The 144179-nt window shown below is 45.8% G+C and overlaps 2 protein-coding genes, 3 long non-coding RNA genes and 4 pseudogenes across 6 annotated transcripts; 5 read left to right on the forward strand and 4 right to left on the reverse strand.

Moving 5' to 3' along the window:
- Window positions 1-838: 838 nt before the first annotated feature.
- Window positions 839-2839, reverse strand: LOC125552656 (uncharacterized). Its single transcript, XR_015615529.1, has 3 exons — window positions 2665-2839; window positions 1475-2563; window positions 839-1370 (listed from the first exon to the last, which is right to left on the reverse strand). It is a non-coding gene; the product is annotated as an uncharacterized LOC125552656 (long non-coding RNA).
- A 16931-nt stretch (window positions 2840-19770) lies between these two features.
- Window positions 19771-31423, forward strand: LOC147988537 (uncharacterized; annotated as a pseudogene).
- Window positions 31424-47829: 16406 nt separating this feature from the next.
- Window positions 47830-49786, forward strand: LOC125532596 (uncharacterized). Its single transcript, XM_087542747.1, has 3 exons — window positions 47830-48117; window positions 48533-48744; window positions 48992-49786. Exons 1-3 carry the CDS (start codon window positions 47874-47876, stop codon window positions 49592-49594), a joined length of 1059 nt encoding a protein of 352 aa, XP_087398873.1. The 5' UTR covers window positions 47830-47873; the 3' UTR covers window positions 49595-49786.
- A 12773-nt stretch (window positions 49787-62559) lies between these two features.
- Window positions 62560-67542, reverse strand: LOC147988538 (benzyl alcohol O-benzoyltransferase-like; annotated as a pseudogene).
- Window positions 67543-68082: 540 nt separating this feature from the next.
- Window positions 68083-72275, forward strand: LOC147988539 (protein FAR1-RELATED SEQUENCE 5-like; annotated as a pseudogene). The gene is made up of 7 exons (XR_015610572.1): window positions 68083-68241; window positions 68445-68485; window positions 68590-68730; window positions 68843-68920; window positions 69234-69287; window positions 69396-72081; window positions 72202-72275. The product of XR_015610572.1 is annotated as a protein FAR1-RELATED SEQUENCE 5-like (transcript).
- A 1332-nt stretch (window positions 72276-73607) lies between these two features.
- LOC147988540 (uncharacterized) lies at window positions 73608-74094 on the reverse strand. Its single transcript, XR_015615569.1, has 3 exons — window positions 73989-74094; window positions 73750-73881; window positions 73608-73655 (listed from the first exon to the last, which is right to left on the reverse strand). It is a non-coding gene; the product is annotated as an uncharacterized LOC147988540 (long non-coding RNA).
- Window positions 74095-77290: 3196 nt separating this feature from the next.
- LOC147988541 (uncharacterized) lies at window positions 77291-78381 on the reverse strand. Its single transcript, XR_015615592.1, has 4 exons — window positions 77939-78381; window positions 77738-77815; window positions 77514-77627; window positions 77291-77397 (listed from the first exon to the last, which is right to left on the reverse strand). It is a non-coding gene; the product is annotated as an uncharacterized LOC147988541 (long non-coding RNA).
- Window positions 78382-100238: 21857 nt separating this feature from the next.
- On the forward strand, window positions 100239-102373 carry LOC147988542 (cysteine-rich receptor-like protein kinase 42). Its single transcript, XM_087535093.1, has 6 exons — window positions 100239-100654; window positions 101020-101077; window positions 101296-101446; window positions 101546-101685; window positions 101766-101838; window positions 102318-102373. The coding sequence occupies exons 1-6, from the start codon at window positions 100239-100241 to the stop codon at window positions 102371-102373; spliced, it is 894 nt and encodes a 297-aa protein (XP_087391219.1).
- A 13807-nt stretch (window positions 102374-116180) lies between these two features.
- LOC147988543 (uncharacterized) lies at window positions 116181-117356 on the forward strand (annotated as a pseudogene).
- Window positions 117357-144179: the final 26823 nt, after the last annotated feature.

Below are 144179 nucleotides of genomic sequence, written 5' to 3' on the forward strand. Positions count from 1 at the left end.
TTCATCGCCCAAGGCTACCATTAAGAAGGAAGGATGGTCCTGTCCCCCTAGAGGTTTCGTGAAACTTAATGTTGATGCTTCTTTTGACCATGATATGCTTAGGGGAACGATGGGGGCGGTACTGAGAAACGATAAAGGCAGGTTTATTGTTGGAGGGAATGGGAAGATCGATTACTGCGCAGATGTGCTGATGGCGGAAGCTCTTGCTCTCAAGTTTGGTTTAACTCTGGCGCAAAGGGCGGGATGTAATCGCCTTATTATTAACTCAGATAACCTGGAGGTAATTCATACTATGCAGGATGGAGGACAATCAGCGGGCGCAGCAGCAGCAATCTTCGACGATTGTTTTCATTACGCTTGTGATTTTAGTATTACTAGATTTGAACATTGTAATAGAGAAGCAAATAAAGTAGCTCATGAGATTGCTAAATTAGCTAGATTTTCTTTGACTTCTGTCTGGTTTGAGGAACCTATAGATGAGATTGTAATGATCCTCAGGCTAGTCACAATGGGCAAGAACATAAGCTAGTAACTTACACACTTTCCTAGACTATGTTACTACCTTCATAGTGGATAGAAACATCTATGTAATGTCATGCAATGATGTATTTATTAGGTTATAGACTCATTATTTCTTGGAGTGTGTGATGTTTCGGTAACTTAGCTAGTTACCACAAGCACCTCTCTCTTCATTAAATATATGCCACATAAGCAAAGTTGTATTGAAGGGTGTGATGTTACTCCTAAGTTTCTCTCCATTGTGACCAGCCTCATGAACGATGTACTTCTTATATCTAATGAATAAAGTCTTGATATTTTTCAAAAAAAAAGGAGGTGGAGAGGCGTCGGCGGGAGGAAGATGAGAAGGCGTGGAAGACGGAGGAGAGCAGGTGGAGACGCGAGGCACACGAAGCGGTCATGGACTCCATCATCCAGCACGATCCCAAGGTGGGGCGCGAGGTCTACACCCGGTTTTTTCTCAAAGACTTCTCCGTCTTCGACATCAACGACGAGTGTAAGCATAGCAGCCTCTCCATATCTCCTACGAGGCCAGTCTAAGTTTCACTGTTCATGTAAATGAAGTCAACCTTTTCTTTGAGAGGGGCGGCCGCCCTGGGCGCCCCAGTGCCAAACGGGCCGGAGAAGCCCGTGTATGGTAGAAGCGCGACTGAGAGTTGAGAGAATAGATCACCGTCTATGATAGTAGCGCGACACTTGATATCCATGTCGTCTGTGTGTGTGGTGGCGCCTGAGTCAGATAAGCCTGTGTCAGAGGATGGCCGGACCGCAGGAGACAACCATGTCGCTGCTGACCACACGACCACGCCGACTCGCCGAGAGGCAATACACTGTGATGGCTCGGGCCGAACCTAAAGCAAACAATGAGAGTTTTTAGTATGGTGCGTGGAAAAACAAGTACAAGAAAATATATCACAAACCGCAAAACTTCAATAATTAAGAAGATGATAATTACCGTTCCCCTGTGGTATGAAATCTTTCCAGGAGATATGTTCACTGCAATTTTCTCAACCATCTTCCTCATTGAATCATAATCATACAAACCTATGCGGGGGGTTATTTCTCGTGGCTTGTTTAGTATACCAAGGTTGAGACAATCGAGAACTATAACAACAACATAGAACAAATGCATTAGCATGGGTGGGAGATTGGCACAGCAAGAAGTTTCAAAAATGAAAAAGCTCAGTAGTTTGTGCATGCAAACTGGACCACATGCCTGCAGAAACAAGTGACAACCAACTATGTGGATGGTTGGCCGGTTTCTCACTGAAACATCTGTCTTAAACTTTCTGACGGCTTGAAACAGGTGTTTCGGTACATACCTTCCCCAGTTCCAACTCTTGATCTTGCTAATGTCATTCAGTGCAGCCCAAAAGTCTATGGATATATAATCATGTTTGGAGGTGGGAGCCAGCACATGACCGATTATAAAAATAACAAATGCAATTTTGAAACAGTACTACGGTATTTGGGATGACGATTCTGATATCGCTCCAAGCAAAACATTTTCAGCTGCTTTTAGGCTATGCGTGCCTTTGTCGCTGAATGATGCTGCCATTCGTGTGTACTCGATGCAGGCTTCTGATGGCTCGATGCCTTTGTCGTTTATATCGAATTCACCGGAGGGGATGCCAAAAACATAATTAAGCTTCTGTTCAGACAGTTCAAGCACGCCCTGTTCCTCAAGGTTGATTGTGCTAGATTCTACATCCACCCGGTCCATTAAAAAAGCACTATACTTCAGATTAATCTTCTGCCATGCCTTCACCTCTAGAAACCCCCCAAATCCAATCTCCATAACTAGCTGCCGCTTGAAATCACTGAACTTGGCAACAACCGAACCAACTTTGAGCAATGAAAGCCCGGAGGTAAAACATGGTGTCCTTGGTAATCCGGTGGAACCACCTGAACCATCCTCGTCACTAACCAGATCTTCCGGGTGGTCACTGTTTTCTACACGATTAATCACCATAGTAGCTTGTATCTTGCTAAAAAAACTGTCATCCTCACTTCTCTAACTGCCTCACGGCCAAAAAAATTCTGCCTATGCAAACAGAAGCGAGCTAGGGATGAGCAAAACACTAAGAACAGGGGCGGATACGGCAGCACATATCGAAAAACAGAGGAAGGGGCGAGGGTGGGTACCTTTGCGGAGAACTCTTCTTCCGTACGCCGCACGCCGCCGGCCAAGAATCAACCTCGGCGTCGCCTGGACGCCCGGGGATGAGGGAGTCAGTGCTCCAACTTGCTCCTTCAGAACAAAAGCCGGGGAAGAACAGGGGGGCTCGAGAGATGAATGCCGAGGGCAGGGGTAGATGGAGACAACTGTGGGTGAGGTGATGGCGTAGTAAATTACCATACGAGACATGACTCTGAAAAGAGAACCAGGATGCGCGACGGAAAGTTGATGCACAGCAGCGGGCCTCACGCATTAAACCTGAACTGGCTAATGATATCTCTATGGTTATTAGCGGCCGTCACACGTAAAACATGAACGCGTCGTTGACTTGAAACAATCAAATGTTCCAGCCAAGTGTTAAACTTATGTTAGATAACCATCATCACATGACATGAATCATGGTAAATGTACTGCAGGCACGGGGCACATCTTACTAACCTAGACATTTGTCAAAATCATGGGCAAGACCTGACAATTAGTGAAACAAAACAACTTATTTGGTTCTGCTTAGCGAACTGTACCTAAAGGAAACTAACGTGCATGTTAGCTGGTCGTCAGACTGCCACGTCCCGCGATTGAACAAAAATGTGGTTGTGAATCAGCAACGTTGCTCCACAGGAAAATTGCACGTCGTACATGTCTCCGCCATCCCCGGTCGAACATGTATAGCTAGCCAAAGTTCTGTTCGTACATGTCAGCTGCGAGACAGAGGCCTATAGACTTTTGCATGTGCGCGGGACCTGGCTCCTCCAATACAGGCCAAAAATAAATCAAATACACGAGGGATACGTTGCGAGCAGGAATCCACATGGCGTTTTCACGGCCTCGATACCGGCCTGCCTGGTGCGCGGCCGCTGTTCGCATTTTCCGTTATGGATAGACGTTCTTGGGGTATTATAGTTTTTGTATTTGGCGACTTGCCGGTAGTTGTTGTGACGGAATAGAGTAATATAGAATTGGGAGAAGTATATTTTTCTCCAAAGTATAGAAATTGTTCTTCAACTTCAAAATCAGTAAAACTTAGTCCCTCAATTTTTCAAATTAGATAATTTCAGTCCCTTAACTTCTCAAACCAGATAACTTCAACTTATACCGTTTAAGGTGGTTTTCATCTTATGTTGACACAATTTTGACTAAAATCTGGACACGTTGTTTGGATTTGACTGCCATGTCACTGTCCACTTTGGCGCCATGTTTAGTGGGGAGCATGATCAGCACTGCCATCGCTGGGTCGGTGTTCATAGTCTTGTACTGCAGGAAGAGGGAGGCGTCCCTATGCAGCGGCCACAGGACGCTGGAGCACCTCGTCCCCGACGACCAGGCGTCGGAGTTGTACATGCCCGCCTGCGTACATTGCATAGTTTTAAATAGCCAGCTATAGCTTCGTTATAGCTGTTTGATCGTATTGCCGTTAAATGATTTCATCTACAATTTATCGTTATATCCTCATTATAATCCAGCTATAGCTGTTTAAGGGTCGTCGCTATATGCCATAGCCCGCTATTTAAAACATTGATACATTGGCACGAGTGATGCTCTCAGCCTTGTGGAGCTGCCAGCAAGCAAGCACGGCCGTGCACGCCCTGCACCTCTACGACACTGCGCGAATGCATGCCCGCGCAGACATCGGCGGCGTCAAGTGCTACGCGGTAGTCCGTGCGAGCTCTCGCCGATGCTCGTTGCCTTCTCTTCGCTGGTCCATGCGAACCATGGGACCTTTATTGGAACTAGTAAGCTTGCACGTGCAATGCACGTCTCGACTTGTACAAAAACAATATAATGAGTAAATCAAATGATGAGACAATTAATTTTATTTTTTGACAAGCACCTACTCCCAATCATGCACACATAAGTAAACCAAAAAAACATACATTCAAGATTACTAATATGTAATACTGCTTGAATATTAACAAAGCCATCATACAAGATTCATTATCCATGGTATGTTGTTAAAAAGTAAACAATTGCTCACAGAACAACAGACTATGAGTAGGATATGACATAAATGAATAAACAATGTGTCCTATCACCATTGAGATGCCTTCACCAAGATTATGTTCTCTACTTCGTCTTTATCCAAATTCATTACTCAAAAGGTATTTAAGTTGTTCAATGATCATCACAAACTATCCGAGATAAATAGTACTTTCCTGGAGAAAAAAGTTAGAAGGAAAGACACTTCGCTAGCAGTGTCGGAGTTCTGTATACATAGTTATACTACCAGGGTAAGAAAATGACAACATAAAAAATCTAATATAACATCATGAGTACATGGACACTTCATGAGCACACGAATGCATCCAGAAATGACCCTGGATTGCCATCACAGGGCATTACTATGTGACATTGTGATGTGTTTGTGTGCTTATAAATCATAGTCATCTTCCTTGATATAGAATTCAGGACATGTAAGAAAGCAAAATGTACAGTAACACATGCTGGTGGCATGTGGGGGCTAGGGTGGCAACCTGATAGCAGCGAGCTATCACAGTTTGGAAGCGTTGACAACAACACATAGCAATATAAAGAGGGGAATATAGAACAACACATGCACAACCCTGGGATGATGGAGAGTATTCCTATAGCAACCCGATTTTCATACCTGAACAGGGATACACCATTCACACATCATTATAACATCAAATAATTCTATAGATGCATAAGCATAAACATACCAGAACAGGGTGTGGACCTTCTGAAGCTTGGAGTGGCGCTGCATTCCTGTCTTTTCATGAGCACTAGATCGGCAACGCGCCTTGGCGCGAGGGTGCCTGTCCGAACGTTTTGGTCAAACATGTAATGTTAAGTTATTAGTAACTCAATTGCTATTCGGACGATAAAAAGAGCAATGAAAGCATGATATTGCAACATGTATCTAAATAGGACTAACAACGTCTGAATGAACTGGAGCTATAAATAGATGTGAGACAGAATGTAACTAAAAATATTGGTACTCGCTTAACGTTGCAACCTGAGAAACCTTGAAACACCCACCCATGAAGCTATTGCATCACAAAGTATAGATAAATGTTACACTTTGTGTATGTGAGCTAAGAGGGTTAATGTCAAGCTGTTGTAAACTAAACAAAGCATGATTTATCGATGCCAGGAGCTGACTGTAAAATCAGTAAGTGTAAGTAAGGTAAAGCTAAAACAGAATGAAATGAAGCCATATCAAAAAAATTAAAGGAGATTCATATATAACAGGAAGAATTACCGAAGAACCAGTTGGAAACAAAGATCGTTCACATGCACAAAATGGGAAGTCACCAAACAGTATAGCGCCTTGGCGCGAGGGTGCCGGTCCAAACTTTTTGGTCAACAAAGATCGTTCACGTGCACAAAATGGGAAGTCACCAAACAGTATAGCGCCTTGGCGCGAGGGTGCCGGTCCAAAGTTTTTGGTCAAGCAAGGAATGCTTAGTCGATAGTAATCCAGGTTTATAATGTGTATTCATATATGATAACAATACAATTAAGGAGAAATATTCAATTATGATGGAGCGAGACACAATGGTGCTCAATACCAGCATTAAAGTACTCCCTCCGTTCCGAAATATATGTCGTTGAACAAAACGTTCCGGCCAGGTGAAAACAAAGAAATTTACATCGCTACCCCTGTTTTGAATCACTATCCCCATCGCCATCTTCCTCCGTTGATCCCGGTATTTCAAATTGCTTCTCCTCGTCGCTCCCAGGCCCCAGGCGAATCCATCATCCACGCATCCATCATCCAGGTCCCAGGCGCTCATCCTTCGCGCATCCATCATTCATGCGTTCCCAGATCTCTGCTTCTCCTCATCGCACATCACAAGCACCAGCCCCATGGCGCAGCAGTTTGATCCACGACCATCTCCTGGGCGTGGTCCCTTTGGGCATGACCCGCTCCTGCTCCTTCTCCTGCCAATCAATTCATCACTTGAGTAATTGTGATAAGAGCACAATGATTTCCATCTCGGATATGCACAGCCTACAAAACTAAAACCGAGATTTAAGTGCCCAGATGCAATATCATGCATGGTTCTAGATAATGAACAATGACAGAGAGATCGATGAAAAGCTAGGTGCTGCTTGGTTCTTCAGATCAAAACCAAAGAACAAAATGTACAAAATAACAAAATTATATATTTTTTTTCCTTTGTAACAGGCTACGCCATGCGAGTTCTGCATCATGTCAGTTCTGATTATGGTAAGGAGGTTTAATATATCAATTAGTTGAGGCATAGGTTGCATTTGCCTAATCTATGAAGTATGTCAGATGTTAATAGATTACGCAAATAGCTTAGTACCATGGATTTCAGTGGCAAAAAACAGAAAATACTCTATGTATACTGAATGTTTAATTACCCAAGCAAAAAATCAGTGTCATTGAGATGGATGGTGCCATCTTCTTACTGGCCTCCTTTCCAAAAGAAGTTCAATAAGCACTACACTAATAGACCAACTCAACATGAAAGGCACAAAGCGAAAACTAAAAAAATTGCTATATACTTTCTACCTCCTATAGGACACCTATTTATGATAGCAGAAATCCAAGGGTGAGCCCTGGTCGTTAAGAAAAACTATATATTTTCTATAAAAATTTCCTGCTAGAGTAAATCAATAACATCCTTGCCTTCAAGTGAACCCAATAGTTTGGTGGACAAATCAGAGGGGGAAAAGAGAGAGTAAACAAAACATACACAAACGTGTGCGCGTGCACGCACACGCACATACACATGCATTTTATTTCCTTCACAATTTCTGCTTTCATGCATGGAAGAAACAATGACTGCCCATTAGACTATCACAAAGAAAGTCCAAGGAAATTAAATCGTAACAGTAGGAGACTGAAAACTAAAGAGGGAATATATGTTAAGGCAACCTCTATACAGTAGGAGGAGGCATTCGCTAATTTCTGTTGCTTGTAGAGGCAACCTCTATACAGTAGGAGGAGGGATTAGCTAATTTCTGTTACCTCTAAAAGAGCTACCATAATGTGACTGGTGTTGATCATTCACATGATCAAGTCGTGTGTGTACCAAGACAAAATCAAATACATGGTACATACACGTTGATGCAAAGAACTAAAAGATTTCTTGCCTATTGTGTTCCGCAAACAGAATAAATTAGGAAACATGTACATAATAATCTAGAAGCTAGATTTCTTGACACCTCACTATAAACATCCAAGCCGCAAGGTGTTTTCCCATTTAAATTATGTGCAACACCTTCAAGGGGAAACACAATATAACATTCAAGAGAACCAACAGTTATCACCTCAGCGTCATGCATTCGTCGTTGGGAGTCCTCCATCTCCACTTTGTCATAAACCTTAAAAACGAATCAAATTTGTTGAAGCAAAAAAAAACAAGGAGTGTTGTTAGTGAAACAGTCCATACCATAGGTGCCACTCATGAAAAAAAAAACTGAGCCCACAACATATGAAACAGGTCAATATGGTTCCTAAACATGCATATGAAAGAGGAGAACCGCCTATTCCCGTACTGTTTATTACGTAGTTATACTAAAAAAACTTCAGCTGAAGAAACAAAAAAAATGATGTATATAGTCAAAATAAGATCAGGAAGCCACATGCATACATGCTTACTATAACATATCGCAGAGTAGCATATTTACTACTAAGAATAAGCTAGCAAGCTAGGTGAGAAGGAACAGTTAGATTGTAATGACATAATAAAATAAAAGAAGAAACAAATATTATGCAAGAACTACACAGAAATTATAGAGCAAATAATTTAAGCTTATAATGACATACTAAACCACAATACCAGCTCTTCTTCCTCAAGGAGATCGCCGGTTTCATCCAACATGGCCAACATCACGAGAGTGATCCACCGCTCCTCCTCGCTCAGGCCGCATGAAAATGGGAGTGGCGCCTTCATCACCCTTGGCCGGATCTGCCAATTAAGCAAACGGCACAATTGCTGAAGCAACATACCATAAGATATCAAATATGAACTTAAGTAACATGGGACCACTTTAATTAACCCTCCATTTAAGGCAGTGAACTTTGTTTGGTGTCATATATAAAACCATGGCAGTAAGAGCCTTCACGCACAATACCTCATAGTAACTCATGTAAACAAATCAATCAGTGGACTCAAGATTCAGAGAATTAATTCTAAGGAGAAAGAAATCGGCGAATCAATGAATGATCACCTGAGTGTACATAGCTGTAAATACTCATGAACTGATATAGCTAGACACATCAGACAATCTTTCTTACCTCCACATTGATCAACTATTGACAGTCCAAAATCATAGCTCAAGGAAGTAAATAATTTGTGCATAGAGAATAAAAGGAAGAAGATCGTGTAATCTGAAATAGAATAACCGAATATTTCTGTCAGCATGGGTAGTGAGGAAAGAAATAATTTCTGCTAGCATTGTTTTAATAGAACCTGAACAACAGGGTAACATCGTGCGGCTTCTACAGTCTGAACCAAAAGGTCCACCTGTGATGTTAATTACCAGTGATGCTCCCCTGCATCTAGTATAAAAAATGTTCAAAAGAAAATATACATTAATGGTCATTCATAGAAAAAGGGCCTGTTGTCCCGGTTCGTAAGGGCCTTTTGTCCCGGTTCTGGAACCGGGACTAAAGGGTTGGTACTAATGCCCTGCCCCTTTAGTCCCGGTTCAATCCAGAACCGGGACAGATGGGCCTGCACGTGGTCTGTGCATGGAGCCCAAGCAGGAGACCCTTTGGTCCCGGTTGGTGGCTCCAACCGGGACCAATAGGCATCCACGCGTCAGCATTTCTGTGGCTGGGGTTTTTGTTTTTGTTTTTGAAGGGGGGGGGGGGGGGGGAGGGTTTGGGGGGTTAATTTAGGTGTTTCATATATTGTGTTAGCTAGCTATAATTAATAGAGAGAAGTGTCCTCTCTTATGTCCGTGCTTGGTCGACGCTACGTACTATACATACGTATAGAGAGGACTAGACACGCTAGCTAGCTAGTAAGCAAATGAAGGAAACAGAAGATCGTCATGAACATATATGCATACAGAGAGAAGTGATATCGACCACCTCTCCTTCTCCGAGAGATTGGTCGAACAATAAGTTCTCATATATCTATCCGACACTACCGGCTACATATATACAATAATTATCTGTTACAAATATAATCATACGGACTCAGGGTCCACATAGAATTCTCCGTCTTCAGGGATCACGTGGTCAAGAAAGAATGCCGCCAATTCCTCTTGAATTGCTCGCATGCGAGCTGGTGCTAGGAGTTCATCCCACTTCCGAAACATCTAATTTAAAGAAGGGGGTCAATACATATATATATATATATATATATATATATATAAATGAATGAAACTCAACACAAATGATGGTAATAAAATAAAATTGTGAATGTTGTTATTTACGTACTTCATATTGTTCGTCAGTGTAGCTCCGCTCACAGGTCGTGTGGCGGATGGACTCGCAAACATAGTATCCACAGAAATCATTCCCTTGTTCCTGCCACAACCACTTTACAAGAAATAGAGGTCAATCAAACTGATAAGCAAGAATGCCAAATGGTATTGATGAAACTAGCGCTTGAATGACTAGTAGATGCACGGAACATGCTACTATAGTACTTACTTTCGGGTGTCTAAATTGCAGCTCCTTCGGCAGTCCCGGAGCTTTTCTGGTGAATTTTCTCCAAACCCTGCCGGACAAAGAAAACAATTACTTGATATATCAGGAAATGAACAAAGTTGCTGATATGGTGGATAATGATCGATTTAACTTACTTCTCGAGTATTTGAGTCATGTCTGCATAGTCCTGGGGATCTTTTCGTCTTCAGTCTAAGACGGTTACTAGTCTCTGCTCAAGCTTAATCTCTAGGAGAATATAGTGGAAACTGCACACGCATGCATAACTCATCAATTACATTACTATAACCTTGACTAATATATAAGGGAAACCGAATACGCACAAGACAGTAACACTCACTTGAAGTTGTAAGGAAAGAGTATTATATCTTTGTTTTCATTTATTACAAACGATCGTAGCAAGCTGGCCTCGGTAGCTGCGGCATGAAATTTAACCTGAGTTGCATCTATGAGATATGTGTTAATGAACCCAATATCACCGACTTGTCTTTTCTTCAATTCGGCGATCTTCAATCTGCATAATATAGTGAGGATGATTATAAATACATGCAATGAAAGAGCTGAGCTATATAGAGAGACTTAATGACAGAAGTAGTATTACTTACAGACAGTAGCAGGCGACCGTTGTTTTATCGAGGGCCAATTGATTGAAAAACTGATAAAACTCCTCAAATGGAACAGGCAATAGTTCAATTCCAACGAGTTCATGCTCCTTTTTAACTTTCACATACAAAGTACTCCTCCCCCAAGAGTCTCTACAGATTTTCAAGTACCAATCATGCAATCTTTGCATCATCGTTGATAGAGATCTTTCATCTTTGATGAGAGGCTTCCCGTACTCGTATCTTTGTATCTGCACGTCCATGGGTTCATAATGTACATCGTCGGGCAGGTAATCTGCAAGATTGCTATAACCGGGCACCATCCTCGGATCATTAGCGACGTTGTGGCTAGGCACCTTGAGCGGGGGGCACGATTGCTTCGCTTGTTCACCGAGCTGGGCAATTTGTTTCCCAGCTCGTCGTTCTTTCAGCCTTTGATCACTGACAGTACTTCCCGACCGCTCCGCTTCGGCAAATTCCTTTCCAATAATGCGCTCATAGTTTCCTTTCGGCGGAGACTTCGGTGGTTTTGTCAGGGCAGCCAGAGTGCGCTTCGCTTTCACCGGATCTACCTTCTCCTCCGGAAGTGGATGTCTCTTTGCTTTCAACCCTTGAAACCAGTCATCCACTTCGGTTCGTGCGATCTCGGCGTTCTCCTCCGGGGTCCTCTCGTATGGTAACTTCTTTGGAGTCTTCAGAGAAGGACCGAATCTGTATGTCCTCCTGCCTCTGGTTGTACTGCTAGACGCCGACCGAGCAGACGGAGCGGTTGTCTTCTTTAATTGCTTACGAGGCGGAGGAGAGGGACTACGACGCGCCGGAGCAGCCGGAGCGGCGGCAGGTCTCTTCCGCCCTTGCTGACGAGGTGGAGAAGGAGGAGGCTGGCTGCTCGGGCGCGTCGGCGCAGGCGGAGAAGGAGGCGGAGTGCCGCCACGCGCTGGAGAAGGAGCCGGTCGAGTGCCCTGATCGTCACTCGCCGGAGGAGGAGGCGGTGGAGGAGGCGGAGTGCCCTGACTCGCCGGAGGAGGAGGCGGTGGAGGAGGCGGAGTGCCCTGACTTGCCGGAGGAGGAGGAGGAGGCGGAGGCGTCCAGTTCGGAAGGTTGATGTGCTCCTTCCGCCATAGGCATGGAGTCTTCAGAGCAGACCCCAGCCTAGTCTCCCCTTCACGGGTAGGGTGGTCAAGCTGGAGGTCCTCAAATCCCTCCGTTATTTCATCCACCATCACCCTAGCATATCCTTCTGGAATCGGTCGGCAGTGAAAAGTTGCGCCGGGTTCAGTAGGATAAACAGAGCCAACAGCCGCCTTGACCTTCAAATTCATCCATTGCGTCATAAGGTGGCAATTTTGAGACTCCGTGATAGCATCCACGGGATAGCTGGCAGGAGCCGTCAAGGCATGCTCCGGCTGAAGCAGCTCGGTGGAAGCCACGCTGCTTCTCTGCTGAGATGGCGGGGTAGCTTCGGGGGAAGCTTTGGCAGTACGTTTGCTGCGATTTGCTTCTCGTTCCTCTATCGCTACTACCCTTGCTTGCAGCGCCTGCATTTGGGTCTGCTGCACTTTTTTCCTCCTCTCATGGGATTTGTAACCACCTGTGTCTGGAAACCCAACCTTCCATGGAATGGAGCCTGGCGTGCCTCGTGTCCGTCCAGGGTGCTCAGGATTCCTGAGGGCCATTGTGAGCTCGTCGTTCTCTCTGTCTGGAAAGAACGTCCCTTGCTGCGTTGCTTCGATATACTGCTTAAGCTTCCTGACTGGTATGTCCATTTGATCGTTCGTCCAAATGCACTTCCCTGTTACAGGGTCCAAGGTTCTGCCAGCCCCGAAGAACCAAGTCCGGCAACGGTCTGGCCAGTTAATTGTCTCTGGTACGATCCCTTTATCAACCAGATCATTCTCAGTCTTGGCCCACTTAGGCCGGGCTACGAGGTAGCCACCTGACCCCGTGCGATGGTAATGCTTCTTCTTTGTAGCATTTTGCTTGTTTGTCGCCGACATCTTCTTACTCTTTTCCGATGTCTTGTGGACCAAAAATGCGGGCCAGTGATCTCTGATCCTCTCATATCCGCCCTTGAATTCTGGTGTCTCATTATTTTCGACAAACTTATTCAGCTCTTTCTTCCACCTCCTGAATAGTTCTGCCATCCTCTTAAGAGCAAAAGACTTGATTAATTGCTCTTTAACTAGCTTCTCTGGATTATCCTCTGGCGGTAGGGTGAAATTTGACTTCAGCTTAGTCCAAAGATCATTTTTCTGCATATCATTGACATAAGACACCTCAGGGTCTTCTGTAGCCGGCTTAAACCATTGCTGGATGCTGATCAGGATCTTGTCCCTAACCAGAACCCCGCACTGAGCAACAAATGCATTCTTTGTTCGGATGGGTTCAATCGGTTGGCCGTCGGGTGCGATTGCTATGATCTCAAACCTTTCATCCGAGCTCAACTTTTTCTTTGGGCCTCGTCTCTTTACCGAAGTTGTGCTCGATCCGGAGGGCTAGAAAAAAGAACAAAGACTTAATTAATATGTGTACATACCAAAACAATGAATGCATCAATTAGCTAGTTAGCACAGGCTTAACTAATATATATACTTGGTCGGACTCGGTTCGGTCACCGGAGCCGTCATCACGGTCTCCTTCTTGCACCGGCATTGGGTCACCGGAGCCGTCCTCATGTTCTTCTTCTTGCACCGGCATTAGGTTACCGTAGCCAGCTTCTTCACCCTCTCCTTCCAGACCATCGGTGTCGTTGAGAAACAACGAGACGGCATCACTTCCTTCTGCGACTATGTCCCTCAACAATGCTTCTTTTGCTTCGTCTCGGATGGTGTCCATAGTTTCTACAAATATTTACAACATGGCAATTATTATTCAAACATGACAAATGGATATATTAGTGGCAAACATAGAACTAGCTACCTAATCATAGTAAGGAATCATATATATTAATTAGTGGCCTGGACGCTGCTTCTCTAGGGTTTGGGGTGGCCTCGACAACGCTTCAAGGGTTTGGGGTGGCCTCGAGAACGCTTCAAGGAGGGGGTAATATCAACCCCCCCCCCCCCCCCCCACGTGTTGAAGCTATCGGGAGGGGGTATATCGACAACGACGACACTACATCTATGTCCCTCGACGACCCTCGTTCCCGATAAAAAAAAAGAGGAAGAAGAAGAAAAAAAAGAGGAGAATAAAGAATAGAGGGGAAGAACTCCTCTATTCTTTCTTCTCCTCCTTTTTTTCTTCTTCCTCTTCTTTTTTTATCCTCTTCTTCCTCTCATGTTCGAGAGGATCGCCGAGGGGTCGGGAGGTTGCCTAGTGTCAAAGGATTCAACAAAACCATGTCTTCATCATTAGGCGAAAGTAACAGGTGCATGATGGTACGAAGCTCTCCAAAGTTATTTTGGAACGGAGTCCTAGATAGGATAATTTGCTTTTTGGTACAAATTTTAGCAAGAACCTTCCAAATATCGTTATTTGGAAGGCCTTTGCTGAAATTCATACAAAAAGGCAAATTATCCTATCCTGGACACCATTCCAAAATAACTTTGGAGGACTTCGTCATGCCCTGGTTACTTCCGGCTAATGATGAAGCCATGGATTTCTTCAATACTTTGACACTAGGAAACCTCTCTCGACCCCTCGGCGATCCTCGACCCCTCGAACCCTCGACGACCCTGGAACCCTCGACCCCTCGGCGATCCTCTTCTTCCTCTCATGTTCGAGAGGATCGCCGAGGGGTCGGGAGGTTGCCTAGTGTCAAAGGATTCAACAAAACCATGTCTTCATCATTAGGCGAAAGTAACAGGTGCATGATGGTACGAAGCTCTCCAAAGTTATTTTGGAACAGAGTCCTAGATAGGATAATTCGCTTTTTGGTACAATGTTCAGCAAGAACCTTCCAAATATCGTTATTTGGAAGGCCTTTGCTGAAATTCATACAAAAAGGCAAATTATCCTATCCGGGACACCATTCCAAAATAACTTTGGAGGACTTCGTCATGCCCTGGTTACTTCCGTGTCACATCCCTAGTTCTGGTATGCTCAAGGCTAGCTAGTCATGTGTGCATCATGTTAAATTCCATTTAAATTTGAAATGGGGATTTGTGAAACCCTCAGAATCATTTCTGGAAATAACCCAGTTAAAAGTTGCTCCAAAAAGGTCCAAGAAAATGTTCATGTTGCTCTCTGAAAATATTGGATAGAGATAAAAATCAAACCAATATTTTTAGGATCTCATAAGTATTTATTGTGGGCAGTTGGAATTAATCCAGAAATTATTTGTGTTGGATAAATATTTTTATATATATAAAATATTGTCCAATAATTCTGAATTTTGGTGAGGGGCTTTGGAATAATCCCTTAGGCCCCTGCAAAAACTGTCAGAAGAAAATTAATTGATTTAGTATTTTTATTAAATGAAAACAAAGGTCAGAAAATAGAAAAGAAAACAAATAAAGGAAAAAGCTCACCTGGCCTTACCTGCCTGGCAGCCCAGCTGGTGGCCCAGCTCCTGTGCCAGCCCAGCACTGCTGGTCGACGCCAGTCGTCGCCTACCTCCTGCCAGGAGGACGGTGCGCGTGTGCCCGGCGTGCGCGAGCACGCGCCGGCCACCTCCTGCTTCCCGCTCGCTGCTGGAGGCCCTCGACGTCACCACGCAGCCTCCCCGACCACCTCTCACTCTCACCCGTGCTCCTCCTCTCCTCTGTCACCCTCTCTCGCCCGCACCCGAGCGCTGCCGTCGCCGCTGCACGCCGTAGCCGCAGCCACCGTGCTCCCCTTGCCCCTCTGCCCTGTCCAACGGGTCTTCCTCGACGCCGTGAAGCACCAAGACGAAGCACGCGCCCACGGGACGCCTGAAACGACGCCATCGTCTTCGTCTTCCTCGTCGGCCACCGTGGATTTCCACTGTCGATTTGCCGCCATCCGAGCTTCCCCGAGCCCGCTTCTACGGCCCCTGCAACCGCTGTGAGGCCACGATCCTTTTCCCCCCTAAACCGTGCTCGATCCCCTCCTCTAGCCGCCTAGCCACCGGAGCCGAGAGCTCCGTGCCATCGGCCATGGCGCCGCCATGGCCAGAGGCCGAGCCAGCCGCTCCCGCGCGCGTCACCGTGCTCCTGGTGACGCCAGGAGGCCGTAGAGCCTCTCCACTCGCTTCCCCATGCACCGCAGCCCTCGCCTGCACTTGGCCGTGCTCCGGCCGCCGCCCCGAACTTCGCTCCGGCGAGCTCCGACCGCCCCCGTCTCTCCCACTTGCTCCATTCGGAGTGGACGAGCGCGGGCTACGCCCCGGTGCTCTCCGCCGTCCTTTTGGTCGCCGGAAGGGTGATCCCGCGCCCTTCGCCGCATATGCTGCCACCGGCGGCTAAACGCCGGCGCGTTAGCCCCAGTTGACCAGGGGGTTTGACCTCCCCTGGCTCAATGACAGGTGGGGCCCGGCCCTGCTAATTTCTAGTTTAGGATTAGTTTAAAAATTAATTAACCTCTATTAATTAACTATAACAATGACAGGTGGAGCCCACCAGTCAGATTTGACTTTGGTCAATGCTGACATCACCATGACTTAGTGCTGACGCAATATATCTTTTTCTGGTTTTAAAATTAATCAGGAGAATCCAGAAAATGATATAAACTTCTAAAATTCATAGTAATTCAACCGTAGCTCAGATTGAAATAATTTATATATGAAAAATTATCAGAAAAATTCAATCTACCCATATGTACCATTTTCATGCATGACAAACCAACCTATACATGCTGTATATATGAAAACACACTTATGGCATATTTAAGGGCTTATTTTGGAGTTGCATTTGAACCCTTGGTTCAAATGGACCTCAACTAAATAAATGCTAGATGCATTAACTCAAACAACATCACATACTCATGCCATGTTCATGCATCATATTGTTACATATGCTTGTGTTTGATTTCCGTCACCGTTCCTTCTCGATAGGTCCTGCTCCGGAGAGTGTTCGAGAGTACCTGTCTGAGGCGTAGTGCCCCCTGTTGATCTACCAGGCAAGCAACCCCCCTTGTTCATTCCGATACAATCCCACTCTCTCGCTCCTGCTCTCTTTTATTGCATTAGGACAACAACGATTCAACTGCTACTTTATGCTGCGGTAGTTGAACCCATTCCTCTGCATGACCTGTCATTGCCACACTAAATAGTTGAAACCCACTAGCATGTGTAGGAGTTGATTGAGCCATGTGGTGTTCCTACCATGCCATGCCTGCTATTGCTTAGAGTTGTGTCAGGTCTGATTCATCGAGAATGAATGGGAATGCTATGATATGTTCTGGTGCTGAGAGTTAAGCGTGTGAACACGATTTGGTAAAGGTAGCGGTGAGAGGCCATGTAGGAGTACATGGTGGGTTGTCTCATTGAGACCGTCCTTAAGAACTGAGTTCTGTGTAAGTTGTCCAATGACTAGCTACTACCACACATTGGGCTCCGGGCGCTCCAAGCTCTCTCGACTTATTAACCGCCTTGAACTCTGTCCAGGAGTTGCAAATAGTTTCTGGTGTTTGTAGGTAGTGCTATTTTTCTACCGAGTGGCACCCGGCAGGGTGGACTTGGGACAGACTAGGCACACGTGGCCCGGTGTACCGAGTGGCACCCGGATGGTGGGCTCGGGAACCCTGTACACATCGTTTGGGGCCGTAAGCGAAACCTCGGCCGGATCTCCTTGCGGATGGAACCCGAATAGGCGATAAACCTGGACTAGAGTCTTGCGTGGTTAGTCAGGTCATGGCCGACACCCTCGCTAGGCTTCCGCTTGAAGGTTGCCGAGATACATGATGTGTACATGGTGATAAGTGGTGAGAGCGTGTGTGATGAAGTACACCCCTGCAGGGTTATCATGATCTATTCGAATAGCTGTGTCCTCGGTTATGGACTTCTTGGATGCTTACGTGGTACATAGACAACTTAAAGTGGGTACTCTAAAATGCTCAAGACAAGTGTGAGTGCTATGGATGGCCTTCTCGTAGGGAGACGAGGATGAATCCATAGTAGTGTATTGATGTGGTGATTAGTGGACTCGTGTGCGCTGCCTCATCTCAAAGAAGTTTCTCGTTGTCGTAGAACAGGATAGCCACTGAGTCAAAGCTGGCTTGCTGCAACTAAACCCCACATTACCTTCTTGATACAACTACATATATGATAGTATTTGATGTAAGTCTTGTTGAGTACCTTTGTACTCACGTTTGCTTTATCTATGTTTTGCAGATGAGACATCTGTCTTACTAGTAGTTCCGCTTGGACTTCGACGAGTAGCTTGTTACCTCAGCTATGATCTTGTACCCTTGGGAGGGTCTTGTAGATAGTCAGGCTTCTCAGCCCTTTTCTTTTGTAGTTGTCTGTACTCAGACATGTAATGCTTCCGTTGCTTGTATGCTCTGGATGATGGGTCATGTGACCCCTGTTTGTATTTATGCTATGTGGCTCTTCTGAGCCTTTATCTATATGAGTTTGCGTTATGTTGTGATGCCATGTTGTACAGCACATACTTGCATGTTATGCGTACGTGTGACGTGTATTTCTATGTGTGGGATCCGACAATCTAGTTGTTATCCTTGGCAGTCTCTCTTATGGGGAAATGTAGTCTAGTGGTTCCTTGAGCCATAGTAGTCCGCTACAGCCCGGTTCACCGGAGTCCTGCTAGCCCAGCACTACTGCTCAGGACACTTGACTGGCGGCATGTGTTTCACTTCGTTCCTGTGTCTGTCCCTTCGGGGAAATGTCACGCGGTGACAACCGGAGTCCTGCCGAGCCTGCTACAGCCCGGTTCACCGGAGTCCTGTTAGCCCAGTGCTACAGCCCGGATTCACACGCTGCTGACCAACACGCTCGATGTAAATCACGTATGCCTATTCCCATAGGTTAGTGCCGCTTTGGGTTCACGACTAGCCATGTCGGCCCGGGTTCTCTGTCATATGGATGCTAGCGACACAATCATATACGCGAGCCAAAAGGCGCAAACGGTCCCGGGCCAGGGTAAGGCGACACCCGTGGGGATACCGTGCGTGAGGCCGCAAAGTGATATGAGGTGTTACCGGCTAGATCGATGTGATTTGGAATCGGGGTCCCGACATTCCGGCTAATGATGAAGCCATGGATTTCTTCAATACTTTGACACTAGGAAACCTCTCTTGACCCCTCGGCGATCCTCGACCCCTCGAACCCTCGACAACCCTGGAACCCTCGACCCCTAGATGACCCTGGAACCCTCGACCCTCGATCCCTAGACCCTAAATAAAAAACTAATACATATAGGAAGAAGAAGAAAAAAGAAGAGAAGAGAGAATATAGGAGAAGACTTCCTCTTCTTCCTCTCCTCTTCTTCTCCCTCTTCTTCTCCCTCTTCTTCCCCTTCTTCCCTCGACCCCCTAAACTAGTTCTCAACCCTCGACCCCCTAAACTAGTTCTCAACCCTCGACCCCCTAAACTAGTTCTCGACCCCCCCCCTCATGTCGAAGTTATCAGGGAGGGGGTATATCGACCCCCCCTCATGTCGAAGTTATCGGGGAGGGTTATATCGACCCCCCCTCCTGTCGAAGTTAACGGGGAGGGGGTATATCGACAATGACATGCATACATGGAAAAAAAATGCTATCCCTCTATACATACATAGCCACATACAAATATACATGGAAATAATGCTATGAAAAAAAATATGAACAAAAAAATGCTATGAACAAAAAAATTAATACACATAAACAAAAAACATACATATATGAACAAAAAATGCTCTGAACAAAAAAATAATACACATATATGAACATCTATACATACATATAGCCACATACATATATACATTATATATACGTACAAAAAAATGAAAAAAATGTTAAACATGTGGCGGCGGCTCACAGCAGCGAGGTTGACTGGCGAGGGCGACGGCGGCGAGGGCGTCGGCGAGGTCGGCGGATGGCTCGGGGAGGGCGGCGGATGGCTCGGGGAGGAGGGCGGCGAGGGCGGCACGGGCTCTCGGAGGAGGGCTCGGGGACGACGACGAGTTCGGGGGCGGTGCGGGCTTGGGGACGACGGCGAGCTCGAGTGGCGGCGTGAGCTCGGGGAGGAGGGCTCGGGGACGACGGCGAGCTCCGGGGCGGCGCGGGCTCAAGGGCGGCAAGGGCTCGGGGGCGGCGCGGGCTCGAGGAGCGAGCGGCGGCGGCGACGAGGAGCGGGCAGTGACGGCGACGGCGGCCTCGGGGCAACGACGGCGAGCACGGGCAGCCTGGCGGCGTCGTCGGGGCGGGATCGAAGAAACTGAACCAAAATTTTCACAAGTGTGGCTTATATAGACGGAGCATTGGTCACGGTTCGTGGCACAAACCGTGACCAATGCCCCCCTTTAGTCCCAGTTGGTGCCACCAACCGAGACCAAAGGCCTCTTTTCAGCAGCCCAAAGGGCGGGAAGCGGCGGCCTTTGGTCTCGGTTGGTGGAACCAACCGGGACTAAAGGGGGGCATTGGTCACGGTTTGTGCCACGAACCGTGACCAATGCACCCTTTAGTCCCAGTTGGTGCCACCAACCGGGACCAAAGGCCTTGTGCGGCTGTGGCGTCGAAAGTTTAGTCCCACCTCTCTAGTTGAGAGGGGTGCGTAGTGGTTTATAAGCCCCACTGCCGCACCCCTCTCGAGCTCCTCTCCATTGCAGGCTTACGGGCCTAATTGTCACTGCTATGCCTGTGGGCCTACTGGGCCTCCTGCGGGCCTGAATCCTGGCCCTTGGATGGGTTTCTAGTCGTATTCAGGCCGTGGGGGCCCAGTAGGTGGCATTTTTTTGTTTTTTTTGCTTTATTTATTTTCTTTTGTTTTTTGCTTTATTTTTTAATTCTTTATGCTTTTAGTTTTAGAAAAATTATAAACTTTTTGTTAATGCCATTAGTTTTCAAATTTGAAAACACTTTTTTAGTTTTTTTTGTTTTCTTTGTTGCTTTATTTATTTTATTTTGTGATTAACTTTACTATAAAAATAGTTTTTCCTATTTTTCTGATTTGTTTGTTGCATTATTTATTTTATTTTGTTTTTTGCTTTAATTTTTAATTCTGTTTGCTTTTAGGTTAGCAAAATTATAAACTTTCTGTTAGTGCCATTAGTTTTAGAAAAATTATAAACTTTCTGTTAGTGCCATTAGTTTTCAAATTTGAAAACACTTTTTTAGTTTTTTTGTTTTCTTTGTTGCTATATTTATTTTATTTTTTGATTAACTTTACTATAAAAATAGTTTTTTCCTGTTTTTTTGATTTGTTTTTTGCATTATTTATTTTGTTTTGTTTTTTGCTTTAATTTTTAATTCTGTTTGCTTTTAGGTTAGCAAAATTATAAACTTTCTGTTAGTGCCATTAGTTTTAGAAAAATTATAAAGTTTCTATTAGTGCCATTAGTTTTCAAATTTGAATAGTTAAAATTTGAATTCTTTGAAAATTGTTTTAATCACAAGTTTGTGATTAACTTACTAAAAAAAATGAGAATAGATGCGCTTATAGAGAAAATTCAACCTAAATTCCTAGTAAATTTCTATGAATTTCAGAGAAATTCACTATGAATTTAGGTCGAACTTTTCTCTATTAGGGCATCTATTTTCACTTCGAGAGGAGCTCAACAAGGCAGAGAGGGAAGGGCTTATAAACCGGTGTGAGCCCCCTTCGGTTGGCGAGGTGGGACTAAACTCTGCCTGCAACGAGGACCAACCCTTTAGTCCCGGTTTGTGGCACAAACCGGGACTAATGGTCATGGGCCAGGGGCGAGGAGCAAAAATTATAAACTTTCTATTAGTGCCATTAGTTTTAGAAAGTTGAAAGTTGAAAGTTGGCATGGGCCAGGGACTAATGGTCATGGTATTACGAGGGCTGAACCATAAGACATGAAAGCATTTCAAATGAACTCTGAAAAAGTTGAAAGTTGGCATGGTATCATATTTTCACCCACATAGCATGTGCATGTACAAAACGGACAATGGTAGCATGTTCGTGTGTTACAAAGTTGGCATGGTATCATCATAATAGTTGTAGGAGAAAGTCTTCACTTTTTCTTCGCTTGTGTCATTTGCTTATTGCGCCGTGACCATGGATAATCTTCATTGTTTATCAGGATGCTTGGGTCAGCCTTGACATTGAAGGGAGGAATTTCATGAAACTTTTCATAATCTTCAGACATGTCTATCTTGCCGTCCACTCCCAGGATGTCCCTTTTTCCTGAAAGAACTATGTGGCTTCCTTATCTTTTCTTTTCTCGGTTTGGTAGACATGTCCTTCACATAGATAACCTGTGCCACATCATTGGCTAGGACGAACGATTCGTCAGTGTACCCAAGATTTTTCAGATCCACTGTTGTCATTCCGTACTGTGGGTCTACCTGTACCCCGCCGCCTAACAGATTGACCCATTTGCACTTAAACAAAGGGACCTTATTATCAGGTCCGTAGTCAAGTTCCCATATGTCCACTATGTAACCATAATATGTGTCCTTTCCGCTCTCGGTTGCTGCATCAAAGCGGACACCGCTGTTTTGGTTGGTGCTCTTTTGATCTTGGGCGATCGTGTAAAATGTATTCCCATTTATCTCGTATCCTTTGTAAGTCAATACAGTCAAAAATGGTCCCCTGGACAACAAGTACAACTCATCACAAACAGTGTTGTCACCTCTGAGACGTATTTCCAACCAACTGCTGAAAGTCCTGATGTGTTCACATGTAATCCAGTCGTCGCACTGCTCCGGGTGTTTGGAGCGCAGACTGTTCTTGTGTTCATCGACATACGGGGTCACCAAGGTAGAGTTCTGTAGAACTGTGTAGTTTGCTTGAGACCAAGAATATCCGTCCCTGCATATTATTGAGTCTCTTCCAAGAGTGCCGTTTCCAGTCAGTCTCCCCTCATACCGCGATTTAGGGAGACCTATCTTCTTAAGGCCAGGAATGAAGTCAACACAAAACCCGATAACATCCTCTATTTGATGGCCCATGGAGATGCTTCCTTCTGGCCTAGCGCGGTTACGGACATATTTCTTTAGGACTCCCATGAACCTCTCAAAGGGGAACATATTGTGTAGAAACACGGGCCCCAGGATGACAATCTCGTCGACTAGATGAACTAGGACGTGCGTCATGATATTGAAGAAGGATGGTGGGAACACCAGCTCGAAACTAACAAGACATTGCGCCACATCACTCCTTAGCCTTGGTATGATTTCTGGATCGATCACCTTCTGAGAGATTGCATTGAGGAATGCACATAGCTTCACAATGGCTAATCGGACGTTTTCCGGTAGAAGCCCCCTCAATGCAATCGGAAGCAGTTGCGTCATAATCACGTGGCAGTCATGAGACTTTAGGTTCTGAAACTTTTTCTCTGGCATATTTATTATTCCCTTTATATTCGACGAGAAGCCAGTCATGACCTTCATACTTTGCAGGCATTCAAAGAAGATTTCTTTCTCCTCTTTCGTAAGAGCGTAGCTGGCAGGACCTTTATACTGCTTCGGAGGCATGCCATCTTTCTCGTGCAAACGTTGCAGGTCCTCCCGTGCCTCAGGTGTATCTTTTGTCTTCCCATACACGCCCAAGAAGCCTAGCAGGTTCACGCAAAGGTTCTTCGTCACGTGCATCACGTCGATTGAGGAGCGGACCTCTAGGCCTTTCCAGTAGGGTAGGTCCCAAAATATAGATTTCTTCTTCCACATGGGTGCGTGTCCCTCAGCGTCATTCGGAACAGCTAGTCCACCGGGACCCTTTCCAAAGATTACGTAGTGTAAATCATTGACCATAGCAAGCACGTGATCACCGGTGCGCATGGCGGGCTTCTTCCGGTGATCTGCCTCGCCTTTGAAATGCTTGCCTTTCTTTCGGCATTGATGGTTGGTCGGAACAAATCGACGATGGCCCAGGTACACATTCTTCCTGCATTTGTCCAGGTATATACTTTCAGTGTCATCTAAACAGTGCGTGCATGCGTGGTATCCTTTGTTTGTCTGTCCTGAAAGGTTACTGAAAACGGTCCAATCGTTGATGGTCACGAACAGCAACGCCTTAAGGTTAAATTCCTCCTGTCTGTGCTCATCCCACGTACGTACACCATTTCCATTCCACAGCTATAAAAGTTCTTCAACTAATGGCCTTAGGTACACATAAATTTCGTTGCTGGGTTGCTTAGGGCCTTGGATGAGAACTGGCATCATAATGAACTTCCGCTTCATGCACATCCAAAGAGGAAGGTTATACATACATAGAGTCACGGGCCAGGTGCTATGATTGCTGCTCTGCTCCCCGAAAGGATTAATGCCATCCGCGCTTAAAGAAAACCATACATTCCTTGGGTCCTTTGCAAATTCATCCCAGTACTTTCTCTCGATTTTTCTCCACTGCGACCCGTCAGTGGGTGCTCTCAACTTCCCATCTTTCTTTCGGTTCTCACTGTGCCATCGCATCAACTTGGCATGCTCTTCGTTTCTGAACAGACGTTTCAACCATGGTATTATAGGAGCATACCACATCACCTTCGCAGGAACCCTCTTCCTGAGGGGCTCGCCGTCAACATCACCAGGGTCATCTCGTCTGATCTTATACCGCAATGCACCACATACCGGGCATGCGTTCAGATCCTTGTATGCATCGCGGTAGAGGATGCAGTCATTAGGGCATGCATGTATCTTCTCCACCTCCAATCCTAGAGGGCATACGACCTTCTTTGCTGCGTATGTACTGTCGGGCAATTCGTTATCCTTTGGAAGCTTCTTCTTCAATATTTTCAGTAGCTTCTCAAATCCTTTGTTAGCCACAGCATTCTCTGCCTTCCACTGCAGCAATTCCAGTACGGTACCGAGCTTTGTGTTGCCATCTTCGCAATTGGGGTATAACCCTTTTTTGTGATCCTCTAACATGCGATCAAACTTCAGCTTCTCCTTTTGACTTTCGCATTGCGTCCTTGCATCGACAATGACCCGGCGGAGATCATCATCATCGGGCACATCGTCTAGTTCCTCTTGATCTTCAGCAGCTTCACCCGTTGCAGCATCATTGGGCACATCGTCTGGTTCCTCTTGATCTTCACCAGCTCCCCCCGTTGCAGCATCACCGTATTCAGGGGGCACATAGTTGTCATCGTACTCTTCTTCTTCGCCGTCTTCCATCATAACCCCTATTTCTCCGTGCCTCGTCCAAACATTATAGTGTGGCATGAAACCCTTGTAAAGCAGGTGGGAGTGAAGGATTTTCCGGTTAGAGTAAGACCTCATCTTCCCACATTCAGTGCATGGACAACGCATAAAACCATTCTGCTTGTTTGCCTCAGCCGCATCGAGAAACTCATGCACGCCCTTAATGTACTCGCGGGTGTGTCTGTCACCGTACATCCATTGCCGGTTCATCTGCGTGCATTATATATAATTAAGTGTCCAAATTAATAGAAGTTCATCATCACATTAAAACCAAAGTGCATACATAGTTCTCATCTAACAACATATAGCTCTCCAGAGCATCTAATTAATTAAACCATACTTTGAAACTATGTAAAACATTTCAATGCGAAAACAAATGCGATCATAATCGCAACCAAGGTAACAATTGATCCAACGGCATAATGATACCAAGCCTCGGTATGAATGGCATATTTTCTAATCTTTCTAATCTTCAAGCGCATTGCATCCATCTTGATCTTGTGATCATCGACGACATCCGCAACATGCAACTCCAATATCATCTTCTCCTCCTCAATTTTTTTTCCTTCAACAAATTGTTGTCTTCTTCAACTAAATTTAACCTCTCGACAATAGGGTCGGTTGGCATTTCCGATTCACATACATCCTACATTAATAAAATCAATGTCACGTTGGTCGGCATAATTTTCATAAACAATAAATGAACCAATAGTTATAAAGATAATATATATACCACATCCGAATCATAGACAGGACGAGGGCCGACGGGGGCGGATACCAAAACCATCGCACTATATAAGATGCAATAATAAAAGTAAGAAAATAATACAAGTATCTATGTAAACATACAAGTAAGAATATTTTTCCTTTCAGAAAGAAGATAAGAACAAGAGGCTCACCACGGTGGTGCCGGCGATGAGCTCGGCGCGGGTGATCGACGGCGGTGAAGACGGGGACGGGGCGTGACGGACCGCTAAACCTAGACAAATATTATGGAAAATGGAGCTTGGAGGTCGAGCTTGGAGAGGAGAAAGCTTAAGTAGTGTGGCTCGGGCATTCCATCGAACACCTTGTGTGCATAGGAGGTGAGCTAGAGCACCACCAAGCCCTCTCCCCCTTGGCCAGAGAAAAACAGAGCACTCTGCTCGCGAGCGAGGGGTATATATAGGCACCTCATTGGTCCCGGTTGGTGACATGAGCTGGGACTAAAGGGGAGCCTTTGGTCCCGGTTCAAGCCATCAACCGGGACCAATGGTGGTGGGCCAGGAGTGAGGCCCATTGGTCCCGGTTCATCCCACCAACCGGGATCAATGGCCCACGTGGCCCGGCCGGCCCCCTGGGCTCACGAACAGGGACCAATGCCCACATTGGTCCCGGTTCTGGACTGAACCGGGACTAATGGGCTGACCCGACCTGGACCAAAGCCCTGTTTTCTACTAGTGGGTAGACATTACACTAATTACAATGAAAGCACTGATTGATATATAATATATTATATGTCAAACAGTTGCAGAGGTAATCTAACACCATTTTATCTTACTATAATAAAGAAGTAACCATTCTATAATGCATAAACCTAATGCATATTTTCATATATTCTTAATATGATGATGCAGTCTCTATTAAATCGAGCATAATTACATCACAAAATATTTGAGCTAGTATGAATAGCAAATAATATATCTGTTCAATTTTTTATCTTCAGTGGCAAGCAAATAAATTACTCAGGTAGTGACATTTCAGATCAGATTACATCGACCAAATAAGGGATGCCCTCTCTTCCTCTTCATTTTAAGATTAACAGATTCACATTCTGAAATTGGGCATACCTCTGATCTCAAATGCTTGTTGTTGAGCTAAACAAAGTAGAAGGAAGGGGAAAGCTAGTATTTTTTGTAAAAACAACTTTATAGTTTTCCTTTGCAGTTTGAATATGGTTAGCTCTTCTGCTGCTATACAGATTATGATAGTTCTATTCTATCTATGTAGATATGGGATACTGCTGGACTGAAAAGGTCAAGAGTCTTGGTGTTGCATAACAGCAGAGTATGATTAATTTTCAGTCTCACCTACAAATCTAGCTTGTGTAGGATACAGTAATTCTAATATCCAGAGACCAAAAATAGTGCCTGAATAATACTATGAAAAACATGGCCTAAATAAAAAATTACTCATAAGATTGCATGCATAGCAGATTGCTGACAGGAAATAAATTGTACTAAAAGGATGAACAAATCTGATTTTATGGGAACCGAGCGCAACAATCATGAAGAGTGGAGTATATTATACCTAATATGTGCTGCCAAAGGTAACGCCTCCAAGATATCAAACTGGTGCTCAAGGTTGTATGACTGACGTGAAGTACCAGTACATGGGAGTGATGAAGATGGCGATAGTGGTCGACAACGCACAAAGGCGACCGCCGTTCAAACGAATAACACACATGTTACAGATGACCCCGCATCGCCATCTAGAGGAGAATCCTTTGGAGGAAACATGGGCCTATCTTAGTCCCAATCGGCGGACGACGTGGCTCCACCCACTGGCCGCTGCTGGTCTGTGTCATCGTAGAACTCTGAGATATGTAGAGCTAAGGTCAGATTGACAAAACATTCCTTGTTTCCATTGATGCAGTATATGTTTGTCTTACCCATTCAGATCAGTAATTTTTCCTTGCAAGATTTTCATTGATGTAACATCATGCCCGCAAGAAAACCAGAAAGGTAGACCTTCAAATTAATTTTTTTTGATAAATGGACCTTCAAATTAATTACCAAAACCAGAGACCACCAAGACCATATCAATATAAAAGTTTCAGGAACAGGTCGAGTTAAGAAAGGTAACATGTCTAAACTGTGCTCTACATTGTAGAAAAATAAAAGTAGGAAGATTTCCTTAAAGCAAACATGACATGCAATGTCACTTTAACAGGAAAGCTACCTCATATACTGCAAAGAGGTAATAGCACCCCAGGTCCTTATACTTGCATGTCAGGTGATGGTTTAGTCCCTGAACTTGCAAAAGTAGATTATTTCATCCCTAAACTTGCATTGGAGGTGCAAATTTGGTCCACAGCCACTCACAGCTCGACAAGTGGATGCCAAGTGGCCTGGCTGGTCAGCGCATCGCATTTTGCACATAGCCCCCTGCCTTATTTGCTTATCAACCCGCACTTCATGACCAAGTGGCACCTGAATAAATGTTGTGTCCCCTGGGTCAATAACTCCTGTTCCTCTTCTGTCCTCGCCACTCCGACCGCGCGAGCTGCTGCCGCTGGAGCTGGAGCCGCGGGCTGACGTCAGCCATCATGGCGACATCGCCGGAGCTCACCGGCAGTGTGCAGCCGCCTCCTTCCGTCCATCAAGTTAGGCCACACGGTGTCTTTCCTCCAGATTATGGTTCGTTTCTTCATCTCCTCCGTTCGTCCTCCTCTGCTTTGCTCCTCCTCCATTGTCGCCCGTAGCACCGGCGGATCAGTTTGTTTTGAGAGCGATTCTTGTACATCCAGTGGTACCTGTTGCCTAGTGTTCTTGCAGCGGATTAAAGAACTAATTTTCACCACAGATTTTGGTCTAGGGTTTAGGTATTTCTATTTTTGGCAAAGGTTTAGGGTTCATGTGTTGTTTTGTATTTAGTGACCCTGGGTAGCCATTGCAAAGTGTGTTGAATAGGTAGGAGATGACGACTGTAACATAAATACCCAATTGTTACTAGATTTGTTCAGTTAATCTGCAAGATGTAGTTAACTGAACTTTTCTTCAGTTAATTGAACTTTTCTTCAGTTGACTGAACTTTTCTTCAGTGAACTATATTGTTGCACTTGGAGATGCAGTAGCTGATATTTCTTCAGTTACTATAAGAGTATAAGAGGTAGTTAACTATATTGCATATATTTTTGTTGTAGTGGCTTGGTCCCCTAAATCTGTAAGAGGTAGTTAACTGAATGTTTGCAGTTAACTAACTGCATCTACAAGATACAGTTAACTGATTTTGTGCTTATATTCTGATGTATACTTGTTATGTTGATGTTTGTGCTTATATTATGCTCTATGTGGGTGCAGTGTGTGATTCAGCAATGGGACAGAGTGTGTATACTCCTTTCTTTACACTAGAACTTGAGCATGGTGGAATATTCTGTGGACCAACAAATAGCATGGAGTATTACAATCCATCTGTGGAGGTGATTGACTATGTTGATGCTGGGTCATTCTCATATGCATTCATTGAAGAGCATCTAAAATGGCTGGGATATCCTGTCCATGAGCACATAATTTACTGGCAAAGACCTGGAAAAGCAATTTCAGATGGGATGGTGAGAATTAGAGGTGATGAGGATGTGCAGCAAATGATCATAGAAAGTGCTAAGCAGAAAGTGCTTGTAATCATGGTGGACCATCCAGATTTCATCAGTAACTTTAGGCAAGATTTGATAGTGTCATCATTTCAGAGCCCAGACACATTGGCCACCTCAAATGTTGTTGTAGCCAGTGCAACATCATCTCACAGCCTCATTTCAGTCAATGTTGAATGTCCCCTTTCAGAGGTTGCAGCAGATTTTCAGTCTGAAGATAATTTGCTTAGTTATGTTGCACAGTCTGAAGATACAGTTCTGTCAGATTCAGATTTCAGTGACAGTGATTATGACATAGATGATGGTGATGATGGTCTTTATGAAGAGAACATTGACTTTGATGTTAATGAAAAAGCTCAGCTAGAGGAGGAAGAGGTTGAGCCTGACTATTTACTTGAAGATGAAGACCTTGACATCTCCACTGAAGAACATGAGCAACTTAAGTACAAGTTGAAAGCTTTCAATAGCAAGGTGGACATGAAACCCCCTGTTTTTAAAGTGGGCATGGTCTTTGCTGATGTGGTTGAGCTGAGGAAAGATCTTACTGCATATTCTATAAGGAACAGAGTGCAGATCAAGAAGGTGAAGAATGATAAGATAAGATTGGAGGCAGTGTGTACTAGAGGCTGCCCTTGGCTGCTTAAGGCTAGCTATGACAATAGGACTGGAGGATTTGTCATAAAGGCTTACAATTCAGAGCATGTTTGCCAGAAGAAATGGAAACTAAAAGATTTGACAGCTAAATTCTTGTGCAACTTTTTCATAGATGAGTTCAGAGATGACCAGAAGATGTCACTTGGCACATTTTCAAGAAAATGCACTAGTGAGTTCAATTGCACCCCTAACAGATGGAAGTTAGCAAGGGCTAGAAAGCAAGCACTTAATCAAATCCATGGTGATGAGGAGGAGCAGTTCAGTAGGTTAAGGGATTATGGGCATGAATTAAGGACCAAAAATCCTGGGTCTACATTTCTGGTTACTACTGAACTTGTCAAGGATACCAAGTTTCCATTGGGCAGGAAGTGTTTGAAGACATTGTATTGGTCTTATGACGCATGCAAAAGAGGGTGGCTAAAGGGCTGCAGGCCAATTATATTCATTGATGGCTGTCATATGAAAACAAGGTTCAAAGGAGTGCTGCTTAGTGTTGTAGGTATTGATCCTAATGACTGCATTTTCCCAATTGCAATGGGTTGGGTGGAAGTAGAATGCACTGGTTCATGGGAGTAGTTTCTGACAAGTTTGAAAGATGATCTAAATATCATTAACACTGCTCCCTACACAATTATGAGTGACAAGCAGAAGGGTTTAATAAATGATGTGCAGAAAGTTTGGCCTGATGCAGAACATAGGTTTTGTGTGAGGCACATCTACCAGAACTTCAATGAGAAGCACAAAGGGGAGGTTCTGAAGCAAGACATGTGGGCCATTGCAAGATCACCTAACAAAGTTAAGTGGAGAGAAAATTGTAAGAAGATGGATGATCACTGCCCAGCTGCATTTCATTGGACTGAAAGGCTGGAACCAAAGACTTGGTGCAAAGCATTTTTGAGTGAATTTCCAAAATGTGATATTCTGCTCAACAATAACTCTGAAGTGTTTAACAGGTGAATTACTTGTCAAATTTGGTTTTTAACTATGTGCTTTGAACATATCAGTAGTACTTTATACACATCACACATAACTATGACTGCATTCTTCCACTCTTTGTGCAGCTACATCCTTGATGGCAGAGAGATGCCAGTGCATAGTATGCTTGAATACATATTTTACAAGATCATGCACAGGCTAGTGAGTAAGAAGAGAGAAGCTATAGAAAAGTGGACTCACCAGAGGATATGCCCTAAGATCAAGAAGAAATTGGACAAGAATACTGAGTTTGCTGCAAATTGCCATGTATCAGAAGCTGGCCAGCAGATCTTTAAAGTTCAGTCAGGTAATTCCAGCTACACAGTGAACCTTTGCTTGCACTTGTGATTGCAGGAGATGGCAGTTAGGAGGAGTACCCTGTGGGCATGCTGTAGCTTGTTGCAGGGAGGAGAGAATTGATCCTCAGACAATGGTTCATGAATGCTATACTGTTGAAACATATCTCAAGGCATATGGGTACACTCTAGTCCCTCTAGGAGACCCAAAGGAGTGGGAGAAACAGAATGTATATAAGATATTTCCACCTGTCTTCACTAAACAGTTGGGGAGGCCCAAGAAGAACAGGAAGCAGAGACCAGAGGAGAAGATTAAGAATGGTGTCAGGGTTTTGAACAGAAAAGGTCTTACAATGCATTGCTCAATTTGTGGTAGAGCTGATCACAACAGAAAAGGTCACTACACATGGCAGGAAACTAACATTCAGGAGGGTGTAGAAGAGGTTGATGAAAACTATGATGACCCATCTTTTCTCCAGGTAATTTCAGTGTTCAACTTATATGTTGAACTTACCTGAACTCTAACTGAACCTAACTGTATTTGAACCCTAACTGAACTTAGCTGAACCTAACTGTATTTAACTGAACTTAACTGAACCTAACTGAATTTAAATGAGTCTAACTGAGTTTTGTGCTTTGCAGAACATCTTCCCTAGCCACCCAGATCCTGGGCTGGACCCAACTGAGTCACCAACCAGTATGGTGTACAACATGGCTCAAAGAGAGACTGCAAGAAGAGGTGCTGAAAGGGTTCATGTGCCACTGCCTGAGCTTTCTTCATTTGTTGCTACTGCTGGTGCTTCCATGCCTCAGCCAAGAGTGACTACAGAAGTGCACATAGTGAGGCAAACAAGGGCAAGCACACAAGCTGAAAACAATGCAACTGCAGCTGGTAGGGGAAGAGGAAGGAAAAGAGCAAGAAATTCAGATGTTGCTACTGCTGGAGGAAGAGGAGCAAGTGCAACCGCAGGGAGAGGCAGAGGAGCAAATGCAAATGGAGGGAGAGGAAGAGGAGCAAGTGCAACTGGAGGGAGAGGAAGAGGAGCAAGTGCAACTGCAGGGAGAGGCAGAGGAGTTAATGCTACTGGAGGGAGAGGAAGAGGAGCAAGTGCCACTGGAGGGAAAGGTAGAGGAGCAAATGCAGATGACCAAGTTCCAACTGGAGGGAGAGGCACAGGAGCACCAAATGCAAATGCATATGCTTGGAGAGGAGGAGCACCAGATGCAAGTGCTTGGCCAGAAGGAGCAGCAAATGCAACTGCTTGGGCAGGAGGAGAAGTTCCATCTGTAGGGAGAGGAACATCAAATGTTCCATATTCAGGATGGAGATGGCTACTGTTTGGAGATCAGAGGACAGTTCCTGATCTCAATGCTCCTGCTGATGATTTCATGGCACCACATCAGTGATTGTGTGCCAGTTGGTGGTAGTGATTGCCTACCATTCTTTTTTGTTAAGCAAACAGTGGCTTAAATTGCCTATTTTTTGATGGCAAACTGTGGCTCACAATGGCATTCATTGCCCTTTTTTGCAACTAACTTATATGATGCATGGATGTGTTACTTATGGATGGCTTAAATTGCCACTGATTCAATTAAGTTATATGATGCATGGATGTGCTGCTTATTATTCATGCATGTGTTACTGAACTGAAGATGCAGTTAACTGAAAATGCAGATAACTGCAGATGCAGTTAACTTAAAATGTAGATAACTGCAAATCCAGATAAAATGCAGATATGCAGTTAAATGAAGAAGCAGATAAATTTCAATAATTAGTAACCTAAATGATTGTGAAAAAATTCAATTTTTTTTAAAAATGGTGTGCCAGGGGCTCGAACCCAGGACCTATTGTTACAAACGCTGAGAACAATGCCAGTACAATAGTAGTAGTGATTTGTTAGGTTGTATGTAACTAGGTAGTTATTATGCGCCCTCGTTTCGTCCGCCCGTTCGGTTTCCAGCCCTTTAAGACCACCCACCGCTGAACTCGCCCACTCAACCAGCTCCACTGCCCTGCCCAGTCCACCCACGTCTCTTCGGTCTCGTCGCTCCACCAACTTCAACGCCCCGCATTGAAACCCTCGCTCGCCGTCGAGCTCAACGCCACCGCCGACGCCATGGACAACACTCCATCGTGGCAGCGAGCGATCGAAGATCTGGCCCATGACGACGAGGCGGCCCGCGCGGATCTAAGGGAGATCGCGCGCTGGTTCCCCAACATCGGCATGATGCACCATCACGCTCGTGGCCTCATCAAGATCATGTCGGACGACGAGAAGCGGCGGGCAATGCCCCCCGGGCCGGGGGTTGCGCCTCTGCTGATCCTCCGCTTCGCGATGATGGAGACGCGCTCCGACGACCCGAGGCAGCGCGCAAGGTGGTGGATGTATCGCTCTGCTACCACGCCCTCGCCGCACCCGGATCCGTTCCGCATCGCGTCCAGGGCGCAGAGCGTGCGCGACGTCGTCTTGGCCCTCCCCACGCCGGTGAACACCGTCTACTGGGATAGATTCCAGCCCGAGCTCCTCGTCCACGACGACATCTCCGATGCGGACTCGTCCGACGATGACGACTCCGAGTACTGCAAGGTCGACTCCGACAACGACTCTGGCTACAGGGGGGGACACTGGCACTTCTTCCGAGGAGGAGGAGATAGAGGTCGTCGTCCTGTCAGACGACGAGCCAGAGATCCAGATGGTGGTGCCTGTCATCGACCCCAGGGAGGGTGGTCACAGGGCTCGTCCAATCGAAGTGGACCTGCTTCCAGACGTGCCCGACATCGTCAAGCAAGAGTTGCTGGAGGAGGTAGCGCAGGACGCGGTGGCGGAGCCGGCCAGGATCGGTGACAAGGCTGTGAAGAGGTCTTCTGCAGGGGAGGTGCGCCGCTCCGAACGTCTCAAACGCCTGAAGATGTGAAGAAGAACGAAGGAAGACTAAAGAAGAAGAAGATGAAGTAGTTAGGTATGCTGCTTATAAGTTCAACATATAAGTTAGAACTATTTTGCGTTTAGTTAAGTTGGGTGTGCTGTTTATAGATTCAGCACATAAGTTATTTGTAATGCTGCTATGGGAACTGCTGCAAGTTTATGCAAGGTTATCATTGAACTGCTATGCTATGATGTTAGGGTGATGATATGCTGCAATGTTGCTATTTTGGTCATGTTGCTTCAATTTGGTTACAATGTTGCTGCTGTTGTAGTTGCCATGCTGCTGTGTTTTGCCATGGTCCTGCCTTTGCCATGCTGCAGTACAAATGTGCTGTGGATAGCATGTGCTGTGATGTTGTGTCCAAAATTAGCATAAATTTAATACTGTAGATTCAGCAGATACTTAATCTGTACTAATGCATCTCTCTGTAGGTCAAAATCATATTCAGTTTACTATTCAGTTAGTACTACTGCATCTCTCTTTAGTTTACTGAATCTTTAGTAACACTGTCAAAAAATCAGTTTACTGAATATTCAGTAGCACTGTCAAAAAATTCAGTTTACTAATCTTCAGTAACACTGTCAAAAATTCAGTTTACTGAATATTCACTAACACTGTCAAAAAATCAGTTTACTGAATCTTCAGTAACACTGTCAAAAAATTCAGTTATGTAATAACACCTTCAAACAACATAACTTGGGCAGTGATAAAAATTCAGTTAACTAGAGGCAGTCATACAAATTCAGTGCCTTACAGGATACTGGCATACAAATCAACCAAGTTCACTAAAATAGTGCAAGCAATTAATAGCTACTATTTAAGGCAGCATTACATCAACAATGAATTACTCAAATTCATCTAAGATCTCCTTCACCCTCCTTATCTTGCTCTTGGTCTCCTCCTTGTGCTTGAACAAATCACCAATCATGTACTCTAGTTTCTTCTTCTCCTTCTTCAGCTCATCCCTCTGGGACAACACTTTGTCCATCTCTTCCTTCATCTTCTCCATCTATTGCTTCATCTCATCCCTCTCTTTCTCTTCCTTAGCCCTCACAACCTGATGGATGCTAGTGCTAGATTTAGCAGACAGCTTCTTCTTCTCAAGCTCTTGCTTTAGGTCAGAAACAGCAAGTCTTGCATTGCCCAACTCAGTAATTGTCTGCTCCTTGTCAGCCACCATCTTAGCAAAATCCAGTTTAAAAAACCTCAGTTCTTTTTCCATCTTTTCTTTCTCTCTCACAACCCTAAGATTTTCTTCAGCAAGATGTAAATTCTCACTGATCCTTATCTTGTTCTCATCATCATACATGCCCCAAACCCTAGCTAAACTCATCTTCAGAGTGGCGGGCCATTCAGGGTCAATCCACTCCACAAACTTGCATTTTGGTATTTCCTACAAAACAAGAAAGAACACAACTTTACATACATGAAGAAGTTTGGGTTCAGTTAAATTCACCAACAATATGCTCTTAAGTTCAGTTAAGTTCAATTAAGTTCAGTTGGTTCATTTAAATTCAGTTAACTACACAAACAAGATGCTGTTAACTGAAAAATTTAGTTAAGTTCAGATCAGTTCAGTAAAGTCAGTTAAGTTCAGTTAAGTCAGTTAACTCAGTAAAGTTCATTTATGTCGAGTTAAGGTCGGTTAAGTTAGTTCACTTAAATTCAGCTAAGTACACAAACAAGATGCTGTTAACTGTAAACAATTCAATTAAATTAACAAACAACATGCTGTTCCAAGTTTGATTAAACTGTAGATCTACTAACCTTTTGTGCACAAGCTAGATATCTCCTTCCACTATCAACTGATTCAAAGGAAACAAGCTTCTCACAGACACACTGGTGTTCACATCTAGCTGGAAGATCTGGAGCAAGTCCTGTCCACTCGGAGCAAAAAATGGTGGCAGGAGCAGGAGCCTGCAACACAATATTTTCAGAAAAATCCCCCCTTCTTGCCCAAACCCTAACTGGCAGAGTCATAGTTGATCTACTCACCTCACTTGTGACAGAGTAGCCGTCGGACGACGAGCTGGAACCTTCACTCCAAGAAACCATGGCGGAGAGCTGGAGGCTGCGGCGAGCTGGAGGCTGCGGCGAGCTGGCGGCTGCGGCGAGCTGGAGCAGGGAAGGAAGCAAGGGAGCAGAGAAGTGAGCGGAGGGTGAGCTGCCGACAAAGTAGAATATTCCAACGAATATACCAACACATGTCTCACATTTGTGATGAAGTGCGGGTTGATAAGCAAATAAGGCAGGGGGCTATGTGCAAAATGCGACGCGCTGACCAGACAGGCCACTTGGCATCCACTTATCGAGCTGTGAGTGGCTGTGGACCAAATTTGCGCCTCCAATGCAAGTTCAGGGATGAAATAATCTATTTTTGCAAGTTCAGGGACTAAACCATCACCTGACATGCAAGTATAAGGACCTGGGGTGCTATTACCTCTACTGCAAACATGACATCAGCAAAAATATGGACACACACATCAGAAGTCATCGAAAGTACAATGGAAGAGAAATGAATAAGGAAAAGAAGACACAAAATATACTTGAGAGGAGGCAGAAGAATTGAGGCGTGGGCGTAGGGAGCCTAGCTGCGGTTAAGGCCACACGAACCATCGAGGAACTCTAGCTGCCGATGGTTAGCAGGCTTGACACTACGAACATCTCCTGGATCATGTCCTGTCCCCGTGAGCCGATGGTTAGGAGATGATAGATATATTTATGATTTAAATACAAAGGGAATTAGACAATGAAGACTGTTGTCCCTCGATTTATAGTGGTTCTATTAGCTTTTCAGTTGTTTGGGCACACACCTGGCTCTAGAGCACCAATCCAGTTTCCTTCTCTAGGTTTCCATCACCACACCATAATCTAAATATGTAATTCGCCACAATACTCCCACAAATGACGCAACCCAGCAGCCAGCAGCAACGAAATCTTCCTTCATCAGTCATCACAACAAACACCCTCAGATGAGCTCGAATCAACACTATTCAAACAATGGAGCAGGGCACAGACAGAGTAGGCAGAGAGAAGCAGAGTCATGCACACACTTGCACCCCTTGGCCGTGACACCCACGAGCTCGTCGTCGTTGGGGTGCACAATCCTCGCCTGCAGCCCAAAACCAAAGAGAAAGAGGTTAGCCTACGATCAAATCTGAAGCCCAACCAAAATCTTAGAAAAAAAAGGGGGCGGGCAGCGACGCACCAGGGGCGAGGGAGGAGACGAAGATGAGTCGCCAGAGTCCACCGGAGCCACGCCGGCGATAAAGGTGATGCACAGCCCGAAACCCTAGCCATGGCCAAGGGCCGCGAGCGAGTGTGGGAGGCCATGCGCCGCGATTCTGGCCAGATGGGAGGAAGAGGCGGAGCACCTCCCGTGTGGACACGACGACGACGGCAGGGATCCGGCGACCTGGGCGAAGGAGACGGCGGTGGCGTGGGAGCAGGCGGCGACATAGAGGAGGAGCTTGGCGCGCGAGTGCGGGAGTGCGGTAGGAGGCGAGGCTAGGTGGATTCCTCACCTTCTTCTAGTACGGGAACGGCTGCTCGCTGGGGAGCTCCTGGTCGTCGGGCTGCGCGGCGGCCGCCGCGGCCCCCTCCTGCCGACGGTGGAGGCGGCGCACGACCCAGGGCCGGGGCGGGGCGTTTTGGGCGGCGCCAGATGGGAGGGGCGGAAGGAGGAGGTCGGGCGAAGGCGGGAAAGGAGGAGAGGGAGGTGTTGGTGGGGAGGAGGAGGCGGCACGAGCAAGAGAGGAGCCGGCCGGAGGGGTGGAAGGAGGAGGCCGGGCTGCGACGGGGAAGGAGGAGAGGAGGCGCGCGGGAGGGGAGGGGAGAGGAGGCGTGCGGGAGGGGAGCCGGCTAGGGTTGCCTCCACGGGAGCCGGCCCTTTTATACCCTGTGCGGGTGAAATGACGAAAATGCCCCCGGCGGGGCAGGCTATTTACGTGCGGTGGCACGAAATGAGAGTAACTATTCATTCCAGCAGTAACTTTTTTTTATCCGACGGACGAGGTCGTTCCAGGGGTCGATCCGACGGCCCTGATCCGATCAAGCACACAGATCCAACGGCCAGGAAGCCCAAATCGCTGAGGAGGCTGGAGGATGACTGGAATCCTTATTTCACGATGTTATCAGCCTAGATGTGCAAAAACAAAATCGATTGGTATTACACAAGGATTACAAATTAAAAAAGTCTTTTCTTGGACGACCATGTATTGTGTTTGTAATCATTCAGAACAAAAAATAAGTTAATACTGAACTTAGAACAAATGATCGAGTATCTTAAGTCCTAAATAGAAGAAAGCTGCCCGGTATGCAATGTTCGGGAGTTCGTATGTGTATATTTTGGCCTCCTGATGGAGGCATTTCATGAGTACCCTTGTGTTGATCTTACTACCTAAGTGCACTTTGCAACTGTCAGGTGTTTTCTTTTGAATCCTCTGCTCCTTTAGAGCCCTTTATAGATTTTTGTTGAAATTTTAATACAGAAGCAAAAACTGCTACTTTTAGTCAGAAAAAAAATAAATAGCAGAACAAAACCAATTTTTCAGTTCTAGACATGTTTTGTTAGCAATTTACCAACCTAATGTCGATTGCCTTGGTGAACTTCCTGTAGTCGATAGCCACCAACTCACCATGGACGCAGGTCATCTAACCGGATGTCTTGCCACTCCGCCACTAAAACATAACACCATTTCTGATTCCTTCTACAGTGCCTCCGGTGTTATTCAGGTATCTCCCTCTGAGGCTCCTCTTTCCCTTGTTGAGTTGCCCTGACTCCCGAGTTCTGACTTAAGTGCCAAATAATGAACATTTTATTAGTTCCAACTATGTCTTTTGTAACTAATTAAAACATGCAGAACTTTTGCCCGTCATCTCTGTAAAATACATTAAAAGTGGAATAATCATAACTATAATTTTGCAAGTAATCTAGCTTAATCAGCAATCATAGTTATAGTGAATCTACTGGAAAGATGGAAATAAATTTCATCAATGATAAGGATACTAAAGGTGATCTTTATGGACTTGGCCTGAACAATTCTGAAGGGAAGAAATCAAACTAATCTTGACAGGGAAAAATGGGTAGTGTAAAGTTTTAATCAAAAACATCTCCATGTAGCCCAGCAGCTGGAACATCAATGTAATTGTCCAATCAGAAGACTGTAGTGAATTACTATAAACAAATACAAATGGGTGTCTTCATGCCTACCAAAAATAACATAAAAACATTCTCCACATCCCAAAACAAACCATTGCTTCCACAAACCCTTTATTTTTCACCACCTTGTTCCCAAAAAATCCAACAAAGCATTATCGAAAGAGAATAACATGTTATGATGTGCTAACTGAATTCCTACACAATTGTAGGATGGTTGGTGTGGCGAATTCAAGAGTTTAAAAGTGACAGGGAAAATATATTATAAACAGCTAAGCTGATTCGGTTATGACCTTAAAGTTGAGAAGACCATGTATAATGTTTTTTCCGTTAATAAACACTGTAGATCAATATCCATTCTGGTCTACTATAAAACTAAAACTAAACATTAGTCAATCGCTGCAAAGATAGGAAAATATTGGCAGATTAGTACAGTGAAAAGAGATGAAACAAACGACTAATAAGCTAGAAGGGGTGCAGCATGGTGAAACGAAGAAGAAGAGAGCAAATCAACCACTTGCTTGACTTCCTTGCCATGTCCTTGACTCCATGTCCACCCAGTTCGTACTATGCTTAGCCAGCGATAGAATGTATTTCTGTATGAGTGAGTTGAACTGAAACTCTGAAGCAGCATCATTCTAAAACACTGTGTGTCTGTATGTCCACAAAATTAGAGGAAGCGACATAGACTGGGGGTGTGAGCATACAGAGTTACAGACCCAAACTTACAGAGGAAAACCGAAGACAACACGAATGCTGAATAGATCAGAAGATGCAGGGCGAACACAGCGGCGTGTTGCCTCATAGTGCACGTCCATGTCTAACTCTCGTCCCTTCTTCTCCGTGTCCTCCTCCTCCTCTCCTGTCAGGGTCATCGTCGTGATCCGCCACAAAGAATAAAATAAAAAATGAACACATCGCTCGATCAGTCAACCATATAGACACTTCCCGACCTATCATGTCAGGGCCATCGTCGGGCGGCCGTCAGAACGTGGAAGACGCCTCGATCCGCAGGGGCTCCAGGTGTGGGGACTGGCCAGATTGGTGGAGAAGAGTAGGGGGCGCGCGGTGGACGCCGACAGCTCTGGAGGAGGAGGACGAAGGGATCGAGGCGTGGTGCCCAACCACTTTCCACGCGGCACGCCCACTCATGGCGCGCCGGCGGCTCATGGCGACGACAGCGGGACTCGGCCGGCGGCGCGCGTGGACGTGGAGGCGGAGAAGATAGGGCAGGAGGAGGGCGGAGCTGGCAGCAGAGAGGTCGACGAGGGTAGGGAGGAGACCATTGTCCGGCCATGTTCGCCGGCGGCTGCCCCGCGTGCGTCCAAGTCCGCGGAGGCGGCGGCGGCAGAGGTAGCATCCACGCACCTCTCACCGGCGATGAGCGCCGTCACCTGCAGTCAGGCCGGCGGTGGAGCGGTCAAATGCGACGTGAGGAACTCCAGACGGACAGGCGGCGCTCCGGTGGCGCGTGCAAATGGAGGCACGGGTCGAGGTGGTGGCTGGCGGGGAGCCTGTAGGGAAGATGTGGGCGAGCAGTGGGGGTGGTGGCCAAAACTGCCCCGACGGCGTGGTCGCGAGAGGACAGAGGGCAGCGACATGTTCGTGAGGATGTTAACCCAATGGCATGGTGGGTAATTAATTAACGTAATGGCATGATGGGTAATTAAAGCATAAAACACATTTAGTATCATGGAGGGATGTACACCATCAGATTGCAGGTTTCGATGGATAGGATGATTTGGTTCTCCGCCCTCTCGTGCTTTTATTGGGGTAGTAGATAGATAGTAGATTAACCACGACGTCCTAGTCCGGCTTGGACAGGAAATAGTCACCGAGTAGGTTTGTATAGGGACAGGTTAGCTTCTTTATATACCTAATACCTATGTAACCCACGCTGTAAACTCCCGATCAGAAAAAGCAATAAAGTATCAGGCTCGAGACGAGGTCTAGAGCCTGTTGCAATCCATCGATTTGTTTTCTGTTGCCGAAGAAGCGATCCGCCGAAGTGACGATCGAGTCGATCGCTAGCTAGCTTTACCAGGCAAGACGTACGTGCACTTGTTTCAGGAGGAATTCATTAAGCTGCTAGCTTGCTAGCTGGCTTACACGTATAGGTTGCTATTGGTGTTTTGGTCTAGTGTTCTAAATCCAACAATTGGTATCTAGAAACTTGACGATCTACGATCTACGATCACGGACAGCGATAAGGAGTCGGTCAAGTCTGGCAACAGCGGGTCCAAGGCAAACAAGAACGGCGACAAGGTGAAAAAGGGCGGCAAGTCAGCGACTAGTGGTGGCGAAATGGGCGGCGCCAACGTTCACGCGCATCGCAACATCCCCATCCAGCACCCGATGCTCACCGACGCCAACTACGGCGTGTGGGCGGTCAAGATGAAGATTATTCTCCGAACCCTTCGAGTGTGGGAGGCCATCACGGACGACGATGTCGAGGAGGAGTGCGACGGAGGTGCCATGGCCGCCATAGCCCAGTCTGTGCCAGATTCCATGCTGATGACATTGGCGGAGTTCGAGACAAAGAGAGGCGTGGAACGCACTCAAAGAGATGAGGATCGGAGAAGATTGCGTCACGAAGGCTCGGGCACAAGTGCTGAAGCGCCAATTTCACAAGTTGCAGATGGAGGAAACTGAATCGGTAAACGACTATGCCATGCGTCTGACTACTTTGGTGGGAGAGATCCGAGCGCTTGGTGCAAAGCTCGAGGAAGCCGAGATTGTGGAGAAGTTTTTCAGTTCGGTGACTGATAAATTCACATACATCATCGGCACGCTCGAGCAGCTTTACGACATCGACGACATGACCATAACGGTGGCGATCGGACGCTTGCGGACGTGGGAAGAGAATGCTCGTGGCTGTCGAAAAGGCAACGGAGGAGGTAGTGGCCAACTCATGTACTCGCGCGCAGATTGGGAGTCCCCAAGTAGCAAAGGAAGGCGCAAATTTGGCGAAGGCTCAAGCAATGCGAAGCGCGGCGGACAAACCGAAGAAGGCAAAGGGAAAGGCAAGCCACAAAGTCGTGGTAAGGCGGACCGATCTAAAGAGCGGAAGCCACGGAACATGGATATGTCCGAGATCAAGTGCTATAACTGCAACGAGATGGGCCACTTTGCAAAGGATTGTCCGGAGCCTAACAAGCGGGAGATCAAGAAAAATTTGGCGAAGCAGGAAGACGAACGTCCAGGTCTTCTGATGGCCGAAGTTTGTGATCTCGCAGAGCCTAACAAGAGGAATATCAAGGCAAATTTGGCGAAGCAGGAAGACGAACGTCCAGGTCTTCTGATGGCCAAAGTTTGTGATCTCATCCAAATAACGGTTGTGAAACCAATCCGGAAGGTGCTACTTCATGAGAAGAAAGTAATACCGAAATTATCCAGAAACCAGAATGTGTCATGGTATCTAGACATAGGTGCCAGTAACCACATGACGGGGTGCAAGGAGAAGTTCCTCGAGCTGGAATATGATGTTCAAGGCTCGGTCAAGTTCGGTGATGGTTCAAATGTGGAGATTTACGGGCAAGGTTCTGTCCTCTTCGAGGGTCTCACAGGAGAACATCGCATACTCACCGGAGTATACTACATCCCAAGGCTTCGCAACAACATCATCTCTGTCGGGAAACTTGACGAGAATGGATGCAAGGTGGATATTGAGAACGGAGTGATGACGATCTTCGACAACCTCCGAAACGTGCTAGCCCGTGTTAACCGCACACGGAACAGGCTCTATATTCTCAACCTTGATCAATCTCAATAGGAGTGTTGGCTCGCCAAGAGTGATGATGATTCATGGTTATGGCATGCTAGATTTGGACACGTTAACTTCTACGCCTTGAAGAAGATGTTGAAGATGGAGATGGTACCTGGGATGCCATTTATCGACCATGTTGATCGAGTATGTGATGGGTGCTTGGTTGGAAACAGCACCGCAGGCCGTTCCCTGCTCAGTCTACCTATCATGCAAGTGATGTACTCGAGCTGCTCCATGGTGATCTATGTGGCCCTATCACCCCAGGAACTGACGGAGGAAAGAAGTATTTCTTCCTAGTGGTAGATGACTACTCGAGATATATGTGGGTCGTTCTCCTACGATCTAAAGATGAGGCGTTTGAAGCATTCAAGAAGTTAAAGGCTGCAACGGAGATGGAACACAAGCTGAAGGTTCGTGCTCTACGGAAAGATCGCGGCGGAGAGTTTACGTCAAATGAGTTCAACGACTACTGCGAGAAGATTGGCATAAAGAGGTTCCTCACTGCACCTTATACACCACAGCAGAATGGGGTTGTTGAAAGGCGCAATCGAACTGTCATTGACATGGCGAGAAGTTTACTCAAGAGCAAGAACCTGCCAGGGACCTTTTGGGGAGAAGCTGTCTCGACGGCGGTCTATCTTCTCAACCGAGCTCCAACGAAGGCAGTGATCGGCAGGACTCCGTATGAAGCAATTTACGGACGTAAGCCGAATGTGTCTCATGTTCGGACGTTTGGGTGCGTGGCGCATGTGAAGACGACGGAGCCGCATCTCTCAAAGCTTGCCGATCGCAGCACCAAGATGGTGTTCATCGGATACGAGAGGAGTTCTGGCACCAAGGCATACCGCTTCTACGATCCACGAACAAAGCGGATTTCACGCGACGTCGTGTTTGAAGAAAACCAAGCGTGGAACTGGAGCGCAACAGCCAACGATGCTCCAAACGGTAACATATTCACAGTTGAATTTCCAAGTGATGATGATGCAGGGGAGGACGTCCAGGTGGTTGGCAAAACGCCCAACCAAGGTGACCACAATGCTAGTGATCATCATGGTGCCGACACTGACGCCGACGTGCATGGGTCGCAAGGTGATAGCGACAACAACGCGCAAGACACGGGTAGAGATCTCGGCAACGACATCGACAACGAGGCGCATAGTGATGATGACAATCAAGATGATGGTCACGATCACGACGACTACGCCGACGACGCGGATGCCAACGACCCGGCATCTACCACACCCGAGACTCAACCGTCTTCCTCAAGTGCATCGACGCCGACACAATTTGTGTCGCCTCCTTCGCAAGCCATAACGGATTCTTCCGGGCCTCGTCGCTACAAGACCCTCAAGAAAGTCTACAAGTACGCAAAGCCAGTTACGATTGAGTACTCCGATTTGTGTTTACTCGGAGTTGAGGAGCCAGCGAACTTCGTAGAGGCGAGCAAAAGTTCAAGTTGGATGCACGCCATGGATGAGGAGATGAAGGCGATCGAGAGCAATGGCACGTGGACTTTGGTAACCCGACCTCCGAACCAAAAGGCCATAGGTTTGAAGTGGGTTTACAAGTTGAAGAAGGACACGAAGGGTGCCATTGTGAAGTACAAGGCAAGACTCGTCGCAAAAGGGCTATGTACAACGTCAAGGAGTTGACTATGAGGAAGTGTTTGCGCCGGTTGCTCGAATCGAGACGGTGAGAGTGCTCCTAGCTTTGGCAGCACAAGAGGATTGGAAAGTTCATCATATGGATGTGAAATCCGCTTTCCTCAATGGCGACCTCAAAGAAGAAGTGTACGTGGAACAACCCCTCGGCTACGAGAAGAAAGGCGAAGAAGGGAAAGTTTACAAACTCAAGAAGGCACTTTACGGGTTGAAGCAAGCGCCAAGAGCTTGGAACGCAAAGTTAGACCGAAGTTTGATCTCGCTCGGGTTCAAGAGATGTCCCCTCGAGCACGCGGTCTATACAAAGAACTCCAAATGATCAAACCTGCTAGTTGGAGTTTATGTCGACGATCTGATTATCACTAGAGATAGCGCGCAAGAAATTGAACGTTTCAAGGCACAGATGAAGAGGAAGTTTAGCATGAGAGATCTGGGATTACTCAGCTATTACTTAAGCATCGAAGTGAAGCAAAGCTCTTGAGAGATTTCCCTATGTCAATCAGCTTATGCGGTCAAGTTATTGGACAAGTCTGGCATGACAGATTGCTACGAGACACAAGCTCCAATGGACCAACGCCACAAGTTGAGCAAGCGTAGCTCAAATCCGCCGGTGGACACCACAATGTATCGAAGCGTTGTGGGCAGCCTAAGATATTTTGTGCATACCCGACCTGACTTGTCTTATTCAGTCGGGATCGTGAGTCGTTTCATGGAGAATCCGACAACCGAACACATGAGCGCGGTCAAGCAAATCTTGCGCTATGTGAAAGGCACTATTAATCTCGGCTGCACGTACCGAAATGGAAATGAAGGATTGATCCTTTGTGGATACTCAGATAGTGACATGGCAGGTGATGTGGATGACCGGAAAAGCACAACGGGCATGATATTCTACCTTGGCCCAAATCCTATCAGCTGGAATTCTCAGAAGAAAAAGGTGGTTGCGCTATCTTCATGCGAGGCAGAATACATAGCGACAAGCACGGCGGCTTGTCAAGCAGTGTGGCTGAGAAGACTCCTAGCTGATCTTGCAAAGCGGGAGGTGCAGAAGGTGTCATTGAAGATCGACAACCAAACTGCAATCTCATTGTGCAAAAATCCGGTTCATCACGAGAGGAGTAAGCACATAGATACCCGGTTCCACCACATCCCGGAGTGCATTAAGAAAGGGATGATTGAGGTTCAGCATGTGAACATGAAAGATCAGCTTGCCGATATTTTCACGATGTCTCTCAGGCGACAGAAGCTCTTAGAAATACGAGAAAGGATCGGCGTCCAAACTGTAAAGTAAGGACATCGTATTTAGGAGGTGATTATTGGAATTAACCACGACGTCCTAATCCGGCTTGGACAGGAAATAGTCACCGAGTAGGTTTGTATAGGGGCAGGTTAGCTTCTTTATATACCTATTGAACCCACGCTGTAAACTCCCGATCAGAAAAAGCAATAAAGTATCAGGCTCGAGACGAGCCTGTTGCAATCCATCGATTTGTTTTCTGTTGCCGAAGAAGGGATCCGCTGAAGTGACGATCGAGTCGATCGCTAGCTAGCTTTACCAGGTAAGACGTACGTGCACTTGTTTCAAAAGGAATCCATTAAGCTGCTAGCTTGCTAGCTGGCTTATACGTATAGGTTGCTATTGGTGTTTTGGTCTAGCGTTCTAAATCCAACAACCTTCTGCTCCTCTTCCAAGCGCGCCCGCAGATACCGCCTTCGACCAGGACTCGTGGATGCGGCGCGTCGGCGACAATGACCGTGATCAAGCCGCGTTCACCGCCGTCTGTAGACTGTGGCGACGCGTGTCGAGCACCACCAGCACGGCTCAAACGCAACTCCCTGCACCAAGGACACGAATGACACATTTTTATGGGCATAACTCATGATTCGCGTGCGCGTGTTACTCGCATGTTCCCCCGCCGGGAAGGGGTCAACATCATGTACGTACGTGCGTGTCTTGCCGGCGATCATCTAGCTCGATTTTCACGTGAGCATCCAAAGCCAATTTTGCTGGTACGTAAAGCTCGACCGTCCTGGCGCCTGCGGCCCTGCCCGTGCTGGCCGCATGACCTGGACGGCAAGCATGGAGAAGGCCAGCACCCCGTGAGCCAGGCCACCATGGCCGAGCATGTACACAACATACAGTGCCATCGCTGTTCGTGGTGTGGCAGTCTAGCCCGGATGACGTGTCATGTTTTTAGTTAAAACCGTGTCCACGTCGGATGAAAACCACAAAAAGTGGTACAAAAGGACCGATCTTATCCGGGGGTTTTTTTTTGAAAGTCGATCTTATCCGGGTTAAGAAGTTGAGGAACCAAGGTTTGCCGGTTTTGAAGTTGAAGGATAAGTTCTATACTTCTGAAAGAGTTGAGGGACGAAAAATATACTTCTCCCTATAGAATTAGAAGACAAGGATTTTACATAATATAATGCTGACATCAATATCGATAATAAAAATGTAAGTGATTATCGGCTAAAGTGCCATGATTATCAGTGAATAAAACAATTATGTCCAGCAGCTTTATCATTATGATTACCCAATGAAGAGACTTGTACTTCCTCCGGCCGGAGATACTTATCGCTTAAATGGATTAAAATGGATGTATGTAAAATTAAAATACGTCTAGATACATCCATTTCGCTGACAAGTATTTACGGACGGAGGGAGTATAAAATAAAAATTATTGTATTGCCTTCAGCGAAGAATACAATATCTTTTTTGTATATTTTTTTGAGGCAATCTTTTTTGTATATCATTAAGAATACAATATCTTTTTTGTATATTATTTTATGCTCTACGCTAAGGGCCTCTGATTCTAGTTTTGCCCCGGGCCCCCGAACTCTCTTAATTAAGGGCTGACACGTCAGTTGGACCATTGGCCCAGCCCAAAGAATCAACAAAGAGGAAAGGGGGTCGACAGCTGCGCTGTAGGGTTAGCTCGATTGGCTCGGCGGGCTGCGGCAGCGGCGGCGGCGAGTTAGGATTCTGCACAGGAGGAGGAGGTCGTGCACATGGAGTTTCTCTTCCTTGACGAGGAGGACTGGGCGGAGATGGAGGCGGATAAGGAGAAGGAGGAGGAGAGGCGTCGGCGGGAGGAAGAGGAGAAGGCGCGGAAGACGGAGGAGAACCGGCGGAGACGCGAGGCACACGATGCGGTCATGGACTCCATCATCGAGTATGATCCCAAGGTCGAGCGCGACGTCTACACCCGGTTCTTTCTCAGAGATTTCTCCGTCTTTGACATCAACGAAGAGTGTAAGGAGCCTCCATATTCATCCACAATTGTGTTTCCTTGGTTGATATTTGTAAATTTCCGAAGTATGCGAACTGAATTACAGTATGTATGGCTAGCCTGTATAACCGTCTGCATGAGAATGCTCTGATATGCCATGCTCATTATTAAATATTAATGCATACCAGTAAACAACGAATATGGATTCATTTATTTGGATTTTGATTCATATGTATCAATTTACAACAGGGATCACTGTATTTTGCTAAAACTGATATCAACTTTGTACAAATGGTGGGACTATAGTTTTCTCTCAAATTTAACTCGTAAGTGAAATAAGAATATTATAACGTTTAACTCACTGGGATAGAAATGGAAAGAAGGGCTGTTTATTCTGATGAAATAATTTGATAGATTTGTTTTGCTTATTCATTGCAGCGTCTGTCCCTCCAATGCGATACACCGATAGTATCTATGAAGAAGAATTTGGGTTAGAAGACTCTGCAAACATACTCTCCGTCAGCATAGTCTCCTCAGATGTAGGCTTCCCAGTCAATGTCTATGGCCGTGTCATTGCCAGAGACAGCATTGACTACAAGTGCATTTATCTCTTTCACCGCAGTAGAGATGATTGCCAGCGTCTCAACAAGGTACATCCTTGCTTCTAAGTTTGTTCCAATCGGGTTTCATTTTACTCGATGATGCATTTAATATCAACTGTTAATAGACATCTAAATATATGAACAGGAGTCATCTTAGTGCTTGTGAAGTAGTGATTGTCGATCCAGATAGTCATCTGCCTATAAATGGAGTAGCTTTTATGGCATGCTTCCAGTCTTCATTTTGAGCAGTATTTGGATGAGCATACTTTAATCTCTCGCACCATTCTTTTCGTAGGATGGAATGCTGATTTTAACTGGCCCAGGTCGAGGACTAGTGCTGGTTGATTTCATCTATCTAGAGATAGATCTTAAAATCAGGGAAGATGGAGTGTCTCCAGACAAGCCATTTAGCAAGGGTCTAATAAATATTGATGGCCGAGTACTGTCTAGAGAGGAAGATGTCGTGGTTAGAAGGGAAACCCTTGAGAGCTGGCTTAGCACTATGGAAGTGAGATTCACAACTGTCCTGAACGCAGCCGAGTGCACCATTGAAATCAAGCTCATTGAGGGGCTTTTTAAAGGAAATATAACAGTTGGCATCGCGGATAAAGCTCACAAGCTGGACATGGAACAAACGATTGTGATTCATGATAGCACAGCAGATGGCGTGGTTACAAGTGCTGAAAGTGGAGTTATCAAACTGCGGCGAAGTGTCATTACTATCTGTCTGGAAAGAACAGTGGTGTTTCAAATCAATAATGTGGCTGCTGGTGTTTGTGCTGAACGAACCTTTGATTTCACTCCACACCGCACTGGTGCAGATGAAGAGGAAATTACATGTGGTGCTGGGAAGTTCGGATTCAGGGTTGTCTGGTCCTTGATGGACTTTAGGCTCTAATCCCGTGGCTTAGTAAACTTAGTTCTGATGTAATGGAGTGATGCAATGATGTGATTCACTAAGTTACATTATTGTTATTAAGTAGATTGATGGATTATAAGTAATGAGTAGCGAACTAAGTTATTATGTATTATGGTGGAGTCGTATACTGAATTTGTTGGTTTAATTTTTTGGCATAATTAAAGAAGTTTAGTGCACTTGGCATTTTGTTAGAGATGTATTAGGCGGAAATATGAACATATATATGTCACTTTAAGGGACTTTTCTATCATATTTATCTATGGTTTGTATTGATTTCTCATGGTCACTTATGTGTTATCTAAATATCCTGAAAATTAAATTATTTGGAAGATGGCTTTGCATTGCATTTCGTTGCTGTTTTTATGAACTAATTTCTGATGCACAACTAGGAAGATGGTTCAATTAGCAAAGCAGGAGGCACCTGCATGTTCTCAGTTCTGAACCACGTGTTTGTAGAGAAGGCGTCTCTTTCCTGAATGAGGCTTCATTTTTGGATCCATGTTGCCTGTTCAAGAGACAAAAATTTGGTGGTACACAATAAATTTGAGGATCTTTACAAAGGAAGTGATCATAAGACACCATGCCGCCAGAGGTACTTTTTCTTCCCATGTTCTTTTTTATAAATGGTGTTGCTTCTGGGCCTCTGGCAATGCCTCCACATATGCATATGTGGATATGCTAATTTACGACATCTGTGCTGATTTTTCTCCTAAATCAAGTACATTACCAAGGGCATACGTTTATTTTCCCACTAAATCAAGTATATTACCTAGTGCCTTTCTTATCACATATGTGAATGTCATTAGCCCAAGACAAACAACTCATGACTTTTACAGTATATGATTTTGCTCTTAAGTTATGAATGAGTGTAATTTCTTGTTCTAAATATGCTAGTACGTGAAGTTGGTGGTGATGAGAAGTGCACTGGAAAATGTTGGAATTACCGCGAAAAAGAAGAAGGAAAATGTTGGAATTGCTGACTTGGCTACATAGATTTAGCACGATGAGAGGATAAAGGTCAGTATGTTGTAATATTTGCCACTTCATTCTGAACTTCTGAATGATTGCCATCTCTACCTCTAAAAACAGTTGGTTGCAACTCTCTTGATTGTTTGGCCTAACTAGTTGTTCTGAACGCATTGATGAGCATCAACATGCATGCTTCTCCTTACCATAATTTAAGAAATGTTCAACACCTGATCGATTTTCTGCGAATCATTATTTAAACAACACAAAAACAATGGTTCTTGCACACCTTGAGGGCTGTTATGAATAAATCTACAATCAACAATATGGCAAGTTCATTACACATAACATGTCAATTCCTTTTTTCATGCGCGATGCTAAATTTATACACTTGGTAACTTCCAAAAAAATTGTGTTTGTACGAAAAACAATATTTTCGAAAATGGTACTCATAAAAAATTTGTAAATAGTTATGCCCATGCAAATTTTGTTGGAAAGTCTTGAAATGTCTCATGGCAAATTGTATATAATTTTCGATTCAATTATGATGGTTAGCAATTTTTGCCTCACTTTTAATAATTTAGAGCATGGCCATTATAATTTTGTGTTCCTAAGTCCTTGTTTAATAGTCTTTTAATATTGCAATGGTAATAAAATATTTTTAGCACATATTTTTTAGCTAATTGACATTTTCATAGTTTTTAGTACATGTTTAGATTTTTGTCTTGGATTTGAATATGTCCACGATTTTTTGTTTGGCATAAATGAAGCAGGGAGGCCGCGCTGGGCTGCTTTTTGTTTGAATATGTCCACGACATTTTCATAGTTTTTAGTAAATCGTTGGCCTTCCCCCCCCCCCCCAAAAAAAAGGCATCTTGTCTCAATCTGTATATCTATTTATACCTACTAATAAAGTAAGGTGTGTTTCTTCGATTTTTTCATCCGTTCATCATCGAAAAGATTTTATTCCTATTTGAGGTGGTACTAAATTTGTGTGCGTCCGTTCGGCAGTTAGGAAACTGGGAAACTCTTTCCCTCAGCTGGCTGATCCGTGGTGGACATCGGCCAGATGCGTTGCCGCCGGATCGGATTCAATCGCATGGCTGCCTGGCGCTCCCACTTGGTCCCACCTCCCACGCCCTCTCTCTGGAAACATCAGCACGTAACAGTGCATCCTTGTCCTCACAAGCTCCGGCTGCTCATCCCTTCTACTAGCACGTGCTATCCATTTCAAGCTCCCACTCATGACAATACGATTGCTCCTCCAGCCAAAAACCAGATGTTACCTTAAGATTGAAACCACTCAGGTAAGCAGGTCACGACTGCCAGCTCCTGCTACCATCCACTACTCCTGCTGCTACAAACCAAAGCCAGTTGTTGTAGGGCCAACACTCCTCGTCGCCTACTGCACGAGGCTCAGGATGGCAGCTTAGGGGGTTGGATGGCGAGGGTGAAAAAACGGCGATGCTGCAACGACGACGGCCGTCGCCCGCCACCGATGCTACGAGCTCTGCTCTTGCAAAAGAGCCGATCGATGAAGTCTCGGATCGCAACATCGTCCATGTTTCCAAAACATGGGGAATGCTACAGCGAAAACACAACAGTGCAGTGATGTGCGAGCGGTGATTTTTCTGCAACATGAACTTTCTTGTAAAAGTTTTTGAAACACAACTTCGGTTGCAAAAGTTTTCTTAAACATAACAATTAGTATAAAGTTTTCGTAACATGATCTCTCACTACTAGAGAAAACCTTACTAGTGGCGCTGGTTTTTTACATAGCAGTAGCGCGGGCGCTACAGCTATTATTTAGCAGTAGCGTGTCTCTAAACAAGTGTTGTAGCTAAAATACTTAGTAGTAGCGCCTCTTTCTCTACCAACACTACTACTATCATCACATAGTAGTAGCGTCCTATTTTCTCCCCACGCTACAACTAGGTAGATAGAAATAAAAAATAAAAAAGGAGTCAGAGGCAATATTCATGGAAATCAAGACAAGTCCAGTGCAAATAAACTTGGAATGATGTCCCGACGAAGTCAGCATGTGGTAAATAGAAATTAGTACTTGTCAGGTGGGTCACGAATGGCACCCCGACGAAGTCAGCACATGGCGGAATGATGTCCCATAGGTTGCACACCTCCTCCTCGCTCAACCTCATTCTTTGAGCAACGATGGCTTCACCAAGTGGGTCGTCATCATCCTCATCAGCCTCATCATCTTCATCATCTTATGCTTTGTTGACATAAATCATGGCCAACTTGGGTCTTTCTGCTCTGAAGGAGAAGCTGATCAACTCACCACCAGTGATATGCATGTGGGCGATGAAACGGACCCATCCATCTCCTCCCACCCGCGTCATATTTCGTCCTATCTCGACCTCCATAGTGTAGGGGCCCCCAGGAGCCTCAAAGGTCACAGAGTCTCTGGTCAGCTTGTTGAATTCCGACCTCACATTGCATGTGACGATCTGTGTGCAAAAAGCAAAATGATATATACATGATGCATTAATGCCAATAACACTAAAAACAAAATAGTGGTTACTAGTTTCATATAATTTATTACCGCCGCATGAAGAAAACTCGACTGGTAGTAGATGCCGAACAACGTGCCAGTTGCAAGGCTGCTGGCGCACCTTGACTTGCACCGTCGGCATGGTGGTGGTGGTGGTGGTGGCGTCATTTCCCTAAAGCAATATGATTAAAGGATTAACGATCCAAAAATTAAACATAAAGTTTTCAATACACACATCAGGTTTTGAATAATATACACATCATAGAGAATACACATGAGGTTCACATGGCAAGCAAAATAACAACTAAATTGTAGTTCAGTTCAGACAATAACCAAATAGAGATCATGTAACCCAAACAGAGCCTAATAACCCAAACAGAGCCTAATATAGAATTCAAAAGTGGGTGAAAATGTAGCCAACACTTTCTACTACAAAATATAAGCACCAGACTAAGAGTTATTACAAGGGAAGAACAATCGTACACACGGACAAAAGATAGCATCAACCTGTCCTAATTAACACAGCAAAGTCAGTTTTCGCATTCAAGAAAACAGAGACATGAGACATATCAGTTAGCATTTTTTTTTGAAACGGGCGTTAGCATATATTCAAATGCGCACCATAACAACTTGGCAATTTGAGCATCACCACATACAGACACTCTCTTCAACTTGAAAGAGTATCGAATCAAGCATTGATTTTTTCATGAAACCACATAACAGTGAGGGATTCTTGGTCATATCTTTATATGCATCAACAAAGAAGCTAGTGGATCAAATTCACACATAGGGTAGCTCATCACGAGGATACAAACATTTAGACCATTAAGAAGAACTGGCACAATCAACATCATTCAAATGAAAGGAGGAGCATTCACGACATAACCCTAGTGTCAGGAAAGAACCCCTCTCTAAACCCTAGACCACTAGGCACCGCCGCCGCCGCCACTGCTCCAGGGACAACTGCCAAGAATTGAAACCCAAGTTTCAATTATATGTGCTAAACTGCTAATCAAGAATTGAAACCCAAGTTTCGGTGAGGAACAAAAAGCCTCTACTTGTCTCACCTAACCCCTCTCTCTAATGTCTCCCCAATCACGCGAGGAAACAAGCCTGGAACACATCGCATCGAAGCGCGGAGTCACCGTGCAATCCCTAAATCCCTTTCCCCCACGCGAAATCCCAAAAATGGCGAGCCGCCGCGACGAATTGATTGGAGCCTAGCTAGTGGTGGCGCGCGCAGGGAGGAGGAGATCGAGGGGGACTTACGGGGCTGGAGCGTCGGAGGAGGCGAGAGGCAACCGCGCGTGGTGGCGGCGCACGACGCCGTCGACGGGGGTGAGGCGGCCGGGGAGGAACCCTAACCGTGACGGCGTCATCAGGCGGAGGGGATCGATTGTGAGAGTGAGGGGGCGCTTGGGCAGGTTTTCTTTTCCCCTAGTAGTAGCACTGGGTAGAGGCCGGCGCTACTGCTAAGCCCACCAGCTATAGCGCCCGTTCGAAACAAATGCTATAGGTAAGTGGGCTACCGTTTTTGCCCTATGGCCCATGTAACAGCAGTGCGGCCCAAGCTAACAAACGCTGCTGTTATTTAATAGTAGTAGCATGTTTTCTACCCAGCGCTACTGGTAAATACCAGTGGCGTGGGGTCAAAAACAGGCGCTACTGGTAAACTTCTACCTATAAGCATTTTCCTAGTAGTGCCTGTCGCAAGTTCCTGCAACATAAACTTTGTTGCAAAGGTGAAGAGCGCTGCTCGACCACTTGATGATGCAGATCCGTGGACGCATAGCACTGCCTAAAAAAATCTGCAACATTAGCTCTGTTGCAAAAAAATGTCTACAACAAAACTTCTATTGCAAAAGTTCCGCAACTCGAACTCTGTTGCGAACATCCAAAGCACAACATCACCCTTGTTGCAAAGCTAGGAGCTGAATCTGAGAGCTGTCCCGCATTGTATCCAGTGGTTCACGAGGCGGCGGATCTATCTTTTAAAAAGATCCGTCGGCCGACGCGTACTGCTGCCCTAGGAAACCCTAGGCGGCAAATAGTCGGGCTTTGCCTTGGGCTCCCAAGATTGGGCCGGCCCATTTCCTTTTTTATTCTTGTTTCTATTTTAATGTTTCTATTCCTTTTTTTCTGTTTTTTCCCTTCCAAGTTTATTATTATTTTCCTATTTTTTATAAATTCAAAATTTTCAATAAAATAGAATTTCAAATTTAGTTCAAATTTCTGAAAGATATTTAAATTTTAAAAGTTTTGTTCCGGATTTGAAAAATATTCAGAACATTAAAATTTATGTCCCAATTTTTCAAAAAAGTTTGTATTTTCTAAAGTTATTCGAGATTAAAAAAATGAAAAATGTTCCATGTTCAAAAAATACTCTTGTTCTAGTGAAGTGTTCATAAATTCAAAATAATATGCGCATTTATTATGAAAATCTAAATTTGTTTTGAATGTTCAAAACCCGTTGTCATTTTCGAAAAAAATGACAAACTCAAAATATATTCATGTTTTTATAAAAGGATCACGTTTTTACATTTTTTTTGTAAATTTCAAAAAATGTTCATGTTTCATATCTTGTTCGTGTTTTTTGAAAAATATATGAAATTTTGAAAAAACTATTTTGTAATTGTTTAAAAAAAATAACATTTCCAAGAATATTCAGTAATTCATAGTTTTTCTTGAAAAGTTCAAACAATTTAAAAAATGTATCCGAATTCTGCAGTATGTTGTTAAATATTCACGTTGGCCATTGGTTAGTAGGACGTGTTTTTCGAGTGGCTAGAAGCACTCGAACAGGAAAAGGCAAAAATAATTGCTCTGTCGCTCAGGATGTATTGGGCGTCATCCGCAATCCCTACTGGGCCTCCTGCGCATTCGGCCCATAGATCCTCACTGAGGGAGAAAATTTTTTTTGTAGCCATAAGGAATTGAACTTGCGTGTTTTCCCTCTAGTTAGGGTTTTGTTCCTCGAGGGGCGATTCGCCGCTGTCGAGACTTGTCCTTCCCCGCTCGCGAATCCCTCCCCGGTTGGTTCTCCTCGCTCGCTAGGGGACCTGCTCGTTCCCTGGTCGGGGGCGCTGGTTGTGTGGGAAGATCGGGGGCATAGGGCAGCTCCAGAAACCCGATATCTAATCTCGGGTTAGGGTTCAACATGGCAGCAGATGGATCCTCGGCTTCGGCGGGGGTCAGTGACGTTGAAAAGATGATGCAAGAGCTGGGCTTGAAGGAGGAAGATCTCGATGATGTGGTATTCGATGAGAAGGAGGCTCCGCAGGCGGCGGCTCGGTGGATTGCGGTGGCTAGGGTTAACTCTGAAAAACCCTATAGTCAATTTTGGTTTTTCAGAAACATGCGAGCTGCGTGGGATCTTGCGCAGGAAGCCAAATTCAAGCCTCTGGGAGAGAATCTTTATACAATCCAATTCTCCTGTTTAGGGGATTGGGAGAGGGTCATGCATGAGGGACCATGGCACTTCCGCGGAGATGCAGTCATCCTGAAGGAATATGACGGGGTGACGAAGCCGTCGAACGTCAGGTTGGACACAATTGAGATTTGGATCCAGATTCACGATGTACCACTCCTTTACGCCCATCTGGTTCCATCCCTGGCTTCAAAGGTGGGAGAGGTTCTTTTCACTGAGTCCCAGTCGCATGATTTCACGGGAAACTTCTACCGTGTCTGGGTACGGATCAACGTCACCAAACCCCTCAAGAACGTTGTATCCATGATAAGGGGTGGCGAGAGGCAGATATACAAGGTCAAGTATGAGAAGCTTCCGGATTGGTGTGCGGTATGCTGGGACACCTCTTCAAGGAACATGGAACAGGCATCCACCCTCCCTCGGCTCTTGTCTTTAAGGAGCTCAGGGCGTCTTGGTTCATGAGGAAAGGCGGCGGCCCTGGTGGCGGCCGTGGAAGCAGGGGGGCCGTAGAGGAGGCTGTACTGGAAGAAGAGGGGGCGGACGCCCTCAGGATGATGAGACTGACGCAGAGCAAACCGAACAAGATTTGGAGATGCTTGATGCTGAGAGGATCAGGAAGAGGGGCTCGGAACCAGCGGTGCACCATGGCCAGGCTACGCCCCCAATCTCTAATCAGCCGTCGGCGTTGACAAAAGGGACTGTGCTTGCATTGCCTCCCCCGGCGGTGCCCACTAGCCCAAGTGCAATACAGGAGTCAAAGCGAGAAAAGATGGTGGCGGAGACGGAAAAGGTTTCAGCGGTGGAGAACATGTTGCTAAGCAAGATCGACCCAAAGTTGGCGGGCCCGAGTGACAGGAACCGCCGAGCCCAATGAGTGTACTCTGCTGGAACTGCCGTGGCGTGGGCAAAGCCGCGACAGTTCGGGAACTTCACGAATTCGCGAGGAAATTTGCCCCTACCCTTTTGTGTATCGTAGAAACCCAACTTGAAGGCTCGAGGGTAGAAGCTTTAGCAGGAACTCTTGGTTTTGAACATGGTTATGCAGTTAGTAGTCGTGGTAGAAGTGGTGGAATAGGCATGTTTTGGAACAATGGAATAAATGTTGAGATTTTGGGTTACTCTGACTATCACCTTGATTGCTCGGTCCTTGAACCAGGAGGTGATCCCTGGAGGTTGACAGTAGTATATGGCGAAGCTCAAACTCACTTGAGACACCAGACGTGGGACACATTAAAAAACATTAGCACTTTGAGCAACCTCCCCTGGCTGTGTCTTGGTGATTTCAACGAAGTGTTACGTCCGAAAGAGCATGTAGGAATTGGACAACGCAGCAATGCACAAATCCAAGCATTCAGAGATGTCGTCGATGTTTGCATGTTGCTAGACATTGGCTTTGCCGGTATTCCATGGACTTTCATAAAAAAGGTCACGGGAGGAACATTTACTAGGGTACGGCTCGACAGGGCCTTGGTCTCGGCGGAGTGGCAAGCTCGCTTTCCCTATCTTGGTGAGAATGAATAGAGAGCAACAGATTAACCCAAGGCCAAAGTCGTTCAAATACGAGGTTATGTGGGAGGGTCACGAATCGTGGAGCAGCATGATTTCAGAGGCATGGGCTAACCCTGGAGCCGCCACCGGAGTTGAAGAACTCAGAGCTAAACTCGCAACGCTGTCACAAGATTTGGGGCAATGGAACAGGGATACGTTCGGGAGTGTTCGCAAAGAGATCAAACAGTTGAAGGGGGAGTTAGAGAAGCTCAGAACAGATGCTAGCCGAACTGCACCAACACACGTTGAGCTCAAGATCAACGAAAAACTGGTGGAGCTGTACCACAGGGAGGAAGTCATGTGGCGGCAGAGATCAAGAGTGGAATGGCTCACCGTGGGGGACAGGAATACCAAGTTCTTTCACCTACGGGCAAGCATTCGCCGAAAGAAGAATATGATTAAAGCTTTGAAGAATTCGCTAGGGGTGCTAACAGATGATCCGGAGGAGTTGTAGGCCATGGTAAATGATTTCTACAAGACGTTATATACCACGGAGGGGGTGAGCAACATGGAGACGGTCTTAAACAGTGTCCCATCAAAGGTAACGGCGGGTATGAATGAGATGTTGTGTGCCCTGTACTCTAGCGATGAGGTCAAGACAGCTTTGTTCCAGATGTTCCCGACCAAGGCGCCGGGTCCCGATGGCTTTCCGACACATTTTTATCAGCGACACTGGGAGCTTTGTGGAGCGGAGGTGACTGAGGCAGTGCTACGGATTGTTAGAGGGGAGGACAGCCCGGAGTGTATCAACGGTACTATCCTTGTTCTTATTCCCAAGGTAACAAATCCTACCATCTTGCCTATGCAATGTTCTATACAAGGTGGCATCCAAAGTTATTGCAAACAGGCTCAAGCAAATCTTACCGGATATTATATCAGAGGAGCAATCGGCCTTCGTCCCAGGAAGGCTCATTACGGATAATATTATAAGTGCGTATGAGTGTCTTCATTTTATGAAGCGGAGTAAAGCGAAAGCCAACAGCTACTGTGCACTCAAGCTCGATATGATGAAAGCATATGATAGGTTGGAATGGGACTATCTGGAAGCCATCATGGGTAAGCTAGGTTTTGTCATAGCTTGGATAAAAACAGTTATGAGCATGGTGCGGTCAGTTTCCTTTTCGGCGCTCTTTAATGGTGAAAGGCTTGATCAGTTTATGCCGAGCATAGGTATAAGGCAGGGAGATCCGATATCCCCTTATCTCTTCTTAATTGCAGCGGAGGACCTTTCGTGCCTCCTGAAAATCAGTTCTTCGTCGTCAAATATTGTTGGATTGAAGGTGGCACCCACAGCTCCGGCCGTTAACCACCTTCTTTTCACAGATGACAGCCTGCTGCTTTTTAAGTCAGGGAATGAAGGGGCAGTAGCGGTATCAAACCTACTGGAAACATATTGTTTGGCATCAGGGCAGAGGATAAATCATGACAAGTCTTCGATTTTTTTCAATAGAGGATGCCCGCAAGCGATGAGAGATGATATGAAGAATGTTCTAAATGTGCACAACGAATCCCTTAGTGATCGGTATCTGGGAATGCCAACCGAGGTTGGTCACTCGAAGAACGGTACCTTCAAATACTTGAGGGATCGAGTCTGGGAAAAGGTGAGAGGTTGGATGGAAAAGCTGTTATCTTCAGCAGGGAAAGAGGTGTTGATCAAGGCAGTGGCCCAAGCAATACCAGTATACTCGATGGCCTGTTTTCGGCTTCCCCGGGGACTATGTGAAAGTGTTACTTCGCTAATCAGACAATTCTGGTGGGGAAGCAAACAAGGAAAACGGAAGCCCAGTTGGGTGGCGTGGGACGTGATGACCTTACCTAAGCATCTTGGTGGACTTGGCTTTCGGGATTTGGAGCTCTTTAACTTGGCCCTTCTAGCTCGGCAGTCCTGGCGTATGTTGCAAAACCCCTTGTCTCTGAGCGCGGGGATTTTGAAAGCAGTATATTATCCCGACACAGATATTTTTGGTGCAACTTTGGGACCACATCCCTCACAGATATGGCGCGCTATCTTAGATGGAAGAGACATCATGGTTCAGGGTCTAGTGCGTAGAATTGGAGACGGAGAGACAACACAAATATGGGAGGAGAACTGGCTGCCGAGACCAACTATGAAAAGGCCAATTACATCTCTTATTCCTGATCCTCCGGCGAGAGTGGCCGAGTTGATAGATCACACTACAACAACATGGAACGAGGATCGGGTCCGTTCGGTGTTCATACCGATAGATGCGGCAGCCATATTACAGATACCTCTCTGCACACGACAGACGGATGATTTTTGGGCATTTTTACAGTGCGATTCGCGTACCGGATGATTCAGCAAACAAAGCTCAGTAGGGAGGCATGGCTTTATGAGCAAGGGGCCTCTTCTGAATCCCTGGGCGACCAAGGATGGTCCGAGTTGTGGCGGATCAGAGTCCCTTCAAAGCTCAAATTCTTCTTATGGTGGCTTGCTAAGCACTCAATACCTACGGCCGCTCTCCTCCATCACCGGAACATGGCAACGACCAGAGCTTGCTGTCTCTGTGGGGCTGTCGATACATGGCGCCATGCTCTGGTGGACTGCACGGTCTCAAGAAGCACGTGGGCACTTTCTTCAGAGACTGTTCTTGACAAGCTAAGTACATGCAGAGAAGAAAATGCAAAGCGATGGATTTTTGGTACGCATGAAGCCCTGAATCAAGAGGATTTCCTTGTTTTTGTTGTTACATTATGGGCGCTGTGGGGAGCACGAAGAAAGGCCATGTATGAGGACATTTTCCAAACACCTTTCACCATCAACGGCTTCGTCAAATCCTTCATAGGTGAGCTCAAAGCCCTCCAGGAGCCACGGGCAGTCGGAGACAGGGCACCCCGTCAGCGTCCATCTCATTGGATTGCACCACCTGAGGGGCTGATAAAAATCAATGTTGATGCCGCGGTTGGTCGAACGCATCGTGCAGTGGGAGCGATGTGCCGAGACAGAGATGGAATCTTCTTAGGTGCTTCGACAGTGCTGTTCCCCAACCTATCAGACCCAGGTACCCTCGAGACATTGGCCATCAGGGAGGCAATGGCGTTAGCAGATGATCTCTATGTCAGGAGGATCCAAATTGCTTCGGACTGCAAGGTGGCTGTCGGCGATATTCATCAACACTTCAAAGGGAGTTACGGTGCAATTGTGCATGAAATCATACATCACAAGTCTAGTTTTGATATTTGTAATATCGTTCACGAATTTAGGAGCTCGAATACCGAAGCTCACAAACTTGCAAAGTATGCTCTATCTCTTGGAGTTGGCCGCCATGTTTGGTTAGGCCAACCCAATGATCTTGATTTCGTCCCTGTAAACATTGTGACGACCTAATAAAGCTTTGCAGTTTGCCTCAAAAAAAAAAGAATTGAACTTGCGAGGTCTCATCCAATTCCTAGGAGGATGAACTGAGCTAGGTCCCTTTTTGTTACATAAAAATGGCTGGTCCTCCTATTGAATATACGTACAGATTTTGTTTCATCCGTCCCACATGTAGTTCCCGATTGTTTTTCGTTTGTCCCTCCGGTGGGTTGAACTAGGTCTACCATGCATTTCTATTTTTGTCGGACGAATGAGTAACACAAAATTTAGGCCGCGAGGGGATTGAACCATGGACCTTATTTATTGTGCCGATGGACAAAACCAACTCAATTAGTTTGCAATTATGATAGGAATAGTCTGACTTTGAAGCTTTATACTAAATCACACCACTTTTTACATGTCCCTAGATTGTATGGAAATAAGGAAGTTGTCTCGAGAATCATGAGCCAAACGAGAGGCTTCATAAATTATTGCCGGTGATAGCTTGCATATGCCAATAAAAGAGAATGTGTGGGTTGGTTATAACTGAAAGAAATTATGAGCACGTGCCAATAAAGAAGAATATGCTGATTTGGCTCTAATTAAAGGTCGACAAGTAGCCATCAAATGAGGCAGCAGCCACAACCCCAAAAAGATAGCGGACCCGAAGAGAAAAAAAGGTACGATTTGGGTGATCACTGCCATGCCGACCAATTCCTCCACTATCAAGATCTCATAGGCAAAACATGACCCAAGAAAAAACCACAGCTTCTCGCTTTGTCGCCCACCACTGCGGAGTTCGTTTTGATGGACACATTAATTATCGCTCCTGTCGCTTCTCATAAAAAGACATCTTTCATGTTGTAACGCACGGGCATATGTGCCAGTAATAATAATCAAGTTTTGCTCACACAACGTTTAAAATTGAAAACTCAAATAACAATGAAATATAATATTAAAATATCCGTAATTACAGCCCGGTTGTGACAATAAAATATCGCCAAAGATATTATAAGATACACAATTTCTCAAAACTAAAATGAAATAAGATACACAAACTTACTGTACCGTACACTCCTTCCGTTCCTTAGTCTTGGATTTGGATTAGCTAGGGACCACTTGTAGGTGACATATACTACATAGCATCATATATGACAGACGGATTGCCCCGGCCGGCATAGCTAGAGCTCGGCGCCACCTGTGAGGCCTTCGACCTTGAGCCGGAACTTGTCCATGGCGTCCTTGGGCAGGGAGACAGGCACCACGGTGGCCTCCTCCCCCTTGCCGTTGGTGGAGCGGAGGAAATAGGTGCTCAAGCCGGGGATCGGGCCTTCGCCCGTCTTGACCGGGCCGGCGTACACAGCCTCCCCCCACCCCACGTCCACGCTCTTGAACCCGGCGTGGCTCACGTCTGACAGAATGCATGTCCGTGACACGGCGAACAGCGGCCGCGCGCCCCGTGGCCACCATCAGGTCCGCCAACGACAGCAGGTGCTCGTACGTCACCGCTGACTTGGCCTTCTTTACCAGCTCAACGGCATACCCGAGGCCTCCGTGGCAGAGTTCCCCGGCGGTGTCGCTGCGGCGGAGTAGGCGAACGTGTTCCCGTAGAAGCCTACCGGCAGAGGGGTGCCGGGGCGGCCACGGACGTTGACGATGAGGGACAGGCGCACCTCGTCGTCGGCCGCATAACCAAGTGCGGCCGTGCGGCTTTGCCAGACGCAGGCGGCCACGAGCTCGAACCAAGAGCAGGTCAGTGGTGCCACCCGCTGCCTCAGCGCCGCGATCTCCCGTGGCCCAAAGAAGAAGGGGATGCACACCTTGTCGCTTGGCGGTGTCGTCAGCATCCAGTCCGGCTCCGGCCCGCCCACGGGTTCTTGGTACTCGAGGTGTGGGTAGGACGATGGCTGCTAGGGCTGCCGTGCCATGAGCATCTCCCTGCCCCATGCTGGTGGCACTGACGGCGCGTCAGCGCCGCGCGCTAGCTCGGCGATGGCCCTGACGAACTGCACGCAGCCCGGGGCGTCCACCATGCAGTGGCATACACGATGCCCAAATATGAAGCCTCCACACTTGAGCCGCGTCACCTGGATGCAGCAGTACGTATGTAAAGGGAGTTTAGATCGCATGCACTACTTGGTACCTGAACATGGCCGGCATGTATTAATTAGATAGCTAGGTATATACCTGAACATAGAAGAGAGGGCGGTCGACGACCGGCTCGACGCCGCCGTCGTCGGTGCTGGTGTCCTCCAAGACGAACTGCTCGAAGCAAGGGAATGGGGGGTACCCAATGTCGCCGAAGTCGTTCGCCGTGAGGTCAGCGTCAGCCTCGACAAACAGGACGCCCTGCGCCACTACAAGAAACCTGTTAATTCATGACGGATTCGCCATGACATTTTTTAAAATCATCATGGACGGCCTGGTACAGCTCCGCAGGCCCGCCTAAGCCCGCTAAAGCCCGCCTAACCGTTCATCGTATAAAAGGGCTAACCCTAACACCATCGCCACCTCACTTCTCCGTCTCTCCCTCCTCCGCACCGCCTCCTCCTGAATCCCCATCGCCGCCACCCACCACCTCTTCTCCTCCCTTATCCCACAGCTCCTCGTCGGCCGTCCCCCTCCCCTCCTCTCACCTCGCCTCACAGCTTCGGCAGCTGTCAGATCCGCCGAACCCCACCCATCCATCTCTCTCTCTCTCTCGTGCGGCCCCTCGTGCCGCGACCAACGCCCGCCGATTCCGATGACATCCGCTATCGCTCATCACGCCGACGAGCTGGAATCCGACCCTTCCGTCCTCCAGTCCGGGCCGATACGCTGCTCCCGGTCTCCCGCGTTCGCGCACGACCCCTAGCCCGTGGCTAGGGTTTCTTTGGCGGCGGCGCATCCATTGCTGGCGCTTCTCCGACGGCTGCTCTCCGTCGCAACCCGCACCCCCTCGCTCCCTCTCCACCTCCTGGATGACGCCCCCTAGCTCGGTGCGTTGGCGCTTTTTGGGCTGGACGGCGGCGACCCCAACCTCCCCTGCCACGTCTCCGTCACTGCCGTGCATCCTGTGGCAACCCCCTCGGCCGCGCGACAGCGGTGGCCGATCTGCACTGCGACCACTGCATAGCCTACGAACCTGAGCACTTGTACCTCTCCCTCCCTCCCCTACGCCATCCTCTTCTTATTCTATTTTATCTCTTGTTGCTGAATTATTCGTGCTATACTCAGATATATGGATGTAGTATAGGAGTTATCCTTAGTATTGAACTGTTGATTTGTTCAATTTCAACACCTGTCAAGCATTTTAGTCATCTAATAAACTGAACTATGTGCAGCTGAAATCAGGGGAAAATAATGGGTGAAAGTAATGAACTGGACCAATTTTCATACTGATAAGTTCAGATATTTGTGGCACCTATTTACTCTTTTGACTAGTTATAAGTTGTGACCACACCATACACACTGGAGAGCCATGGCCAGTCTTTACTTTGTAGTTTGTTGTGCTTATTCTTCTTGCTCAGTTCTGTACACATGTTGGACTTGTTCAAACCGAATCCCTGGGAATCCAGGCCCCTGCATTTTGTTTAAAACTGTTTAAATGAACTGTCCACTATGTTACGCGAACACCACGATGTTGTGTGTCTAAAAGGCTATCTCCCCTTCATGTGTCGTGGAGGAAGCCGTGTGCTAGCTTTTTTTGTCTCTTTTGAACATTGAATGACTGTAGGAGAATTTCGTACAGTCATTTATTTTAGAAAGTCAAACAAAAATTACTAGATTTTTGTCTTCACCTGCTTTACATCAATGTGTTTATTTTTGTCGCGTAAATCTGTTCCTTGACCGTCCATATTTCTGGATATTTTGGCAGCTAGTAGAATATCTTCAAGTTGCAGAAAAGGCAGCAAACTTTATGAAGGAAAAACCTCTCCGGTGAGCACTGCTACATCTGCCTCTCTCCCCTGCTTGGTTTGATTTAAATGACAGTGGCAATAGCTGTTGTGTTAGTTGACTACTGTTGGTAATGAAGACTCTCAAGTGGCAATAATTCTTTTATGCTACATGTTGTGCGTGTTCCTTTCTACTTGTATTGTTAGCCGATTCTCATAATCACCAAGTATGTATCTCCATCTTTTATCTTCAACAGTCATCATTGTCAAAAGATTGATCTTTAAACTGGAAAAGTATGATAAATTATTTTGTTATCATACTTATATTAGCAAGTCTCATGTTCACGACATCTCCGACCTCTGTTAGCCATTCTGTACTGAACTTCATGCACTGTTGCCAAACACTTTGTCATTTCTCAGGTTTTAGTTCTGTAGCTGATGGACGGGATATTTTTTGGCGAATGTAACATTTCTGGCTGATAGGTTGCTATATTAACCTCAAATTTTGTTATCTAAATCTTTGCATAACAATTTCTATGTTGAATATAATGAATCTATTTGCTTATCTGTTTTGATTCGACCATCTCTTGGTGTTCATGTGTTTTGATTCGGTGTGTACCTTAATAACCATTAAGTAATTACATGAGCCATGTAATAAATTAAATTTGTAGTTCTCCGCATCATGGATATTGTTTGTTAGTGATACCATTGTTTTTTATGTATGTACTCAAGAATGCAAAATCGCATCTGCTGTGCATTGTTGTATCTTTCCAGAACCAAAAGAGAAAAGGAGAATTGTACCTCTTCTTACTGCCTAATAAAAGGGAATGTATCATTGTTTCAACCACTTCCAGAAGGTTTCTTTATATGCCAGGAAAAGGGAATTACACTTTATGTATTACTGGATGTCGTTTTAAGTTCTACAGTAGCATTTTTTCTTCCTGTATTGTGGAAACAGTGTTCCTTGTCTGACATATTTCTTTATTGATGCAAAGTGTATATATTAATGCATTATTATTATGTATGTTTTGATTTCCTAAGCGGTGTCCAAAGTTCTTGTTGTGTGCTATTTTAAGTACTCATGCTGTACTTGGGGATTATTTCCTTTCTCTACCATTTATGATCCGCTTCCTCAATTCAAATTAGCTGAATTTGACCAAGTTTATAGGAACATCTATACCATAGAATTAGTTTCATTAGATTCATCGTAATTTTTTTTGTAACATAGTGTCCACTTGGCTGTTCTTGATATTGTACTAATAAAAATGATGGTTCAAATGATAATAACTACTATTGTTGTTGTAATTAACCTGCCATTCTGTAACAGAAGCATATTGTTTGTTACAGGTTTCCTTTTGGTGAGAGCCGCAAAGGAAGTTTGAGCTGTAGTGGTGAAGTTGATGATTAAGAGGGTCTGTACGTACAACATTGTATATTTGTTGATAATCTGTTGTAATTGTTATTGAGAGCATGTGAGCTAATGTTGGATGTGTTCTTGTGCACATTTTAAAAAGCATTTACTCAGTGAAACAATTGAATAGAAATATGTGAATTGGGCCAAAATATCGTCTATTCAATGGAAATTAATTGTGTTCCGAAAGCTTGTTTGATTGTGTCATGTGTCATGCCATAGCTGTTTGGATGAATATAATGGGCTGGGTTAAAATAAATGGGCTAAACCGCCACAAATAATTGGGCCAAAGCCTAATTGAGATGCCACGTAAAATCCATGCTGGTGCTATGTAGATGCCACGTCAGCTCCATATTGGTACAATGTCATGTCAATCCATGACGGACTAGTCTGTCACAGAGGACCGGGCCTGGGCGAGCTTGGGACAGATCGGTGACGGCCAGGAGCCGTCATGGTGGTACAGTTGTCAAATTATGACGCGATATACAAGACGGATTCTAAATCCGTCACGGCCCTCCCTCCATGACGGTTTTGCATTGGTCCATGACAGACCTAATCCGTCATGCATTAACAAGATTCTTGTAGTGCGCGTTGCAGTCCACGACGAGCTTCCTCCCGGACTCCTCGCGCAGACGGCCGGCGAGCGGGTAATAGAGGACCAGGGCCCTTGCTAGCGCCTCCCTGATGACCCTGGCGGGGTCCTGCCCCTGTTTGGAGAGGTCGCCGCGGTACAGGTGGACGCCAGCTGAGTAGAAGCGCATGACCGCTGCGTCATCGATGTCCGATAGCGGCTTCGCCTCCAGCGGCGTTGGCGCCGAGGGCACCACCAGCACCGGTGTGGCTCGCCGCACCACGAATGCCGGTAGTGGCGTAGCCATGAACGTGGTATCAAAACCAAGGTGGGCTGTAGAGAGCTTGTATGCGTTGCAATGATGTGTGGTTGACAGGACGAGCAAAGCTGGGGCTCATTTTATAGGGAGTGCCTGGAACTCATTCGAATAAGAAATAAAATGGTCTCAGTCGAATGACGTGGGTGATGACGTTGCACGTTATTTGTCGCAGCCCGATCACCTAGCAGACCGAGCCAGGCTCCTCTCTCCCCCGCACAATTGGGTTGAAAACTTCTCCCTTGTTGGTTGTTGGTTGTGGGCCTTTGTGTTGTGGGCCTTTTTTGGGTTGTGGGAAAGGTTGTGGGCTTTTTTGGGTTGTTTGTTTTGGGTTGTCACGAGAAAACATAAAGAGCCCGGGATACAGACAAAGAGAGAAAGCTGCTCTGCTTTTCTCGATCACTTTTTCTTCCCAAGTGATCTCCCATGTCCCTAGGGTAAACCTAGCCCCCCAACCCCCCCAAAGACACATCCCTCGTCCCTCTTCTTCCCCCTCCCCAACCCTCCACGCCGCCACCCCTAACCTTTCCCTCTAATCAATCAAAATTAAGGAGATGAACTCACTCAATTTGCTCAAAAACAGCAGAAAACTTTGAAGAACTCTGAAAAAGTTGGAGGAGAGAGAAGAAATACAGGGGAAGCTGCTCATGGATGCATGGAGAGGTCCAGGAGCAGACAACACTCACCAGGGTATGTTCCTCCTCCTCCCCCCCAGATCTAGTTCTGCTTTGTGTTGATCCTTACACAGGAAATCGAGTAGAACATTCAAGACTTAGAAAAATAGGGGAAAAGAATTGATTTTCGTTGTGAATAAAACAGACAAGGGTTGTTTCTTACAGAAAAAAGTTGTGAACAGAAATGTCCATACATGACAATTTTTGCTTTGCTTGCAGCTATATTTGATGCATATGGAGCTTATCTTCATGGTTCTCAGGTTAGTGTCCTGAAAAAACAGAAAAGTGATGATTGTTATCAAACTGAAAATGAATTTTGCACTTTGCTTTGCCTAAAAAGAGTCTCTGAAACTACACAATGCAGGGCACCCATATAAGCCAGCAACAACAATGGTTAAGTTCTGCTTCTCTGAATCAAATACCATATCATGCATACCCCTGGATGCAACACCCAGTGTATGTTGTTGCTGATGACAATACAATGCATGGGAATGATCAAAACAATGTAATGCATACATCTCTCTTTTGTAGCTACAATAATGTTGACAGCACAGAGGTATTTCCACCTTGCCAAAAAAAACTGTCTTTAAATAGTCTGAAAACACTGTTGTGCGTAGGTGAGCTTTCATACAAACCTGAGGGGAGACACTTCAAAGGGCAAGTCCACTCAAATGTCTCCACCACTCCAACACCCTGTAAGTATTTTGCGAAAAAAAATTCTGTCGTGGCCAATAGAAGGGGGAAAAGGGCACCAAGACTTTGCTGATATTTTTCATAAAAAATGAATGAATGTGGGTTCTTTGCCCATCCACCCCCCTCCCCCTAACAGACTTGTCATATATGTTGATGTATAGTAGTAAAGGTAATTCTTTTGACATAGAATCCCAAAAAATGTATAGTAATAAAATGTAATCTTTCAACGATATGTACGTGCACAAAGAATAAACTGCTGTTGTCAGCAGTACAAAATCGACAAAAAAGTAACTAAATGGTGTTTTTACTTTTCAGGGGGCTAGATATGGATCCTCACAATCGCAAGAAGATCACCTAGTCCGTACTGAGGTAGGTTTTTTGGATATCTGTGTCACACGAACAAAAATTGTGTGCATGTTGGGTAGAACTATGGAAAATTCTCTGATTATTCTTTGTTTTTCTGGAAAAAAACTGCAGAATGATATGTACATGATAACTGGGCGATATGGGAGATCATCCGAAGATACAGCCCGGCCTGATGCTCGTTCTGCAGATCAGTGTTTGTCTGAACTTGATACACAACATGATGAAGAGGTGGAACCTTTTGTTGACAACCATTTTACAGAAAGCTTGAATGATTTGAACTGGGACAGAGATATGGAGATGGATGGAGGAAACAAAAACTGCTTGATAGATTCAACTGATAATCCTTCCGACAGTGATTCTGAGGATGATCTTCCTCCAACGTTGTTGCAAAGAAGCTCTGATATGACTGCTGTAACTGCTGGACAACAAGAAAATAGTGGTGCAGCTGAGGAAGTTGAACAATTGACACAGGAAGATATACTGATTTTCCTTGAAAATGACAGTATAGTTGCTGCCCAGAGTTCTAGTCAGGAAGTGCGTAGCCATCACGTACCCCTTGCGAACATGGTCTTTGATACGGAGGATGCAGCTTACACCTTTTACAATGAATATGCCTCAATTGCTGGATTTTCTGTGAAGAAGGCAGCCCGCTTTTGTGGCAAGAAACAAGGTGGCAGTGCACCAACTCGGCTAACTTTCAAGTGCAATCGGTCAGGAAAAGTAATTGACGAAGAAGAACAAGAGAATAGGAGGAAGAAACGACGTGAGACAAGGCAACAGAAAACAGGACAAGAGTCCTACCGGAACGCGAGGAAGAAGAAAGCAAACACCATTGCAATAACAGGGTGTAAAGCTCAGCTCATTGTCGTGAAGAAGGATGAGAAGTGGGTGATAACAACCATAAACCTAGAACACAACCATGATTTGAGTCCTCACACAGAAGTGAAATACCTTCGTTCTCATAAGCACATGACAGAGGAGGAGAAGCTCCTAATCCGAACATTCAATACTGTGAAGCTACCAACAAGAAAAATAATGGCAATCCTAAGTTACTTGAGAGGTGGAAACACTCCTTATACCAAAAAGCATGTCAGCAATGTTAGGACAGCTATTGGCAAAGAGAGCAATCAAAATGACATGATGCAGGTGCTAACATATTTCACGAAGAGACAAGCTGAAGATCCACAATTTTACTATGCGTTCAAGACAGCTAAAGTCTCTGATGAAGCAAGTAAAGTTTTGTGCATTTTCTGGGCTGACGGGTATTCTAGGAAGATATACGAGCTGTACGGAGACTGCCTCAGCTTTGACACAACATTTAAGACAAACAGATACAACCTTCCATTTGCTCCCTTTGTTGGAATCACAGGACATGGCCAAAACTGTTTGTTTGCTTGCTCTATCATTGAGAATGAAACAGCTGACACCTTCCAATGGTTGTTTGAGACGTTCTTGCATTGCATGGGTGGCAAATCTCCATCCACAATCATCACAGATGAGGATGCTGGGATGAAGACAGCTATCCCTCTAGTTTTCCCCCATATCTGCCACAGACGTTGTTTGTTTCATATTAAAAATAAGGCTGAGGAAAAATGTACTAGGACTTTTGCTGCAAATAAAACCCTGCATGATGATTTCAATGACATCATACACAACTCTCTGACGGTGACTGAGTTTGAGAACTTGTGGACACAGATGCTCCAGAAATACAACATTGGGCATGTGAAGTATTTCCAAATCATGTGGAAGAAAAGGAAAAGGTTTGTCCCTGTGTATTTCAAGAAGAACTTCTTCCCCTTCATTCACTCTACTGCACGTAGTGAAGGCACCAATGCCATATTCAAGGACAACATCACGTCAACTCACAACGTGATAAGCTTCCTACAAGAGTACCAGAAGATTTCAGAAACTATACAAGATAAGGAGTAGGAGCAAGACTCTATCACTAGAACAAATTCGCCAACATTGTAGGCACGAAGTGAACTTGAGTTGCAAGCTGCAAAAATGTACAAACGGAAGATATTTTACAGATTCCAACAACAGATAAAGTTTGTGTTGAATTTGCATGTTGAAGAGGTTGAGAGAAATGTGAAATATGAAGTTTACAAGACACCAATGCTAGCTGAAAAAGATTTCAGAACAAGAAGATTTGTTGTGATTGTGAACATGCAGCAACAGGAGTTCAGTTGTATTTGTGGGAAATTTCAGAAGGATGGCATTGTGTGCAGCCATGTCTTTAGAGTACTTTCTCATCTCAACATGTCTACGCTGCCAGAGAAATGTTACATAGACAGGTGGAGGCCAAAAAATACAAAGGACATACGGGACATCCTTTTCAATGTTCCTTTGGAACTGACTGCTGGAAGTCAACACTTAAGGTATACCTTGCTCTCCAACAGGCTCAATGAGATGGCCTCAGATGGTGCATCAACAAACAGAAAATATCTATATGTTGTAGCAGAAAGTGAAAGGGTGTAACAGAGGTTGGATGAGATGACTAAAGAAGATGAACTTGCAGAAGCACAACAAGCAAATATTGACAAGGACACAACAGAGTTTGATGCAGGACCGTATCCTGATGGCTATGGGGACAATCTTAAGGATCCTGATGTTGCAGTATCGAAAGGGCGTCCACAAAAAGGACGTTACAAAACTTTCATGGAAGGTTTACTATCTAAACAGAAAGTCACATGCAGTCGTTGTGGGGAGCCTGATCACTATAAAAATAGTTGTACGGCAAGACCTGAAGATATCGATTTGGCTCACAAAGAAAAAGTCAGCCGCAAACATGTCTCAGGTTTCCCAGAAAAAAAACTTTTTCTTTTCAGTGTTAGCAAGTATTTTTCAGCATAAAAACTGGACTTGTACTTCATATGATTGATTTTGATGAATTGTTTATGCCCTAAAAATTTTGCAGCCTCTGCTGGGACATCTACAGAGAAGCAGCCAGCTCATGCAAAACCAAGCAAGAAGGCGAGAAAAGGAAACTGAGAAACTGGGTGCTACAAGTTCAAGAAGGCATTGGTTTGGTTTTTTGATTGCCCCTGCGAGCACTGAAAAAATGTAAAAATGAGCCAAGTGTGGTCCTCGTTCTGCCAACGAACAGAAACCAAAGAAAAGAACTATATGATGGTTCATGGATGATAGCACTTTTGCTATACTATTTTAAGAAAGATGCTGATGTTTCTATCTTTTATTTGTACTGTGAAAAAAACCAGGGAAAAAATGTTTCCCGTGGGGGTAGCGACACTTACCTTACCCCAGTTGGTTACATAAGGTTCTTGATCCACTTTTCTGCTTGTGCTGTTTAGCTAGCTTCTGTCCAGTAAGAATTTTGAAAACCTGCACAAAAGAAAGAAGGAGGAGAAGTGATAGAAACAAGAGGAGAAAAAACATGAAAGAAAATGTTCTGGTTAATATCTAGGCGGGGGAGAAAAATCAAACTTGAAAAAATAAAAAATAATCATAAAAACGCTTAAGAACCGATGTTTGATATTGATCTCAAAGCAACATTATACACATGGGATTGTTTTCTGGTTAATGACCAGTTTCTAAAACTATGCATATGACGGTAAAAAAAATCCTTGAGGTCAAAATACACGCACTGCTTTACATTTTGGATTCTCTTTCAGGTAAGAAAAGGAAAAAAAAGAAAATAGAAAAAAATTGTATCGTTCCTCCATGTACACTGGACATTTTGTCGTCTCGTTAACTTTTGGGATTGTTTTTCATCATCTTGCTGAAGAACCTTCTGGTATTGTTCTTCCATGTATGACAGAAATATTCTAGTTGATTGACCTGCTTGCCCATGTGAGGATGTACAAAAAAATGAACTAGTTAGAAACCTTAAAATGAGAGACAAGAAAAAGGATATTTGTTTACAGTTGCAAACGCAAAAAAACATGACAGATGGGAAAAATAGGGGAAAAGATATACACTTCTGTATCACAAGTCCTTGACAAGTGTCTTTGCTTCATCTATTTCGTTGTGAGTGCTGAATAGTAGATCAACAGCAAGTCTCACGCGCGCATCTGGAACATCTTCTGATTGGAATACTATCTGCAACGGGTTCCTTGCTCGATAATTTTGCATCTTGTTTATTGTGAAAATTCCACAGTCATCGCTGTTTCGGGGGGGGGGGGGGGGGGGGATGAGAAAAAGGAAAAACCAAGAGATGAGGAAAAAAAACTTAAAAACATTAGAGGGAATAAAAATATAGTTGATATTTCATATGAAAAAATGGTATTGGAAAAAGTTGTTTATGATTTACCTCCCTACTTGTTTCGGTAATACTGGATATGTTGTTTGATATTGATTGAACCCCATGTTTCTCAGGTTAGCATCACGCCACACTTTGATAAAGTTTGTTATCTGGAAAAAAATCATATAATAAGACAACGAAATCTTGGGGGAAGAGAGAAGAAATAAAATTCTCTTGATTTTTTAAAAAGGAAGGATGCATAACCATCATGTTCTTGATGTTCGTGTGGTACTCGCTGTTTTCTGCGTACTTTGAGTCAAGGAATATGAACTGTCGTGCTTTCAAGTCGACGAGGAAGACGAACCAATGATCCTCATGAAGAGTAGGAAAGAACAACTATAACGAACAAGAAGAAAAAATAAAAATGTAGATGGAATTCAAGAAACCATAATTCAATGACTTCAAAAGTGTTTTGATGAGCAAAAAATGGCTTGAGACATTACTTCATTGCTCAGCTCTAGTCGTCTTGCTTTCCCTGCTCCGTGGAAGCTCCTTAGAACTTTATATTTGAAAGATAGTCTCCCCACTTCAGTCCTCCACTTCTCCAAAAAGTACTCCTATTACAAACAAACAAAAAGAAAAGAAAGATAAAATTAAAGTTTCAACTAAAAAAGCGAGAGATAAACAAACATCAAAACAAGATTGTATTGGAATTCACTACCGCCGTGTGGAAAAAGTAGTGCCTCTGGGATGTTCTGGGGTGGTTATCTCTGAATAATTTTCGACAGTATGCATTGATGACATATGACTCCACCCACCCTGATGGTTTGAATGAATTGCCTAGTTGGTCCAATGATACCCTGCATTTATCAATCTCAATTGCCCAGTAATCCCTGCATTTTCATGATTTGTCCGCAGAAAAATGTCAGTGCAAGGGGGGAACTGCTATATACACTTCAAATGCAAAAAAACAAGGAATAAAAAAAAACACACACGAACAACTCAACAAAAAGTCGGTGGTCTGGGAGGGAAAAAAGTGTCCTAAACCTTTGTAGTAATTATTCTCGCTTAGGAGCCTGTTGACACAGACTATGAGCGCCATTGTATTATGGCTCAACCACCAGCTCCTAAGCCTGTTGACACAGACTATGAGCGCCACATCAGGAAGTTACATCGACAACGTCTACAGAAGGAGGCGAGCTCGAGCTCGAGCAAACAACAAGCAGTTGTTGAAAAATGCGGGAAAACCGTTGCCCAGCTGGGAGAACAGGCGGCGCAATCGACCCCCCCCCCCCCCCGCTTGTTGTGCCGACAACACGTGACAGTACGCGCGCCCAATATTATTGTGGCCAAACAGTTTACATTCCCGAGGTGGGCGATGTGGTAATAACCCAGGAGCATATAATGCAGGCTGAAGAACTCAAGATCACTGTTCGACAACTCCTCGAGATCGAGGACATGCCTGTGATTACAGAGGAGGAAATAAAACGGAAATATGTCCGGGGCCAACCTTTGGTCAAGCCAGAAGATGTCAAGAAGCTCCCAACGAGAATGTATGAATTGCATCAATGGTACATGGACATTACCAAGAGATCCGATCGAGAGTCCCTCATGGTGTATGTCAAGAAGGACCATTACTACCATGAGAAAGCTGTGGCCGTTGAGTATTCTGAACTGTTTCAGTTATACAATCAAGACGCACTCGACAAATCTATCGTCAGTTGCTATTGTCTGTAAGTGATTTCTTTCTGTAATTTAAGTCTCAAGCTAGCTGTAGTGATCCTTTTGATCAATCATTACCTGTAATTATGCTCACTATATTCTTTTCTGTGGTATTATGCAGGATGAAGATGTATGAAATGAGAAAAGGAGGACGCTATGGCATTGGGTTCATTGACCCAAACACCGTTAATCAATACACATGGAAAATGAGCAAGTATTATGAAAAGCAGGTAGAGGACAGCATGCTAGAGTTCTTGAAGCGCCTCAAATACAATGAAGATATACTACTTCCTTACAACTTCGAGTGAGTCACACTTTCTTGTACTACAAATTCTCTGTTTTTGCCTACTAGCTAGGTACATGTTTTTGCTTACATATGCCCGCTTAATTAAGACATGCAAACGTGTGTGCATGCAGATTTCACTGGATCTTGTGTATCATTAAAGTTGACGCCGGAACAGTTGAAATACTGGACTCGCTACTCAAAGCAAATAGTGACTACAGCATCTTGTATGGAATAGTCAACAGGTAATTTCAATCATTATTAACTATATATCTCGGCCTATTTAGTTCGTCATTTCATGATATGAACTATTTAATAACCCCTTTATTCATTTTCTTTGTCGGCAGGCAGGGCTTGGGCAAGGTTCATCAGCGTCACGGAAGGCGAATGGAAACCACAGCTGAAATGGTTTCGATCCAAGGTAAGTAATTAAGTAGTACTAGCTAGCTAGCTAGCTGCCATCTCTTTAATTATCATGCTTGATTAATTATTATCTGATCAAATTAAATTCCATTCTCGTAATAAAGGCCCTGAAGCAGGCGCAGGGGACTAATCTGTGTGCATACTGCGTTTGCGAGAACATTCGCATGATGGCGTCCGAAAGGAGCAGATCTCAAAGACAGGAATGGGTACGCTTGTCAGAACACTATTCACAATTTTTACACCATTATCGATATATAGTCACACAACTAATACACATGCATATTGATCTCCTTTTTAACAGTTCAAAGAGGTGCGGGACAAGCTCCTAGAAACGGAGCGCGTAGAAGCACTTCAAGAGGAAATAGCGGGATTTTTGCTCGGCCAGGTCATAAATCCGAAGGGAGAATACTATTACCCGCTACCGCCCCCATCGAACATGTCATGAACCACTTCCAATTGTCATCGTGCTCCGAAGGCACCAATTAGGCTAATGCCACTGGCTCCGAAGGCAACATGCATATGTAGGAGAAATTGTATATAGCTATACATGTGTGTATGTGTAAATTAATATGGTGGTTTGTGAGACATTGATGATATATATATATATATATATATATATATGATTGGTTCTACTAGAAATTCTATTTATATATATATATATATATATATATATATATATGCATAACGTGTACAATGTGTAGTACCGTAAAATACCAGCAAACAAAAAAGAATTAAAATGGAAAACACAAAATTAAATGAAAAAGAAATCATAAAACCAAAAATCCCCCAAACATTTTAGTACTAGTTGGTGTTGCCAACCGGTACTAAAGGGCTCCCGGCCCCCGGAGCTGGCTCGTGCCACGTGGTTGCCCTTTAGCACCGGTTCGTGCTGAACCGGTACTAAAGGGGGGGGGGGGCTTTAGTGCCGAAATGTTAGTGCCGGTTCCGAAACCGGCACTAAAGGGCCTTACGAACCGGTGCTATTGTCCTGTTCTGCACTAGTGAAGTAAGATGTTGTGATATAGATGAAGTTCGTATTCCATGATGGGCCCCCTGTCTTGGTCATAAGGCGAGCACAAAAATTTGCTTGGTTGTACTACCCTTTTAGGTGGTATATTTTCTTTGCCCCTAGAGCTGCTTGTACTCCCTAAGAAGAGTCTGGTGTTATAGTGCTCATCTGATCGATCAACTAAGTTGCTGCAGGACTGTTTGAAAGGACTTTGACTTAGGATTTGGACCTCTGGTGATGCCTGGAAAAATTCAACAAATAAAAAAAATATAAGTATGAAACTATAGACATTCTGGGATCTTTTCTTTTGGACTTCAGCTTTTAGGCAAAACAACACAAAGAAGAAGAAAATACTTACACTATTATGATCCAAGAACTTTATAGGGTTATCCTCTGTCCCATCTAAATTGCATTCAATGTTAGCTCTTTCTGGGAACAGAATTCTCCCTGTCATTGTGGCTTCTGAGAAAAAATGCTGTATCAAAAAATGAAAAAAGAAAGAAATATGAGAAAACCAAAGAAATGTGCCTAGGAAAACTGTTAATGTAGAAAAAAAAATCAAAAAATGGGAATAAAAAAAGAAAAATGTACTTTGGTGCGTGGGGGTGTGGTAGTCGTTGTCTTGTAAGTTGTGTTCCTATTCCTAGGAGAATAGCATGTATGCGGCTCGTTCCACCCATTTCGAATGCTTGTGTTTGGTGATGTCTGTATCATTTTAGAAGCAAGAGAAAATCAAAGACCATGAATAAAAAATGAGAAACATCTCATAAGAAAACAGAAACTGCTCAGTAGCAAAATGCAGAGAAAAAAATAACCAGGTCAATTATTCCTCCGTTTGGTGAAGTGCATCTTTGTCCAACACTTTGTTGCTGTTGCGCGCAATGTACAGAAAACTGTTGACACAAAAAGGACAGGGGATGAAGGTGTTGTTTGAAACCAACAAGGCAGAAAATTATATTTTTCTAAAAAAAGTGATTAAATAAAGAAATATTGAAAAGGAAAAAAGAAGATGAAACTTCGCAGCTCTTGATCTCTTGCTCTTGATGGTAGTTGCCTGATTCCCTTTCTTTCAATGTCTGGTGAACAATGATTTTCTTTGCATTCTGATTATTGACGCACCAAAGAAAACGAGTTAAAGACATAAAGTGTCTACACTAGTAACATATAACACATGGGGGCATATATTTTGATTTGATGAGGCTCCTTTCCTACGTTTTGCCCACCTCGATTTTTTCGTTATATTCCTTTGTTGTCATGTGCACAGGACGCCATAGCTCAGGCTCAGTTATTTCATTCCCGCAGTCATCCATATCTTCGAGTATACGACAAGTTGGCGTGTCATCATCATAGAAGAAGTACTTTTGCCTTGCTTTATCCAAGTAATCAGCCCAGGATTCGTCTTCGTTTCCTATAGGATTATCTATGACATGCTTGTTTGCTTCATGGTCATTTGCGTCATCCCCATATAGATTTGAGAAGCAAATGATGATCATCAACTCCAAAAAAATGAAACAAAATAGAATAGTTGTTGCTGGTTTCTTCAGTTTTGAACAGAAAATTGGTGCAAAGGAAAAAGGATCATCAAAAAAGATAAAGGTACCTGCAGCTAATGTGACATTTATGTCGAAATCTATTTTGCTGCAGGACCCCTTCTGTTGCTGGTTGATCACGTTGGTGTCGTCTTTTTGCTGTCAAGAAAAAAATAACAAGGAGCACGGGATGTTAATGTTGGGAAACGTTGCAGAAAACAAAAAATTTCCTACTCGTTTCACCAAGATCATCTAGGAGTTCATCTAGCAACGAGTCATTGGATGCATCTACATACCTTTGTAGATCGCGCACGGAAGCGTTCAAAAGAACGGTGATGATGTAGTCGAACACGACGTGATCCAAATCACCGATGACCAAGCGTCGAACGGACGGCACCTCCGCGTTCAACACACGTACGGGACGGGAGACGTCTCCTCCTTCTTGATCCAGCAAGGGGGAAGGAGAGGTTGATGAAGATCCAGCAGCACGACGGCGTGGTGGTGGATGCAGGGCGTCACAGTAGCAGGGCTTCGCCTATACTGCGAGAGAGAGACGTAACGGGGAGAGAGGGAGGCGCCAGGGGCTGGTGTGTTAAGTCCCTCCTCTCCCCCACTATATATAGGAGGGCCAAGGGGGGGTGGTGCGCAGCCTAGGAGATCTGATCTCCTAGGTGCGGCGGCCAGGGGGAGGATTCCCTCCCCCCCAAGGCACCTAGAGGTGCCTTCCACCACTTGGACTCCTCCCCTTTGGAAACCCTAGGCGCATGGGCCTAGTGGGGCTGGTGCCCTTGGCCCATGAAGGCCAAGGCGCACCCCCTACAGCCCATGTGCCCCCCCGGGACAGGTGGCCCCACCCGGTGGGCCCCCGGGACCCCTCCGGTGGTCCCGGTACAATACCGATAACCCCGAAACTTGTCCCGATGGCCGAAACAGCATTTCCTATATATAATTCTTTACCTCCGGACCATTCCGGAACTCCTTGTGACGTCCGGGATCTCATCCGGGACTCCGAACAACATTCGGGTTTCTGCATATACATATCTTCATAACCCTAGCGTCACCGAACCTTAAGTGTGTAGACCCTACGGGTTCGGGAGACAAGCAGACATGACCGAGACGACTCTCCGGTCAATAACCAACAACGGGATCTGGATACCCATGTTGGTTCCCACATGCTCCACGATGATCTCATCGGATGAACCACGATGTCAAGGATTCAATCAACCCCGTATGCAATTCCCTTTGTCAATCGATATGTTACTTGCCCGAGATTCGATCGTCGGTATCCCAATACCTCGTTCAATCTCGTTACCGGCAAGTCACTTTACTTGTACCGTAATGCATGATCCCGTGACCAGACACTTGGTCACTTTGAGCTCATTATGATGATGCATTAGCGAGTGGGCCCAGTGATACGTCTCCGTCATACGGAGTGACAAATCCCAGTCTTGATCCATGTCAACCCAACAGACATTTTCGGAGATACCCGTAGTCTACCTTTATAGTCACCCAGTTACGTTGTGACGTTTGGTATACCCAAAGCACTCCTACGGTATCCGGGAGTTACACGATCTCATGGTCTAAGGAAAAGATACTTTGACATTGGAAAACTCTAGCAAACGAACTATACGATCTTGTGCTATGTTTAGGATTGGGTCTAGTCCATCACATCATTCTCCTAATGATGTGATCTCGTTACCAATGACATCTAATGTCCATAGTCAGGAAACCATGACTATCTGTTGATCAACGACCTAGTCAACTAGAGGCTCACTAGGGACATGTTGGTGTCTGTTATTCACACATGCATTACGATTTCCGGATAACACAATTATAGCATGAATAAAGACAATTATCATGAACAAGGAAATATAATAATAATGCTTTTATTATTGCCTCTAGGGCATATTTCCAACAGTCTCCCACTTGCACTAGAGTCAATAATCTAGTTACATTGTGATGAATCGAACACCCATAGAATTCTGGTGTTGATCATGTTTTGCTCTAGGGAGAGGTTTATTCAACGGATCTGCTACATTCAGGTCCGTATGTACTTTACAAATCTCTATGTCTCCATTTTGAACATTTTCACGAATGGAGTTGAAGCGACGCTTGATGTGCCTTGTCTTGTTGTGAAACCTGGGCTCCTTGGCAAGTGCAATAGCTCCAGTGTTTTCACAAAAGAGTTTGATTGGCCCCGACGCATTGGGTATGACTCCTAGGTCGGTGATGAACTCCTTCACCCATATTGCTTCATGTGCTGCCTCCGAGGCTGCCATGTACTCCGCTTCACATGTAGATCCCGCCACGACGCTCTGCTTGCAGCTGCACCAGCTCACTGCTCCACCATTCAACATATACACGTATCTGGTTCGTGACTTAGAGTCATCCAGATCTGTGTCGAAGCTAGCGTCGACGTAACCCTTTATGACGAGCTCTTCGTCACCTGCATAAACGAGAAACATTTCCTTAGTCCTTTTCAGGTACTTTAGGATATTCTTGACCGCTGTCCAGTGTTCCTTGCCGGGATTACTTTGGTATCTGCCTACCAAACTTACGGCAAGGTTTACATCAGGTCTGGTACATAGCATGGCATACATAATAGAACCTATGTCTGAGGCATAGGGGATGACACTCATCTCTTCTATTTCTTCTGCCGTGGTCGGACATTGAGCTGAGCTCAGTTTCACACCTTATAACATAGGTAAGAACCCCTTCTTAGAATGATCCATATTGAACTTCTTCAATATCTTATCAAGGTATGTGCTTTGTGAAGGACCTATGAGGCGTCTCGATCTATCTCTATAGATTTTGATGCCTAATATATAAGCAGCTTCTCCAAGGTCCTTCATTGAAAAACTCTTATTCAAGTAGGCCTTGATGCTGTCCAAGAGTTCTATATCATTTCCCATCAATAGTATGTCATCTACATATAATATGAGAAATGCTACAGAGCTCCCACTCACTTTCTTGTAAACGCAGGCTTCTCCATAAGTCTGTGTAAACCCAAACGCTTTGATCATCTCATCAAAGCGAATGTTCCAACTCCGAGATGCTTGCACCAGCCCATAAATCGAGCGTTGGAGCTTGCACACCTTGTCAGCATTCTTAGGATCGACAAAATCTTCCGGCTGCATCATATACAATTCTTCCTTAAGGAAACCATTAAGGAATGCCGTTTTGACGTCCATTTGCCATATCTCATAATCGTAGAATGCGGCAATTGCTAACATGATTCGGACGGACTTTAGCTTCGCTACCGGTGAGAAAGTCTCATCGTAGTCAACCCCTTGAACTTGTCGATAACCCTTAGCGACAAGCCGAGCTTTATAGATGGTCACATTACCATCCGCGTTTGTCTTCTTCTTAAAGATCCATTTATTCTCTATGGCCCGCCGTTCAACGGGCAAGTCAGTCAAAGTCCATACTTCGTTTTCATACATGGATCCTATCTCGGATTTCATGGCTTCTAGCCATTTGTCGGAATCCGGGCCCGCCATCGCTTCTTCATAGTTCGAAGGTTCACCGTTGTCTAACAACATAACAACATGATATCCAAGACAGGGTTGCCGTACCACTCTGGTGCGGAACGTGTCCTCGTGGACCTTCGAATCTCAGTAGGAGCTTGATCAGAAGTATCTTGATCATTATCATTAACTTCCTCTCTAGTCGGTGCAGGCACCTCAGGAACATTTTCTTGAGTTGCGCCATTTGCCGGTTCAAGAGGTAATACTTCATCAAGCTCTACTTTCCTCCCACTTACTTCTTTCGAGAGAAACTCTTTCTCTAGAAAGGACCCATTCTTGGCAACAAAGATCTTGCCTTCGGATCTGAGGTAGAAGGTGTACCCAATAGTTTCTTTTGGGTATCCTATGAAGACGCATTTTTCCGACTTGGGTTCGAGCTTCTCAGGTTGAAGTTTCTTCACATAAGCATCGCATCCCCAAACTTTTAGAAACGACAGCTTAGGTTTCTTCCCAAACCATAATTCATACGGTGTCGTCTCAACGGATTTCGACGGAGCCCTATTTAAAGTGAATGCGGCAGTCTCTAAAGCATAGCCCCAAAAAGATAGCGGTAAATCGGTAAGAGACATCATAGACCGCACCATATCCAATAGAGTGCGATTACGACGTTCGGACACACCGTTACGCTGAGGTGTTCCAGGCGGCGTGAGTTGTGAAACTATTCCACATTTTCTTAAGTATGTGCCAAATTTGTGACTCAAGTATTCTCCTCCATGATCTGATCGTAGAAACTTGATTTTCCTGTCACGTTGATTCTCAACCTCACTCTGAAATTCCTTGAACTTTTTAAAGGTTTCAGACTTGTGTTTCATTAAGTAGACATATCCATATCTACTCAAGTCATCAGTGAGGGTGAGAACATAACGATAGCCACCGCGAGCCTCAACACTCATTGGACCGCACACATCAGTATGTATGATTTCCAATAAGTTGGTTGCTCGCTCCATTGTTCCTGAGAACGGAGTCTTGGTCATTTTACCCATGAGGCATGGTTCGCACGTGTCAAATGATTCATAATCAAGAGACTCTAAAAGTCCATCTGCATGGAGCTTCTTCATGCGTTTGACACCTATGTGACCAAGGCGCCAGTGCCACAAGTATGTGGTACTATCATTATCAACTTTACATCTTTTGGTACTCACACTATGAATATGTGTAGCAATATGCTCGAGATTCATTAAGAATAAACCATTCACCATAGGAGCATGACCATAAAACATATCTCTCATATAAATGGAACAACCATTATTCTCAGATTTAAATGAGTAGCCATCTCGAATTAAACGAGATCCCGATACAATGTTCATGCTCAAAGCTGGCACTAAATAACAATTATTGAGGTTTAAAACTAATCCCGTAGGTAAATGTAGAGGCAGCGTGCCGACGGCGATCACATCGACCTTGGAACCATTCCCGACGCGCATCGTCACCTCGTCCTTCGCCAGTCTACGTTTATTCCGCAGCTCCTGCTGTGAGTTACAAATATGAGCAACGGCACCGGTATCAAATACCCAGGAGTCACTACGAGTACTGGTAAGGTACACATCAATTACATGTATATCAAATATACCTTTGGTGTTGCCGGCCTTCTTGTCCGCTAAGTACTTGGGGCAGTTCCGTTTCCAGTGACCCTTCCCTTTGCAATAAAAGCACTCCGTCTCTGGCTTGGGTCCATTCTTTGGCTTCTTCCCGGTAGCTTGCTTGCCGGGCGCGGCAACTTCCTTGCCGTCCTTCTTGAAGTTCTTTTTACCCTTGCCTTTCTTGAACTTAGTGGTTTTATTGACCATCAACACTTGATGTTCCTTCTTGACTTCTACCTCCGCTGATTTCAGCATTGAGAACAACTCAGGAATGGTCTTTTGCATCCCCTGCATGTTGAAGTTCATCACAAAGCTCTTGTAGCTTGGTGGAAGCGACTGGAGGATTCTGTCAATGACCGCATCATCTGGGAGATTAACTCCCAGCTGAGACAAGCGGTTGTGTAACCCAGACATAGTGAGTATGTGCTCACTGACTGAACTATTTTCCTCCATCTTACAGCTGAAGAACTTATCAGAGACTTCATATCTCTCGATCCAGGCATGAGCTTGAAAAACCATTTTCAGCTCTTCGAACATCTCGTATGCTCCATGTCTCTCAAAACGCTTTTGGAGCCCCGGCTCTAAGCTGTAAAGCATGCCGCACTGAACGAGGGAGTAGTCGTCAACACGTGTCTGCCAAGCGTTCATAACGTCTTGGTTCTGTGGGACGGGTGGATCACCTAGCGGTGCTTGTAGGACATAATCTTTCTTGGCAGCTATGAGGATGATCCTCAGGTTCCGGACCCAGTCCGTATAGTTGCTGCCATCGTCTTTCACCTTGGTTTTCTCTAGGAACGCATTGAAGTTGAGGACTACGTGGGCCATTTGATCTACAAGACATAGTGTAAAATATTTTAGACTAAGTTCATGATAATTAAGTTCATCTAATCAAATTATTAATGAACTCCCACTTAGATTAGACATCCCTCTAGTCATCTAAGTATTACATGATCCGAGTTAACTAGGCCGTGTCCGATCATCACGTGAGACGGACTAGTCAACGTCGGTGAACATCTTCATGTTGATCGTATCTTCTATACGACTCATGCTCGACCTTTCGGTCTTCTGTGTTCCGAGGCCATGTCTGTACATGCTAGGCTCGTCAAGTTAACCCCAAGTGTTTTGCATGTGTTCCGAGGCCATGTCTGTACATGCTAGGCTCGTCAACACCCGTTGTATGTGAACGTAAGGATCCATCACTCCCGATCATCACGGCGTGCTTAGAAACGACGAACTTTAGGAACGGTGCACAGTTAGGGGAGAACACTTCTTGAAATTGTTATGAGGGATCATCTTATTTACTACCGTCGTTCTAAGTAAACAAGATGCAAAACATGATAAACATCACATGTAATCAAATAATTAACGTGACATGATATGGCCAATATCACATAGCTCCTTTGATCTCCATCTTGGGGCTCCATGATCATCCTGTCACCGGCTAGACACCATGATCTCCATCATCATGATCTCCATGATCGTGTCTCCATGAAGTTGCTCGCCAACCATTACTTCTACTACTATGGCTAACGCGTTTAGCAATAAAGTAAAGTAATTTACATGGCGTTTCTCGATGACACGCAGGTCATATAAAAGAATAAAGACAACTCCTATGGCTCCTGCCGGTTGTCATACTCATCGACATGCAAGTCGTGATTCCTATTACAATAGCATGAACATCTCATACATCACATATAGATCATTCATCATTCATCACAACTTTGGCCATATCATATCACAAACCACTTGCTGCAAAAACAAGTTAGACGTCCTCTAATTGTTGTTGCAAGTTTTACGTGGCTGATTTAGGGTTCTAGCAAGAACGTCTTCTTACCTACGTTAAAGCCACAACATGATTTGTCAACTTCTATTTACCCTTAATAAGGACCCTGTTCATCGAATCCGCTCCAACTAAAGTGGGAGAGACAAACACCCGCCAGCCACCTTATGCAACTAGTGCATGTTAGTCGGTGGAACCGGTCTCACGTAAGCGTACGTGTAAGGTTGGTCCGGGCCGCTTCATCCCACAATACCGCTGAAGCAAGAAAAGACTAGTAACGGCAAGAAAGTTGACAAATCTACGCCCACAACTCATTGTGTTCTACTCGCGCAAGAAGAACTACGCATAGACCTAGCTCATGATGCCACTGTTGGGGAACGTTGCAGAAAACAAAAATTTTCCTACTCGTTTCACCAAGATCATCTAGGAGTTCATCTAGCAACGAGTCATTGGATGCATCTAAATACCTTTGTAGATCGCGCACGGAAGCGTTCAAAAGAACGGTGATGATGTAGTCGAACATGACGTGATCCAAATCACCGATGACCAAGCGCCGAACGGACGGCACCTCCGCGTTCAACACACGTACGGGACGGGAGACGTCTCCTCCTTCTTGATACAGCAAGGGGGAAGGAGATGTTGATGAAGATCCAGCAGCACGACGGCGTGGTGGTGGATGCAGGGTGTCACAGTAGCAGGGCTTCGCCTATACTGCGAGAGAGAGACGTAACGGGGAGAGAGGGAGGCGCCAGGGGCTGGTGTGTTAAGTCCCTCCTCTCCCCCACTATATATAGGAGGGCCAAGGGGGGGTGGTGCGCAGCCTAGGAGATCTGATCTCCTAGGTGCGGCGGCCAGGGGGAGGATTCCCTCCCCCCCAAGGCACCCAGAGGTGCCTTCCACCACTTGGACTCCTCCCCTTTGGAAACCCTAGGCGCATGGGCCTAGTGGGGCTGGTGCCCTTGGCCCATGAAGGCCAAGGCGCACCCCCTACGGCCCATGTGGCCCCCCGGGACAGGTGGCCCCACCCGGTGGGCCCCCGGGACCCCTCCGGTGGTTCCGGTACAATACCGATAACCCCAAAACTTGTCCCGATGGCCGAAACAGCATTTCCTATATATAATTCTTTACCTCCGGACCATCCCGGAACTCCTCGTGACGTCCGGGATCTCATCCGGGACTCCGAACAACATTCGGGTTTCTGCATATACATATCTTCATAACCCTAGCGTCACCGAACCTTAAGTGTGTAGACCCTACGGATTCGGGAGACAAGCAGACATGACCGAGACGACTCTCCGGTCAATAACCAACAGCGGGATCTGGATACCCATGTTGGTTCCCACATGCTCCACGATGATCTCATCGGATGAACCACGATGTCAAGGATTCAATCAACCCCGTATGCAATTCCCTTTGTCAATCGATATGTTACTTGCCCGAGATTCGATCGTCGGTATCCCAATACCTCGTTCAATCTCTTTACCGGCAAGTCACTTTACTCGTACCGTAATGCATGATCCCGTGACCAGACACTTGGTCACTTTGAGCTCATTATGATGATGCATTACCGAGTGGGCCCAGTGATACCTCTCCGTCATACGGAGTGACAAATCCCAGTCTTGATCCATGTCAACCCAACAGACACTTTCGGAGATACCCGTAGTCTACCTTTATAGTCACCCAGTTACGTTGTGAGGTTTCATATACCCAAAGCACTCCTACGGTATCCGGGAGTTACACGATCTCATGGTCTAAGGAAAAGATACTTTAACATTGGAAAACTCTAGCAAACAAACTATACGATCTTGTGCTATGTTTAGGATTGGGTCTAGTCCATCACATCATTCTCCTAATGATGTGATCTCGTTATCAATGACATCTAATGTCCATAGTCAGGAAACCATGACTATCTGTTGATCAACGACCTAGTCAACTAGAGGCTCACTAGGGACATGTTGGTGTCTGTTATTCACACATGCATTACGATTTCCGGATAACACAATTATAGCATGAATAAAGACAATTATCATGAACAAGGAAATATAATAATGCTTTTATTATTGCCTCTAGGGCATATTTCCAACAGTTAAAAAATAACAAAAGTAGTAAAAAGAAAAAGGAAGATGTTAAGTAACAAGTAGCTAGTTAAAACTTCTTACTTGGGAGATATGTTCATTACTGGATGTCTTCTGGCTCATGAAACCAGAAAAACTTGATGCATTTCCTTTCCCAGCTTCTTTGCTCTGAATCTGAGGTAACAAAGCAGTCTTGTCTGGTAGAAGTAAGTACTCAAAACTTGTCGTGCTCGCTGCTCTTGTTTCATTGATCTTCGCTTCTAGCACCTTGTCCTGCACTGTAACCTTGTTTTCTCTTCCTAGTTCATCTTTGATGCTGACTTGGGTGTGCTAAGTTGCGATTGCGCTCGGGTCGGGGCGGTGGCAACTACAAAGAAAAAAAACTAACAACAAATAAAAAATGGAACCGATTTCATCGGCGCCGACAACCCTCCGCCCCGACCCCTGGTTGCGATGACGTTATATGTCTTGCAATTGTGCTTGGGTGTGCTGACTTGCGATTGCGCTCGGGTTGGGGCGGTTGCAACTACAAACAAAAAAATGGAACCGATCCCATCGATGCCGACAGCCCTCCGCCCTGACCCCCGGTTGCGGTCACGTTATATGGTCTTGCAATTGTGCTTGGGTGTGCTAAGTTGCAATTGCGCTCGAGTCGGGGCGGTTGCAACTTCAAAGAAAAAAAACAAACAATAAATAAAAAAATGGAACCGATCTCATCGGCGCCGACAACCCTCCACCTCGACCCCCGGTTACGGTCACGTTATATGTCTTGCAAATTGCGCTTGAGTGTGCTAAGTTGCGATTGCGCTCGGGTCAGGGCGGTGGCAACTACAAAGAAAAAAATAACAATAAATAAAAAATGGAACCGATTTCATCGGGGCCGACAACCCTCCGCCCCGACCCCCGGTTGCGCTTGTGTGTACTGAGTCGCGATTGCGCTCGGGTTGGGGCGGTTGCAACTACAACAACAAAAAAACCTAACAAAAAGAAAATGGAAACCGATTTCATCAACGCCAACAACCCTCCACCCATTTGGGCTTGGGTGTGCTGAGTTGCGATTGCGCTTGGGTTGGGGCAGTTGAGACTACAATAAAAAACCCTAACAAAAAAATGGTAACCAATTTTCATCGACGTCGACAAACCCTCCCCCCGACTCCCGGTTACGCTTGGTTCTGCTAAGTTGCAGTTACACTCAGGGGGAGGGTTGTACTAACAAAAAACTAAGAAAAAAACGCCGTCGCCGACCACCTTAAAGTTCAACCCAGACACCTGCTTAAACTTATTCCTTGCAGTGCATGGAATATCCTGTTGACAAAACAAAAAAAAAGAAAAAGGAAAAACATGAAAAATATCAAAAAAGAAAAAAATGCTTTCATGTTAATAAAATGACGGCAAGAAAAAAAGCCGTCGCCAACCACCTTAAAGTTCAACCCAGACACCTGCTTAAACTTATTCTTTGCAATGCATGGAATGTTCTGTTGACAAAAAAAAGGAAAAACATGAAAAATATCAAAAAAAGAAAAAAAATGCTTTCATGTTAATAAAATGACGGCAAGAAAAAAATAATTAAGAAAACAAGAAAAAAGATTACCGCTGAAGCTTCAGAGTCATCACGGATAACAATGTGAAAACTCTGCTCATTATCGCTCGCACAATGCGAATGGCAGATTGGGCACACCATCCTACATATACGGGGAAAACACAAAAAAACATGACCTTGGGACGAATTAGAAGGTAAAGGTATTACACAAAAATGTGGTGTAGAAGAAAACAAAAAAAATCAATAAAAAAGTTAAGGTCTGCATTCCCATAACAAAAAAAAACAAAAGAAAGGGCATGACACGTTACAGTACTGGAGGCAGCTGATATATTGAAGCAAATATGCAGCAGCCACGATTTCAGAAAAAATTGAAGCCACTCCGTCGGCAACAAGATTTGCTCATAAAAAACTAGCAGATTCTATTCTAGGCAGGCCTGGGCTTTTGTGTCAAAAACAGTCCGGGCCGGACTGCAAAGACAAAAAAAAAAGGGAGCCGGGTCGCGAGCCGAACGGCGCACACACGTCGCTACGAAGCTCTCCATGTTGACAAACACGAATCGCTGCGCGGCTGGATCCGTCGGTTGGAGAAGTGAATGAGACCAATATATTTCTCATTCGAATGAGTTTTAGCAAATCCGCATTTTATAAGCCAAAGCGGAAAATGTAGCGTGCACGGGACCTCCCGTGCTTGCATCGGCTGTTCGGTGTCCGAGCCCTCCTGAAGTTTTCTTTTTCATTGTTTATCTAATACTACACCAGAAAATCTTATCTTTTTTTTGAGGGAAAGCCATCATGATGGTTTATATTTCATGTGAAAATAAGGATACATCGTTTGAAAGGAAGTCCACTAGAAAACCCGGAGGCTCCGATTTCCAAACAATAGTTCGAGAGGACTCCGTATTCCTAGCCAACACATCGGCCACCATATTGGCTTCTCTAGGACAGTGATTAAAAACAATAAAACTAAAATTACGAGCTAAGAAAGTACATTCTTCATAGATTGCCGCCACATGTCTGAGGAAGTTCCTGCCGTTCTGCATAACATCAATCACCTCTATGCAGTCCGCTTCGACATAAAGTTTGTTGCAACCCATATCATTAGCAAGTAACAACCCATTTCTCAGAGCCCTTACTTCTGCCGTCGCCGCATCCTCCACAAAGGGAATGTCCCCGCACGAAGCAGCTATAAAATTTCCCATGTCATCTCGCAGGATAGCTCCTGTACTCCCAGAGCCGCTGTCCATCTCAAATCCCGCGTCGACGTTCAATTTTATAATTCCCTCAGGTGGCCTCTCCTAGCCGTGCCTCCTGATCTTTGTGTTCTTATTTCTAGCTCTCGTGAAATTTTTAGCTAGAGCCGTAATAGCCTGCGCTGATCTGGACGGGTCATGTAGAAACTCCTCGTGGGTGTAGCGGCGACGCTCCCACCACACATACCATACAGTGGTTGCCACCAGTGCATTGCGTTGGACTCCCGCCACCGTTGCCTGTAGGCTGCTCTTGGACAGAAACATGTCAGCTAGTACTGATCCTCCCTCACGTTGTGCAGTACATACCTCAGCCACCAATTGTCCTAGACCCAGGATGCGCCACACATCTTGTACTCGTGGGCATAAGAATAGGGCATGTTTAATACTCTCACAATCGATACTACACATAGGACATTGCGAACTCGTGATCATATTTCTATTTGCTAGAACCCCCAGACAAGGGATGGCTCCAAGTAAGGCTCTCCACACATGAATCTTTATCTTGGCTGGTACACTTAATTTCAAAATGGTACTCCAAATAGGACTAGTACCTGAGGATTGAACTGAGTTTGTCATTCTCAACTTTCGTCCATGTTGGTGTTCCCACTCTTCATGATAAGCTGACCGTACAGAAAAAATACCGTTCTTATTGCAGTGCCAAGAGACAAAATCATTCATCATACCTATAGCCAGAGGTATATTCAGAATACGATGTACATCGACTGGCCAAAATAATTCATTAAGCAACTGCTCATCCCAAACTCTATTCTCTTCATCTATCAACTCAGAGACACGTGTGATAACAATATTACCCCTCGGGGTCATTACCCCCCGTGTAGGGCTGTCATGGATCCTCCCATATGTTTATTTGAGAGCCATCCCCTACTCTCCATATATGCCCTCTCTTGAAAGTTTGTATCCCACTCCATAGGCTCTGCCATGTATAAGAACTACCCTTCTTAAGACTACAATTCAGAATGTCACCCTCAGGAAAATATTTAGCCTTCAACGCTCTCGCACAAGGTGATTCTGGTTCAGACAACAACCTCCAACACTGCTTAGCCAAAAGTGCCATATTAAAATAGTGCAAGTCTCTGAATCCCATGCCTCCTCTCTCTTTTGGAACACACATCTTCCACCATGCAAACCAATGCATATGTTTTTTTATATCATCATCGCCCCACCAATATTTAGACATGGCCGTTGTAATGCTATTGCACACCTGTTTGGGAAATTTAAAAACTGACATAGCATACGACGGGATAGCCTGTAACATTGCCTTCAGCAAGACCTCCCTACCTCCCACAGATAACAATTTTTCTTTCCATCCCCTTATTCTGCACAGAACTCTGTCAATAAGATGTTGAAAACAATCTGACCTGTCAATTCCCACAATTGGGGGTAGTCCCAAATATTTGTCCGTGATCGCCTCTGCCATAATATTTAGAGTTGTGCACACCTCCACTCGAGTTTCAACAGGGGTACATGGGCTAAAGAAAATACTCGATTTAGCTTCACTCACCAGTTGTCCCGAGGCAGCACAGTAATTATCCAGTGCTCTCCGAAGACTATTAGCATTTGCTGCATCGGCCCTCATAAGGATAAGAGAGTCATCGGCAAACAGTAGATGTGAAACCGGTGGGGTGTCCCAGCAAACCCGAACTCCAAGCAAATTACCCGCCTCCTCTTCATGCATAATCAAGCTAGAAAGGCCTTCAGCACAAAGCAAGAATAAGTATGGCAAGAGTGGATCCCCCTGTCTAAGACCCATGGACGGAACAAAATAGTCAGATAAATCATTATTAACTCAGACTTGGTACCTTACAGATTTTACACACTCCATAATCAATGCCACCCAGCTGGGCCTAAAGCCCAGTCTTAGTAAAACCTTCTCCAGAAAACACCACTCGATCCGGTCGTAAGCCTTGTGCATATCAAGTTTCACCGCACAAGTACCATATTTACCAACTGTTTTCCTCTTAATTGCATGATATGATTCAAAAGCCACAAGAAAATTATCTATGATGAGCCACCCCGGAACAAAGGCGCTTTGGTTTGGTGAAATAATATCTGTCAAGAGAAACTTAAGCCGGCTCGCTAAAAGTTTAGAAATCACCTTGTATACCATGTTACATAGGCTGATAGGACGGAATTGTGTAATCACATTCGGATTTTCAACCTTCGGGATTACAACAATGGTGGTGTTATTCCACCCCTCAGGGATCTTCCTTGTGTTAATGGCCAGCAACACCTCATCAATCAAGTCCCCACCAATTATATGCCAGAATCGTTTATAAAAAACAGCATGTAACCCGTCCAGGCCAGGCGCTTTTAAGTCACCGATATTGTACATTGCTTTCTTCACTTCCTCGCGTGAATAGGCCCTGTTTAGTTCAGCATTCATCGCCTCAGTAACACGTGGTTTGATTTTCTCTATGACATGAGCATTCGGTTCCAGAACACCAGATGTAAAGAGCCCTGAAAAGTAAGCTGCAGCGTGAGCTTTGATGAGCGTCTCTTCTTCTATCCATTCACCATTCTCCTTCTGAATCCGCTTGATAAAATTCTTTTTTCGTCGTCCATTAGCAGCTCGGTGAAAGAAATTTGTATTTTGGTCTCCCCGGGTTAGCCAATCAACCCGGCCACGTTGGAGCCAATAGATCTCTTCCTGTTCAAGTAACTTCTCAATTTGCAGGTGCAGTTCGTGCTGCCTAACAGCAGAAGCATCACTCAGCGGACCCGACAACACTACGTTTAGCTGTTTCTGCAGCTCTCTGAGCCTATGCCGTGGGCCCTTTAATACTTCTCTATCCCAACAATGTAGTGCGCCATGAACTTCCGCTGTATTTTCTGCAAATGATGCTATCCCGGATGTCTTGCGTCTGTCCCAGGCCACTTGAACAATCGTCTCGACGTCCTCCTCAGCCAGCCAGTGTGCCTCGAATTTGCGAGGGCTGCAAGGTCCTCTAATCTGTACTCCGAGCTGGTATTTTGTATCAACAAGAACCGGCCGATGATCGGATTTATCGAAATCCTCATTCGACACACCGTAACCAGGGAACATGTCCGCCCATCGAATGTTACTGGTTGCACGATCTAGACGCTCTCGTATGTTTCCTCGTCGCCATGAGAATATGTCGCCAATGTAACCAAGGTCGTCCAGACCACAGTCAGAGAGGACATCGCTGAAAGCTTGCATGGAGCGTTGGGGCCGTGCAGCACCCCCTTCTTTTTCATGGTAATGTAAAATTTCATTGAAATCTCCAGCTAGTAACCACGGCATGTCTGACATAGCATGTAATTCCCTTATGTAACCCCACGTCAAATGTTTCCGTTCTCCACTTGGCTCACCATAAAGGCCTGTGAACCGCCATGCATTGTTGGAACCTTCATTTATTCGGATGTCAATGTAGTTGTTATGTACTTCTGATGACGTTACTCCCAACTTATTGTACCAAAACATAACTAGACCACCACTTCTACCATCGCTTTCTGAAATCGCCATTGCCTCAAAACCCAAACGCCTCCTGAGCTTTTCTGCCTTAGCTTTGTTCAGATGTGCTTCAGACAGAAAAATCACATCTGCTCTTACCCGCCCTTGGATCCCCAAGAGCGCACGAACTGCCGCGGGCTTCCTCATCCCACGGCAGTTCCAACATAGGATTTTCATTGCGACCGGTCGAGCCCCTCCTCGGGACTCGCCGATAAATTGTGGCTGGCATCCATCACAGCCGTGTTATCCTTCTTAGACCTTTTCGAACCCTGGGAATTAGTATCATCATCTTCCTGTACGTCACCCGTCAACGCCGGATCATTCTTTTTTTCCAGAACCATTGCGCTGTTATCTGCTACAAGCACTCCATTCTCCTTAATCACCAGTTGCATGGAATTCGGGTCAGACACAGCTGCATCATAATTAAGCCTCTTTCTGCTATTTGCCTTGTCCAGAACCTCATCTCTCAGATTTTCCACGGGGCTGTTGGCGTTATCCTGCAGATTATCATTAGTGCTTTTGCCACGTTGTACACCCCCACCTGGGTCTCCCCTCTGAACTGGAATACCTCCCTGTCCTTGTTGTTGAGAACCAGGTCTAGGGGCTAGCATCCACTCGCCCCAATCCATACTCTCAGGCGTGTGTTTGCCGTTGCCATGTTCCAGATGTGTGGTACTATGTCTGGAGGGCCGGCTTCGCCGCTTCGGCGTAGTAACCGTCATGCCGTCTCCGTGGATGGTTCCTCTTCGACAGATGAACATTCACTAGCTAAGGCAATGCGACGACAAGCCTCGAGGAATTTGGACTCCACGCCAGGTACCTCACCCGCTAAATCTTTTCTTTCATTTTCGGATACTCGTATTTCCTGTAGCCTTAAAAATGTTGGTATATCCATGGGAAAGAATGATAATGAAATTAATATTTCGGTTGGAGCACTTAAACATATGGAGATTTTCCGTTTAAAGGTTTCTCCAAAGTGTAATAGTGCCCTACCTAACCCCGAAACCGAGGATGAGGATGAAGCGGATGCCAAATATGATGGTCCGCTTGTCTCCCACTTGGTTGGTGAGGTTACCGAGGTTGGTTTGGATGACGCAAGACTTGGGTCCATGTTCTGTGACTTCACAGCGTCTTCACGAAAATCTAAATCGCATTCCTCTAAAAAGAAACAAAAACAGCCCAAGAAGGCGAAATGTTCAACACCGACCCGAGTTTCCACATGAGAGGCATGTTTTGGAATAGCGGAGGTCTCTCAGACTTGGCTAAACATAAACACGTCGGTGATTGTGTGCGCGAACCTGGGTTGGATTTTGTGGCAATTTCGGAGGCTGGTAAATGTGACTTCCACCCGCATGTCCTTGATCACCTATCAGGTGGTCTCGACTACACGTGGCATAGCCTGCCAGCTCGTGGAAGGTCTGGAGGAATCCTTCTTGGGATACAGACCACCACCATGGACTTGTTGGCTTTTTCGACTGGTGAATTTCATATGAAATTTCACTTACGAAACAGAGCTGATAATTTTACATGGAGCCTGGTCGCAGTCTATGGGGCTGCCCAAGATGAGCATAAATCGGCCTTCCTTCGTGAATTGGTGAACCTGGCTAAGGATAACCCATATCCAATGCTTATTGGAGGGGACTTTAATATCCTTAGGTACTAGCAAGAGAAAAATAATGACCGCTTCGACACTCATTGGCCTTTCATATTCAATGCTGTGATAGACAGTTTGAATCTTCGGGAGGCCAGTATGTCGGGGCGGCAGTTCACCAGGGCTAATAACCGATCTGTGTCGACATACGAGAAACTTGATAGGGTACTCATGGACACCGAATGGGAACTAAAATTTCCTCTGGTAACCGTGCGAGCCCTAGAGCGTATCGAGGCGTTATCGGATCATGCACCCATAATTCTGGATTCTAACTCTACGAAGCCAAACGTCCGTCGCTCTTTCAAATTTGAATTGGGATGGCTGCATCGAGATGGATTTGTAGACATAATCAAGAATGTTTGGGAGAAGCCCGCTGTTGGTCGTACGCCTATTCAGAGATGGAACTTTAAAATAAGGGCCATGAGGAAACACCTCACTAGATGGGCGAAACACATCAACGGGATATATAAAAAAGAAAAACAAAGACTCTCTGCCATTATTGACGACCTCGACAAAATTGCAGAGACGCGCACCTTATCTCAACAAGAGATTGAGCTGAAAAATCAATCTAACGAGAAGGTTGCACGTCATTTGTGAGAAGAGGAGATCAAATACTACCAGAGATCCAAAGCTGACTTCATCTTGATAGGTGATAGTAATACAAAATACTTCCAATTGATCGCCAATGGGCGGCATAGGAAAAAATGTATTTACAATCTCCAACAAGATGAGGGGCGGATCGAAGGACATGAGGAGCTCAAGAAGTATATCACCAAGTACTACAAATCTCTGTTTGGAGCGTCAGTTGAAGGGAACTTCACCCTTGACGAGACCCGAACGGATGATATTCCACAAGTCACGGCAGAAGAAAATGATATCCTAACGGCACCATTCTCGGAAGAGGAGGTGAGAGCGGCAGTGTTCCAAATGGAACATAACAAAGCTCCAGGGCCAGATGGTTTCCCCGCAGAATTCTATCAGAATTTTTGGGATATCATCAAGACCGACCTTTTGGATTTGTTCAATTGTATTCATGCCGACCAACTAGACCTATTTAGACTTAATTTTGGCGAGATTGTCTTGTTGCCCAAGATTAAGGAGGCCGAACGGATCCAACAGTTCAGACCCATATGCCTCCTTAATGTTAGCTTCAAGATTTTCACCAAAGTGGCCACAAATAGGTTAAACTCGGTAGCTGATCATGTTGTTCGGCCATCTCAAACGGCATTCATGCAAGGAAGGAATATACTCGATGGCATAGTAATTTTGCATGAGACTTTTCACGAGATGCACCGGAAAAATATGAGTGGAGTAGTATTCAAAATTGACTTTGAAAAAGCCTATGACAAGGTCAAATGGTCTTTCCTCCAACAAGCCCTAAGAATGAAAGGTTTCTCTAATAAATGGCGTCAGTGGATCCAAAATTTTGTAACTGGAGGTAGTGTGGCCATCAAAGTCAATGATGATGTAGGCCATTACTTTAAGACAAAAAAAGGACTATGACAGGGTGACTCCATGTCTCCAATGTTATTTAACATTGTTGCTGACATGTTGGCTATTCTGATTGAGCGTGCTAAGCAGGACGCCCAGATAGAAGGAGTAGTGCCACATCTTGTGGATGGTGGCCTCTCTATTTTGCAATACGCCGATGACACAATTGTTTTTATGAAACATGACCTAGACAAGGCTCGAAACCTAAAACTCTTGCTCTCAGCGTTTGAGCAAATGTCGGGTCTCAAAATTAACTTCCATAAAAGTGAATTTTCTGCTTTGGAGAAGCCGTTGAGGCGGTTGCCGATTATGCTGACCTCTTTGGTTGCGCACATGGCCAATTCCCGATTAAATATTTGGGAATACCGATCCGCTATCGGCATCTCACCATTGCGGAGTGGAAGCATGTAGAGGAGCGTCTAGATAAACGATTGAGCAGTTGGAAAGGCAAGCTGCTCTCAGTTGGAGGACGGCTGGTTTTGATTAACTCCGTTCTCACAAATATGGTTCTCTATATGCTTTCTTTCTTCCAACTCCCAAAAGGGGTCCTGCAAAGATTGGATTATTTTAGATCCAGATTTTTTTGGCAAGGAGATGGAGAAAAGAAAAAAATATTGGTTGACCAAATGGAGCATGGTTTGTAGGCCAAAAGACCAAGGCGGCCTTGGAATTCATGACCTACAGGTCAAGAATGAGGCCTTGCTCAGTAAATGGTTGTTCAAACTTCTTACTGAGGATGGTGTTTGGCAAACCATGTTGCGCAACAAGTATCTAGGCCAAAAGGCAGTGTCCCAGGCATATTGGAAACCTGGTGACTCGCACTTCTGGGCTGGCCTAATGGCGGCAAAGAAACATCTCTTTCGCTTTGGGTCTTTCGCGATAAAAGACGGGTCGGAGATTCCATTCTGGGAAGACATCTGGCTAGGCAATGCCAGTCTCAGAGAGCAATATCCAGCCTTATATAACATTGCTCGCGATAAGAACAACACTAGTGCGCAAGTGCTCAGTTCATCCCCGCCGAACATTTCGTTTAGGCCGGATTTGATTGGCCCAGACTTATGTCATGGCATAATCTTTTGTCCCGGTTGGATTTGATTAACCTAACACAAGGTCGGGATGTGTTTCGCTGGAACCTTACTACATCAGGGTCTTTTACAGTAGACTCTATGTACCGTGTGCTCACACATTCTGAGGTACCAGTGAGTAATAACAAGAAAATTTGGAAGTCAAATATTCCACTAAAAGTGAAAATTTTCATGTGGTATCTTCGTAAGGGAGTTGTGTTGACCAAAGACAACCTCGCACGAGGCAACTGGCCAGGGAGTAAGAAGTGTTGTTTTTGTACTCATGACGAGACAATCAAACACCTCTTTTTCCAATGCAAGTTTGCACGTTCTACGTGGTCAATCATCCAAATAGCGTCAAATTTATATCCGCCCACAAGTGTTGTCAATATATTTGGTCACTGGTTGGACGGTATTCCAAATAGGTTTAAAGCGCTTATAAGGGTGGGAGTGTACGCCTTAATTTGGTCGCTCTGGCTATGTAGAAATGATTTGCTTTTTAATGGAAAAAATGCTTCTCCTCTGCAGGTTATTTTCTGTTGTACGCACTCGCTTCATACGTGGTCTATGCTACAACGATCGGAGCACCAATCGCTGTTCAAGGCGGTGTGTACGCGGTTGGAGCAGGTGGCTACGGAGGTTTTTTTCCCAACATGGGTGGCAGCATAACCTCCGGATCGATCCACCACCACCTTCGACATAGGCATAGTGTCGGTCTATAGGACTTTACTGTTGCCGATATGTCGGTTTATATTTCATATTTTTTGTCAGACTTTTGGATTTGGCTGTGTGCATCTCAGTTATACAGAGGCCGGATGTTACTCATAATGTTTTGTATCTCCTTGATGCTACATTCTGAGATAATAAAATCACCCTTTATCGAAAAAAAAATATTCGAGGTGTGTATGACCCATGTACCCACATACATAGCAAAAAACAGGAATTTTCTCATAAAGTATTGAGAAATAGACCTTCTTCTGATTTTTAGTTATGGATACGAAATGCATCAAAGGCTCATTAACATCTAATTTCACTCGAACACGCACAATCATGCCATTTCCCCGTCTAGGGTTAAGCATCACGTTCTCCACCTTCCCTACTTTCTTGGTCAGGGACTTAATGATGTGATCCTTCCGGTACAAGGGGGGGAGATCAACAATCTGAATCCACACTGACAGTGTGTCGAGAACGACATCATCCTGCTTTGTGAATCCATCATACCTCTCAATCAGCACACCTTGATCCCGGAATAACCATGGACCACCTTCGGTGACCTTTCTCCAGTCACCCAAGCAATTGACAGTGATCACGAACAAGTTGCTTCCAAGGGCGCTGAAGGTCGCTCCTTGTGCTAGGCTCCAAGCCATCCGCATGGAGTCATAGAACGCACCGCGACTAAAGGGCCTAGTTGTGTGAACCCTAGCGATCACCATGAACTCCGCCTCATCAACCTCGTCTGGGAACTCCTCGTCAAAGTTCAGATCATCCTCCTCCCTCTCCTGAAGATTTAGTTTTCCTTATCAGGGCTTCCACACCCGACACTCCTCCCGCCGCCATGGCGCTGTTTGTCAATGACTGGGAACCAGATCTCGCCATCACGAAATTCCACTCCCTACGCCCAGCCAGGAACAAGGTCCGAACCAGCCAGGGAGGATCACACGAGTTTTGCTCGAGAAGTACCAGCAAAACCCTAAGACCCTAGACGTCGCCGCCAGGGGAGAAGAGGACCCTAGACATCACCGCCAGGGGAATTTTTTAAGGTGAAGGAAAGCTAACGCCTCTAAAAATCTTATCTTTCTTATAATTACTAATTGAATGCACCAAACAAGTCTTCATGTTAACCCTCAGAAAACTAATCAAATCATCCGTACAATCTCCCTACTATCGATTTACAGGCGTGAGATGAAGCACCTGAGGAGTGCACACCATTTATCCCACGTACACATGTCCTTACCGAACTCTTCATGCACTTTGGAAAAGAAACTCGTCATGAGCTGAAAAAAATGTCTCCCTTGCAGGTCCAAGACGCCACCAATCCATCGCTGTGTCACTTCTCCTCCTTCCTCATGTTTCCGCTCAACAGTTTCCACGTTATCAAAACATGAAACCTTCCCGAAAATTCACTGGCGTGCCCGATCACGCCTGCTCACGGTATCTTCAGTCGTCCAACTCATCGCGGGATATGGGACGATGCAGTATTCCAGGACGCGCACGTGGGGTAGTTAATGCGTACGCTTTGACGGATACCCGACGGTTGTACAGTTTGTGTAGACCGCCGTGCAGGACATAGCGACGGCGTCACGACACTGTGCCAACGTGGGCCGTAGGCAAACGGCATGGAAAACGGTGGGATCATCCTTTTCCACTGCCTCCCAGCCGACGGCGGCCGCATCTATGTCGACGGCTGCTTCATCCGCTACGGCGCTGGCAACTTCGCCGCCATCGCCTCCGTCACCAGCGACATGTTCCTCTGTTCAAACGACACCGCACGGGCCGCACCGGCCACACCGGCGTTCGCTGCCGCTGCCGCCGCGCTGGTGCACAACAGCACAGGGACCGTGCCCGGGGCGAGGGGGTACAACTACGTCGGGTCGGCGATGCCGACCAGCGCGCGGGTGTACGCAGCAGCGCAGTGTTGGAGGTCGCTGAACGCCACCGCGTGCGCGGCCTGCACAACGAGCGCGCACGACCGGGTGGTCCGGCGGTGCCTTCCCGGCGCCGCCGAGGGGTGGGCTCAACACCGGCTGAGTGAGTACTGCACACATTCTCGGTCCAAGTGTCGTGCATTGTCGTGTCTGAATTCCGCTGACAGCAACAACACATTCACATAGTGATATTTCAGGTTTCAGATCCTGAAACAGCAAAATAAATCTGTATGAAACACCACTAATATGACATCTTCTTTCTTCTTCTGAATTATCCATGGCAGCACGGCACATAATCATCATCGTCTTCGCCTCCATCCCCTCGCCATGGCAGTCATCGGCATAGTATTAATCTGGACACGAATGAGGCCCAGGAGAGACGACCTACACGATGGTATGCCAAACTATAAAATTACAATCACATACGTCGATATTGCACTATGATCTGATGATAGTTTCTGAAACTCTGTAGACATGAATGGCTCAGGCGAGATCATCCGCACCATCATGCCATCCCAGCTCTGCTTCGGGTAAGAGGAGCTCGGCCAGGGTGGCTACGGTTCAGTTTACATGGTACATTGCCATGCCATTTGGAACACCACACATTGGCACAGATGCAACACCGATTTCATTGATCATCTTTCTTGAAATGCTTGCTTCATCTGAATTTGAGATCCTGATAATATGCTGGATATCATAGGTTGTGTTTCAGATCAATGTGAAGCGGCTCTACCTCAACACACGGTAGTGGACCGACCAGTTCTTCAACGAGGTGAAGCTCGTCATCCAGGTGCAGCAAAAGAACCTCGTCAGGCTCCTCGGGTGCAGCATCAAGGGTCCCGGGAGCCTCCTCGTCTGTGAATACCTCTGCAACACCAGGCTCGATCACTACCTCTTTGGTAAGAAAAGAAAACAATCCCTGCATTCTGAAGGAAAAAAAAACATACTTCAAATGGTAGATTTTCAATCTGGTTGATCTTCCATGCTTGGTGGTGCAGACACTTTCAAGAAGAACGTGTTGGATTGGGAGCGGCGGTCGGAGATCGCCCTCGGGGCGACGGAGGGTTTGTCGAATAAATTTGTAAGGGCGGCCTGTGAAACTGTGTCAAACGTTGCAGCCATTCACCAGCAACAGGGGGTCAGTTTTCAGGCGAATTTTGTGTGGTTTTTTCGAAAAAATTGTAAGGGTGGCCAGTGAAACTGCGTCAAATGTTGTAGCCATTCACCAGCAACATGGGGTCGGTTTCAAGGCAAGGGCTGCCAGTGTGCAGTCGCCTGAGCATTAGCAAAGGTTTGTGGCGATTGGACTGCACCTTGGAATATTAAGACTTACGAAATCAGTTCATCCGCAGTCAAAACACCTACACTTTCGTGGTTAGACGCCATCAGCGATGGTGGTACAACACGTTATGTCAATCATGGCTCGCTGTCACGCCCGTTAACGACGAGACAGGTCCCATTCGCGTACATACACTATTCACACTATGTATGTGGAAAAGTATCTGCAGACGTCATAAATACAACACCATGCGCGTCCATGTGCTATTGGTGCACTTACCGTGAGCAGGCGAGCTCGTCCGGCACAACGCCGTTTTCGAAACCTTCCACGCTACAATCCATCTAAAACATATAGAAAAGGTGTGATGGCACCCGGGTGTCCCGGCACCCTCCAATCTGTCTGTCCAGTGACAATAAGATTCGTGCTAGCCTTTATCCAGTTACTGACGCTTTGCAATAGCTGCGTAATTAGGCAGGCTTTTTTGCATGCAGAACTAGGTTTGGCAGGACTAGGCTGGCAGGAGGTCGTGCGGTCATGGATGAAGTGACATCATATAGATTCTGCATGCGGCCCACCTGTAACACAGTAAAAGGAGAGTGTGAGTTGCACGCAAATGGTAGGAGAGAGTGTGTGTTGCATGCAAGGTTAAAAGCGAGAGAGAGAGTTGTCTGCTCCATGCCGAGTTATTAAAAAAGTAAGCATGCAAATTGCAGAGCGAGAGATACTACTACTGTGTTGTGAAAGAAGCTGGAAGCGCATGCCTTGGGCAGGGGCGCGCTGCGTGTTTATAAGAGCCTGATATATGACAAGATTACAAAGAGGTTAGTGGTAGGTTAGGTGTGGATTGATCTCCAAGCTAACTACCAAGATCTCATCACAACAACCTAACCTAACCTAACTACAACACACACGCCATATATCCTAACGAGCACGGTTCATAGCACATCGTGACATAAAATGATGTTTAACACTCCCCCTCAATCACAACTATCTAAGTTGAAATTGCGTCGAAAGACCTCCAGTTGCCGCAGTGATAGTGGTTTAGTAAAGCCATCTACTACTTGATCACCAGTCGGAACAAAATGATAATCAACCTCAATGTGCTTTGTCCTAGCATGAAAGATAGGATTGGCAGAAAGATAAGTAGCTCCAAGATTGTCACACCAAAGTGAGGCTGCAGGTGAGTGACGAATACCCAACTCTGTCAACAAATTTTGCACCCAAATTACCTCAGTAGTGGCATTCGCTAAGGCCTTGTACTTAGCTTCTGTACTTGACCTAGACCAGTTGCTTGCTTATGTGCACTCCAAGAAATTAGATTACCACCAAAGAACACCGCAAAACCTCCAGTGGATCGTCGATCATAAGGACAACCTGCCCAATCTGCATCTGAAAAAGCACTAACAAGTGTGGAATCTGACTTGAAAAGTTTGAGACCATGACTCTTGGTTGCCTGGAGGTATCGAAGGATTCTTTTTACCACTGTCCAATGAGCGCTAGTAGGCGCATGGAGGAACTGACAAACCTTGTTGACTAAAAAACATATGTCTGGCCTGGTTAAAGTCAAATACAGCAAGGCTCCTACCACACTTCTGTACCTGGTGGAGTCCTCGGCTACAAGCATCTCCCCATCATGAAGAGACAACTTCTATGAAGAAGACAAAGGAGTAGGAGAGGGTTTGCAACCTTTCATGCCCACTCGCTCAAGGATGTCTTGTACATATTTTTCTTGAGACAGAATAATTCCAGTGGCCACATGCTTTACCTCGACCCCAAGAAAGAAATGAAGGCCGCCCAAATCCTTGAGAGCAAAGTCCATGCGCAGATCCTGAAGAAGGGCTTCAACTGCTCTAGAGGAGGAACTGGTGACAATAATATCATCAACATAAATAAAGCATAAAAATGGTCACTCCATGCCTATGGTAAAAGAATAACGAGGTATCTCCCTTGGAAGCAGCAAAACCAAGAGACTGTAACTTGGAGTACAGACGATAATACCACGCTCTGGGTGCTTGTTTCAAACCATAGATTGCTTTATCAAGCTTGCAAACATGTCGTGGTAAAGCTGAATTTTCATACCCAGGAGGCTGCCTCATAAACACCTCTTCTTTCAGAACACTATGCAAAAACGCGTTCTTTACATCTAGTTGTCGCATGCACCAATTTCTAGATATTGCAACTGAAAGAATCAATCTGATGGTAGCAGCTTTCACCATAGGGCTAAAGGTATCCTCATAATCAATTCCGTTCCTTTGCTTAAAGCCTTTGGCCGCAAGGCGTGCCTTGCACCTGTCAACCATGCCATCACATTTGCGTTTTACCTTATACACCCACTTGCAGTCGATCACGTTTCTTCCTCTGACCGGTGTTACCAGGCGCCATGTCTTGTTTGCTATGAGGGCTGGAAATTCTTCATCCATGGCCTGCTTCCACTTGGGATCACCAAGAGCATCGTGCAGATTCTTCGGTTCACCTGTGGCACAAAAAGAGCCCCAACGAATACAACCATCGTTATATACCTTGGGTATGGCAATACCACTTTGTGACCGAGTATGTGATCGGGCAGGAGGAGGTGGAGCTGGTCGAGCTTGCTGTATTTGTAGGCAATTTTGTGTAGAGGAAACAACAGAGTCAGACGTAGCAGAGGCAACATCAGAAGATCCCGAATCCCCCTCCTGCAGCGACCCGGGGGGATCTGGTGCGGCAGCCGGTGACGAACTGCCACTTGGCAGTTTCGAAGTGGCCTCGGGTGGAGAGGAGGACCGCGCCGCGCCAGAATCAACTCGCCTCGCCTCATGGGGGCCACCGGGGCCGCGCCTGGCCGACCCGCCAGGAGACCGCACGCCCTCCCAGGTCGGAGACACCGCCGGAGTGCGCCCGGCTGGCCCACCAGACGACAGCGCGTCAGGGCGCCCACCTGGCCACCCGCCTGCTGGCGCGGATCCCGACAAGGATTCGCCTGGCGCTGCTGTGGACGCAGATCCCGCGGCCGATTCGCCTGGCACGGCAGCCGCCGATCCCGAGGCCGCCTGGGGATCTTCTGTGGCTGCAGGAGTGTTCTCAGTTTGCTGCATAAAATCATACGAATTTTCACCAAAATCTTCAATGTTTGGCTGCCCTGTTTCCTGCACACTTTCAGCTGGGTCATTAGCATTGGACAAGGACATATTGTCAGCAGCAAAATCAGCTCCCCCTTGAGCAAAGTTAGGAGATGGCAAGAGGTGAGAGGGCAGGAGGAGCAATTCTTTGCGAAGTTGAGCACTGGCGTTGGAGTGGAGGCTTGCGAAGGGAAAAACTTACTCATCAAAAATAACATCACGGGAGACATATACACGACCAGAGGAGATATCAACACACTTGTAGCCCTTATGGAGGGTACTGTACCCTAAGAAAGCGCATTACTTGGACCTAAACTCAAGCTTGTGCTTGTTGAACGGGCGCAAGTTTGGCCAAACGGCACACCCAAAGATGCGGAGAAAGGAGTAGTTGGGCTTAGTGCCAAAGAGTCGTTCTAGATGAGTTTGGTTCTTGATGATTCGACTGGGAATATGATTAATAAGATAGACCGCAGTGAGAAACGCTTCGTCCCAAAACTTGAGGGGCATAAAAGCATGAGCAAGTAAGGAGAGACCAACTTCCACGATGTGTCGATGTTTCCGCTCTGCGGAGACGTTCTGTTGATGAGCAGGTGGAGAAGAAACATGGTGTGTGATGCCAATGCGTTCAAAAAAGGAATTCAACCGTTGGTATTCCCCACCCCAATCGGTTTGCATATGCATGGCAATGATCTTACGATCAAAGAGATGTTCAACATGAGCTTGGAAAAGACGAAATTTTTCAAAGACATCAGATTTATTTTTGAGCAAATATATCCAACTAAACTTGCTAAAATCATCAATAAAACTGACATAATATTTCTGTCTTCCTACAGAGACGGGTCCAGGACCGCAAACATCTGAAAAAATAAGCTCTAAAGGAGCTGTGGATTCGCTAGTTGAACGAGAATAAGGTAACTGATGGCTCCTGACATGCATCACACACTAGGAGATGGTCTTGTTTATTTGAAACAGGAATGTGGAAATCACAAAGAATCTTTTGCACTACCGGGAGAGCGGGGTGCCCTAGGCGCTTGTGCCACCGAGATGTGGACGGTTTGATGGCAGCAAGAACTTGACGTTGGGGTGCACTTTGTCGTCCGGTCACGGGGAACAAGCCCCATCTACTCTTGTTTTGCAGAATTGTTCTTCGGGTAGCCTGATACTTAACAAGAAAGAATTCAGGGTGAAGTTCAGTGAACACATCATTATCTCGCATAAGATTATAGGCAGAAAGAAGACTCTGGTCGGCACTAGGCGCATGAAGAATGTTGTTTAGATGTAAGGAACCAGAGGGAGAAGATAATACTGAATGACCAATATGCGCTATGTCCATACCTTCCCCACTCGTTGTGTGGATTTGGTCAGTGCCGGTGTAGCGATCGCGGACAGCTAGCTTCTCTAACTCGCCGGTAACGTGATCAGTGGTGCCAATGTCGAGATACCAGTTGGTATCTACGCCGTAGGAGTGAGCAGAGTTGGCCGAGCGGGGGTTTCCACCACCACCACCACCGCTGCCGCCACCGCGCCCACCACCGCCGCGTCCTCCGCCACCGCCGCCGCCTGCGGGGTTGCGAACGTTGTTGTTGTTGTTGTTGTTGTTGTAGCTTTTGTCGGACCGCTTCCTGCAGCGCCACGCCCCGTGGCCTTCCTCCTTGCAGATTTGGCAGCGCTCGCGGTCACCGCGGTCGCCACTCTGTTGGCGCGACGCACCACCACCACCGCCATTGCCCGAGTTGTCGGAGTAGTTGCCCCCGCCGTAGCCACCGCGTCCACCACCCTGGCCACCTCGTCCGCCGCCGTAGCCACCATGACCACCGTTCGCAGCGAGGTTGGTGGAGTGGTGAGCGGTGTAGGCGGTGATCCAGGCCTCCGCGGAGAGAAGCAGCGAGAAGAGTTCGCTGAGACCGATCGGGCGATCGGTGGCAGCGCGTGTGGAGATGGAAGTGACGAACCCGTTGCAGTCGGGCTCATGCATGAGACCCTCGAGTGTGTGAGACGATATCATCCTCATCGAGGGGCTTTCCTGCAGAAGCAAGCTCATCCGCTAGCCCCTTCATCTTCGTGAAGTAGGTAGCAACAGAGAGGTCGCCCTTGCGGCCGTTGCCGATCGCGGACCGGAGCTGAATCTGACGCGCCCTGGACTGCGCGGAGAAGCTTTTGACCAGGGCTTGCCAGACGCCCGCGGTCGTGGTGTGATTGGACACCTGCATCAGAACTTCACGGGACAGAGACGCAAGCAAAAAGGTGAGAACCTGTTGATCTTGGGTGACCCAGATCGCATGCTCTGGATTGGGCGCCTCGGTGATCTCCTTCTCGTTGGTCTCCTTCTCGGTGACGATGAAAACAGTGGGTTCCCTGATCGAGCCGTCAAGGTAGCCCATTATCGCCGCGGCCCTGACGTGCGGAAGAACCTGGACCTTCCACACCAGGAAGTTGTCGTGGGTGAGTTTCTCTGTGATGGTGTGGCCGAGGGAGGCAAGCGAGGGCATGGCCATGGCATGAGAGGAGGAGGAGGATGACATATGACCTAGATGTGATGGAAGAACTAGGCTCTGTATACTATGTGAAAGAAGCTGGAAGCGCATGCCTTGGGCAGGGGCGCGCTGCGTGTTTATAAGAGCCAGATATACGGCAATATTACAAAGAGGTTAGGATTAGGTTAGGTGTGGATTGATCTCCAAGCTAATTACCAAGATCTCATCACAACAACCTAACCTAACCTAACTACAACACACACGCCACATATCCTAACTAGCACGGTTCATAACACACTGTGACATACAATGATGTTTAACATGTGTTGCATGCAAGGGTCAGAAGAGAGTGAGTTGCATGCAGCTAAGAGAGAGAGAGAGTTTGTTGCTTGCCACGTGAGAATAAAGCTTCTCACATCCAGACAAGTCAAGAAAAGGTGCGCAGTGATGTGATGGATTCCTGTGCATGCAGTACAGTGGCAAGGCTGGTGTGCATCAGCTGGCGCACTGCAAATTACAACACGATCACAGAGCAGGCATCAGTTCACGACTTGACGAGGCAGGAGGAGCAGGGGGTGTCCCGACACCTGGGAGTCAAAAATCCGGTCTCAAAACAGATTCAACCGGCCTCTCCAAGTCCCCTTCCTCTCTAGCCATTGAATCTCCTCTGCCTCAACCATGTTGTGACCCTTGGCTGTTGCAGGTGAGAAGGATGCCCCAACCACAAGGGCAGACTTATGGCGCTGTTCTTCACCTCCCCTATATTGTTGGAGTTGGTCGCTCATCACACATATCCCCATGAACACATGGTGCAGGCAAGTAACCCATTATTCTTATATGCCAAAAATTAGATCTATGCCATATATCCAATCAAGAAAAATTGGTATTGCAGATGTCCGGTTATCTGAACTACTCATGACCAATTTCTAAAAGAGGGAATAATAACATAAAAGTCATGTGTTGTAGGATCATGAAGAATATCAAGCAAAGTACGCTATGTCCCAGATTCAACAAACATGGAGTATTTCATTTGTTTCAAGGGGGATTTACCGAGATCTTCGTCAAGGTTCACAGAAATGAGGTTTGTTTTCATGTTGTAGAGATTAAACATTATATTGTTTTTACCCTGTTGTTCAGTTAAAGCACAAGAGCTGACGCTTTCTTTCTGCTGCACACATAGCTCTAAGAGCATTACTAGTAGAGCCCTCAAACCCTCAAACTCCTAAAAATAACTGCTTTTTTACAGTTTTCATAAAAAAAAGCCGTAGACTAGAACCCCTTAACTCTCAAACCCTCAAAATTTTGTAAAGGTCCAACCCTCAAACCCTCTCCCAATCCTCAAAAGTAAGGGTTGGGGAGCAAAACCTACCCCAACCCTCATATGGCGCGGTTATACTCGCGCAGGAGGGAAAAATCCTCCCAACTCCCGCGCCCACGCCCGCGACCGCCGTTGCTAGTCGCCCCCGTCGCCGGCGGCCGCCCCGTCGACCTCCCACGCGCAACGACAACGTCGTTCATGGGGAATATTCCGTTATAAGGGTTGGGTTTGAGGGTTCTAATCTTTGCCCCTATTTTTCAATCCCTAAAAGTGCACAAAAAGATCATTTTTGGACCCTTAAAACGCTAGTGAGGGTTTAAGGGTTCTACTAGTAATGCTCTAAAGTTGGCAAAAAGTGCAGTTCTAAATCTTCTGTAGCGTTGGATGACAGTTTCTCCAGCGTCATCTTGCAATCCCGACAACAGGGTTGGGCGTTAATTACATGAACTAAGCAAACAACAGCAGAGACTTTACATATGTTTTCCCTATTTCCACTACAGGAATCAACTAAATTTCCAAGTGTCACCAATCACCCGTAGACAAGACCACAAGCAATAATCTCGCATGTTCAACTAATGGATGTATGCTGGCCATAAATTGTTGTTCTCTGCCCATGTATGACCCTACATAAAAGAAGGATTGTCAACGCGCCGGAAAATAGATAATAGAAGGGCCTGCACATGGCGAGTTAGATTCAGGTAAGTTAACCTTTTCCATCCCACGGTATTGCTCCGGTGCTTCTCATTGAATCGTGGATTTTGTTTATGCAAGCAACCTGATGGTAGAAGTTGCTCGATTGGTAGGTTCTGTGTTGCTCCCCCGCGGGGCGGCCCAGGCGCGAAACCCTAGCCGCCGGAGCCCGCACAGCCAGCAACTCCTACCCCCGCCGCCGTCAAGCGCCGCCGGGTAAAGCCCATGCGGCGTTGGCAGCGGCGGGCCATTGCTTCCCTTTTGCCTGGAGCACGAGCTGCGCGGGGCTGCTCATCTGGGCTGAGGAGCGCGGGAGCCTGGCGAGGTCGGGCGCGGGCGTAGCGCGGCACGCGCTGGTGGCTGGGCGACGCGGCCTGATGCGCTGGAGGCCGAGCGGCTCATGCTCGGTGGAGGGCCGCCGTTTCCGCACTGGCCCGTGCCGTGCAGGCACCCGTGGATCTGGTGTGCCGCGGTCGCGCCGGTGGGTTGGGCTGTCCGCGGGGCGCGGGACTGCGCACCAGGGCAGTGCTGGGGAGTTGCAGGAGCACTGAGCTCCTGGGCATGGGGTAGTGCGGTGGTGTGCGGGGGAGTTGCAGGAGCACTGAGCTCCTGGACATGGTGAGCAGGGGCCGTCTCCGATCTGGACGGATCTGCTCGTGTGTGGGCCTCCCCGGTGCAGATCTGACGGGTGTCCGTCCGGCAACCTTCTAAGGGCGCCTGAGGGTGAGATGTCTAACAGTGCTCGTGCGCCATGGAGGTGGTCTGCTGGAAGAGCTGGCTGGGTCGCGGGTTTGAGCGGGTGAGACTGAGGGCGAAAGCTGCACTCCGGCTGCGGCCGGAGCCATCGATGGCGGCGCCTACGGGCTCCGTCCCCTTGTTGGAGGCATCGATGTTGCAGTCCTCTCCTTCCCTTGCTCGACATGCTTCGGGGGAAACACTAGATCCGGTCTTCCGGGTCGTATGATGACGATGCCATTGGCTTTGCTCGGTGCCGTGTTTTCTCTTGAGGACATCGTCTTGGAGCTAGACTCGATCGGAGGGACTAAGTGCTCGTGGAGGTGGTTGGCGGCGGCTTGTGTGACATCTCCGTGAGAGCAGCAGAAGCACCCTTCACATGCAAGGTGCGCCAGGCGAGATATGTCTACCAACCTCATGGGATTGAAGCGGCATATGTTTGCTCTTTCGGACATAGCATTTCTCTTCGATGTTGTCGAGTATCGTGGATATGCTTGTGGCAGCCTGGATTGACACGACGGTTCTCGGTGTGCACTTTGGTAGCAGCGTAGGCGCTCGAGTGCCCGGCCGGGCGTGTTGTGGGGTGTTCGACTTTCTGTTGTGCCAGCGTAGGTTCACAGAAATGAGGTTCGTTTTCATGTTGTGCTGGAGATTAAACATTATATTGTTTTTATCATGTTGTTCAGTTAAAGCATAAGAGCTGACACTTTCTTTCTGCTGCACACATGGCTCTAAAGTTGGCAAAAAGTGCAGTTCTAAATCTTCTGTAGCGGTGGATGAGAGTTTCTCCAGCGTCATCTTGCAATCCCGACCACAGGGTTGGGCATTAATTACATGAACTAAGCAAACAACAGCAGAGGCTTTACATATGTTTTCCCTATTTCCACTACTGGAATCAACTAAATTTCCAAGTGTCACCAATCACCCGTAGACAAGACCACAAGCAATAATCTCGCATGTTCAACTGATGGATGTATGCTGGCCATAAATTGTTGTTCTCTGCCAATGTATGACCCTACATAAAAGAAGGATTGTCAACGCACCGGAAAATAGATAATAGAAGGGCCTGCACATGGCGAGTTAGATTCAGGTAAGTTAACCTTTTCTATCCCACGGTATTGCTCCGGTGCTTCTCATTGAATCATGGATTTTGTTTATGCAAGCAACCTGATGGTAGAAGCTGCTCGATTGGTAGGTTCTAAAAAAGAGACTATTGACTTGCATTTTTTACTAAGCGGTACGGTTCACTCCTTATAGTGTTGCTTGCGTCAATATTATGTGCATGCATAAGGACCAAATAGCTAACACAAAGTTACTTAGAAATGAAATCTGTTAGCTCCTACTACTTGGTTACTGCCTGGATAGTTAAATAGCCTTGTTAATAGCTTACTTAAGGAACTTAATCCTTACTTTTCAATAGCTGTCAAAAAGTCCTGTGCCTTAATAGCTTATTTGAATATTTTAGATTTTTACTTCTCAATAGCTGTCAAATAATTCTACGGTGCCTTATTAGGTTACTTGAATATATTTAATCCTTATTTTCAGTAACCATGCAAATAATCTCTTCTTTTGGACTTTTGTTTAGCAACTACCAATTTAGTTAGTAGTCTGTTGGACTCTTGGACCATGTGTTTTTCTGTTCTCAGTGCAGATGTACTAAATTTTATATTGTATTTCATATGTTGTCTCTAAATTAGACTTGTACCCTAGAAGATAATAATAGGGATATGGTGCACGCATCATGTTATTTTATTTGAAGAAATCTTTTATATATTTTCCTTTTTCCAAGAATAGACTACGAGATTTGTGCCATGCTTGAGGGTAGAATTATTAATTGTGACACTCAGCATGGGTGAAAAGGAAGGTTTACAACCTATTATAAAAGGGAAACACTTACCATTATAAAAGGTCCTAGAAATTCACATTGTTATTGCCCACTACTAATTATTTGTGTTCAAATCATAATACCTTATGTATGTGAGTGTACAAGCTACACCGAGGGAGGCTACAAACAAATGCGAGGTTATAATTGGAAGGACTTCAGTTTCTCTTAGACATTATCTTTGATTTTTGATCATTCTCATAGCAATACCAATTGATATTAATGATTATGTCCATATTCATTTCGGTTGCAAATAGTTGCGAAGAAGTTTCTATCTAATACGTTATATCAACTAATCAAAAACTAACTAGACAACTAGACTGCTAAAGCATAAGATTTACATTGTCAAACAAAGGTGACTTGGAAATGTCAAGTGATGTTAATATCTATATAGAAAATATTCATCTACACAGTTTTAATAAGACATGATAAGAAAAAGAGAAACAATATGCTAATATCCGTCTAACTACAGTATTAAACAAAATGTTTAAGGTCCATATGGTGCACTAAATCACAATATAACATAATATCTTATAGAACTCCTTGACCTGATATTCCAACACATAGCTATTAATTTCTTAGATGTTTGATCTGACGTAAAGAATGATAAAGAGTCACAAAGGTACCGTGCAAGCAATAGCTTTTTTAGAAAAGGGGGATTACCCCCGGCCTCTGCATCTGAGCAATGCATGCAGCCATTTTATTAATTATTCACAAAGACCTTACAAAGTAGTACATCAGGTAGTCTGAAGCCACCATCTTAGCAACATCCGTCGCTATTTCTATCCACTTGATGAAGGTGTGCTGATAGTCCGAGTCTAATACCAAACAGACATCGCACAAATGCCTAACATCTAAAGCCGGAGGCCCCAACCAAGCCACATACTGGGTTTGGGGTATACACCGGTCCGACGCACTCTCATGTGCCGTCGCCGTCATCTTCCACCAATTCATCTTCAGAGCAAAAACTAACGCACCAACCTTGCTAGGCCTCTCTGCCGTCGACGCCACGCCAGACAGCGTCCTCCTCCTGCGCGAGTCCATCTCCTCGCATCGGGCACCGAATCCCCATTGCACCACGCCGCCGGGATTCGCCGTCTTTGATGTGGTAAATGAAAAACCGCTCCACCACTTGTCTCCTCCATCCAGCCGCTGCAAGCAATAGTACATACATCTTCAACAATTCAGTCAATTGAATTGGTCCCTGCGAAGATCCACACTTCTATGTGGATTGTCCATCATATACACTAACAAATGTGGATTAGATATGTGTTGTGGCAGTTTCAGGACAAGCAGGTGCAATAAAGCTCATCCATTAATATAAAGCATCTTATCTTTGCTTAATAATCAAATTTCATGATAGTGATTAAGTAATGTCTGGCCACGTTGCAATTACAGATAAATTGTTCCGGGTTCATATTCGTAAAAATTATTAAACTCCAACCCATGTGAATGCATTGTGCTTGCCTTACATTTGTATAGGAACTTTCTCATAGAAAGGATAAGAATGGATACAAGACTCCTTATATGCTATATCATTTAGTTTTTAGAAATAGCTCGAGGTATTTGTTAAAAAAAGTATTTCTATGGTGCATGTCACACGGGTGTTAATAGCAATCGGCCCTCTTATATAAACCTAACTGAAGAAATATGGTCATTTTACGATGTTCCTAAGAAAACTATACATGGTGACGCATTAGTATCTTTCTAAACACAAGTATGTTTTATGACATTCTAATAGCAAAAAGGATTCATTGACAAAAAAGCATTATATAAGGCCTCCAATAATTAATGCTTTGCTTTCATAATTTACTGCACGGTTTCATGACTAGTACTCCGAACTGAGGTATGGATATGGAAATATATAATCGGATAAGAATAAGCAATTTTTAATGTTATAACATCAGTCAAAGAGCAGACATATAAAAACCCGTAGCAGATATTATGTCAGCATCACTCAGTTGTCATGCGTCTTGGCCAGCTAACTCAGATTAATCTATTAAAAAAAATCTAAACTGCGAGGTCGTTGGTTCGAGCCAACAACGTATAATTAAGCTTACTTGTAAAATCTGTCTCTTTCTTGTCTTGATATATTTTCATATCCATATTTCAGTTTGGAGTATTCTTAGCGCATCTACAGGCAGAGACACCAAATCTGCCCCCTCAAACGCCTGTGGATGCGCTCGGGGCACTGACTGGGCATGCCTCATATTTTTTTCTCCCACAACCGCATCCCTCACATATGAAACCCTAAACTCATGGAACCGATACAACACTACGTAAATTAAGCCGGATCATAGCTCTTCGACGGAGAAAATGATCATAGTTCATTGACAGACAATGCAAATCGACACTACAAAGTTCTTAAAACATAAATAACACTTACATAAAACGGAAAGGATGGGGGAATTCACCATTTCCTCGCCGTCCCCTTCCCCTTGGGGTCGTCGGCGGCGCTATGCCCCTCTACCATGTATGCGTCGTTTGAGCACATTTGGCTAGCCAGCCACCGGAGCAGACGGTCCTCCTCCTTGGCATGGCGGGCTGACTTCGTCTTGGCCGCCGCCTCCTTTTTCACCATGAGGGGGACGGGCGCTGCAGAGGAGGAGCTGCCACCGTCGCCTTGGTCGTGACGCGAACACCTCAACGCGATGCGGAGGGCGACATCCTTCACATCGTCAAGCTCCGCATCATGTAGCAGGCTTGATCATTCGCCACCGGAGCTAGCATTGCTGCCGCCGCAGCCCATGGATTGGGATCGGACAGGATCGGAAGTGGAGTTGACAAAGAAGGGAGTGGAGCGGACTGACGAATTGACATTGGCCTAGGGTTCGGCGTATTCGGATATTTATGGTGCAAGGGTGGGGCAGGGCGGGGATGGTTGGAATAGGTACGACGTGGAAGACTCGCCTGGGTGTCCTTATATCCCCCTAGGTTTGGGCTGGATATGAGGGGTGCCGGGCATACCTGATGTTGGAGGACGATTTGAGTGGTCAGGCTGGGTTGCGTTTTTTAAACCGGTTAGCAACCGGGCCGGCCGCCTCGGCGTTGAGGCAGGTTTGCGACGCCCGGCTGTCGATGCTCTTAGGTGGTGTGTAACCCGGTGGTGAAATAATATATTTTTCTATTTTATTAATGCTTTTCGCAGTACATGAACGACTCTACAAATCATCGTATGCAAATCTCCGAATGCAACACCACGCACCAGAGACTTCTATACCACCAGGCCATGCAATATGCTACTCTAGCAAAAACAAAAAAGTCTACCATGCAACCAGGAACATGCCCTTGAGGTAGATCACGGGATCAAATTTTACCACGAGACCTGTAGTCACGGCAGCGAAATTAGAGTAGGTGATGCGTGTTCACAGCTCCTCTGATAAGGTCAGCAATGTAATGCAAGATGAGTCGGATGAGGATTTGTGGCACCGAGGTGGTCCACCCACTGATATCCACGCCTCACGTTACTATAGCCGGATCAGGGCATTAAATGCCTAAATCATTTCCAAATCAGAGATACGTCCGGGATACATCTGTTGAATACCATCCCTAGTGGGTCCATCTTTAAATGATTCATGTACGTTCGATCAACTGTAGTAAAGTCTGCTTGTGGGTGTACTGGAACGAAGGTCTGTTGTGAATCGTGGAAGTTTTTGGGTGAGAACCAGGTTACGATTATGAATTCAATGCAGTAAATGGAGCAGACCAGCAATCCGTTTTGAAACACTCAGCATTGCGCATCAGTGAGTGACATAGCAATTCAGTCAGTAACTTTCATGTAACAAATTGTCTATTTATTGCTGACAGTCACTAAAAATGTCTATTTATGATCAGATAGCAAAACAGTCTGAGACTTTCAAAGAGCAATTCTATAAGTATTCATCACATAGCAATTGAGACAGTGTCTCTGGTAAAATTCAGAATTTCAGTGTTGAATTAGCAAGCGCTAAACCAAAGCTGAAATGAACAGTGCCAAAGTGGGTTGTGAAAATGTTGAACCATAGATGCCTGGTAATCTGGTATCGGTACATCAAGTTAACTAATTATTACATTGCCAAATGACTAAGCCTTCTCATGATACTGGATAAGATCAAAACATGATCTTGCTGGCTGATTACTCAACTACTAATTAAAAATAGGTTCAGCATTGACGCGACATGTCCGTCAGTAGTTCTTCAGGTAGAGATGAAGAACCCCTGCTAGGTTGAGGATGCCGATGAGGAGGATCCACATGAGAGGGGCTTGGCTGTTCCTAGCTTCACTGGTGCGGAGATGAACAACCTGGGCCACTTCGCACGAAGGACCTTAGGCAGACGGATTGAAAATTCAGAAAACTTTTCAGAGAGAAAAAAATGAGGAAAAAATGACTTGGATAGAACAATAGAAGAGAAACCTCAAAAAAGAAATCTAATCTTGTAAAAAAATAGTTTTGTTAAAGCACATCTAGATGTGCCATAAGTATTGCATATCTTCTGAGCATCTCCAACAGCCGCGCCAAAAGGCGCGCGCGGTAAACTGAGTTTTTAGCGCGCGCAGGACGTTTCGGCGCTCCAGCGGTGGCGGGAATCGTTTGCGCGCGCGAGGAAAAGGCGGCAGCTCGCGCGCTATTTTTGGCGCACCGCTTCCGGCGTGCCTTTAAATTGCGGCGCTCGCCACACGTCTATTCCACACTCTCCCTTCTTCTTCCGCTGCCACGCGCGCCTCCCCCACTTCCTCGTTGCTTCGTCGCCGCTCCAGCACACCGCCACCGACGCGCCACCACGCCGCCGCGCCGCCGAGGAGCGTCGGGCTACCGCGGCGTCCGCCAGCGCCCCAACGGCTCGTACTACGTCGAGATCCGGTCCGGCGATGTCCGGCTCGGCCTCGGCACCTTCCGGACTGCGCACAAGGCAGCCCGCGCGTACGACGCGACGGCGTGGCGCCTAGACAGGCCGCGCGCGCAGATGAACTTCCAGGACGTCCACACGCGGCAGCAGGCACAGAACGTCGCCCCTCCGCCTCGTCTTATCACGGACCAGGACCGTGCGGAGCACGCTCGGCTGCAGCGCCGCCTCCTCATCGCCGAGGAGGACGAGCGGGCCATGGCGGGGTGGCGCCGGCGCCACCCGGAGGACGTCTCCGACGAGCAAGCCTACTGGGCGAAGCAGACGGCAAAGCGCCGCGAGGAACGGTTGGACAGGCGTCGGCGGAAGGCCCTGGCGTTATCACAGTGCGATATCGTTGAAAATGGTGGGTAGTCGATCTTTACGGATAATGATCCTTGTTGGGACGACATGTGGCTCGATACCTCGGACCAGACCAGCGAGGATGACGATGATGACGACCGGGAGTAGGTTGTAGTTTTTATCTAATTGCACTATCTAGTAGTTTTTTATGTCGTTGCACCATAGTTATCTATTTATGCTTTGGAATTATGTAAAATATCTATGTATCGTTTATCTATCAATGTAAAATATCTATTGGAAAAAGCACGAGGATTTTTTTCTATGTGCATGTGATAGCGCGCGCTGCATTTTAGCGCGGCTGCTAGAGCGGCGTGCACCCGCTGCATTTTGGCGCGGCTGTTGGAGCCAGCGCTGCCGGCCGCGCAAAACCAGGCGAAGGGCGCGCAACAAAGTAGTTTTTAGCGCGCGGCGCATAGCGCGGCTGTTGGAGATGCTCTTATGTCATTGATCTTACGTTGAGATTCGTGTGAATACTTTCTTTCTTTTTTTATTTTCCTTTCTATGCTTGATTCACTTTGTTAGAATAAATCCAAGGCATACCGTCGATCATCCAAGGACCGAGCAATCACATGAGCACGACACCGAGATTTGTTAACGAGGTTGACCGATATGGCTACATCCCCGGGGCCTGACTACGGGCGCTCCTTCCCATGACACTGCTACAATACCGCACCCGGTCGCCCTGGACGCCGGCACATGCCGCCAGCTTCTCCTGTGTTCCTGTGCTATTATGTTCGCATAGGGTACATCGTGTGTCTACCCCGCTACATATGAGAGGCCTAGGATACAAGTGTCCTATTAGGACACAACTCTTACCCTGTCTACATACAGTCCTACTCAGAGTCCAACTGTAACCTACCTTGTACAAAATATTCAACACAACTCTAACAAACTCCATCTTTGGCGAATATTCTGCACCATCTTGAATTTGTTCATGTGTCAAACTTCCATGTACATTGGACTTGAGCTTATCCCATGAGCACCGCTGCTACTCCAAGATTCCATATGACTCCACCTGTAACATTTGTAGTCCCTTCTTTTCTTGACCAAGTCAACACTCGAGCAAAATTAAGTTCCTTGTTACTCTAGTTTGTGCTCTCAACTTTCAGAGTATCCGTCCAACGCCATCACAAACTGATCACTGACCTGCGTGAAAGTGAACAACTCACATATTGGGTGTTACACATAAGAGTTATCTGAACTCAACATCATCGCTCCTTTCTTGATCGCATGTCTGAAACTTGAAGGAATTTCACAATTGTTTGTAGTCATCTTGAGTCAAATTCGCAGTTGTCTCACCACATGTATGACCACCAGAGCCCTGGCCTGTGTCCTTGTCCCGTGCATACCAAACGCCTAACCGCTATTACCGCGTCGAGCCTCCGCTGTACTGGTCGAGTCTCAAGGGTCGCGAACCCACACCACTCAACCCCCACTGCAGAGTACCACCGATCATTACTGACCAATGACGAGTTTTACGCTTCCATCAGACCACTGGGCTCCAGTCCGTATTACGTGTCCCTTGCTTTTCCCTGCTGAATAGGCTTCGACTCTATGAGCTCTTACGCAGTAGCCCCTCAATGAACACTGAGTGAAGTCTTCCAGACTCCAGCTCCACCTTCAACATGACTCCATGGTAGATGATTAGTCCACCCTCGCGCCCCGTCGACTCCAAACTCCGTGTGTACATCACCTTCAGTCAACCCCGCGCCATAGTCTTGCCGAAGCCACACAAGCTCTCGGGCCTGCGCCACGTGTTTCCACGCCCTAGAAGTCGGTCACCATCAGCATGACGCTCTTATGTCGTGGTCGCCGATCCCACCATCGTCTTCTGTACCAACTGACTTACGTTGATCCATCAGACTGACAAGTCTGACCCAGCCGAACTACCCCGACTGCAACCATCTGCAACTCCTCACAGTCCTCATCGTCCGTCTGGCTTGACATCCCGCAACGCCTTCAAGCATCCCTGTTGTGCCAACAAATTTTCACCCTTGTCTGCCATAACACAAGGTTTTCAGTTCTGTCGAACTTCTCCACCTCAAACTTGGTACCTGATGCACCACAATTCTTTGTATGGCTAACCCTGCAAAAAATTATTTGAGCTTTCCTCATGTGATGTCCAATTACACAAGCAAAACTTGATGTGATACACCCTCTTGTACTAATAGCAAATTCCAACCAAAAACCTTCTGGTCTTCACCTCATGGCTGGACAAGGGCCTAGCCCATCAAGAACGCACATAACCAGCCACCTAGGCCAGCCTGTCACATCCTAGGCATACCCACAAGCCACATTGGCTATGGCTCCCTACACGGCTGCAATACACCAGTGCTCCATGGCGCTTCCGAATCCACTGCTACACGCCCGTCTCGCTGAAACCAGGTCGATCAGGTACTGACCTGATCGGCAAGAACTCCACTGTGCTCGCCTCACATCGCCTGCCTTCCAATCGCTTTTCTCAATCTCGTCGAGAACTACACCGCAGTCGGCTACATCTCAAATTTGGTACTTCCTCTAGATCAACAATCCAGAACCTCCAAACAACCTAGGTCATGATACCACTTGTTAGAATAAATTCGATGCATGCCGTTGATCATCCAAGGACCAAGCAATCACATGAGCACAACATCGAGATTTTTTTACGAGGTTCACCGATATGGCTACATCTCCGGAGCCTGACTACGGACGCTCCTCCTTGTGACACCCGCTACAATACAACACCCGGTCGCCCTGGATGTCGGCACATGTCGCCAGCTTCCCCTGCGTTCCTGTGCTATTATGTTGGCATAGGTTACATCGTGTGTCTACCCCGCTATATAAGAGAGGCCTAGGATACAAGTGTCCTATTAGAACACAACTCCCACCCTGTCTACACATAGTCCTACTCAGAGCCTACCTGTAACCAACCTTGTACACAATATTTGACACAACTGTAACACACTCACTTAGATGTGCAATAACTAGAGCACATCTAGATGCGCCCTACACTACTGCAGGATGCTGCTAACGCGACACTACGATCAGAGACCCTTCAACAAAACTGTGTGCGATGACATAATCACAAACGATGGTGTAAAAACCCATCGAAAAATGTGCAAAACGTTTACGATGGAGGATGCATCAAACATGGTTCAGATTTTAGTTGCGTGTGTGATGCAGGGCATATGGTTCAGCTCAATTAACTGTTTGCGATGAGGAGGAACAAAAGAAACGGGCAGCCAGATGATGGCGTGTGCGATGTACAGCATACGTTTCACTCGGATGAACTGTTTGTGATTAGGCAACACAAAAAAACGGTCAGCCAGATCAAGATGTGTGTGATTGAGGGCATATGCTTCAGAAGGATTAACTGTTTGCGATTAGGCAACAGAACAAAAATGGGTCAGCCAGATCAAGGTGTCTGTGATTGATGGCATACACTTCACATGGATGAACTGTTTGCGATTAACCACAACAAACTGAAACAGTTAAATAGATCAACGTGTGTGCGCTAGACGAGCACACACATTCTAATTAAAAGAAGCATGCGCGATGGTAATAATGAGCGCGCACGATTGTTGGAACAAGACGTGTGGTGACATTGCCTATTGCGGTGCACCCTATGGTGCAAACGCCACGTACGCGGCCGAGAAGGCATACAAGCCCATGTTACGCCTTTCGAGAATAGTGTCGCACTTATAACCGTCAGTAAATTTTGAGCATGCGTCCCGTCACATTCCAAATTGCGAACCTGTTCACGCCAATCAAAACCTAAACGGTTTCCCACTTAGGAGCGTATTACTACTCGGTTATAAATACTACTACTCCAAGATGACTGCACATTCCTCCTCAACTCCTCATTCACAAAAAGTCAAAAACAAACAAGTCATTCATCATCGTTCCCTTGCGTCCGCCATGGCCAGCGTGAGTTCTGGGTCGAGAGATTGCCACCAGGGAGAGGTGAGCCTGAAAGCGGAAGCACAAGAGATGTCCCACCTCACCACGAAAGCAGCCAACATGTCCTGGCGCATGGTCGTAGCAGCAGAGAGGTCCCGCCGCGCCGCCGAAGCATCACGGAGGTCCGTCGCGCCGTCGATGCAGCAGACTGGTCCGGCCATGCCGCGGAAGCAGAAGAGATGTCCCGCCGCGCCGTGAATGCAGCAGAGATGTCCTCCCGCGCCATGGCGGCCTGGGAAAATGTCTCGCGGGCAGGCGAGGACTCTTACAGGCGCATGCGTGCCCTCGTCCTTAGGCAGATGGATCAGATCTCCAGGTGGGCGAGGTTGCAGGATGACCTAAAAGCCTTGTTTGAACAGTGTACCGACGTCATCCGACAACTAAATGAGGGCAATGTGAAGCTCTGGGCCGAGCGCGACTTGCTGAGGGAGAAGATTGTCGGAAGTGCGGAGCAGCAGGATCAGACCACTGCCTTGTTGAAGAGGACCGACGTCATCTTCGAGAAACTTGTGGACGAGAATGCCATGCTGCACATCGAGCGCAGAAGGCTGATGGAGGAATCTGTGGATGCTCTCAAGCAGCATCTAGAGGACAAGAAAGAGCTTGTCGCCGCTCGCCGCGGAGACTAGTTCCCGCGGCCTGCAACAATGCATCAACAAAGTAGAGATCAGCGAGCTAGATCGTTGTCTTCCTTCTTCTTTTGCCTTTCTGTATTTTGGGCGTTGCCGCATGTGCCTTTTTTAATTATGTTTCTAAATATGTAAGACAATTATTATCCACTGTCATCGTCCTTATATTCATCATGCTTGCTATAAGTTGTAGTCGATGCTATATAGGTCCGTCGAATCTTACATCAAGATTGGTGCAATTTTTTTTCCAGATTCTCATTTTTCTCTCTTAAATCACAGTCCAGTGAGACATATAGTCACGCCGTAGAACAGGTGCTCGTGCGCCATTAATGGAGACGTTGGGAGGGAGGTGCGCAGCTGGTAGCGGTCAAAGGGCTCTCCTCCCGATGAGCACGCGCAGGGGTCCGATCGCACGCCTCCCATACTCAAATAGCTACCCCTCACGACACCTCCTAGCCAATCAAAAAAGGGGGCGAGTGGCCGCATGCAATTGGTAAGTAGAACACCCACGGTTTCAATAATACTTGTGTTTCTGATTTGTAACGTAACAGCACTTATTCCAAAATGACTTTGTTGATTGTTAATGTGTGCGCCTTCGTAAATCGGACAAAAAAATAACCATAGCATGTTGGTGCCATGTCATGACACCATGCCACGTTTCATGATTTTCTGGCGTTTTTTGGATTTATAGGAATTAAAAACCCAAGTTTCTCAATCTTTTCGGCTGAGGCACGACGCCTAAATGTTTGAATTTCACACCCATCTCTTGCATGAGACCTAGAAATTCACCCAAATAATGGGAAAAATTGGATTCAATTGTTAACTGGTCCTATCAAAAGTAGGATTGACTATGGATTCGAGCCATCGCACATGGTTTCATAAAGTCTGTATGATTTTCCCGATCTAAATCGAGCAGGTTTCCATGAAGATCTTGTTCAGCATGTGATATTCGATACTGTTAGGAGAAGAAGGACACACATGTGATTTTTCAAACAACTTTGATGCACTGGAGCATGTGCCTGTAGTTCAAATTAGAATTATGCACATTAAATGCGCAGAAACTCAATTAATATATAAAAAAGGCCAAACAAACCCGGTATAATTCCAAAATTTAGCACGGTACTTTTATTTGATCTAATCTGGCAGTGTAAAAAAATTAAGGCGGGAGAAGGCAGTGTACGTATGTCGTTTTGCACACAGAGGTGACACATTCCCTCTCGGAACCAGGAATCTTCTTGAGGGAAGCTTCGGTTTGCAAGAAGCTTACACCAAAGCATGTTCAAATTCGGTCAAAAAAATTACAGCAGCATGTTGGTGCCATGTCATGACACCATGCCAAGTTTGATGATTTTCTAGCGTGTTTTGGATTTACAGGTATTAAAAAACCAAGTTTCTCAATCTTTCCGGTCGAGCCACGACGCCCAGATGTTTGAATTTCGCATCCATCTCTTGCATGGGACCTAGAAATTCACACAAAGACACACATGTGATTTTTCAAACAACTTTGGTGCACTGGAGCATGTGCTTGTAGTTCACTGCTCCACCATTCAACATATACACGTATCTGGTTTGTGACTTAGAGTCATCCAGATCTGTGTCGAAGCTAGCGTCGACGTAACCCTTTATGACGAGCTCTTCATCACCTCCATAAACGAGAAACATTTCCTTAGTCCTTTTCAGGTACTTTAGGATATTCTTGACCGCTGTCCAGTGTTCCTTGCCGGGATTACTTTGGTATCTGCCTACCAAACTTACGGCAAGGTTTACATCAGGTCTGGTACATAGCATGGCATACATAATAGAACCTATGTCTGAGGCATAGGGGATGACACTCATCTCTTCTATTTCTTCTGCCGTGGTCGGACATTGAGCTGAGCTCAATTTCACACCTTGTAACACAGGTAAGAACCCCTTCTTAGAATGATCCATATTGAACTTCTTCAATATCTTATCAAGGTATGTGCTTTGTGAAGGACCTATGAGGCGTCTCGATCTATCTCTATAGATTTTGATGCCTAATATATAAGCAGCTTCTCCAAGGTCCTTCATTGAAAAACTCTTATTCAAGTAGGCCTTGATGCTGTCCAAGAGTTCTATATCATTTCCCATCAATAGTATGTCATCTACATATAATATGAGAAATGCTACAGAGCTCCCACTCACTTTCTTGTAAACGCAGGCTTCTCCATAAGTCTGTGTAAACCCAAACGCTTTGATCATCTCATCAAAGCGAATGTTCCAACTCCGAGATGCTTGCACCAGCCCATAAATCGAGCGTTGGAGCTTGCACACCTTGTCAGCATTCTTAGGATCGACAAAACCTTCCGGCTGCATCATATACAATTCTTCCTTAAGGAAACCATTAAGGAATGCCGTTTTGACGTCCATTTGCCATATCTCATAATCGTAGAATGCGGCAATTGCTAACATGATTCGGACGGACTTTAGCTTCGCTACCGGTGAGAAAGTCTCATCGTAGTCAACCCCTTGAACTTTTCGATAACCCTTAGCGACAAGCCGAGCTTTATAGATGGTCACATTACCATCCGCGTTTGTCTTCTTCTTAAAGATCCATTTATTCTCTATGGCCCGCCGTTCAACGGGCAAGTCAGTCAAAGTCCATACTTCGTTTTCATACATGGATCCTATCTCGGATTTCATGGCTTCTAGCCATTTGTCGGAATCCGGGCCCGCCATCGCTTCTTCATAGTTCGAAGGTTCACCGTTGTCTAACAACATAACAACATGATATCCAAGACAGGGTTGCCGTACCACTCTGGTGCGGAACGTGTCCTCGTGGACCTTCGAATCTCAGTAGGAGCTTGATCAGAAGTATCTTGATCATTATCATTAACTTCCTCTCTAGTCGGTGCAGGCACCTCAGGAACATTTTCTTGAGTTGCGCCATTTGCCGGTTCAAGAGGTAATACTTCATCAAGCTCTACTTTCCTCCCACTTACTTCTTTCGAGAGAAACTCTTTCTCTAGAAAGGACCCATTCTTGGCAACAAAGATCTTGCCTTCGGATCTGAGGTAGAAGGTGTACCCAATAGTTTCTTTTGGGTATCCTATGAAGACGCATTTTTCCGACTTGGGTTCGAGCTTCTCAGGTTGAAGTTTCTTCACATAAGCATCGCATCCCCAAACTTTTAGAAACGACAGCTTAGGTTTCTTCCCAAACCATAATTCATACGGTGTCGTCTCAACGGATTTCGACGGAGCCCTATTTAAAGTGAATGCGGCAGTCTCTAAAGCATAGCCCCAAAAAGATAGCGGTAAATCGGTAAGAGACATCATAGACCGCACCATATCCAATAGAGTGCGATTACGACGTTCGGACACACCGTTACGCTGACGTGTTCCAGGCGGCGTGAGTTGTGAAACTATTCCACATTTTCTTAAGTATGTGCCAAATTCGTGACTCAAGTATTCTCCTCCATGATCTGATCGTAGAAACTTGATTTTCCTGTCACGTTGATTCTCAACCTCACTCTGAAATTCCTTGAACTTTTCAAAGGTTTCAGACTTGTGTTTCATTAAGTAGACATATCCATATCTACTCAAGTCATCAGTGAGGGTGAGAACATAACGATAGCCACCGCGAGCCTCAACACTCATTGGACCGCACACATCAGTATGTATGATTTCCAATAAGTTGGTTGCTCGCTCCATTGTTCCTGAGAACGGAGTCTTGGTCATTTTACCCATGAGGCATGGTTCGCACGTGTCAAATGATTCATAATCAAGAGACTCTAAAAGTCCATCTGCATGGAGCTTCTTCATGCGTTTGACACCTATGTGACCAAGGCGGCAGTGCCACAAGTATGTGGGACTATCATTATCAACCTTACATCTTTTGGTACTCACATTATGAACATGTGTAGTAATACGCCCGAGATTCATTAAGAATAAACCATTCACCATAGGAGCATGACCATAAAACATATCTCTCATATAAATGGAACAACCATTATTCTCAGATTTAAATGAGTAGCCATCTCGAATTAAACGAGATCCCGATACAATGTTCATGCTCAAAGCTGGCACTAAATAACAGTTATTGAGGTTTAAAACTAATCCCGTAGGTAAATGCAGAGGCAGCGTGCCGACGGCGATCACATCGACCTTGGAACCATTCCCGACGCGCATTGTCACCTCGTCCTTCGCCAGTCTCCGTTTATTCCACAGCTCCTGCTGTGAGTTACAAATATGAGCAACGGCACCGGTATCAAATACCCAGGAGTCACTACGAGTACTGGTAAGGTACACATCAATTACATGTATATCAAATATACCTTTGGCGTTGCCGGCCTTCTTGTCCGCTAAGTATTTGGGGCAGTTCCGTTTCCAGTGACCCTTCCCTTTGCAATAAAAGCACTCAGTCTCGGGCTTGGGTCCATTCTTTGGCTTCTTCCCGGCAGCTTGCTTGCCGGGCGCGGCAACCTCCTTGCCGTCCTTCTTGAAGTTCTTTTTACCCTTGCCTTTCTTGAACTTAGTGGTTTTATTGACCATCAACACTTGATGTTCCTTCTTGACTTCCACCTCCGCTGATTTCAGCATTGAGAACAACTCAGGAATGGTCTTTTGCATCCCCTGCATGTTGAAGTTCATCACAAAGCTCTTGTAGCTTGGTGGAAGCGACTGGAGGATTCTGTCAATGACCGCATCATCCGGGAGATTAACTCCCAGCTGATACAAGCGGTTGTGTAACCCAGACATAGTGAGTATGTGCTCACTGACTGAACTATTTTTCTCCATCTTACAGCTGAAGAACTTATCGGAGACTTCATATCTCTCGATCCAGGCATGAGCTTGAAAAACCATTTTCAGCTCTTCGAACATCTCGTATGCTCCATGTCTCTCAAAACGCTTTTGGAGCCCCGGCTCTAAGCTGTAAAGCATGCCGCACTGAACGAGGGAGTAGTCGTCAACACGTGTCTGCCAAGCGTTCATAACGTCTTGGTTCTGTGGGACGGGTGGATCACCTAGCGGTGCTTGTAGGACATAATCTTTCTTGGCAGCTATGAGGATGATCCTTAGGTTCCGGACCCAGTCCGTATAGTTGCTACCATCGTCTTTCAGCTTGGTTTTCTCTAGGAACGCGTTGAAGTTGAGGACTACGTGGGCCATTTGATCTACAAGACATAGTGTAAAATATTTTAGACTAAGTTCATGATAATTAAGTTCATCTAATCAAATTATTAATGAACTCCCACTTAGATTAGACATCCCTCTAGTCATCTAAGTATTACATGATCCGAGTTAACTAGGCCGTGTCCGATCATCACGTGAGACGGACTAGTCAACGTCGGTGAACATCTTCATGTTGATCGTATCTTCTATACGACTCATGCTCGACCTTTCGGTCTTCTGTGTTCCGAGGCCATGTCTGTACATGCTAGGCTCGTCAAGTTAACCCCAAGTGTTTTGCATGTGTTCCGAGGCCATGTCTGTACATGCTAGGCTCGTCAACACCCGTTGTATGTGAACGTAAGGATCCATCACTCCCGATCATCACGGCGTGCTTAGAAACGACGAACTTTAGGAACGGTGCACAGTTAGGGGAGAACACTTCTTGAAATTGTTATGAGGGATCATCTTATTTACTACCGTCGTTCTAAGTAAACAAGATGCAAAACATGATAAACATCACATGTAATCAAATAATTAACGTGACATGATATGGCCAATATCACATAGCTCCTTTGATCTCCATCTTGGGGCTCCATGATCATCCTGTCACCGGCTAGACACCATGATCTCCATCATCATGATCTCCATGATCGTGTCTCCATGAAGTTGCTCGCCAACCATTACTTCTACTACTATGGCTAACGCGTTTAGCAATAAAGTAAAGTAATTTACATGGCGTTTCTCGATGACACGCAGGTCATATAAAAGAATAAAGACAACTCCTATGGCTCCTGCCGGTTGTCATACTCATCGACATGCAAGTCGTGATTCCTATTACAATAGCATGAACATCTCATACATCACATATAGATCATTCATCATTCATCACAACTTTGGCCATATCATATCACAAACCACTTGCTGCAAAAACAAGTTAGACGTCCTCTAATTGTTGTTGCAAGTTTTACGTGGCTGATTTAGGGTTCTAGCAAGAACATCTTCTTACCTACGTTAAAGCCACAACGTGATTTGTCAACTTCTATTTACCCTTCATAAGGACCCTGTTCATCGAATCCGCTCCAACTAAAGTGGGAGAGACAGACACCCGCCAGCCACCTTATGCAACTAGTGCATGTTAGTCGGTGGAACCGGTCTCACGTAAGCGTACGTGTAAGGTTGGTCCGGGCCGCTTCATCCCACAATACCGCTGAAGCAAGAAAAGACTAGTAACGGCAAGAAAGTTGACAAATCTACGCCCACAACTCATTGTGTTCTACTCGCGCAAGAAGAACTACGCATAGACCTAGCTCATGATGCCACTGTTGGGGAACGTTGCAGAAAACAAAAATTTTCCTACTCGTTTCACCAAGATCATCTAGGAGTTCATCTAGCAACGAGTCATTGGATGCATCTAAATACCTTTGTAGATCGCGCACGGAAGCGTTCAAAAGAACGGTGATGATGTAGTCGAACACGACGTGATCCAAATCACCGATGACCAAGCGCCGAACGGACGGCACCTCCGCGTTCAACACACGTACGGGACGGGAGACGTCTCCTCCTTCTTGATCCAGCAAGGGGGAAGGAGAGGTTGATGAAGATCCAGCAGCACGACGGCGTGGTGGTGGATGCAGGGCGTCACAGTAGCAGGGCTTCGCCTATACTGCGAGAGAGAGACGTAACGGGGAGAGAGGGAGGCGCCAGGGGCTGGTGTGTTAAGTCCCTCCTCTCCCCCACTATATATAGGAGGGCCAAGGGGGGGTGGTGCGCAGCCTAGGAGATCTGATCTCCTAGGTGCGGCGGCCAGGGGGAGGATTCCCACCCCCCCAAGGCACCCAGAGGTGCCTTCCACCACTTGGACTCCTCCCCTTTGGAAACCCTAGGCGCATGGGCCTAGTGGGGCTGGTGCCCTTGGCCCATGAAGGCCAAGGCGCACCCCCTACGGCCCATGTGGCCCCCCGGGACAGGTGGCCCCACCCGGTGGGCCCCCGGGACCCCTCCGGTGGTTCCGGTACAATACCGATAACCCCAAAACTTGTCCCGATGGCCGAAACAGCATTTCCTATATATAATTCTTTACCTCCGGACCATCCCGGAACTCCTCGTGACGTCCGGGATCTCATCCGGGACTCCGAACAACATTCGGGTTTCTGCATATACATATCTTCATAACCCTAGCGTCACCGAACCTTAAGTGTGTAGACCCTATGGGTTCGGGAGACAAGCAGACATGACCGAGACGACTCTCCGGTCAATAACCAACAGCGGGATCTGGATACCCATGTTGGTTCCCACATGCTCCACGATGATCTCATCGGATGAACCACGATGTCAAGGATTCAATCAACCCCGTATGCAATTCCCTTTGTCAATCGATATGTTACTTGCCCGAGATTCGATCGTCGGTATCCCAATACCTCGTTCAATCTCTTTACCGGCAAGTCACTTTACTCATACCGTAATGCATGATCCCGTGACCAGACACTTGGTCACTTTGAGCTCATTATGATGATGCATTACCGAGTGGGCCCAGTGATACCTCTCCGTCATACGGAGTGACAAATCCCAGTCTTGATCCATGTCAACCCAACAGACACTTTCGGAGATACCCGTAGTCTACCTTTATAGTCACCCAGTTACGTTGTGAGGTTTCGTATACCCAAAGCACTCCTACGGTATCCGGGAGTTACACGATCTCATGGTCTAAGGAAAAGATACTTTGACATTGGAAAACTCTAGCAAACAAACTATACGATCTTGTGCTATGTTTAGGATTGGGTCTAGTCCATCACATCATTCTCCTAATGATGTGATCTCGTTATCAATGACATCTAATGTCCATAGTCAGGAAACCATGACTATCTGTTGATCAACGACCTAGTCAACTAGAGGCTCACTAGGGACATGTTGGTGTCTGTTATTCACACATGCATTACGATTTCCGGATAACACAATTATAGCATGAATAAAGACAATTATCATGAACAAGGAAATATAATAATGCTTTTATTATTGCCTCTAGGGCATATTTCCAACAGTTAAAAAATAACAAAAGTAGTAAAAAGAAAAAGAAAGATGTTAAGTAACAAGTAGCTAGTTAAAACTTCTTACTTGGGAGATATGTTCATTACTGGATGTCTTCTGGCTCATGAAACCGGAAAAACTTGATGCATTTCCTTTCCCAGCTTCTTTGCTCTGAATCTGAGGTAACAAAGCAGTCTTGTCTGGTAGAAGTAAGTACTCAAAACTTGTCGTGCTCGCTGCTCTTGTTTCATTGATCTTCGCTTCTAGCACCTTGTCCTGCACTGTAACCTTGTTTTCTCTTCCTAGTTCATCTTTGATGCTGACTTGGGTGTGCTAAGTTGCGATTGCGCTCGGGTCGGGGCGGTGGCAACTACAAAGAAAAAAAACTAACAATAAATAAAAAATGGAACCGATTTCATCGGCGCCGACAACCCTCCGCCCCGACCCCTGGTTGCGATGACATTATATGTCTTGCAATTGTGCTTGGGTGTGCTGACTTGCGATTGCGCTCGGGTTGGGGCGGTTGCAACTACAAACAAAAAAATGGAACCGATCCCATCGATGCCGACAGCCCTCCGCCCTGACCCCCGGTTGCGGTCACGTTATATGGTCTTGCAATTGTGCTTGGGTGTGCTAAGTTGCAATTGCGCTCGAGTCGGGGCGGTTGCAACTTCAAAGAAAAAAAACAAACAATAAATAAAAAAATGGAACCGATCTCATCGGCGCCGACAACCCTCCACCTCGACCCCCGGTTACGGTCACGTTATATGTCTTGCAAATTGCGCTTGAGTGTGCTAAGTTGCGATTGCGCTCGGGTCAGGGCGGTGGCAACTACAAAGAAAAAAATAACAATAAATAAAAAATGGAACCGATTTCATCGGCGCCGACAACCCTCCGCCCCGACCCCCGGTTGTGCTTGTGTGTACTGAGTCGCGATTGCGCTCGGGTTGGGGCGGTTGCAACTACAACAACAAAAAAACCTAACAAAAAGAAAATGGAAACCGATTTCATCAACGCCAACAACCCTCCACCCATTTGGGCTTGGGTGTGCTGAGTTGCGATTGCGCTTGGGTTGGGGCAGTTGAGACTACAATAAAAAACCCTAACAAAAAAATGGTAACCAATTTTCATCGACGTCGACAAACCCTCCCCCCGACTCCCGGTTACGCTTGGTTCTGCTAAGTTGCAGTTACACTCAGGGGGAGGGTTGTACTAACAAAAAACTAAGAAAAAAACGCCGTCGCCGACCACCTTAAAGTTCAACCCAGACACCTGCTTAAACTTATTCCTTGCAGTGCATGGAATATTCTGTTGACAAAACAAAAAAAAGAAAAAGGAAAAACATGAAAAATATCAAAAAAGAAAAAAATGCTTTCATGTTAATAAAATGACGGCAAGAAAAAAAGCCGTCGCCAACCACCTTAAAGTTCAACCCAGACACCTGCTTAAACTTATTCTTTGCAATGCATGGAATGTTCTGTTGACAAAAAAAAGGAAAAACATGAAAAATATCAAAAAAAGAAAAAAATGCTTTCATGTTAATAAAATGACGGCAAGAAAAAAATAATTAAGAAAACAAGAAAAAAGATTACCGCTGAAGCTTCAGAGTCATCACGGATAACAATGTGAAAACTCTGCTCATTATCGCTCGCACAATGCGAATGGCAGATTGGGCACACCATCCTACATATACGGGGAAAACACAAAAAAACATGACCTTGGGACGAATTAGAAGGTAAAGGTATTACACAAAAATGTGGTGTAGAAGAAAACAAAAAAAATCAATAAAAAAGTTAAGGTCTGCATTCGCATAACAAAAAAAAACAAAAGAAAGGGCATGACACGTTACAGTACTGGAGGCAGCTGATATATTGAAGCAAATATGCAGCAGCCACGATTTCAGAAAAAATTGAAGCCACTCCGTCGGCAACAAGATTTGCTCATAAAAAACTAGCAGATTCTATTCTAGGCAGGCCTGGGCTTTTGTGTCAAAAACAGTCCGGGCCGGACTGCAAAGACAAAAAAAAAAGGGAGCCGGGTCGCGAGCCGAACGGCGCACACACGTCGCTACGAAGCTCTCCATGTTGACAAACACGAATCGCTGCGCGGCTGGATCCGTCGGTTGGAAAAGTGAATGAGACCAATCTATTTCTCATTCAAATGAGTTTTAGCAAATCCGCATTTTATAAGCCAAAGCAGAAAATGTAGCGTGCACGGGACCTCCCGTGCTTGCATCGGCTGTTCGGTGTCCGAGCCCTCCTGAAGTTTTCTTTTTCATTGTTTATCTAATACTACACCAGAAAATCTTATCTTTTTTTCTGAGGGAAAGCCATCATGATGGTTTATATTTCATGTGAAAATAAGGATACATCGTTTGAAAGGAAGTCCACTAGAAAACCCGGAGGCTCCGATTTCCAAACAATAGTTCGAGAGGACTCCGTATTCCTAGCCAACACATCGGCCACCATATTGGCTTCTCTAGGACAGTGATTAAAAATAATAAAACTAAAATTACGAGCTAAGAAAGTACATTCTTCATAGATTGCCGCCGCATGTCTGAGGAAGTTCCTGCCGTTCTGCATAACATCAATCACCTCTATGCAGTCCGCTTCGACATAAAGTTTGTTGCAACCCATATCATTAGCAAGTAACAACCCATTTCTCAGAGCCCTTACTTCTGCCGTCGCCGCATCCTCCACAAAGGGAATGTCCCCGCACGAAGCAGCTATAAAATTTCCCATGTCATCTCGCAGGATAGCTCCTGTACTCCCAGAGCCGCTGTCCATCTCAAATCCCGCGTCGACGTTCAATTTTATAATTCCCTCAGGTGGCCTCTCCTAGCCGTGCCTCCTGATCTTTGTGTTCTTATTTCTAGCTCTCGTGAAATTTTTAGCTAGAGCCGTAATAGCCTGCGCTGATCTGGACGGGTCATGTAGAAACTCCTCGTGGGTGTAGCGGCGACGCTCCCACCACACATACCATACAGTGGTTGCCACCAGTGCATTGCGTTGGACTCCCGCCACCGTTGCCTGTAGGCTGCTCTTGGACAGAAACATGTCAGCTAGTACTGATCCTCCCTCACGTTGTGCAGTACATACCTCAGCCACCAATTGTCCTAGACCCAGGATGCGCCACACATCTTGTACTGGTGGGCATAAGAATAGGGCATGTTTAATACTCTCACAATCGATACTACACATAGGACATTGCGAACTCGTGATCATATTTCTATTTGCTAGAACCCCCAGACAAGGGATGGCTCCAAGTAAGGCTCTCCACACATGAATCTTTATCTTGGCTGGTACACTTAATTTCAAAATGGTACTCCAAATAGGACTAGTACCTGAGGATTGAACTGAGTTTGTCATTCTCAAATTTCGTCCATGTTGGTGTTCCCACTCTTCATGATAAGCTGACCGTACAGAAAAAATACCGTTCTTATTGCAGTGCCAAGAGACAAAATCATTCATCATACCTATAGCCAGAGGTATATTCAGAATACGATGTACATCGACTGGCCAAAATAATTCATTAAGCAACTGCTCATCCCAAACTCTATTCTCTTCATCTATCAACTCAGAGACACGTGTGATAACAATATTACCCCTCGGGGTCATTACCCCCCGTGTAGGGCTGTCATGGATCCTCCCATATGTTTATTTGAGAGCCATCCCCTACTCTCCATATATGCCCTCTCTTGAAAGTTTGTATCCCACTCCATAGGCTCTGCCATGTATAAGAACTACCCTTCTTAAGACTACAATTCAGAAGGTCACCCTCAGGAAAATATTTAGCCTTCAACGCTCTCGCACAAAGTGATTCTGGTTCAGACAACAACCTCCAACACTGCTTAGCCAAAAGTGCCATCTTAAAACAGTGCAAGTCTCTGAATCCCATGCCTCCTCTCTCTTTTGGAACACACATCTTCCACCATGCAAACCAATGCATATGTTTTTTTTATATCATCATCGCCCCACCAATATTTAGACATGGCCGTTGTAATGCTATTGCACACCTGTTTGGGCAATTTAAAAACTGACATAGCATACGACGGGATAGCCTGTAACATTGCCTTCAGCAAGACCTCCCTACCTCCCACAGATAACAATTTTTCTTTCCATCCCCTTATTCTGCACAGAACTCTGTCAATAAGATGTTGAAAACAATCTAACCTGTCAATTCCCACAATTGGGGGTAGTCCCAAATATTTGTCCGTGATCGCCTCTGCCATAATATTTAGAGTTGTGCACACCTCCACTCGAGTTTCAACAGGGGTACATGGGCTAAAGAAAATACTCGATTTAGCTTCACTCACCAGTTGTCCCGAGGCAGCACAGTAATTATCCAGTGCTCTCCGAAGACTATTAGCATTTGCTGCATCGGCCCTCATAAGGATAAGAGAGTCATCGGCAAACAGTAGATGTGAAACCGGTGGGGTGTCCCAGCAAACCCGAACTCCAAGCAAATTACCCGCCTCCTCTTCATGCATAATCAAGCTAGAAAGGCCTTCAGCACAAAGCAAGAATAAGTATGGCAAGAGCGGATCCCCCTGTCTAAGACCCATGGACGGAACAAAATAGTCAGATAAATCATTATTAACTCAGACTTGGTACCTTACAGATTTTACACACTCCATAATCAATGCCACCCAGCTGGGCCTAAAGCCCAGTCTTAGTAAAACCTTCTCCAGAAAACACCACTCGATCCGGTCGTAAGCCTTGTGCATATCAAGTTTCACCGCACAAGTACCATATTTACCAACTGTTTTCCTCTTAATTGCATGATATGATTCAAAAGCCACAAGAAAATTATCTATGATGAGCCACCCCGGAACAAAGGCGCTTTGGTTTGGTGAAATAATATCTGTCAAGAGAAACTTAAGCCGGCTCGCTAAAAGTTTAGAAATCACCTTGTATACCACGTTACATAGGCTGATAGGACGGAATTGTGTGATCACATTCGGATTTTCAACCTTCGGGATTAGAACAATGGTGGTGTTATTCCACCCCTCAGGGATCTTCCTTGTGTTAATGGCCAGCAACACCTCATCAATCAAGTCCCCACCAATTATATGCCAGAATCGTTTATAAAAAATAGCATGTAACCCGTCCAGGCCAGGCGCTTTTAAGTCACCGATATTGTACATTGCTTTCTTCACTTCCTCGCGTGAATAGGCCCTGTTTAGTTCAGCATTCATCGCCTCAGTAACACGTGGTTTGATTTTCTCTATGACATGAGCATTCGGTTCCAGAACACCAGATGTAAAGAGCCCTGAAAAGTAAGCTGCAGCGTGAGCTTTGATGAGCGTCTCTTCTTCTATCCATTCACCATTCTCCTTCTGAATCCGCTTGATAAAATTCTTTTTTCGTCGTCCATTAGCAGCTCGGTGAAAGAAATTTGTATTTTGGTCTCCCCGGGTTAGCCAATCAACCCGGCCACGTTGGAGCCAATAGATCTCTTCCTGTTCAAGTAACTTCTCAATTTGCAGGTGCAGTTTGTGCTGCCTAACAGCAGAAGCATCACTCAGCGGACCCGACAACACTACGTTTAGCTGTTTCTGCAGCTCTCTGAGCCTATGCCGTGGGCCCTTTAATACTTCTCTATCCCAACAATGTAGTGCGCCATGAACTTCCGCTGTATTTTCTGCAAATGATGCTATCCCGGATGTCTTGCGTCTGTCCCAGGCCACTTGAACAATCGTCTCGACGTCCTCCTCAGCCAGCCATTGTGCCTCGAATTTGCGAGGGCTGCAAGGTCCTCTAATCTGTACTCCGAGCTGGTATTTTGTATCAATAAGAACCGGCCGATGATCGGATTTATCGAAATCCTCATTCGACACACCGTAACCAGGGAACATGTCCGCCCATCGAATGTTACTGGTTGCACGATCTAGACGCTCTCGTATGTTTCCTCGTCGCCATGAGAATATGTCGCCAATGTAACCAAGGTCGTCCAGACCACAGTCAGAGAGGACATCGCTGAAAGCTTGCATGGAGCGTTGGGGCCGTGCAACACCCCCTTCTTTTTCATGGTAATGTAAAATTTCATTGAAATCTCCAGCTAGTAACCACGGCATGTCTGACATAGCATGTAATTCCCTTATGTAACCCCACGTCAAATGTTTCTGTTCTCCACTTGGCTCACCATAAAGGCCTGTGAACCGCCATGCATTGTTGGAACCTTCATTTATTCGGATGTCAATGTAGTTGTTATGTACTTCTGATGACGTTACTCCCAACTTATTGTACCAAAACATAACTAGACCACCACTTCTACCATCGCTTTCTGAAATCGCCATTGCCTCAAAACCCAAACGCCTCCTGAGCTTTTCTGCCTTAGCTTTGTTCAGATGTGCTTCAGACAGAAAAATCACATCTGCTCTTACCCGCCCTTGGATCCCCAAGAGCGCACGAACTGCCGCGGGCTTCCTCATCCCACGGCAGTTCCAACATAGGATTTTCATTGCGACCGGTCGAGCCCCTCCTCGGGACTCGCCGTTAAATTGTGGCTGGCATCCATCACAGCCGTGTTATCCTTCTTAGACCTTTTCGAACCCTGGGAATTAGTATCATCATCTTCCTGTACGTCACCCGTCAACGCCGGATCATTCTTTTTTTCCAGAACCATTGCGCTGTTATCTGCTACAAGCACTCCATTCTCCTTAATCACCAGTTGCATGGAATTCGGGTCAGACACAGCTGCATCATAATTAAGCCTCTTTCTGCTATTTGCCTTGTCCAGAACCTCATCTCTCAGATTTTCCACGGGGCTGTTGGCGTTATCCTGCAGATTATCATTAGTGCTTTTGCCACGTTGTACACCCCCACCTGGGTCTCCCCTCTGAACTGGAATACCTCCCTGTCCTTGTTGTTGAGAACCAGGTCTAGGGGCTAGCATCCACTCGCCCCAATCCATACTCTCAGGCGTGTGTTTGCCGTTGCCATGTTCCAGATGTGTGGTACTATGTCTGGAGGGCCGGCTTCGCCGCTTCGGCGTAGTAACCGTCATGCCGTCTCCGTGGATGGTTCCTCTTCGACAGATGAACATTCACTAGCTAAGGCAATGCGACGACAAGCCTCGAGGAATTTGGACTCCACGCCAGGTACCTCACCCGCTAAATCTTTTCTTTCATTTTCGGATACTCGTATTTCCTGTAGCCTTAAAAATGTTGGTATATCCATGGGAAAGAATGATAATGAAATTAATATTTCGGTTGGAGCACTTAAACATATGGAGATTTTCCGTTTAAAGGTTTCTGCAAAGTGTAATAGTGCCCTACCTAACCCCGAAACCGAGGATGAGGATGAAGCGGATGCCAAATATGATGGTCCGCTTGTCTCCCACTTGGTTGGTGAGGTTACCGAGGTTGGTTTGGATGACGCAAGACTTGGGTCCATGTTCTGTGACTTCACAGCGTCTTCACGAAAATCTAAATCGCATTCCTCTAAAAAGAAACAAAAACAGCCCAAGAAGGCGAAATGTTCAACACCGACCCGAGTTTCCACATGAGAGGCATGTTTTGGAATAGCGGAGGTCTCTCAGACTTGGCTAAACATAAACACGTCGGTGATTGTGTGCGCGAACCTGGGTTGGATTTTGTGGCAATTTCGGAGGCTGGTAAATGTGACTTCCGCCCGCATGTCCTTGATCACCTATCAGGTGGTCTCGACTACACGTGGCATAGCCTGCCAGCTAGTGGAAGGTCTGGAGGAATCCTACTTGGGATACAGACCACCACCATGGACTTGTTGGCTTTTTCGACTGGTGAATTTCATATGAAATTTCACTTACGAAACAGAGCTGATAATTTTACATGGAGCCTGGTCGCAGTCTATGGGGCTGCCCAAGATGAGCATAAATCGGCCTTCCTTCGTGAATTGTTGAACCTGGCTAAGGATAACCCATATCCAATGCTTATTGGAGGGGACTTTAATATCCTTAGGTACTAGCAAGAGAAAAATAATGACCGCTTCGACACTCATTGGCCTTTCATATTCAATGCTGTGATAGACAGTTTGAATCTTCGGGAGGCCAGTATGTCGGGGCGGCAGTTCACCAGGGCTAATAACCGATCTGTGTCGACATACGAGAAACTTGATAGGGTACTCATGGACACCGAATGGGAACTAAAATTTCCTCTGGTAACCGTGCGAGCCCTAGAGCGTATCGAGGCGTTATCGGATCATGCACCCATAATTCTGGATTCTAACTCTACGAAGCCAAACGTCCGTCGCTCTTTCAAATTTGAATTAGGATGGCTGCATCGAGATGGATTTGTAGACATAATCAAGAATGTTTGGGAGAAGCCCGCTGTTGGTCGTACGCCTATTCAGAGATGGAACTTTAAAATAAGGGCCATGAGGAAACACCTCACTAGATGGGCGAAACACATCAACGGGATATATAAAAAAGAAAAACAAAGACTCTCTGCCATTATTGACGACCTCGACAAAATTGCAGAGACGCGCACCTTATCTCAACAAGAGATTGAGCTGAAAAATCAATCTAACGAGAAGGTTGCACGTCTTTTGTGAGAAGAGGAGATCAAATACTACCAGAGATCCAAAGCTGACTTCATCTTGATAGGTGATAGTAATACAAAATACTTCCAATTGATCGCCAATGGGCGGCATAGGAAAAAATGTATTTACAATCTCCAACAAGATGAGGGGCGGATCGAAGGACATGAGGAGCTCAAGAAGTATATCACCAAGTACTACAAATCTCTGTTTGGAGCGTCAGTTGAAGGGAACTTCACCCTTGACGAGACCCGAACGGATGATATTCCACAAGTCACGGCAGAAGAAAATGATATCCTAACGGCACCATTCTCGGAAGAGGAGGTGAGAGCGGCAGTGTTCCAAATGGAACATAACAAAGCTCCAGGGCCAGATGGTTTCCCCGCAGAATTCTATCAGAATTTTTGGGATATCATCAAGACCGACCTTTTGGATTTGTTCAATTGTATTCATGCCGACCAACTAGACCTATTTAGACTTAATTTTGGCGAGATTGTCTTGTTGCCCAAGATTAAGGAGGCCGAACGGATCCAACAGTTCAGACCCATATGCCTCCTTAATGTTAGCTTCAAGATTTTCACCAAAGTGGCCACAAATAGGTTAAACTCGGTAGCTGATCATGTTGTTCGGCCATCTCAAACGGCATTCATGCAAGGAAGGAATATACTCGATGGCATAGTAATTTTGCATGAGACTGTTCACGAGATGCACCGGAAAAATATGAGTGGAGTAGTATTCAAAATTGACTTTGAAAAAGCCTATGACAAGGTCAAATGGTCTTTCCTCCAACAAGCCCTAAGAATGAAAGGTTTCTCTAATAAATGGCGTCAGTGGATCCAAAATTTTGTAACTGGAGGTAGTGTGGCCATCAAAGTCAATGATGATGTAGGCCATTACTTTCAGACAAAAAAAGGACTATGACAGGGTGACTCCATGTCTCCAATGTTATTTAACATTGTTGCTGACATGTTGGCTATTCTGATTGAGCGTGCTAAGCAGGACGCCCAGATAGAAGGAGTAGTGCCACATCTTGTGGATGGTGGCCTCTCTATTTTGCAATACGCCGATGACACAATTGTTTTTATGAAACATGACCTAGACAAGGCTCGAAACCTAAAACTCTTGCTCTCAGCGTTTGAGCAAATGTCGGGTCTCAAAATTAACTTCCATAAAAGTGAATTTTCTGCTTTGGAGAAGCCGTTGAGGCGGTTGCCGATTATGCTGACCTCTTTGGTTGCGCACATGGCCAATTCCCGATTAAATATTTGGGAATACCGATCCGCTATCGGCATCTCACCATTGCGGAGTGGAAGCATGTAGAGGAGCGTCTAGATAAACGATTGAGCAGTTGGAAAGGCAAGCTGCTCTCAGTTGGAGGACGGCTGGTTTTGATTAACTCCGTTCTCACAAATATGGTTCTCTATATGCTTTCTTTCTTCCAACTCCCAAAAGGGGTCCTGCAAAGATTGGATTATTTTAGATCCAGATTTTTTTGGCAAGGAGATGGAGAAAAGAAAAAAATATTGGTTGACCAAATGGAGCATGGTTTGTAGGCCAAAAGACCAAGGCGGCCTTGGAATTCATGACCTACAGGTCAAGAATGAGGCCTTGCTCAGTAAATGGTTGTTCAAACTTCTTACTGAGGATGGTGTTTGGCAAACCATGTTGCGCAACAAGTATCTAGGCCAAAAGGCAGTGTCCCAGGCATATTGGAAACCTGGTGACTCGCACTTCTGGGCTGGCCTAATGGCGGCAAAGAAACATCTCTTTCGCTTTGGGTCTTTCGCGATAAAAGACGGGTCGGAGATTCCATTCTGGGAAGACATCTGGCTAGGCAATGCCAGTCTCAGAGAGCAATATCCAGCCTTATATAACATTGCTCGCGATAAGAACAACACTAATGCGCAAGTGCTCAGTTCATCCCCGCCGAACATTTCGTTTAGGCCGGATTTGATTGGCCCAGACTTATGTCATGGCATAATCTTTTGTCCCGGTTGGATTTGATTAACCTGACACAAGGTCGGGATGTGTTTCGCTGGAACCTTACTACATTAGGGTCTTTTACAGTAGACTCTATGTACCGTGTGCTCACACATTCTGAGGTACCAGTGAGTAATAACAAGAAAATTTGGAAGTCAAATATTCCACTAAAAGTGAAAATTTTCATGTGTTATCTTCGTAAGGGAGTTGTGTTGACCAAAGACAACCTCGCACGAGGCAACTGGCCAGGGAGTAAGAAGTGTTGTTTTTGTACTCATGACGAGACAATCAAACACCTCTTTTTCCAATGCAAGTTTGCACGTTCTACGTGGTCAATCATCCAAATAGCGTCAAATTTATATCCGCCCACAAGTGTTGTCAATATATTTGGTCACTGGTTGGACGGTATTCCAAATAGGTTTAAAGCGCTTATAAGGGTGGGAGTGTACGCCTTAATTTGGTCGCTCTGGCTATGTAGAAATGATTTGCTTTTTAATGGAAAAAATGCTTCTCCTCTGCAGGTTATTTTCTGTTGTACGCACTCGCTTCATACGTGGTCTATGCTACAACGATCGGAGCACCAATCGCTGTTCAAGGCGGTGTGTACGCGGTTGGAGCAGGTGGCTACGGAGGTTTTTTTCCCAACATGGGTGGCAGCATAACCTCCGGATCGATCCACCACCACCTTCGACATAGGCATAGTGTCGGTCTATAGGACTTTACTGTTGCCGATATGTCGGTTTATATTTCATATTTTTTGTCAGACTTTTGGATTTGGCTGTGTGCATCTCAGTTATACAGAGGCCGGATGTTACTCATAATGTTTTGTATCTCCTTGATGCTACATTCTGAGATAATAAAATCACCCTTTATCGAAAAAAAATATTCCAGGTGTGTATGACCCATGTACCCACATACATAGCAAAAAACAGGAATTTTCTCATAAAGTATTGAGAAATAGACCTTCTTCTGATTTTTAGTTATGGATACGAAATGCATCAAAGGCTCATTAACATCTAATTTCACTCGAACACGCACAATCATGCCGTTTCCCCGTCTAGGGTTAAGCATCACGTTCTCCACCTTCCCTACTTTCTTGGTCAGGGACTTAATGATGTGATCCTTCCGGTACAAGGGGGGGAGATCAACAATCTGAATCCACACTGACAGTGTGTCGAGAACGACATCATCCTGCTTTGTGAATCCATCATACCTCTCAATCAGCACACCTTGATCCCGGAATAACCATGGACCACCTTCGGTGACCTTTCTCCAGTCACCCAAGCAATTGACAGTGATCACGAACAAGTTGCTTCCAAGGGCGCTGAAGGTCGCTCCTTGTGCTCGGCTCCAAGCCATCCGCATGGAGTCATAGAACGCACCGCGACTAAAGGGCCTAGTTGTGTGAACCCTAGCGATCACCATGAACTCCGCCTCATCAACCTCGTCTGGGAACTCCTCGTCAAAGTTCAGATCATCCTCCTCCCTCTCCTGAAGATTTAGTTTTCCTTATCAGGGCTTCCACACCCGACACTCCTCCCGCCGCCATGGCGCTGTTTGTCAATGACTGGGAACCAGATCTCGCCATCACGAAATTCCACTCCCTACGCCCAGCCAGGAACAAGGTCCGAACCAGCCAGGGAGGATCACACGAGTTTCGCTCGAGAAGTACCAGCAAAACCCTAAGACCCTAGACGTCGCCGCCAGGGGAGAAGAGGACCCTAGACATCACCGCCAGGGGAATTTTTTAAGGTGAAGGAAAGCTAACGCCTCTAAAAATCTTATCTTTCTTATAATTACTAATTGAATGCACCAAACAAGTCTTCATGTTAACCCTCAGAAAACTAATCAAATCATCCGTACAATCTCCCTACTATCGATTTACAGGCGTGAGATGAAGCACCTGAGGAGTGCACACCATTTATCCCACGTACACATGTCCTTACCGAACTCTTCATGCACTTTGGAAAAGAAACTCGTCATGAGCTGAAAAAAATGTCTCCCTTGCAGGTCCAAGACGCCACCAATCCATCGCTGTGTCACTTCTCCTCCTTCCTCATGTTTCCGCTCAACAGTTTCCACGTTATCAAAACATGAAACCTTCCCGAAAATTCACTGGCGTGCCCGAGCACGCCTGCTCACGGTATCTTCAGTCGTCCAACTCATCGCGGGATATGGGACGATGCAGTATTCCAGGACGCGCACGTGGGGTAGTTAATGCGTACGCTTTGACGGATACCCGACGGTTGTACAGTTTGTGTAGACCGCCGTGCAGGACATAGCGACGGCGTCACGACACTGTGCCAACGTGGGCCGTAGGCAAACGGCATGGAAAACAGTCGGATCATCCTTTTCCACTGCCTCCCAGCCGACGGCGGCCGCATCTATGTCGACGGCTGCTTCATCCGCTACGGCGCTGGCAACTTCGCCGCCATCGCCTCCGTCACCAGCGACATGTTCCTCTGTTCAAACGACACCGCACGGGCCGCACCGGCCACACCGGCGTTCGCTGCCGCTGCCGCCGCGCTGGTGCACAACAGCACAGGGACCGTGCCCGGGGCGAGGGGGTACAACTACGTCGGGTCGGCGATGCCGACCAGCGCGCGGGTGTACGCAGCAGCGCAGTGTTGGAGGTCGCTGAACGCCACCGCGTGCGCGGCCTGCACAACGAGCGCGCACGACCGGGTGGTCCGGCGGTGCCTTCCCGGCGCCGCCGAGGGGTGGGCTCAACACCGGCTGAGTGAGTACTGCACACATTCTCGGTCCAAGTGTCGTGCATTGTCGTGTCTGAATTCCGCTGACAGCAACAACACATTCACATAGTGATATTTCAGGTTTCAGATCCTGAAACAGCAAAATAAATCTGTATGAAACACCACTAATATGACATCTTCTTTCTTCTTCTGAATTATCCATGGCAGCACGGCACATAATCATCATCGTCTTCGCCTCCATCCTCTCGCCATGGCAGTCATCGGCATAGTATTAATCTGGACACGAATGAGGCCCAGGAGAGACGACCTACACGACGGTATGCCAAACTATAAAATTACAATCACATACGTCGATATTGCACTATGATCTGATGATAGTTTCTGAAACTCTGTAGACATGAATGGCTCAGGCGAGATCATCCGCACCATCATGCCATCCCAGCTCTGCTTCGGGTAAGAGGAGCTCGGCCAGGGTGGCTACGGTTCAGTTTACATGGTACATTGCCATGCCATTTGGAACACCACACATTGGCACAGATGCAACACCGATTTCATTGATCATCTTTCTTGAAATGCTTGCTTCATCTGAATTTGAGATCCTGATAATATGCTGGATATCATAGGTTGTGTTTCAGATCAATGTGAAGCGGCTCTACCTCAACACACGGTAGTGGACCGACCAGTTCTTCAACGAGGTGAAGCTCGTCATCCAGGTGCAGCAAAAGAACCTCGTCAGGCTCCTCGGGTGCAGCATCAAGGGTCCCGGGAGCCTCCTCGTCTGTGAATACCTCTGCAACACCAGGCTCGATCACTACCTCTTTGGTAAGAAAAGAAAACAATCCCTGCATTCTGAAGGAAAAAAAAACATACTTCAAATGGTAGATTTTCAATCTGGTTGATCTTCCATGCTTGGTGGTGCAGACACTTTCAAGAAGAACGTGTTGGATTGGGAGCGGCGGTCGGAGATCGCCCTCGGGGCGACGGAGGGTTTGTC

This window comes from Triticum urartu, chromosome 1A (assembly GCF_056163025.1).
Source record: "Triticum urartu cultivar PI428250 chromosome 1A, HENAU_Tu73, whole genome shotgun sequence".
NCBI classification, from domain to species: Eukaryota; Viridiplantae; Streptophyta; class Magnoliopsida; order Poales; family Poaceae; genus Triticum; species Triticum urartu.

Bases quoted from the DNA above. Each gene is read 5' to 3' on its own strand.
- LOC125532596 (XM_087542747.1), top strand. From the start codon at position 47,874: ATGGAGTTTCTCTTCCTTGACGAGGAGGACTGGGCGGAGATGGAGGCG. The intron at 48,118-48,532 runs GTAAGGAGCCTC...TATTCATTGCAG, and splicing joins CTTTGACATCAACGAAGAGT to CGTCTGTCCCTCCAATGCGA. The intron at 48,745-48,991 runs GTACATCCTTGC...TTCTTTTCGTAG, and splicing joins ATTGCCAGCGTCTCAACAAG to GATGGAATGCTGATTTTAAC.
- LOC147988542 (XM_087535093.1), top strand. From the start codon at position 100,239: ATGGAAAACGGTGGGATCATCCTTTTCCACTGCCTCCCAGCCGACGGC. The intron at 100,655-101,019 runs GTACTGCACACA...GAAACTCTGTAG, and splicing joins GCTCAACACCGGCTGAGTGA to ACATGAATGGCTCAGGCGAG. The intron at 101,447-101,545 runs GTAAGAAAAGAA...TTGGTGGTGCAG, and splicing joins GCTCGATCACTACCTCTTTG to ACACTTTCAAGAAGAACGTG.